Consider the following 129,146-nt stretch of genomic DNA (forward strand, 5'->3'; position numbering starts at 1 on the left):
TTATTATTCGGGGAGATTTATTCAGAACCATCAAACCGGAGCAGCGAGGTAGAAAGGAGGCTTAGACAGAGAGGGAGCTTTAACCTTCTTGCTCTGCTCCTTCGCGTGCACTGTAGTAATGCCAGGAGCCGCAATATGATGTCAATCAGAGCAGCCACACTGGACCGCAGGGAAAGGATCCAATCCAGCTCTCCCATTGGTAAGGAGGCTGTGTGGACTTCAATTGAAATAAAAACTAAAAACAATCATTTGTAAGTGTATGAGAAAATACGAGTGAGTGTGTTACTATCAGTGTGTGTGTGTGTGTGTGTGTGTCTGTCAGTGAATGAGTATGGGCATAATTTTATCAATAATTTACATTTTTATTCCTGTGAGTGGTTTATCATGTAGGGCCCCGGTGCAGTGCATTTCGCAGGAGCCTATGATGCTATTAAGATGGCCCTATGCTGCAGTGGGACTTATCTAAACACAGTCTCCGGAGAGAACTGGTTAATGTAGCAGAAACAATAACTATGTACTGTAATATAGAAAAGCCATTTCAAAAGTTTATTTAGTTATCTTTCTACCGCTTACTCCTGTGGCTTTTGTTATTTTAATTTAGCAGAGCTGTCTATCTCTATAAAGTTTCAGCACACTCCACACTACTACATGTGGTCTATTCTTGACCATATCTGGTGTTACCTGCAGTGCATGCTTTTTAGTCTGTACTCCCTGACCATATACACAGTGCTCTACAAGCAGAGAAAAACAGGTTTGGAGATTACATTGCTAAAATACATGTACACCTAGACACACAGTCACAGTTTCACACATTCAGGCGTAGGAGTTCCCTTAAAGGGACACTCCAGGCACCCAGACCACTTCTGCCCATTGGAGTGGTCTGGGTGCCAACTCCCACTACCCTTAACCCTGCAAGTGTAATTATTGCAGTTTTCATAAACTGCAATATTTACCTTGCAGGGTTATCTCCTCCTCTAGTGGCTGTCTGCTAGATAGCCACTAGAGGGCATTTCCATGTTTATAGCACACGAAAAGTGTGCTATAGCGTCGCTGGACGTCCTGACGCTATGTGAGGACCTCCAGCGTCGCTGAAATCCCCATAGGAAAGGTCTAATGTGCAAGCTTTACATTTCATGAGGTTAATCCAAGATCTCAGTCACGTCTAAATTGCTCTAAAAAGGTTTACAATATTTTTGCTGATATTCTTGTTTCATGCAAGTTCATTGAAGTGATCATGGTGTTTGGAATTTTCCTATTGTTATTGTAATATTTACCCACCTTTAGAACATCATATCACATCATCAGGTTTTTTTTTTAATATGTTACATTTGTTGAAATCAGTGGTTTGGGTAAAATCATGAGGTTTATTTACTAAACATTGTACTGTTAAATAGTGATGTACCTAACGGTTCGCTGGCGAATAGTTCCTGGCGAACATAGCGTGTTCGCGTTCGCCACGGCGGGCGAACACATGCGCGGTTCGATCCGCCCCCTATTCGTCATCATTGAGTAAACTTTGACCCTGTACCTCACAGTCAGCAGACACATTCCAGCCAATCAGCAGCACACCCTCCCTAGCAGACCCTGCCACCTCCTGGACAGCATCCATTTTAGATTCATTGGAAGCTGCATACATTTTTTTTTTTAATTTTTTTATTTTATTTTATTTTTTTTATTTTTTTTTCTTTATTTTTTAAATTCTTTATTTTTGTAGTGCATGGAGGTATAACAAATGAGCATGTGGTACCCCAACGGCATTCCTCATGCTTTTCAAGTAACAATTGTAACAATAGGGTATATGTTAATACTCTAGTCTGCGCGGAGCCCTCCATGGGTGAAGATGGATATTTTTTTTTTTTTGCGCTCGGGTTTATTTTATTTTATTTTTACGTTCGACGGGTATGATGGCTTTTTATTTGCCCTTTTTTGGGGCTGAAAAATGAAGATTTTAGAAAAAAGAAGATGTTGAATAGTAAGTTGAATTTTACTTTACAGGGTAGTAATTTTATTCCCCCTCACTATTTTTTATGGTGAGGGGGGTAGGTAGTGGCTTTTTTATTTGGGTGTGTGACTAGGGGCTTGGGGACCCCTAGTCACCTTTGATGGGGGAGGAGGGGATTTTCATTTAGGGCCCCCACCCGCCGCTCAGGGGTGGGGGCCGGGGGGGACAGTAGGTCCTCCCCTTATTGTTTTTTAGGGCCACCCACCCACCGCGCAGGGGTGGGGGCCGGGGAGGAGGACAGTAGGTCCCCCCCTTATTGTAACTTAAGGCCCCCACCCGCCGTGGAGGGCTGGGGGCTGGGGGGGAGGACAGTAGATCCCCCCCCCATTCTTTTATAGGGCTCCCACCCGCAGCTCAGGGGTGGGGGCCAGGGGGAGGACAGTAGGTCCCCCCCTCTTATTGTAACTTAGGACCCCCACCCGCCGCTCAGGGGTGGGGGCGGGGGGGAGGACAGTAGGTCCCCTCCATTATTCTTTTATAGGGCCCCCACCCGCAGCTCAGGAGCCATGTTACTCTGTATATAGAGGGAGCCATGTTTACACTGTATATAGAGGGAGCCATGTTACTCTGTATATAGAGAGGAGCCATGTTTACACTGTATATAGAGGGGAGCCATGTTACTCTGTATATAGAGGGAGCCATGTTATTCTGTATATAGAGAGAGCCATGTTTACACGGTATATACTATTCCTATGTAACTGTGTGCAGTATGTGATTCGTATAATATTTTTCACATTGCTAGTGTGTTTCTATGTGTTAAACGTATGTTGTTCGGTAGTTTCCATCCGTACACTATACGAAGGGAAACTACCGAACTGGCGGACCACCCCAGAGAGAAGTGTGGCAGCTATTAAGGTTCACACTTTCTCTGACCGCAGGTTAACAGGCTTGTTATGAATGTATCTGGGTGGTCGCCATTCGTATGCGTACACGTGGCGGTCAGAACCCCGTTCGGTAGTTTTAAAGTACCGAACGAGGGGATTCGTATAAAGGGAAAGTTAACCATGGATGGCAGTATTTTCTATGTAATTCACCTCCCGAACAAAGACCGACCGCAGGGCCAAAATGTATGGAACCCTTTTCGGATACCACCTCGTGTGCGGTCGGACAAATTACACCCTCCACCTAACTCCCAAACCACTGGTCCGATCTGGGTGAATTTTGGATATGTTAGTCACCCAGATCAGGGCTACCAGGGGGTACCATTTAAATAACTGTACCAGGCTGTTTTGGGGTACATCCAGAATAGGGGTAAAAGTATACTAGTTATAAGTGGAATATGTGTCACACTGAGGGGAGGAGAGGTATGGGAGGTAACTACTGTACTATTGGCCATTGTGTTAATTACTGTAAATCCCTCCCTTGCAAGGGAGAACCCATTATAAGAAAGTGTGTGATTAAAGGATTTCAGTTCTGCTCCTGAAACTGTATGTCGTCCAGTTATTGGGATTGCTGTTGGGATATTGCTGTATTACTTTGCCTGCTGGAAACCTTGCTTGTGGATTTACCATTGCCTTGTTCCTGAGCCTCACTGGAATCTTAAGTGGAGAATAGCTGTGGGATATTAGCTCTCCGCTACACTCTGTATATAGAGGGAGCCATGTTACTCTGTATATAGAGGGAGCCATGTTACTCTGTTTATAGAGGGAGCCATGTTACACTGTATATAGAGGGGAGCCATGTTACACTGTATATAGAGGGGAGCCATGTTACACTGTATATAGAGGGGAGCCATGTTACACTGTATATAGAGGGGAGCCATGTTACACTGTATATAGAGGGGAGCCATGTTACACTGTATATAGAGGGAAGCCATGTTACACTGTATATAGAGGGAAGCCATGTTACTCTGTATATAGAGGGAGCCATGTTACTCTGTATATAGAGGGAACAATGTTACTCTGTATATAGAGGCAGTGGCGTTCTAAGGGGGGGCGGCGGGGGCGGTCCGCCCCGGGTACCACTCACTAGGGGGGAGCCCGGGATGAACTTTCGCAGGGGCAGCAAAATGCCGCTCTGTGTCTTGTGTAAAGGGACCGGCCGCTAATAAGACTATCTACCCGAGTTTCCCATCCAGCAGCAGCAGGGTCCTCTGTTCTCGCGATCCGCGAGAGCGTTGCCGTGGGTTGCCATAGCAAAGCTCTCGCGGATCGCGAGAACAGAGGACCCTGCTGCTGCTGGATGGGAAACTCGGGTAGATAGTCTTATTAATGAGCATGGAGAATACTGGGCCCCTCTAAACTGCCCAGTGATGCTGTGCCACCGGACCACCAGTCGAGGAGGATGGGAGGGACAGGTAAGTGGCAGCACTTATTCCACACAACATACACACTGCATCTGCACGCACTCTGCACACACTCTGCACGCACTCTACACACTCTACACACTGCATCTGCACACACTCTACACACTCTACACACTCTACACACTCTACACACTGCATCTGCACGCACTCTACACACTCTACACACTGCATCTGCACGCACTCTGCACGCACACACACTGCATCTGCACGCACTCTGCACGCACACACACTGCATCTGCACGCACTCTGCATGCACACACACTGCATCTGCACGCACTCTGCACGCACACACACTGCATCTGCACGCACTCTGCACGCACACACACTGCATCTGCACGCACTCTGCACGCACACACACTGCATCTGCACGCACACACACTGCATCTGCACGCACTCTACACGCACACACACACTCTACACGCACACACACACACTCTACACGCACACACACACTCTACACACACACACACTGCATCTGCACGCACTCTACACGCACACACACTCTACACACACACACACACACACACACACTCTACACACACACACACTCTACACACACACACACACTCTACACACACACACACTCTACACACACACACACACACTCTACACACACACACTCTACACACACACACTCTACACACACACACTCTACACACACACACTCTACACACACACTCTACACACACACTCTACACACACACTCTACACACACACACTCTACACACACACACACTCTACACACACACACACTCTACACACACACTCTACATACACACACACACACACTCTACACACACACACACACTACACACACACACACTCTACACACACACACACTCTACACACACACACTCTACACACACACTCTACACACACACTCTACACACACACACACACACTCTACACACACACACACTCTACACACACACACACTCTACACACACACACACTCTACACACACACACTCTACACACACACACTCTACACACACACACTCTACACACACACACACTCTACACACACACACTCTACACACACACACACTCTACACACACACTCTACACACACACACTCTACACACACACTCACACTCTACACACACACACACTCTACACACACACACACACACTCTACACACACACACACTCTACACACACACACACACTCTACACACACACACACTCTACACACACACACTCTACACACACACACACTCTACACACACACACTCTACACACACACACTCTACACACACACACTCTACACACACACACACTCTACACACACACACACACACACACTCTACACACACACACTCTACACACACACTCTACACACACACACACTCTACACACACACACACACTCTACACACACACACACTCTACACACACACACACTCTACACACACACACACACTCTACACACACACACACACACTCTACACACACACACTCTACACACACACACTCTACACACACACACTCTACACACACACACACTCTACACACACACACACTCTACACACACACTCTACACACACACACACTCTACACACACACACACTCTACACACACACACTCTACACACACACTCTACACACACACACACTCTACACACACACACACTCTACACACACACACACACACACACACACTCTACACACACACACACACTCTACACACACACACACACTCCACACACACACACACACTCTACACACACACACTCTACACACACACTCTACACACACACACTCTACACACACACACACTCTACACACACACACTCTACACACACACACACACTCTACACACACACACTCTACACACACACACACTCTACACACACACACACTCTACACACACACACACTCTACACACACACACACACACACACACACTCTACACACACACACTCTACACACACACACACTCTACACACACACACACTCTACACACACACACACACTCTACACACACACACACTCTACACACACACACACTCTACACACACACACACACACTCTACACACACACACACACTCTACACACACACACACTCTACACACACACACACACACTCTACACACACACACACACTACACACACACACTCTACACACACACACACACTCTACACACACACTCTACACACACACACACTCTACACACACACACACTCTACACACACACACACTCTACACACACACACACTCTACACACACACACACACACACACTCTACACACACACACACTCTACACACACACTCTACACACACACACACTCTACACACACACTCTACACACACACACTCTACACACACACACACTCTACACACACACACACTCTACACACACACACACACTCTACACACACACACACACACTCTACACACACACACACACACTCTACACACACACACACACTCTACACACACACACACACACTCTACACACACACACACTCTACACACACACTCTACACACACACACTCTACACACACACACACTCTACACACACACACACACACTCTACACACACACACTCTACACACACACTCTACACACACACACACTCTACACACACACACACTCTACACACACACACACTCTACACACACACACACACTCTACACACACACTCTACACACACACACACACTCTACACACACACACTCTACACACACACACTCTACACACACACATACTCTACACACACACACACTCTACACACACACACACTCTACACACACACACACACACTACACACACACACACTCTACACACACACACTCTACACACACACACTCTACACACACACACTCTACACACACACACACTCTACACACACACACACACTCTACACACACACACACTCTACACACACACACACTCTACACACACACACTCTACACACACACACACTCTACACACACACACACTCTACACACACACACTCTACACACACACACACACACACTCTACACACACACTCTACACACACACACTCTACACACACACACACACACTCTACACACACACACACTCTACACACACACACTCTACACACACACACACTCTACACACACACACACTCTACACACACACACACACACTCTACACACACACACACTCTACACACACACACACTCTACACACACACACTCTACACACACACACACTCTACACACACACACTCTACACACACACACTCTACACACACACACACACTCTACACACACACACACACACACACTCTACACACACACACACTCTCTACACACACACACACACTACACACACACTCTACACACACACACACACACACTCTACACACACACACACTCTACACACACTCTACACACACACTCCACACACACACACACTCCACACACACACACTCTACACACACACACTCTACACACACACACACTCTACACACACACACACACTCTACACACACACTCTACACACACACACACACACACTCTACACACACACACTCTACACACACACACTCTACACACACACATACTCTACACACACACACACTCTACATACACACACACACACTCTACACACACACACACACACACTACACACACACACACTCTACACACACACACTCTACACACACACACTCTACACACACACACTCTACACACACACACACTCTACACACACACACACTCTACACACACACTCTACACACACACTCTACACACACACACACTCTACACACACACACACTCTACACACACACACTCTACACACACACACACACTCTACACACACACACTCTACACACACACACACTCTACACACACACACACTCTACACACACACACTCTACACACACACACACACTCTACACACACACACACTCTACACACACACACACTCTACACACACACACTCTACACACACACACACTCTACACACACACACACTCTACACACACACACACACTCTACACACACACACTCTACACACACACACACTCTACACACACACACTCTACACACTCTACACACACACTCTACACACACACACACTCTACACACACACACACTCTACACACACACACACTCTACACACACACACACTCTACACACACACACACACACTCTACACACACACTACACACACACTCTACACACACACACACACTCTACACACACACACACTCTACACACACACATACTCTACACACACACACACTCTACACACACACTCCACACACACACACACTCCACACACACACACACTCTACACACACACACTCTACACACACACACACACACACTCTACACACACACATACTCTACACACACACACACTCTACATACACACACACACACTCTACACACACACACACACTACACACACTCTCTACACACACACACACACTCTACACACACACACTCTACACACACACACACACTACACACACACACACACTCTACACACACACACACTCTACACACACACACACTCTACACACACACACACACACTCTACACACACACACACACTCTACACACACACACACACACTCTACACACACACACACACACTCTACACACACACACACACACTCTACACACACACACACTCTACACACACACTCTACACACACACACACACTCTACACACACACTCTACACACACACACACACACTCACACACACACTCTACACACACACACACTCTACACACACACACACACACACTCTACACACACACACACTCTACACACACACACACTCTACACACACACACACTCTACACACACACACACACACACACTCTACACACACTCTACACACACACTCTACACACACACACACACTCTACACACACACTCTACACACACACTCTACACACACACACACTCTACACACACACTCTACACAAACACACACTCTACACACACACACACTCTACACACACACACACACTCTACACACACACACACTCTACACACACACACACACTCTACACACACACACACTCTACACACACACACACTCTACACACATACACACTCTACACACACACACACTCTACACACACACTCTACACACACACACACACACACACACTCTACACACACACTCTACACACACACACACACACACTCTACACACACACTCTACACACACACACACACACACACTCTACACACACACTCTACACACACACACACACACACACTCACACACACACACTCTACACACACACTCTACACACACACACTCTACACACACACACACTCTACACACACACACTCTACACACACACACACACTCTACACACACACTCTACACACACACACACACACTCTACACACACACACTCTACACACACACACTCTACACACACACATACTCTACACACACACACACTCTACATACACACACACACACACACTCTACACACACACACACTCTACACACACACACTCTACACACACACACACACTCTACACACACACACACACTCTACACACACACACACTCTACACACACACACACTCTACACACACACACACTCTACACACACACACACACACTCTACACACACACACACACACTCTACACACACACACACTCTACACACACACACACTCTACACACACACACACACACTCTACACACACACTCTACACACACACACTCTACACACACACACACACTCTACACACACACACTCTACACACACACTCTACACACACACACACTCTACACACACACACACTCTACACACACACACACTCTACACACACACACACACTCTACACACACACACACTCTACACACACACACACACTCTACACACACACACTCTACACACACACACACTCTACACACACACACACACACTCTACACACACACACTCTACACACACACACTCTACACACACACACACTCTACACACACACACTCTACACACACACACTCTACACACACACTCTACACACACACACACACTCTACACACACACACACACACTCTACACACACACACACTCTACACACACACACACTCCACACACACACACACACACACACTCTACACACACACACACACTCTACACACACACACTCCACACACACACACACACTCTACACACACACACACACACTCTACACACACACACACTCTACACACACACACACACACACACACTCTACACACACACACACTCTACACACACACACACACCACACACACACACACTCTACACACACACACACTCTACACACACACACACACACTCTACACACACACACACACACACACTCTACACACACACACACACACACACACACACACTCTACACACACACACACACACTCTACACACACACACACACACTCTACACACACACACACACTCTACACACACACACTCTACACACACACTCTACACACACACACACACTCTACACACACACACACTCTACACACACACACACTCTACACACACTCTACACACACACACACACACTCTACACACACACACACTCTACACACACACTCTACACACACACACACACTCTACACACACACACACTCTACACACACACACTCTACACACACACACACTCTACACACACACACACACACACTACACACACTACACACACACACACACACACACTCTACACACACACACACACACTCTACACACACACACATACACACACACACACACACTCTACACACACACATTACACACACACACACTCTACACACACACACACACACTCTACACACACACTCTACACACACACACACTCTACACACACACACACACACACTCTACACACACACACACACACACTCTACACACACACACACACTCTACACACACACACACACTCCACACACACACACACTCCACACACACACACACACACACACTCCACACACACACACACTCCACACACACACACTCCACACACACTCTACACACACTGCATACACTCTACAGACACTGCATACACTCTACAGACACTGCATACACTCTACAGACACTGCATACACTATACACACTGCATACACTATACACACTGCACTAACTATACACACACTGCATACACACTGCATACACTGCACACACACTGCATACACTCTACACACACTGTACACACTCTACAGACACTATACACACTCTACAGACACTGCACACACTGCATACACTGCACACACTGCATACACTGCTCACACACTGCACACACTATATACACACTATAGACACTGCGTACACACTATACACACACTGCATAAACTGCACACACACTGCATACACACACACTGCATATACTCTACACACACTGCATACACTCTACACACACTATACACACTCTACAGACACTATACACACTCTACAGACACTGCATACACTATACACACTGCACTAACTATACACACACTGCATACACCCTATACACACACTGCATACACACTACACACACTGCATACACTGCATACACACTGCATACACTCTACACACACTGTACATACTCTACACACACTGTACACACTCTACAGACACTATACACACACTCTACAGACACTGCATACATTGCACACTCTACACACACTATACATACTCTACAGACACTGCATAAACTATACACACTGCACACACTGCACTAACTATACACACCCTATACACACACTGCACTCACACTATATGCACACTATACACACTGCTTACACACTATACACACACTGCATACACTGCGCACACTATACACACACTGCGCACACTATACACACTGCATACACACACTGTACACACAATATACACACACTATACACACTATGCACAAACTATAAACACACACTGCACACACTATACACACTGCACACACTACATGCACTGCATACACACTATACACACACACTATACACACACTGCGCACACACTGCATACACATACATTTAAAAAAAATTGCAGTTGTTTTTTACATTTCAAAGTTTGAGAGGGGGGTGCCAAATAAAGGATCTGCCCCGGGTGCCAAATGCTCCAGGTACGCCCCTGTATAGAGGGGAGCCATGTGACTCTGTATATAGAGAGGAGCCATGTTTACACTGTATATAGAGGGAGCCATGTTACTCTGTATATAGAGAGGAGCCATGTTTACACTGTATATAGAGGGAGCCATGTTACTCTGTATATAGAGGGAGCCATGTTACTCTGTATATAGAGGGAGCCATGTTACTCTGTATATAGAGGGAGCCATGTTACTCTGTATACACACACACACTCTACACACACACACACTCTACACACACACACTCTACACACTCTACACACACACACACTCTACACACACACTCTACACACACACACACACTCTACACACACACTACACACACACTCTACACACACACACACACTCTACACACACACATACTCTACACACACACACACTCTACACACACACTCTACACACACACACACGCTCTACACACACACACACTACACACACACTCTACACACACACACACACACTCTACACACACACACACTCTACACACACACACACACTCTACACACACACACACACTCTACACGCACACACACTCTACACACACACACACACTCTACACACACACACACACACTCTACACACACACACACACTCTACACACACACACATACTCTACACACACACTCCACACACACACACACTCCACACACACACACACTACACACACACACACTCTACACACACACACACACTCTACACACACACACTCTACACACACACACACACTCTACACACACTCCACACACACACACACACACACACACTCCACACACACACACACTCTACACACACACTCTACACACACACACACACACACACTCTACACACACACACACTCTACACACACACTCCACACACACACACACACACTCCACACACACACACACTCTACACACACACACTCTACACACACACACACTCTACACACACACTCCACACACACACACACTCTACACACACACACACTCTACACACACACACACTCTACACACACACACACTCTACACACACACACTCTACACACACACCACACACTCTACACACACACACACTCTACACACACACCACACACACACCACACACACACACACACTCTACACACACACACACACACACACACACTCTACACACACACACACACTCTACACACACACACACACACACACACACTCTACACACACACACACACACTCTACACACACACTCTACACACACACACACACACTCTACACACACACACACTCTACACACACTCTACACACACACACTACACACACACACACACACACACACTCTACACACACACACACACACACTCTACACACACACACACACACACACACACACTCTACACACACTCTACACACACACACACTCTACACACACACACACTCTACACACACACTCTACACACACACACACACACACTCTACACACACACACACACTCTACACACACACTCTACACACACACACACACACACACACACTCTACACACACACACACTCTACACACACACTCTACACACACACACACACACACTCTACACACACACACACTCTACACACACACTCCACACACACACACACACTCCACACACACACACACTCTACACACACACACTCTACACACACACACACTCTACACACACACTCCACACACACACACACACTCTACACACACACACACTCAACACACACACACACACACACTCTACACACACACACTCTACACACACACACACTCTACACACACACACACACTACACACACACACACACTCTACACACACACACACACACACACACACTCTACACACACACACACACACACACACTCTACACACACACACACACACACTCTACACACACACACACACACTCTACACACACACACACACACACACACTCTACACACACACACACACACTCTACACACACACTCTACACACACACACTCTACACACACACACACACTCCACACACACACACTCCACACACACACACACACACACACACTCCACACACACACACACACTCCACACACACACACACACACACACTCCACACACACACACTCCACACACACTCTACACACACTGCATACACTCTACAGACACTGCATACACTCTACAGACACTGCATACACTCTACAGACACTGCATACACTATACACACTGCACTAACTATACACACACTGCATACACACTGCATACACTGCACACACACTGCATACACTCTACACACACTGTACACACTCTACAGACACTATACACACTCTACAGACACTGCACACACTGCATACACTGCACACACTGCATACACTGCTCACACACTGCACACACTATATACACACTATAGACACTGCGTACACACTATACACACACTGCATAAACTGCACACACACTGCATACACACACACTGCATATACTCTACACACACTGCATACACTCTACACACACTATACACACTCTACAGACACTATACACACTCTACAGACACTGCATACACTATACACACTGCACTAACTATACACACACTGCATACACCCTATACACACACTGCATACACACTACACACACTGCATACACTGCATACACACTGCATACACTCTACACACACTGTACATACTCTACACACACTGTACACACTCTACAGACACTATACACACACTCTACAGACACTGCATACATTGCACACTCTACACACACTATACATACTCTACAGACACTGCATAAACTATACACACTGCACACACTGCACTAACTATACACACCCTATACACACACTGCACTCACACTATATGCACACTATACACACTGCTTACACACTATACACACACTGCATACACTGCGCACACTATACACACACTGCGCACACTATACACACTGCATACACACACTGTACACACAATATACACACACTATACACACTATGCACAAACTATAAACACACACTGCACACACTATACACACTGCACACACTACATGCACTGCATACACACTATACACACACACTATACACACACTGCGCACACACTGCATACACATACATTTAAAAAAAATTGCAGTTGTTTTTTACATTTCAAAGTTGGAGAGGGGGGTGCCAAATAAAGGATCCGCCCCGGGTGCCAAATGCTCCAGGTACGCCCCTGTATAGAGGGGAGCCATGTGACTCTGTATATAGAGAGGAGCCATGTTTACACTGTATATAGAGGGAGCCATGTTACTCTGTATATAGAGAGGAGCCATGTTTACACTGTATATAGAGGGAGCCATGTTACTCTGTATATAGAGGGAGCCATGTTACTCTGTATATAGAGGAGCCATGTTTACACTGTATATAGAGGGAGCCATGTTACTCTGTATATAGAGGGAGCCATGTTACTCTGTATATAGAGGGAGCCATGTTACTCTGTATATAGAGGGAGCCATGTTACACTGTATATAGAGGGAGCCATGTTACACTGTATATAGAGGGAGCCATGTTACACTGTATATAGAGGGAGCCATGTTACACTGTATATAGAGGGAGCCATGTTACACTGTATATAGAGGGAGCCATGTTACACTGTATATAGAGGGAGCCATGTTACTCTGTATATAGAGGGGAGCCATGTTTACACTGTATATAGAGGGGAGCCATGTTATTCTGTATATAGAGGGGAGCCATGTTATTCTGTATATAGAGGGGAGCCATGTTATTCTGTATATAGAGGGGAGCCATGTTATTCTGTATATAGAGGGAGCCATGTTACACTGTATATAGAGGGAGCCATGTTACACTGTATATAGAGGGAGCCATGTTACACTGTATATAGAGGGAGCCATGTTATTCTGTATATAGAGGGGAGCCATGTTATTCTGTATATAGAGGGAGCCATGTTACACTGTATATAGAGGGAGCCATGTTACACTGTATATAGAGGGAGCCATGTTTACTCTGTATATAGAGGGAGCCATGTTACTATCTGAGGTGGTTATCTATGATTGGCCCTGGCATGTTTGTTAGTCTGGCCTGCATGGTTGTCTGGCATGAATAAAAGTAGCATGTTTCAACTATATTAGTAGTTAGACTAGTTTGCACTAAAACATGTGCAAATGGGGAGTTTGCGGTTGTGCAAATGGACTGTTTGCGTTTTTTTGCCGTGCGTTAAACGGGGAGTTTGGTCTGTCACTGTGAAGCAGGCATAACCCTTGCACTACCTGATCGATACAACATCATACCTGATGTTTTAAAGCACGTTATTCCAAACAATTTAGGAATGTTAGGTGATTTATGCCCTTTATGGATTAAAACCAGACTCTGCATCAACTATCAATTTTCCATGGGAGTTTTGCAATGGATCCTCCTCCGGCATGCCACAGTCCAGGTGTTAGTCCCCTTGAAACAACTTTTCCATCACTACTGTGGCCAGAAAGAGTCCCTGTGGGTTTTAAAAATCACCTGCCCATTGAAGTCTATGGCGGTTCGCCCCCGGTTCGCGAACATTTGCGGAAGTTCGCCGTTCGCGAACCGAAAATGTTATGTTCGTGACATCACTACCGTTAAACTGAAAAATTAATTCAGGGTAAAATAGCCAAGTTGGAAGCAGTTTTTGATTCAGCTCATTTTTCAAATATTGTTTGTTTTGAGCTACTTTTTTAACCCCTTAAGGACTGAGCCAAATATACACGTTGTGAACAAAACAAAACGTAAACAAAACCTGGCATTTGCGCTACATGTCTGTCCAACCGTAATTCACCTCTCTCATATTAAATGCACCCCCCTTATTATATATAATTTTATTCAGGGGAAACAGGGCTTTCATTTAATATCAAATATTTAGCTATGAAACATAATTTAATATGAAAAAAATGGGAGAAAATAAGAATTTTTTTAGTTCTACATGTCATTTTAACTGTCAATGTCATAATACTGTTTGCTTTTACTGCAATAAAATACACATTTGTATTCAGCAAAGTCTCACGTGTAAAACAGTACCCCGTATGTACAGGTTTTATGGTGTTTTGGGAAGTTACAGGGTCAAATATAGCACGTTACATTTGAAATTGAAATTCGCCAGATTGGTTACGTTGCCTTAGAGACTGTATAGTAGCCCAGGAATTTAATTTACACCCATAATGGCATACCATTTGCAATAGTAGATGACCCAAGGTATTGCAAATGGGATATGTCCAGTCTTTTTTAGTAGCCATTTGGTCACAAACACTGCCCAAAGTTAGCGTTAGTATTTGTATGTGTGTGAAAAATGCAAAAAACACCAATTTTGGCCAGTGTTTGTGACTAAGTGGCTACTAAAAAAGACTGGATATACCCCATTTGCAATACCTTGGGTTGTCTACTATTGCAAATGGTATGCCATCATAGGGGTAATTTACATTCTTGGGCTACCATAGGGTCACTAAGGCAACGTAAGCAATCTGGCGAATTTTAATGTGAAAAAAATGAAACCCAAGCCTTATATTTGACGCTGTAACTTTTGAAAACACCATAAAACCTGTACATGAGGGGTACTGTTGTACTCAGGAGACTTCGCTGAACACAAATATTTTTGTTTCAAAACAGTAAAAAGTATTGCAGCAATAATATCGTCCGTGTAAGTGCTGTTTGTGCGTGAAAAATGCAAAAAAAAGTCACTTTTCGGGCAATATCATCGTTGTTATACATTTTACTGTTTTGAAACACTAATATTTGTGTTCAGCGAAGTCTCCCGAGTAAAACAGTAACCCCCATGTACAGGTTTTATGGTGTCTTGGAAAGTTATAGGGTTAAATATAGTGCTAGCAAATTAAATTCCCTATACTTTCGGCATGGGTTGTCAGGCAGGTCCCACTAATTGTAATTAATTAGGATACCTAATTATGTAAAAATATTACATAAATATATGTGTAGAATTAATATATTTATATATATAATTTTTTTTAGATTTTTATTTATATATAGGTATATATATATATATAATATATATATATATATATATATATATATAGTGATATATACGCATATATGTATGTATATAGATATATATATATTTCGTTCTACGTGTATTTTGATATAAATATATATTAATATCATAATACAGTTAGAACGAAATAACACACATCTATATATTTTAATTATTTGTTTATTTAATTTTTTTACGTATTTACATATTTATTTTTTTATATTATGTGTATATATATATATATATATATATATATATATATAATTATACATATATTAATAGTAAAATATACATATATTAATAGTAAAATACACCTAGACAGTGTATGTGTGTATATATGTGTATATAATCTAAGTGTATATATATTTTTTTTTAATTTGAATTCAGCCAGCAGGGGGACTACCTGTCATTACAGGCAGCCCCCCTGCTCGCAATGCCTGAGCCAGCTATACCGGCCATGTGATTGTGAGGTCCTCGCAAGGACCTCACTCTCACATGGCCCGGGGGGGCTGAAGAGGGCGGACATGCCGCGGGGGGCTCCCTGGAGTCCCCCCAACCACGATCGCCGGCGTGGGATCGCCAGCGACCGGGTAAGTAGAAAAAAAACCAGAGGGCGTACAATTACGCCTGGCAGCGTTTAGAGCCGCTTAAAAAAGGACGTAATTGTACGCCCTCCGGTCTTAAGGGGTTAAGTTTGATTTTCAGTTCAACACATTGAGCTCTTTATAAATTAATCCCTGTGTCAGTTTAAACTCATGAGCAAGTTCTCTTCTTGGGTCTTGATATCTGCACTGATAGCTTATTAAAATACACATAATATACAATACTTTATATCGTAAGTACTGTAGCTGTAAAGTCACAACATTCTTCCTTCTAACATGAAATAAAGTGAATTAAAGGACATTGTAAACACTGTAACTGCTCCATTGCATTGAAGTGGCTACAATGTCTGGAGTTCCCTGGCACCGACCTTCCATTCACCGTCAAACCAACTTTAACTTATTAATGCTCGATCTTAGCCCCCTCTGTGATGCTTTGGATAATGTGGAAGTGATGGCTGAGAGTGCTAGCTGACAGCAGTGTTAAAGTGCTCAAAAATGAATTAACATTGAATAAAGGGATAGTAGCACGTTATCCAAGCTACTATAAATTAAATAAGATGAAATGGTTGTAGTGTTCACTAAACACGGAATAATTAATTGAAATCCACATTTTATTTATAGGCCAAGAAAATGTGTTAAAATAAAATCTCCAACTATTTACGATGGTTTTATCCTAAATGTTAAAAGTTTGTTTTAAATTCACTTTAATTCATGTTAGTGGATTAAATAATTAATTTCACATAATTAACATCTTACACTCACTATGCTGGGAGGATATAAAGAGATATATTTATATGAGAGAGAAGTGATCAGTGAGGCTGAAATAACACAGCCAGCATCCTCCTTGTATTTGCATATTTCACTATTCCAGCTGTCAGTGTATATAAGTTTCCTTGTACAGGAGAAATCTTATAGTCTGTATGTGACAATTCACAGCCACAAAGATGGTCCCTCTCAGTTACCTGCTGTGTGTGATTATGCTTTATATTCAGGGTAACAATGGATTCTCATTACACGTTTTATTTTAATCAATGTGTGCTTTGTTTTAATATATAATTAGATGATTGATAGTATTAAATATTTATTTTCAACCCCTCAATTAAATTGTTAATAATTACTATTCCTTTTCCATCCCTCAGGATCCTATGGACAGATTGTGATGACTCAGACTCCAAAGTCAGTTACTGTGTCACCAGGAGAAACTGTCACCATGACATGTACATCTAGTACTGATATACGCAGCTACCTGAACTGGTACCAACAGAAACCAGGACAACCTCCAAATCTTCTTATCTATTATGCAAGCAGCAGACAGCCTGGGATCCCAGACCGGTTCAGTGGCAGTGGGTCTGGAACCAGTTACACTTTAACAATCAGTGCAGTGTTAGCAGAAGATGCAGCAGATTATTACTGTCTGCAGGGTTACAGCTCCCCTCTCACAGTGATACAGAGCCGTACAAAAACCTTCCTCTTTTTACTAATGCTGTGCAGAAAGGAAGCTGCTTATAACATCTCTAGTAAAATGTGCATTTTAATCCCCAGGAGGCAATAATAATTTAGAGGTAATTACATATTTTACATTTACACACATCATTGTCATCATGCAGATTTATTTGAATCAATCTGTATTCAATTTTTAATATGTTTAATGTATACTTAGAAAATTAAACAAAACTAATGTGTATTTTGTTTTCATTATATGTTTAAATATGATTAGGAAATCATTAGTATAAACCAGTGGTACCCAAAAGGTAGATCCCCATATGTTGTAGAACTACAACTCCCATGATGCTTTGCATGGATTTAGAATGTAGCCCATGGAACAGCACAGCTAAGGAAATGGGCCTTGACATAGCCAGGAGGTAGCCATAGCAACCAGTTTAAATTAAGTGACAGTTGGTGAGTTGGGGGCGGGGTTTTATGAGGATATATATAGCGGCCATTTTATGAAGTGGCCATTTTAACTAAACCTAAACGTACCTGTTAGTTGTGTCTCCCACCCTCCCATTTGTTGATAGTTGGGTGATTTTCCCATTTCATTCACAGTGGCGGGGAATGGCCAGGTTAAATTGGAGGGTAGATGGAGCAGGCAGTGGGCATGCTGAGGTTTAGTGTGGATTAGGCAGTGTTACACCTGGTTTGTAGGTTAGTGCCCTTGCCAGAGATACGACCGTGCGCATGACTATTTTGAAAAGTGCTAGTGCAGTAATAATTACAAATTAATTTGGCAGTATATGATGAGTCTTCACACTAAATAAATAGCGATACTGGGATAATCCTATAGATAGAGATAGAGGATTATCCCAGTACACCCTATTTATTTAGTGTGAAGACTCTCGTCATATACTGCCATGTACACTGAATTAATCTGTAATTATTTTTGTTAATCTTTAGGTTCCTTTTAGTGTTTCCTTTCTATTTGTTTTCACTATAAAGTACTAGCACTTTTCAAAATAGTACATTTAATATACCAATATAGAGTTTCTCTAAGTGGATCCTCTTTATTGGGGACTACTTGTTAATTATCTCTGGATCCAAAGTGACCCTTCTTTTGTTTTTCTTTATATATTGAATCAGGCTATATGACTTAACATTTTAAGTATTTTCTACAAGATGTTTCACACACATATATATACATATATATATATATATATAATTTGTGTGAAGGGCTCATGATGGTATAGAGTAATAGAACATTGATAGGCGTAGGATGGTATGAAGATAGCAAGTCGGTTGTGGTGTGCCGGAACCGACGATGAGGTAGGCCTGTAAATAAAGAGGGCAAAAATAGAAATTTCTATATTTATTACATACCAAGATACATACTTTAACAAGACATGTTCTGAAAAGCATTTCTTACTTCTTGTACAGGGTTAGGACTGTATCGTGTGTAAGCGGATGATTTCCAGCGCCCCAGTGTCTTGATAACATGAACCGGTATGTTTGCAGTGGAGGCCGCTCCTATGCGGAAGGAGTGGCCTGAATAGTTAGTTGGCTTGAGTCCCAGCTGTGTAAGTAATGACCTGACGTGGGTTATGAAGGTGGTAGTAGTGAGTACTGAACCTTGTAGAACAAAAAGTGGTTGTGATGGCGGTGCCTTGTTATGCTGTGTATAAGAGTCCAGTACTTGGACGGGGCACCATCTGTTGTGAGTCGGATAGTACTTAACCTCTACTGGTGGTGCATGTTGATTGTTTTTGGAATGAGGTAGTGTCAGGATATAATAGTCCATGTGTTTGATTAAGTGTGAATGAAGCAGGATGTGAGTGGACTGTGTTGTATTGATGGTGGTAAATTCTCTAGGTCTCAAAAACCCATAAAAGGCTACATAAATTGCTGTTTTGATGACTAGATTAGTACTGGTGGGAAAGGGTTTTAAATCTAGCAGGTGTGATAAGTCTTTGAAGATATGACAATCTATAGGTAGCCTCTGTGCTGTATGCAGGGGTTCGGATCTTTGTATACCCCTAAGGATGTTCCTAATTTGGTATGATGACATAAAAGTTGAGTTGTTGGGTTGTAACGTTAGCATGTGATGTTGGATGCCTGTTGGATATCGTTTGATTGTATTGTAAGAAAGTTTGATGTGGCAAAAAGAGGCAAAACCTAAAATTGATGTCATGATGAACGGTTGTGATATGTTGTGTTCTGAAAGGAATCTTTTAAATAAAATGAAATCTCTGTCGTAAGTTTTCCGGGTATTTGTAGATAGTGCTAGTTGGGACAATGTTCTGCTATGTTGCATGATAGCGTCTAGTCCATTACTAGATGATGGAACAGTGGAGTGGCCGTGGCTGTGATCGCGGCTGACGGGAGAAGTTGATGAAAGGCCTGGAATTTAAAACGAGACAAATTATCAGTTGCCTTGTTACATACACCTGGAATATGAACACAATACAAGAAGAAATTATGACATGCTGCCAACCAAGTGAGTTTCCTCAGAAATCTCATGATAGTAAGGGATTTGGAGCGACCTTTGTTGATAATGTGACAGGTTGCTTGGTTGTCTGAGTAACACCTTACTGATGAACCTGTCCATAAATGTCCCCATGCCATGGAAGCCGCTACGATGGGATATATCTCAAAAAGAGCTGAGGTAGAGGAAAAACCCTCCAGGTCCTGAACCTCTGAAGGCCAGCTGCCCCAAAGCCATTCGTTCCCGAATATTGCTGCAAAACCAGTGGTAGACGCCGCGTCTGACCAAATAGTAGGAGAGGTATCAGACAATTGAGGGAGGAACATGCTTTTACCATTCCAGGTGGTTAAAAAGTTTCTCTACATGAGTAGGTCTGCCGTAGCTTGGGTATCTAGGGATAATCTGTGTGCGTCATGTAGAAAAAGTGGGAACATGCTGAGGAGTCGTGAGATGAAAGCACGGCCTTGAGGTATAATACGCATGGCAAAATTGAGTGACCCCAGTAAAGATTGTAGTTCTTTGCGGTTACAAGTGCGTAATTGTATGTAGAGATTGATGTTTGTAAGGATGTTTTCTACTTCGGTGCGTGGCAGGCTAGCTTGCATGTTGGCTGAGTCTAGCATGATGCCCAGGAATGTGATGATGGTATCTGGGCCTTCGGTCTTGGTAGGGGAGACTGGGACCCCCAACTGGTTGAATAGGCTGACGGTTTCTTTGAGGCTACAGGGAGGAAATCGTCCAGATAATGTATGACTGTAGGGCATCTGGATATATTGAGTAATAACCAGCATAGGGTTTCAGCGAATTTGTCAAATATGGCTGGACTACTTTTAGAACCAAAAGTTAGGCATGAGAAGAAGGTAGTAGTTCCCTGCCCATTTGATGGCATGAAGGTGCCACAGTGTAGGGTGGATCGGTAGTAGTTTAAAGGCATTTGTTATGTCAGTTTTGCTGAGCCATGCACCAACTCCTGCCTGTATGATAGCCGTAATGGCGTGATCTATAGTGGAATATTGCAGGGAGAATTCCTCCGATGGTATGAGGGAATTAAGGCTAGGAGTGGTTGAGGTGTGTGGTGCCGATAAATCGATAATAAGTCTCTGCTTGTTGGAAGATTTCCCTGTGACAATCCCGATGGGGTTTGTCCGCCATGTGGTGAAGGGAGGAGATTGAAAAGGTCCCAATAAGAAACCCTCTGTGACTTCTTTAGCTATGTGTGTCAACAGCTGTAGGGTTGTGTTGGGCAGATTGTAAATTTGTACATTCCAGAAGGCATATGTATGATACCCGTGTAGAATCCTTCTGATAGACCAGAGATTATGAAATCTACCAAATGTGTAGATGGATGATGTGACAGAAATGTCGAAAGTAGGGATATGTTTATAGACGTATTGTTTAGGATCCATTTTATTGGGACACATGATTTTAGCATGTGCCCTGAAACATTTTGAACATATATGCAATAAACGACATCCGCTGTAATTACATGTTCCAACATTAAAATTATTACATATCTGGGATTTGCCCAGAAACTTGATAGGCCTTCCCAGTTTGTCTTTGGATATTTTCTCCATAGGACCAGCGGAGCTAGGTCCTTGCAAGTGGGTATGCTCGTTAGCCGTGGTGGGACAAAAATTTGCCGAATGAGACATGGAGGAGCCTGCAGAAAATCACCGTGTCTATCTTGCTCCAGTTGGACCTTGTCCCGTACTGGGAGAAGGCGCCTGACACTTTAGCAGAAAAAGATCTATGGTAATCGTAGAATGCCGATCCACCATATTTATTGCCCAGGTCCACCAGCTTGTGCATATACATATCAAATTCCTCACGCCTGTGTGGCTATACGGCACAAATGACATCTCGGTAAATGCCAAAGTCCAACACAAATTTCGGGATAGTGAGTTTCCTATTTGGACGAGCATCCCTAGACCTGACCACCACAGAAATATCATCATACGCATACGTTTTATGTTTCACCACATCCTGGGAGGCAATTAGTAGTGAAGCTAAGTTGACATCTTTACCTTCCAGGATGTCTTTCTTAAGGTGCTCAGGTATCATATGGGCAGGGTTAACCTCCTGCTCATCAGAGGTGGTGGCTGGAGAAACTAGTGGCGGAGGGGTCGCAGTGGCCGACCCAGCCATGGTAAGGGCTGTGGTGACCGATTCAAAGCCTGGAGTTGACCTTGCCCATGGATGATATGAGGGATGTTAGCATGCCGTGTATATCTGCCAGGTTAGACTGGCTAGTCCCTTCCCCTGCATCAGTGTTATCAGTTGAGGTGTGCAGTAACTTGTACAGTTCCGCTTTCCTGGCAGTAGCGGGGAAAGAAATTTGTCGCCTCCTGAGTTCGCTGGTTATGCGAGGGATTGTCCATGACCTGAAAGATGCAGGACTAGCCATGTCTTCTTCCAGTGATGGGGTATTTGCTCTAGCCAGAGTGCTAGGGATGGAGAAATCCTCTACCCCTTCTTGAGACATACTAGATGAGAAAATATATCGTTCGTGTGTGGAACCCCAGGGGATGTACTGGCAGGCTAACTATGCCTGTTAAGGTGAAAAATTCATCTTGTTCTTTGGTGACAGGTGAGGCCCTGCTAGTTGCCAAGTGACTATGAGAGGCTCGATCTATGCGTTGGTGAGAGGGGATATTGAGGCCAACCGACGTAGTGGCAGGAATTCGTAGGCCTCTCGGTGACAATAAAAGACAACAGGGGAAGGGAGTGGCAAACATAAGTGAAGGATATGTGTATAAGACATGACGAAACCGAACGCCGGTCAGTTCGAATGAGTACGTATGATTGTATGAGTAGACGAATTGAAACGAAGTGGGTACTTGGTGAATGAGTACCATTCGTATAGAACCTAACGAAAGGATTTAACCGAATATGTATGTGAGCTGGCCGTAAAGCAAGGCCCGTTTAAAAGTGTGACGCCGTGGGAATGATCCAGGCGTCGAACTTACGATTTGGAAGTCACTAGGACGTAGTCTGCAACGAAGACCGGATTTGTGAGGAGCTGGACGGGCGGAAAACCTGCAAGGAATCCTGGACACAGCTATACCAGACGAAATTGCGGGTTTTTTGAAAATCAAGATGGCGTCGTACGTGAACCGGAAGTGGATTCTCATGCAACGCTGACCTCGAAGGTATGGAGCCAGGTAAGGGGTGTCCCTTAAGTAGGAAAGGTGTGTGTCATACGCCCCTCCCACAAACACAGGCCAAAAGGCCTTACTACATACTACATAATATATATATATATATATATATACATATACATATATATACATACATCTCTCTCTCAACTAAACTGTTTATTATACAGGAGATAAAGTTGGCTTAATAGCAAAAATAGAAGAAAAATAAAAACAATGAATATACAAATGGATAAGTTACTCCAGCAAACAATATATCTATTATATACATTACAGAGGCAATAAACTGTTACTAAAAAGCAATATTATAAAACTAGTTATGGTTAAAAAAACAAAAACAAAAAACACTATCCATTTAAATGAATAAAACAGTGAACAATTTAATTAATTAGCAAATTAATTATCTATGTCTGGTACTTTGTGCCCTGAATTCCTCTCCTGGAGGAAGGTAGAGAGGTTTTGCAAATTGTGGTGCTTGAGAGACTGAATCAGCTCGGGTTATTAAAGGAACACTATAGTGTCAGGAATACAAACATGTGTACCTAACACGATAGTTGCCTCTCTTTAAAAATATAGTTTACGTCCCTTTTTTAACGAAATAAAGAACAGAGATGCATCTCTATGGGGAACGTTCAGTGTCCATGCAGGGAGTGAAAATGCTGAATGTCAGTACTGCACACCCAGAAAACATCTCTAGTGGTCGTGTAAGCACTGCGTTTGAGTGACTGCCATTACATTTGTTCCTAAGCAGTACTGCCTGCAGGGACATTTTGTAGACACCAGAACTACTACATTAATCTGAAGTTGTTCTGGTGACTATGTGTCCCTATAAGGTATGGTGTTTGGTATTAAAACACATTAGACAGAGGGCACTGCAAACCACATAGTTGGTCTGCATTCTCTACTTTACATTGGTCTATAGAAAACCTAATACATCAGAGCAAAAAGACTCCTACAAACCAAATTAGAAGAATTAACACAGGGCGGGGCCAAGCAAGCATGGCCAACGGACGTGTTTGAGGAGAGCTCCTCAAACAACCACAGCAAATCCCACAAAAAAAGACAACCCAGCAACCGTCAACTTGAAGCTAAAGAGCTCAACTCGGAACCGCACACCGAGGGGGGGGGGGGGGGAACGCTCACGAGTGACTGGGGAGCCCCGTCCACTGTCCGCGACCAAAACTAACCACTCCGGCCTACCTGACTGGCGGACCTCATGGAAGGGAGACACGGCCAGTCTTCCAGCCACCCACAGTCAGAACGCCATAATCAACCAGATTCCTCCCCCCCCCCCGACCGGTAGGGGGTTATCCCGGTCACACCTGGGGGTGCAGCAACTAAAAAGCACACAGGACACACCGAATCCCCAGAATACTCCTGCACAACAAGCAGAAACCAAAATGGCGCCAGCGGAGGAGAACGCATGGAGGCCTGCTTGGGAGGCACACTTCAATGCAGCCTTCGATAAAATCTGCACAGCGTTCTGGTGCCGGATTGAATCCCGTGCAACACAGATGCAGCCACTGCTGACCCCAGTGAATAGGCACCAGCAACCAACCCGAATCGCCCAGCAGCCCCCAAGTCCGGAGACATACCGGGCGCAGGGCACTGGTGTCCCAGCACGATGCACCACCCACGTGGACACCGCTGCGGATATGACCGCTTGCCCTTCATCTGAGCTGGGCGCTAAACAGGAGGAGCACCTCTACAGCCTGCCATACCCCCAAGGAGGAGATCGGTACCCGAGGGAACCCTGGGCCCACGATCCTGTTGATGGGATCAATGGCAAACGGGCACGAGCGCCTACTAAGGCCTCAGGCCGAAGACAGGCGGTCCCTGGAAGCAGTGACACCACAGCATCGGAAAGCCCAAGCCGACCTTACCGCTGGAGAAGGCACTGCGGCAGTCTGGAATGGACCTCCGGCACGGAAGAAACCCACGAGGCTACCAGCCTGACACTCTGCAGACAAGCTCCCAGCAGCCAAACAGCATTCACACCTTGCGGAGTGGGCTGAGTACACTGACAAACACTAAAGGACATACCAGCTGGTACCTGGTGACCTTACTGGCGCTTGGCTAGGACTTGGGCCGGTAATCTTCATAATGCATATTGATAGCACCATAAGAATGTCCCTGCACCCGGAGCAATGCCATCCCTTACCTCCGTTACCTAGCTTACCACGACCCCATGAGGTTTCTTGACAAGCAAGTAATATCATATAACACTGTTTAAAATACCGGTTAGCCTTATAGGGTTACTTGTGACACGCTCAGCACATAATGCACTATGACTGCCTCCCCTCATACTTGCTTTAGGATAAGAGCAGTCAGAGTAATCTCCCCCTATAGCACTCTAAGTTTAGCCTGTGTACATATGTTTGACTATTGAGAAACCATGACAGCCTCTCGTTACTCTAATCTGAGCAGTTAACCTGTTATGCAGCAAGCTTAAAATGCCATGCTTATAAGCACTAAAACATAACCTGAGATGTTTAATATATAGCATGCCTAATCAGTTACATGGTACACATGAACATTACCATTTGAGCATTCCTCAATTGCTTGTGCTGTTCTTAATTGATATAAAATGAGGCTGCCTCTCACAGGAGATGTTGCATTGTGTTCTATGATCTAAATCTGTATGGAAAATGTACATCCCCTCTTCTTTATTCTGTACAACAGGTTAATCCCTAAATCCTGGACTGATAGAGGATACTGGGTTGGGAACCCCTAATATAAAGAAATAACACATTTATACCAAGCTCAATAAACTATAATTCTCCTAAACATTGAAGTAAACACTACCCCTCCCTCCCACCAAAAAAAAATCTCAAAGATGCTCTATCCTTGTTATAAAACTCCTTTTAGAAATCTAATACATAAAAAACACAATGACCCTCCTACAGTGGGATTATACGATTAATACAGCTGAGCTAATGGGAGAAGCTCCTATCTAGGTGTTAAATCTATTAATTTAGTTTGTAGGAGGCTTTTTGCTCAGAGGTATTGGGTTTTCTGTAATTAGGGTGGTTTATGAAACCATTAAATGTGTGCTTACTAATGCTAAAAGCCAAAATAACAAAATTGGGTAACTATAGGTAATAGCATACACTAAGCAATATGACATAATAGGCATAGCAGAAACATAGTGGGATGAGACATGACTGGGGAGGTAAATGGTTACAAATTGTTTAGGACGGATAGAAAAAAAAAATAGGAAACGTGGACATGTATAGTTGCATGTCAACCATGACTATGAGAATATATTAGGCAAGTTGTTTGAAATTAGGATAATTCAGAAAATGAGGAAGTCTTGTGGGTAGAAAATGGGAAAATGAAAAGAAATCCATTATTGGTTGAACTATATTTTAAGTTTAATTCAAATTTTAGCCACAAGATGCCGCCAAAGGATTATTTATTAATAAAAAGAAAAAAATGTAGCTCCTTTTAAAAATCAATAGGGGCTGACAGGCAGCCAATGACGGTGAAGTAGACAACTGCACATAGAGTTTAATCAGATTTTTGGAATGTTTGCCTGAAAATATGAATAGGCTTTTTTAAAAACCTCTTCCCAGCAACAGCAGAAGAGAATAACAACGGGAAATGCAGGACTATTATTGAAAAGGATAGAACAGATTTTCTTGAAAACAGACACATATTAAATGTGTTGCTTTACACAAAAAAAAAGGATAAAAGACCCAACAGAAAAGGCTAGGGTGCTGCCCCTGTGGACGAGCTTGCACTGGTTATTACTCTCATGTTTCATATTGATGTCTGTAAAACATTACACTATTGTTATTAGGGGAATTAAGAAGGAAATGAGGAAAGTTTCTTCATCAATTTATTCTGAAAGACAAAAAACAAACATATGTTACTATATATATGACTTAGGTGCTTTGTTTTAGAAGTGCAGAAATGCAACTGCCTACAGTTCCTGACTGGTTAAAGGCAGGGCCGGATTAAGAGCCCAGTGGGCCTGGTGCTGACAATTATGATGGGCCTAATTACGGAATCTTATCGACTAAAAACACTAAAACAGTCCTACCTCCCAAGCGTCATGCATCTGATGGAGTTGGTCCTGGAGGAAAACTTATAGGATGCAGCTATAAGACAACACATACTCTATGCTAATCTCTCTAATTTATGCTTTCATCTTTCAAGTAAATCCATACTCCCTAATAGCAGTGTCCAGTGAAGCAGGAAGTCAATGGGCCACTGACGCGAATCACGTGACCAGACCTGCCAAAAGGGGAGAAAAATGCCCAAAAAGAGGGCATGTCTGTCCAAAGAATTTGAAGGACAGCCTGGCATGAATGCATGTCAGGCTGCCTGCCAATCATGAAGGCTGTCCAACTATGGGCATACTATGCAGGCAGCACCCTGAGCTTGACATAAATGCGTCTAATGATGCTCTCACTCCATGCTTTCTAAGGACTGTCCCACTAGCAGGCAGAAGTTCCTGGTGTATATTCTGGGACAGAGAAAAGGTGTATGTAGAAGAAAGGGGACATGCCACAGTGTTAGAGAGACCAACGTCTGCATTACCTAAACAAATTTTATTGTCAGCCAGTCCACACAAGTTTTGTTCCCATACATCCCTCTTAAAGGGACACTATAGTCACCAGAACTACTACAGCTTATTGTATTTGTTCTGGTAAGTAGAATCATTCCATTCAGGCCCTTTGCAGTAAACACTATCTTTTCAGAGAAAATAACTCCCCTGGCCACTCCTTAGATGGATGCTAGAGGTGCTTCATGGGGCAGTATTGCCTAGTGTGCAGCACTGCCATTCAGTGTCTCCACCCTCTGCATGCAGACACTGAACTTTCCTCATAGAGATGCATTGATTCAATGTATCTTTATGTGGAGATGCTGATTGGCCGGAGCTATGTTGGACTTGTGCTGGCTCTGCCCCTGATCTGTCTAGTTGACAGTCTCAGCCAATCCTATAGGGAAGTATTGTAATCTGCTCAGACCACCACTTCTGATGATGTCAGCAGTCCAGTCAGTTCAGAGGCAGAGCCAGCAGCTGCAGACTTGAATACAAGTTATATTTTACTATACTTAGGGAGGCAAGAAGGGGCCAGGGTGGTGGTTTTAACATAATAGGGTCAGAAATACATGATTGTGTTCTTGACCCTATAGTGCTCCTTTAAGCAAGAGTATGTGAAGAGTAGTTAGGGTTTCCACCTTTCTTGGAAAAAAAATAAAAAAATACCAGCCTTAATCATTTGTATAATCACAAGGAGTGACAGAAAGTTCTGTAAAATCACCAACAAACTACACAGTTTGATTCTTCTGTATAGATGGATTGCTCCCAGTGTCTCAGTCCCTATGTATCACAGTGTCAGTGTCCCCATTTCGCCCAGTCCCCCAATGTCTCAGTGTCCCCATTTCTCCCAGTGTCTCAGTGTGTCCCCATGTCACTAAGATACTGGGGACACAGAGACCCAGGGACACAGACATTTAGGAAAACTGGGAGAAATGGGGACACTTAAACATTTGGGGACACCAAGACACATGGGAACACAGACACTATAAGACTAGGGGACACTGGCTAGGAGACAGACGTGGACATAGACATGGAGACACTGGGACATATAGGGACACTAGGAGACACTAAAACACTAGGGACACAGACATGGGAACACAGACACTGGGAGACAAGGGGACACTGGCTGTGAGACAGACACTTAGGGACACTGGGAGACATGGAGCAGTTGTGGGCATAGGCATGGGGACACTGGGCACACTGAGAGACATAGGACACAGACACTGGGAGACTTGGGGACACTGAGATACTAGTGACACTGGATGGGGGACATGGGTACACTGGGAGAAACAGCATCCCCATGTGCCTCAGTGTCCCCAGGTCTCCCAGTGTCTGTGTCCCCGTGTGTTCTAGTATCTGTGTCCCCAAATGTCCCCTAGTGTCTCAGTGTCCACGCTGCCTTTCCCCCCATCCCTCACTTACCTGAGCTGTAGAGCTGCTGTCTGGACTCTGTGCTGTGTTGCTGCTCCCCCACGGATCAGTGAGTAGTAGAGAGAGGCAGGGATATGCATAGACATATAATACCTAGACGCCGCATTGACCGCTACTTCCTATTGGCGCTGATTAGCTGCGAGGGCCGCCGTCTTGGATCGGTCACAGTGTGATCTGCAGCATAGACATATAGAAAAAAAAAAAAAAAAAAAAATTATATATATATATATATATATTAGATACTATAAGAAATAGTAACAGTTATCCAGGAGCTTACTTAGTAGAATAAATAGTTCAGAAAGTGGAAAAAAAAAGTCAAGGATTAGGATTATAAATTATAAGGCATCCTTAATTATACTTCACATAAATGTCTTAGAATTTAAACATTAGATATCTGATGCAGCTATTAGATAATTGTAGAACAAAGGTATCTTAAACCCTAGTTAAAGGGAAAAAAAAAGAGGAACTAGGGTATGCCCAGATTTATACTTTCATAAGAATAAAGCATACAGTAACCAGATGGTTAGAAAGTGCTTACAAAGTATCCACTACCATCGATTAGAATATATAATATTTGTGTTCTGGGCATTCTCATATGATATAGAATAAGATGGTTGTAGCGATGTAGCTTTAGGAATAATCGGTTGAGGTGTGCCGAAACCGACGTATGCTGTAGGCCGGTAAAAAGTGGGCAAAAAGAGAAATATTAATGCAAAACATTATACAGGATCATAGTGCATTTGTTAACCATCAGGTAGACATTTTAATGAAAGCTTCCCAATTCCTGAATCGGCTGTGGTATGTAAGTCGCATAAGCCTATGATTCCGAGCGGCCCCGTGTCTTTAACGTGTGCGGGGATATCTTGGCTATATATTGCATGAACTTACCTGTGGTAAGGACAGTATTGTACAGTGACAGTAATGGCTCAGTGGTACGTATGGTGGCGTGCCCAAGAACGTAACCAGTACCTTAAACCGGGCACCCAGCATTGCTTGTAAGATAGTAGGTTATATGCACTGGTTCGCACATCTGACTCGTCTTAATTTTAGGAAGGGACCGGACATAGTGGTATTGTGTGTTTTAGAACAATAAGAGGTCAACAGGCACTCTTGTTTATGATGTTTGCAGCTGATAGTGAGTTATACCTTGAGAAAGCAGTTAAAGGCTAGATAGGTAACAGTTTTGATGACTGCATTGGTGCATGGTCGAGTGGTTCTGATATGGTTTGAACATTGTATGTTTATGGCCAGTATTTAGTTGTAGCGGGAACGTCCGCTTGGCTATGTCTCTAAGTAAGGTATGGATGGGGTAGGAGGATAGGAACCTTTGTTGTTTGGGAAGGAGAAATACGTATAGTGTTGAATGTCCGTGAGATAAAGTTTAACCGTGTTGTGCAAGAGTTTTTAATTTAAGGTGGCAAAAAGAAGTGAATGCCATAAATGGTGAAACCTCAAACCAGCTAAGTCATGGTCTGACATGAAACGTATTGTATAAGTGGAAACCCTGTAGCAAGCGTGTTGAGTGCTGGTGGGCAAGGCCAGTTGAGTCAGAGCCCGGCTATGTTGGTGAGGTTCATGTAAACCATGACCTTGACCATAAATGACCCCCTGCCATGGTAGCTGTCACGTCAGCTGCCACAGTAGTTTACCATTACGTGTGGTTAGGTCTGCCGTGGCTTGGTTGTCTAGGGACAGCCCCTGATCATCATGCGGGAGTGTGGAAAAAGGAAAGTGGTCTGAGATGAAAGCGCAGCCTGCGGTATGATGCGCATGGCAAATTTTAAGGAACCTGGCAGGGATTGTAGTTCCATGCGGTTGCGAGTACCAAGCAGGATTTGGTAATTGGTGTTGTTGCGACTGTTCCTATTTCTCACGTGGTAACTTGTTGGCAAGGATGCCAAGTCGTATGCCCAGGAATGTAACGATAGTGTCTGGGTCTACTGTGACCTTATGGAATACTGGGACCCCCAAGTGTTCAGACATACTAATGGCTTCCTTGAAGCTTCTAGAGGGAAAGGCGTTCCTTTTGACCAACAAGAAATCATCTCGGGAGTGTACGACTGTGGGGCATCTGGATATGTTTAACCACAACCAGCAAATAGTTCTACAAATATATTTAAGATTGTGGCTGCTCTTGACCCGAAAGTTAAGCAGGAGAAGAAATATATGAATGCTGCCCATAAATGCCCTGTAAGTGCCAGTGTAGGGTGGATGATGGCAGTCTGAAATGCGTTGTGATGTCAGTTTTACTTAACCAGGCTTCCCCCGCTGCTTGAGTGATAGCTGTAATGGTATGAACAATGGTGGCATACTGTAATGAAGACTCCTCGGAAGGGTATGAGGGAGTTGAGACTTGGGGTAGCCGAGGCATGAGATGCAGATAAGTCTATGATCAGTTACAGTGTGAGGGAAGATTCCCTGTGACAATCCCAATGGTGTAGATCGGAGAGGCCCAGGTAGAAATCTTTCTGCCATTCTTGGGCCATGAGTGTATTGCTAGCTGTTGGATGCTGCTGTGATGACTGCAAGTTAGGGCATTCTAGATTTCCCCAAAAGTATATGGCAATACCTGTCCGGAAGGCCTTTAAAAATCGGAGATTAGGAAATCAACTAAATGTCTGGAAGGGTGATGAGTTAGAAAGTACTGGAAATGCATAATGTTTACAGACGTGAAGTAATGTTCAGGGTACATTTATTGGGACACGTGGTTTTCATGTGCCCTGAGTCCTGACGTATTAGGAACATACCTGCCACAGTCTGCATGCACTGAAACTACTTGTACCAACATGGAAATTGTTGCAAATCTGGGATTTGCCAAAGAGAATGAGATGACCCAATTTGTCTCTGGTAGTTCTGAGGTGATAGAGCTTGGAGCCTGAAACGTGATCGCCCGCTGTGTTGGGACAAAATTGTCATGTGGGACTAGCAACATCCTCTCCAAGTGAAAGATGAAGATAACCATTATTATATGAACCCACAGTGTGCTAGTACTGGCTTGCTAGCTAAAGCCGCATGGCGAAACAATTAATCCTTTGTTTTGTGACAGGTGAGGCCCTGCTAGTTGCCAAGTGGCTTGAGAGGCTCTATCTATGCAATGGCGTGAGGGAATTTTGTGGTCACCAACGTAATTGCAGGATGTTGGCCTCTCGGTGACTAACCAGAAAAAGGGGAGTGACAGGTGAGGCCCTCTCTATACACCATGCGAGGCGGCTAGCTCACGAGTGGCCCGATGGGTGTTTGCCTCCGAACTTTGAGGCGGGGTGTTGGCCTCGCGGGACCACTATACAACAGGCGTAGATGCCAAGAAAGGAGAATACCTATTGGAAACCTATAGTCCCTAATTGCCAGTACGCCAAGGATGTATCCAGGGGAAAACAGAAAATGTATGTAATACCACATGAGCAGGTGTATATACCTGGTAGTATGATTAGATACCCTTACTGGTCGTGAGGGTTATTAATACCTGTGTCCCGGATGGGTAAAACAATGTATGAAAATTGAATATAGACATTTAAAAGCGTATACCCATATGTGTGTTATGCATGTTTAATAGAGCAAAGTGCTCCGTCCCAATGTTTATTGTATGCTTGTTAATGCCCCTGTTTGAAGGAAATTAACTTGTCGGGAGTGTTATATCATCCGTGATATGGAATACAACTGTACCCGGAAACATGAGTTTAGTGAACCATGACTGGCTGCTGAATAACCTAATGTGTGAAAGTACGTAATTGGAAGGACTTATATTTTAAGCGTGCAACCATGCAAATATTCCGTAGGAGTCAGTATAAAAGCGAAAATGCTATAGTTAGTTTGTTTGCTTATGAAGTGAAATAAAGTCTGAGAAGCCTGTAGTATACAGATTGACCAGTAGGGGTCAGCATGTAGGCGAAAATGCAGTGGTTCGTTGGTTTGTACATGAAATGCAATAATGTCTGAGAAGCCTGTAGTACACCAAATGACCGGTAGGGGTCAGTGTGTAGGTGAAAATGCCGTAGTTTATTGGTTTGTACATGAAATGCAATAATGTCTGAGAAGCCTGTAGTATACCGAATGACCGATAGGGGTCAGTATGTGGGTGAAAATGCAGTGGTTCGTTGGTTTGTACATGAAATGCGATAATGTCCAAGAAGCCTGTAGTACACCCAAAGACCGGTAGGGGACAGTGTGTAGGCGAAAAATTGTATTTCGTTTGTAGTTTTAACCACACAGATGATTTTAACCCAACAGATTTTAAACAACAGATTTTACATGAACAGCTAGGTGAGTATTAGGTAAAGAAATAACCGTGCAAAACGAAAGGAAACCGTAAAGTGAGAACCCGTGCTGTGCTGAATGCCGTGGGAACTAATCCTGGCGCAACAGGTGGGTCAACTTACGGTTTGAGAGTCCCTGAGGCACCAAATGTGATGCTGACTGGAAAGAAAGCCCCTGGATTAACGGAAAGCCCTGCAGCAGGATTCCTGGACACAGCTGGGAGTATGAGACCTCATGGAGCAAAGGTGAAATCAAAATGGCATCTTGTATGACCTTGAAGTGCTATTCGTCTGACCCACAAAGGTAAGTAGGGAAAGGGGGGGAGTCCCTTTTGTAGGTCTATAGCCCCTCCCACAACTTCAGGCCATGCCTTCCAATATGTAGAAATCAAGCAAATCCAGTACATCAAACTGGTTGCTATAAGCAATATATATATATTTATTTTTTGATTTTTATATTTTTGGGACCTGGCACCTGGTTTTACTTACTAAGTAGGAGTGCAAGAGGTTCTGTCTTGTTTGTATATATTGTATCCACCCAAGGACCCTTCTCTATGCACCCACTAATTGAATGAAAATATATCCTCTGGAAAGAAAGGATTAAAGCAAACATTGGGACATTCTCAGTACATTTTGTATTATTTTTTAAATAGTTACCATTTTTTTGTGATATTTTTTAATGCATACCAATAAAGCATATGATTTTTAATTTTAAAAGTGGATAACTTTTTACTCACTCCATATGGAAGAGGGAAGGATATAAATTATTTTTTTGATTAAGTGCTGGTTGACAAGCTTCTTGTTTCTTAAAGTGGTACCCCCTGAGGGAAGAATTAAGAACTGGTTTTGGTTTTGTTTTGCTCAAGTGCTGTTTTGAAGGTTTTTTTATCTTAAAGTGGTAATCCCTGACTATGGATAATTTTCTCCAAGACTCAGGAGCTTATGCAACTCAGCAAACACTCTTCAATTCTCTAATGAACAGGCTGATGAAATCTTATGGGACTCAACAAGTTTAACTTTACCCACCACAACCACTACACGTGATGTATACTTTAAACTTTTGAAACTTAAAAAGAAAGAAATAGATTTGGACCTACACGGACTCTTTTTATCTGATTATCATAGGGCCAAACAAATACCAAGGGGCTTTCGAGTCCATAATATACCAACTATTGGTAGAATGAAATCCAAAGTATGCAAGGATTGGACCCTAGTACTCAATAAGTGCTCATTAGATCTGATGTTGATTACCATACAGGGCGTGAAAGAAGACCTCATGGAAATCCGTAAGAAAATTAAACTATTTGAGAGTGAGGAGGCAATCTTATTGAACTCCCAGGAAGGTATCAATATGCTACTTAAACTTAATGAGGAGTTGTTAAAATATAAAAATCAGTTGATAAAGTTTAAAAGGCAGAAAATGGAACGTATACAACAAGACTACTCTGAGCACACTGTCTATAGATGGTTGTCGGGAGAACAACGCACTCGTCCAAGAAGATTTAGAAAACGTATCATCAAACCTAACGTTATGACAATAGATGTCACCTCAGGTGAATCAGGGTCAGAAAATGAAGGACGCCATCTAACTCAGCCAAGGGATTTTTTAGAAATGGAGGCACGTTCGGAAAATATACTTCCACAGAGAGTTTCCACAAGCAACAAAAACAAAAACGAAAAAGATTTGCCACTAGAAGGGGACAAAAAGGACGGGCCCACTGGACTCAGAGGGAAACCACCAGTGCGGAAATAATCCCCGTCTTTAACTTATCGGATAGACCACTTGATCATCAGGAACTGGACATTCTCAATAAGGGACTATCTTTTATACCTACCAAGGCTCCAAACCATTTCCAGTGGAACGTGGAACTATATAAATTTGGCCGTACACTTAGGTTGAAAGATTTCTTCAATAAAAATCAAAAACCAGGGGATCAGAATTTGAAACCTAATCAACAATTTTTTCGAAAACCTAGCCAATTCGATCCTCCAACAAACCAACCCACGATCAGAACATTTTTATCCACCGTGAAGAATGAGACCTTGGATGCATTGAAGAAACACAAACCACTGTATTGGAATTTTACAAAGGAACAACATACACTGGTACGTCGATTGGCGTCAGATCCAACAATTATAATTCGACCCGCAGATAAGGGCGGGGGTATAGTGGTACTCAACTACTCCCAGTATGCGAGTGAGATTCATAAACAACTGGCAGTAGAAACAACCTACCAACTGTTGGATAGAGATCCGACTAGTGATATTGCACAGAAAATTAAGGAAACACTCCAATTTAGATTGAGGGCAGGCTTTATCGGAATGGATCTGTTTGAATATCTGCAGAAAACCCACCCTCGTACTCCTGTGCTATATACACTTCCAAAGATCCATAAAAATCCATCCAACCCACCAGGTAGACCAATTGTGTCGGCAGTGGATGGCATCTTGGAGCCAAGTATCTTGATCATCTTTTTAAACAACCTGTCACTGCGATTCCAACTTGTATTCAGGCCCGTCGCTAGCCGACAGGCAAAACAAGCAACTGCCCGGGGCCCCAAGCAGAGCCGTCAGGGGCATGCGGTCCTGGGGGGCCCGGACTGCTCAGGTCGTCCGGGCCCCACATTCAGTGGGAACATACCGGGTCGCAGGGGGCCCTGCGACCCCGGTATGTTCCCACTGGGCCAGCCTCTTCTCCTGGGGGGCCCAGCAGCCGGTCACCTCAGGGCCCCCCAGAGGCTGGCCCTGCTGACACCCGGCGGGCGCGCGAGGGAGCACTCTCCCTGGCTGAGTGCTTCCTCTTCAGCTCCCTCGCGCACCGTACTGATGCCGGAGCCGGGAGATGACGTCATCTTCCGGCTCCGGCATCAGTACGCAGCGCGCGAGGGAGCTGAAGAGGAAGCACTCAGCCAGGGAGAGTGCTCCCTCGCGCGCCCGCCGGGTGTCAGGAAATTTGAGTAAGGGGGTGGGGGATTTGAATGAGTGGGGGGAGAGGGAAGGGAGGAAATTTGAGGGAGGGAGGGGGGAGGGAGGAAATATGAATGAGTGGGGGGGAGAGGGAAGGGAGGAAATTTGAGGGAGGGAGGGGGGAGGGAGGAAATATGAATGAGTGGGGGGGAGAGGGAAGGGAGGAAATTTGAGGGAGGGAGGGGGGAGGGAGGAAATATGAATGAGTGGGTGTCAGGGTACTCACCTGTGAGACAGACGGCCAGACGTGGTCGCTCCTGGAATTCCCAACAGGGGACTTGAACCGGGGAACTTATCTATCCTAGTCCTGCTCTCTGCCTCTGAGCCACAGCAGCTTTACCAGATAGTACTGATTCCGGTCTTGTTCATCCTGGCATGGCTACTACACCGGGGGCTGCACCTTGACTTGTCTGTGTCTCACCTGACTCTGATCGATCATCAGCAGGGTATTTAAACCAAGCCTCGCCCTGTGCTCAGTGTCAAGTCTTTGATCTAGTGTTGCTGTGTTGTACCAGTGTTCCAGTTGATCTGCTTCGTTTCTTTGACCCCGGCTTGTGACTACGTTTATTCTGACCTCTGGCATCCCTTGACTTCGGCTACTCCTCATTGTTCCTGACCTCTGGCATCCTTTGACCTCGGCTATCCCTTGACTATCCTGCTGGTTCTGTCCTTGCCTGTCCTGCGTATTTGGTACTGCATCCTGCACAGCCCCCGTGCACAGACCCACAGGCCAGGTGAATTCTTACCTGACCACCTCGGCCTGTGGCTATCTGCAAGGGTGAGCAACATATCTGCGCTACAGACTCCCAACTCAGGTAAGACCCTGACAAAAGACTTGACCAATATGGAGTCCGCAGAAATGTGCTCACCCTCACTCCAGCAAGTGTCCAGCCTGGCCCAGACTGTTTCGGAGTTGCAGCAGGAAATTGTTTCTCTTAAAGGCGCAGTACATCCAGCTCCGGAACCCTTTGTCATCATGCCCGACAGATTTGATGGTAACTACACGTCCTTTCAGTCATTCAGGATGGATTGCGAGGTATTGTTTTCTTTAAAGCCTCGAACTTACGCCACGGATTTCATCAGGGTCAGAGCGGCTATCAACCTGTTGTCTGGACGCATTAAAGTTTGGTCTTACCAAATGTTGCAGAGGAAGAGTCCTGTCCTTGTCAGCTGGGAATCCTTTATTATTGCTTTGGACTCACAGTGCAGGACCACTAAGCCCAAGCCAGCTCCACCTACTAAAAAATCGCGAAGTCTACGTTTCCAAGGAACCGAGTACTATCACCACACCCCAGTGATGCCCTCTTATGATCCAGTTCCCAGGAAAACTCCAGAGGTATCCTGTGTTCCACTTGATCCTGAGGAACCTATGCAAATTGGACGTGTCCACTGCAAAGTCACACATAGGGAGAGGGACCGAAGGAGAAGCCATGGTCTGTGTTTTTACTGTGGAGAAGGAGGACACTTCATCACGCTTTGTCCTGTTCGCCCTCCTAGACCTCCAGCTCTCCGACTGGGTAATAATATTCTTCGTCCAGTGTACACCGCTTATCAGCCTAAAGAGCTACAAGGGAGCCGTTATTCCTGTCCAGGCTTGTCTTCCATGGAAAATGCTATACCCCCTGCTCCAGAGTCGTCTGCATCTACTACCAAAGTTACTTCCTGTAGTACCACCACTACTTCCTGCCCACTTGAAAAGGATTTACCTATGGATTGTGTCATTGCTTCTAATGGCACTACGGTCTGTAAAAAAGACCTAGAAGTGTTCGAAAAAGCACTGCTAGCTACGAGCACTGTTCCTCCCGAAGTTGTGGAAGTTTTTGTCACCCCTACCCGGAACCTAGACCGATCGTCAGCCGTACCAGAAGCTGGTACTGGGAAATCCCGAGCTAATAAGGGATTCCATACTGAGGACTTTCACTATGGGGACTCGATGGATTCTGAGAGTGACTCTGGAGAGGCGGATTATTTCAATGAGGAACCTACTTACGCCCAGAGGTCGTTTTTAAAGGGGGAGGTACTGTCAGGGTACTCACCTGTGAGACAGACGGCCAGACGTGGTCGCTCCTGGAATTCCCAACAGGGGACTTGAACCGGGGAACTTATCTATCCTAGTCCTGCTCTCTGCCTCTGAGCCACAGCAGCTTTACCAGATAGTACTGATTCCGGTCTTGTTCATCCTGGCATGGCTACTACACCGGGGGCTGCACCTTGACTTGTCTGTGTCTCACCTGACTCTGATCGATCATCAGCAGGGTATTTAAACCAAGCCTCGCCCTGTGCTCAGTGTCAAGTCTTTGATCTAGTGTTGCTGTGTTGTACCAGTGTTCCAGTTGATCTGCTTCGTTTCTTTGACCCCGGCTTGTGACTACGTTTATTCTGACCTCTGGCATCCCTTGACTTCGGCTACTCCTCATTGTTCCTGACCTCTGGCATCCTTTGACCTCGGCTATCCCTCGACTATCCTGCTGGTTCTGTCCTTGCCTGTCCTGCGTATTTGGTACTGCATCCTGCACAGACCCACAGGCCAGGTGAATTCTTACCTGACCACCTCGGCCTGTGGCTATCTGCAAGGGTGAGCAACATATCTGCGCTACAGACTCCCAACTCAGGTAAGACCCTGACAGTGGGGGGGAGAGGGAAGGGAGGAAATTTGAGGGAGTGGGGGGGAGGGAGGAAATATGAATGACTGGGGGGAGAGGGAAGGGAGGAAATCTGAGGGAGTGGGGGGGAGGGAGGAAATATGAATGAGTGGGGGGGAGAGGGAAGGGAGGAAATTTGAGGGAGTGGGGGGGAGAGGGAGGAAATTTGAATGAGTGGGGGGGAGAGGGAGGGAAGGGAGGAAATATGAATGAGTGGGGGGGAGAGGGAAGGGAGGAAATTTGAGGGAGGGAGGGGGGAGGGAGGAAATATGAATGAGTGGGGGGGAGAGGGAAGGGAGGAAATTTGAGGGAGTGGGGGGGGAGAGGGAGGAAATTTGAGGGAGTGGGGGGGAGAGGGAGGGAGGAAATTTTGGGGGGGAGAGGAAGGGAGGAAATTCGAAGGGGGGAGAGGAAGGAAATTTGAGGGAGGGGAGGGAGAGGTAGGAATTTGAGGGGGGAGGGGAAGGGAGGACATTTGAGGGAGGGGAAGGGAGGACATTTGAGGGAGAGGAAGGAAATTTGAGGGAGGGGGAGAGGAAGGAAATTTGAGGGGGGAGGGAGGAAGGAAACTTGAGGGGGGGAGGGATGAAGGAAATTGGAGGGGGGGAGAGGAAGGAAATTGGAGGGGGGGAGAAGGAAGGAAATTGGAGGGGGGAGAAGGAAGGAAATTGGAGGGGGGAGAAGGAAGGAAATGAGAGGGAGGGGGAGAAGAAGGAAATTGGAGGGGGGGGAGAAGAAGGAAATTGGAGAGGGGGGGAGAAGAAGGAAATTGACGGGGGTAGGGGGAGAGATTGACATCCATCACACACACACAATGCACCCCTTGCACACAGAAAAACACACAATGCATTACACACAGACACACATACACAAGCAATGCATCCCTTACACACAGCAACACACAATGCACCCCTTCCACACACTCAGTGCATCCCTTACAGCAGTGTTTCCCAACCCAGTCCTCAAGGCACACCTACCAGTCCAGGATTTAGGGGTGACCCAGTTGTGTCTAAGGTGTTTTTTCTTTTTTTTCTAAAAACCCCTTAGACAAAACTGGGTAATCCTTAAATCCTGGACTGGTAGGTGTGCCTTGAGGAATGGGTTGGGAAACACTGCCTTACAGACACACACACTGCATCCCATACATACACAAACTCACCTTGCAGCCCTTACACATACAAACACAGATTCACACAATGCATTCCTTACACACATCAGGACATCCCCCCCCCCCCCACACACACACACACCCCTGTGAACAAACTCATTGGTGGAACATGAAGGTGGACCCTGGGACCCAGACCTTGAGCTGTGTAAATGGCCCTCAAAAAATGGAGCTGCTTCCCGTTCTCCCAGAACATTGATTTTTGTGACCACAGTTGCAAACCGCCTCCAGAGAGCCTGTTCTACACCAGACCAGTGGAGCCAGATGGCAGCTGAAGCCCATCATCATCCTCATCTGGTTGTAAGTAGGCAATCTAGTATATTATTCGTGGCACTAATCTCTAATTTACCTCACATTAAAGGGACACTATAGTCCCCAAAACCACTGCAGCTTAATGTAGTGGTTCTGGTGTCTATAGCCTGTCCCTGCAGGCCTTTTATTGTAAACACGGCGGCACTGCAGCACTGTGTTAGTTAACATGGCAGATCATATGGGTGGGGCACTGTGATGTCACATGGGGGCGGCAAACTTTACTTTTGCCTAGGGCGGCAAAAATCCTTCACCGGCCCTGCAGACACTGCATCCCTGTGGGCGGACTCGGGGTGGGGGGGCAGGGGGTTCAGGCGCCAGGGGGCCCAGACCTTGAGCGTGCATGTGGGGGCCTCCATGTCCGTTTTGCTTGGGGCCCCCAAATTCCTTCAAACGGCCCTGCTTGTATTAAGTACACAAAATCTGAGACAAATAGAAGAATTTGATGGGTTATTTATTACTATGGATGTCAACAGTTTATATACTGTTATCCGCACGAAGAGGGTATTGAGGCCATGAGGCAACTATTGTCCAATTCTGCACATTACTGTGGACCTCCCATAGAGTACACAATGGAATTGTTGTCATTGGCATTACGAAATAATTATTTCAGGTTTGAGACCCAATGGTTTTTACAAGTCTCAGGCACATCTATGGGGGCAGCGATGGCCCCCATGTATGCCAACACGTTCATGTTTGATTTTGAGCAGAACTACATTTTGACACAATACCAGAACCAAATAGTATGGTATTATCGATTTATCGATGACATCTTAATACTCTGGAATGGAACACGTGAAGAAGCAGACACACTGATTGAATATGTTAATAACTTACCGACACCGATTAAAGTGACCTCACACATTGATTCGAAAAATGTCCAATTTCTTGACATAGAACTTTCTATCATTAACCACAAACTTGAGTACAAATTATACACCAAACCCACGGACCGGAACACCATTTTGCATGCCGAAAACTTTCACCCGCCACATTTTAAAAAATCATTACCACTCTCTCAATTCTTAAGAGTATATAGGAACAACTCTCAAGAAGAGCAAAGGGAAGAACAATTAAAAATGATGTATGCAAAGTTCGCCAAGAGGGGATACAGACGTCCTGTATTGGAAAAGGCTCTATGTCAAGCTAAACAACAATACTCTAACAAGGGAAGAATTCCTCCAAAGGAAACAGTAACTAGAGTGGTATTTCCCATGAAACTACACTCCGCAAGTAAGGAAATAACGGAGTCCATTAGCCGGAATTGGAATATGATACAACAAGATCCGACGCTTCCAAAAGAATTGACATCTAAACCTATGTTCTGCTATAAGAGAAATCGGAATTTAAGGGATTTATTAGTGAAAACAGATCCCATCCATTGTTATAGTCCCTCACAAAGAGGGAAGACAAACAATGGATGTATTAGATGCCTAGGGTGTGTAACCTGTGGGCATATAATTCCATCCAAAACACTTTCTCACTATATCACTATATCACTATGTGTTCACTACTGTATCACTATATCCTTCGAATCTATTGGAGTCTAAGGAAATAATATTTTTTCCATAGGGACCTCACTAGAGTAGATGATCCCTGGCGATGATCCCTTGGAGAAACTTTTCTTTAGTTTTAAAGTTTAAAATTTAAAATTTAAAATTTAAATTAATTTGAAAATGATTTAGCTATGAATTTAGCCTATGCATTGCTAATACTGTAAAATATGGCAACCTAACACTCACCAACGGCTGTATGTATAAACATTAGGGTAGACAGGGGTTGCTTTAAGTAAAATATTTTTTATATCACATCTAGAATTTCTAGATTGCACTTTATGAGGGGTTGTATTAAACATCATATAACCCCTCCTTAACTATTAACATAAGAATAATAATTTATCACATCTATTAATTATATGGAAATACACTATGTAATCCACAGTAGGTTTATATATATATTTTGTGATTATTTTATATTAGGTAATATAGCATATAGTGATATTTAGAATTTAACCCAGAACACTATATGATATTATAACAGATTCACTTATGATTATACTTCAGTGGCACAGTTTATCAATTGTGGAATGCACGCCGTCCTCACCGGCGATCAGAATCTGAGTGACAGGATCACAAACAGCATCTGCATCCATCCAAGCCTGAAGAAAAGGTTGTCTTGCATTTTTACCCGTAATTGACTGGTACTAATATTGTGGATCTAATTTTTAATTCATTTTTGATTTTAATAATCTATAATAAATTATCACTTTTATACTCTCAGTTGTCTCTAGCGATATATATATATATATATATATATATATATATATATATATATATATATGCAGAGAAATAAGAGATGCACTCACAGGGCTTGATACGAAAAAATAAATCACTACTTTATTTTCCAAACAAGGTTTACATCATCCGATCGACGTTTCGACCCCTTAGGGTCTTCCTCAGGATCAATGTATCCCCACAAACATACTAAATATATACAGAAAGGAAATAATGTACTCACCAATCGTGATTCAAATCCCTCACCTCCGTCGTGTGTACCCGGAAGTGCACTCGCGATCATGTGACCTAGCGTGATTGGCCGTGATGCGTGCGTGCTGACGTGTTAAGCGGTTGCTAAGTAACCAGTAAAACAGTTAATTGGATAGCGAGAACATCTTTCCCCGGGCATACAAGAGAAAATATGAATGTGTGTACGCAATCTGTGTTGTGCACCCCATCTGGGATGTTACACTAAGCTGTGTTAAGCTGTGTATAATGCTGTGTTAGAGATCAAAGCGTGTGATACGCAACCAAGTGAAACAGTGTATATAATACTGTGAAAACAAATCAAACACCAGTGAATGTGTATATGCATCGTGTAGATCATCTAGCAACATTATGTGCACAGTCCCATGTATAAAAGTTACCTGATAAATTATACGTTATAAAAACACATACAATATTTCTAAAAATACAATGAAAGGCAGACCTTGTTCTATTATTCTATATGCAAAGATGATTATACGTAGAGTACTTATATATGGAGAAATAATACAGTAAACGGTTTTAAGGGCTTTGAAAGTGATACAATCCTACAAATATAATGTATATAGTGGTTTATTTTTGCTTTCTGGATTTAGGTATAACCCTGAAATCGACAGAGGCCCAGACCCCGAGTTGTATGGGGTCTTTTGTACGGTACTCTAGTTAATACCCGGATTTGGGATGTTCTAATTAGTGAGCACCCACTGGAGATTGAGATCTTATACCCTATACTTATACAATAGATTTGGTCTCACTTCTGATCCATTTTTTCGTATTTGATTCTTTTGGTTCGACGGAGGGATGTCCCTCATTATAGTGTCCGTCTTCTACCAGGTGGTTTCAGGTTACCATATATTTTCTATCTAGGTTTGTCCACTCACTAGTGAAATCTGGATTTGTTTTTTATGGTCCCCGATCGGTTAACGGATGGGACAGCGTATTCATTCAATATGATAACCTAGCCTATAAATATAGTAACATAGAGCGTATGGTGTTTACACGGCTGATACAGATTTACAGAGCCACCCAGGTGTTAATGACTGTGGGAGGTTGTTAGACTACCTCTACTGGTATTGATTTTGATTTTGATTTTGAGTTTATTATATTTGTAGGATTGTATCACTTTCAAAGCCCTTAAAACCGTTTACTGTATTATTTCTCCATATATAAGTACTCTACGTATAATCATCTTTGCATATAGAATAATAGAACAAGGTCTGCCTTTCATTGTATTTTTAGAAATATTGTATGTGTTTTTATAACGTATAATTTATCAGGTAACTTTTATACATGGGACTGTGCACATAATGTTGCTAGATGATCTACACGATGCATATACACATTCACTGGTGTTTGATTTGTTTTCACAGTATTATATACACTGTTTCACTTGGTTGCGTATCACACGCTTTGATCTCTAACACAGCATTATACACAGCTTAACACAGCTTAGTGTAACATCCCAGATGGGGTGCACAACACAGATTGCGTACACACATTCATATTTTCTCTTGTATGCCCGGGGAAAGATGTTCTCGCTATCCAATTAACTGTTTTACTGGTTACTTAGCAACCGCTTAACACGTCAGCACGCACGCATCACGGCCAATCACGCTAGGTCACATGATCGCGAGTGCACTTCCGGGTACACACGACGGAGGTGAGGGATTTGAATCACGATTGGTGAGTACATTATTTCCTTTCTGTATATATTTAGTATGTTTGTGGGGATACATTGATCCTGAGGAAGACCCTAAGGGGTCGAAACGTCGATCGGATGATGTAAACCTTGTTTGGAAAATAAAGTAGTGATTTATTTTTTCGTATCAAGCCCTGTGAGTGCATCTCTTATTTCTCTGCATATATACTTCACAACGTGGGATAGCACCCAGGCATTCTAATCTACAGATTTGGAAAGGGTGAGTGCCAAGATAAGACTTTAATTTGTATATATATATATATATATATATATATATATATATATATATATATATATATATATATATAAATCAAAAAAAGAATTACCGGCACTCTTGGAATAAATTCATCCAGTTTATTTGTAGGTAGAACCAGTCAACGTTTCAGCTCCCGGTCGGACCTTTCATCAGGACACACAGGGCATAAAACATTGCAAAAGACAAACATATATAAGACATCTCTTCCAATAAGCACTCACCAAATCAGCTGTAGCTCATCACTCCTCCTGCACGGCGTGTACCCGGCATCACAGCGCATGTGCCTCAGCAATCCAGACTTCCGCATCATGTGATGGAGGGGGGGGCCATGTCTTAACCTCGGAAGCGTCACAGTTTCCAAGCAACCGCCGATACGATCGGCTATGGTTGCTAATGTGTAACCAGCCACCGGTGGGAGAAAATCTCCTTTCATAAACGAGGCCACCCACTCCATAATGTAGCGATCGGTTGCTATGGCAACCGGTAACAACCGTGCAAGTAGGGGTGGATGAGAATAAGCAGAGCAACAACATACAGTATGCTACAGACTCCGGGGATCTAATAAATAAATAACAAATAAATAAGTGAAAACATTAAAATTAAAGTGATTGATGAATAAGTGAACACATACAAATTAAACTAGCAATCATATAGTGAAGTTATCACACACTTTATCAAGTGTGCCACTCCAATGTGGTCATAAGTGAATCTGCTGTAATGCAGTATAGTGTTATGTGTTTTTTTCTTCTAATTATCAATATATATTATAGTATCTAAAAAAATAATCCATAGCACATAGAAATCAAAAAATATATACAAATCTAATAAAGATTGCATGGTGTATATCCATATAATTGATAAGTGTAATGAATTCTTACCCTTGTGATAATGTGTTAATAGTTACGGAAGGGCTGTTTGATTTTTAATAGAACCCCTCATATGATGCAGTCTAAATATTCAAGATTAGTGTTGTCGCGAACCCGAAATTTTCGGTTCGCGAACGCGAACTTCCGCAAATGTTCGCGAACCGGCGAACCGCGCAAACCGCGCGAACCGCCATTGACTTCAATGGGCAGGCGAATTTTAAAAACAACAGGGACTCTTTCTGGCCACAATAGTGCTGGAAAAGTTGTTTCAAGGGGACTAACACCTGGACTGTGGCATGCCGGAGGGGGATCCATGGCAAAACTCCCATGGAAAATTGCACAGTTGATGCAGAGTCTGCTTTTAATCCATAAAGGGCAGAAATCACCTAACATTGACACCTGTCCTCAAAGCCCAGCCCTGATACACACTGACACAGAGCAGAATAGAGACTGTTCCCCCTACATAGGGTCACTTGGCAGATATGGATTGACACCTGTCCTCAAAACCCCTGATATACACTGACACAGAGCAGAATAGGGACTGTTCCCCCTACATAGGGTCACTTGGCAGATATGGATTGACACCTGTCCTCAAAACCCCTGATACACACTGACACAGAGCAGAATAGAGACTGTTCCATGTCCACAGAGACCATGATACACACTGACACAGAGCAGAATAGAGACTGTTCCCCGTCCACAGAGACCATGATACACACTGACACAGAGCAGAATAGAGACTGTTCACCGTCCTCAGAGACCATGATACACACTGACACAGAGCAGAATAGAGACTGTTACCCCTACATAGGGTCACTTGGCAGATATGGATTGACACCTGTCCTCAAAACCCCTGATACACACTGACACAGAGCAGAATAGGGACTGTTCCCCCTACATAGGGTCACTTGGCAGATATGGATTGACACCTGTCCTCAAAACCCCTGATACACACTGACACAGAGCAGAATAGAGACTGTTCCCCCTACATAGGGTCACTTGGCAGATATGGATTGACACCTGTCCTCAAAACCCCTGATACACACTGACACAGAGCAGAATAGAGACTGTTACCCCTACATAGGGTCACTTGGCAGATATGGATTGACACCTGTCCTCAAAACCCCTGATACACACTGACACAGAGCAGAATAGGGACTGTTCCCCCTACATAGGGTCACTTGGCAGATATGGATTGACACCTGTCCTCAAAACCCCTGATACACACTGACACAGAGCAGAATAGAGACTGTTCCCCGTCCACAGAGACCATGATACACACTGACACAGAGCAGAATAGAGACTGTTCCCCGTCCACAGAGACCATGATACACACTGACACAGAGCAGAATAGGGACTGTTACCCCTACATAGGGTCACTTGGCAGGTATGGATTGATACCTGTCCTCAAAGCCCATGATACACACTGGGGGGAGCTACTGTCCTCCCCAACCCCTGCGCGGTGGGTGGGGGCCATAAATCACAATGGGGTGACCTACTGCCCTCCCCCCCTCGGCCCCCACCCCTGCGCGGTGGGTGGGGGCCATAAATCACAATGGGGGGGCCTACTTTCCTCCCCCCCGGCCCCCATCCCTGCGTGGTGGGGGGCATAAATCACAATGGGACGGACTTACTGATAGGAGTGGAGTATTGTTCATATCAGTTTAATACCTTCCGCATCTCCTATCAGTGGACGTGTAAATGGCAGAGATTTTTAATTGTTGAATCACCTCCCCTTTTTAGGCCAAGGTGGGAAGATGCTTAGACCACTGGTATATTGGTGCCATCTTGGAGGATTTTAATTTTTGGTTTGGTTTTTGAAGCCACAGTGCTGCACCAGTGGGCCTAAAAATTAGGCATGTACACATGCCTGAAAAATTTGGTATTGTTGCAGCCGCTGCTGTAGCAGCGGCCAGAAAAATTGATGTTTGTTTCACAGGCAGAAAGTGCCCTAAAACATGGTGGCTTGAACCCTAGTTGGTGGCGGATAAGTCACGCAAGTCAAACGTCATTCAGAGCTAAAATACAGCAGCGTGTGGACCATTTTTAGCCCAAGGCAGCTCATCTCATCAGGCCTTTTTTAAGCGAATGTATCGCCCAGTGTCAGTCCCTTCGGGATCCATCCCTCATTCATCTTAATAAAGGTGAGGTAATCTAGACTTTTTTGACCTAGGCGACTTCTTTTCTCAGTGACAATACCTCCTGCTGCACTGAAGGTCTTTTCTGACAGGACACTTGAAGCGGGGCAGGCCAGAAGTTCTATCGCAAATTGGGATAGCTCAGGCCACAGGTCAAGCCTGCACACCCAGTAGTCAAGGGGTTCATCGCTCCTCAGAGTGTCGATATCTGCAGTTAAGGCGAGGTAGTCTGCTACCTGTCGGTCGAGTCGCTCTCTGAGGGTGGATCCCGAAGGGCTGTGGCGATGCATAGGACTTAAAAAGGTCCGCATGTCCTCCATCAACAACACGTCTTTAAAGCGTCCTGTCCTTGCCGGCGTGGTCGTGGGAGGAGGAGGAGGAGGATGACTTCCACCTCTCCCCCTGTTAGATTCCCGTTGTGCTGTGACATCACCCTTATACGCTGTGTAAAGCATACTTTTTAATTTATTTTGCAAATGCTGCATCCTTTCCGACTTGTTGTAATTCGGTAACATTTCCGCCACTTTCTGCTTATACCGGGGATCTAGTAGCGTGGACACCCAGTACAGGTCGTTCTCCTTCAGCCTTTTTATACGAGGGTCCCTCAACAGGGAGGACAGCATGAAAGACCCCATTTGCACAAGGTTGGATGCCGAGCTACTCATTTCCCGTTCCTCCTCCTCACTGATGTCATTGACGGTATGTTCTTCCCCCCAGCCATGTACAACACCACGGGTACCAGATAGGTGACAACGAGCACCCTGGGATGCCTGTTGTGTTTGGTCTTGCTCCTCCTCCTCCTCCTCAAAGCTACAATCCTCCTCTGACTCCTCTTCCTCACAATCCTCTTCCAGCGTTGCCGCAGGTCCAGCAAGCGATGCTGATAAGGCTGTTTCTGGTGGTGATGGTGACCACAACTCTTCCTCTTCACGCTCATCTACAGCCTGATCCAGCACTCTTCGCAGGGCACGCTCCATGAAGAAAACAAATGGTATGATGTCGCTGATGGTGCCTTCGTTGCGACTGACTAGGTTTGTCACCTCCTCAAAAGGATGCATGAGCCTACAGGCATTGTGCATGAGCGTCCAGTAACGTGGCAAAAAAATTCCCAGCTCCCCAGAGGCTGTCCTAGCACCCCGGTCATACAAATATTCATTAACAGCTTTTTCTTGTTGGAGCAGGCGGTCGAACATTAGGAGTGTTGAATTCCAACGTGTAGGGCTGTCGCAAATCAAGCGCCTCACTGGCATGTTGTTTCGCCGCTGGATATCGGCAAAGTGAGCCATGGCCATGTAGGAACGCCTGAAATGGCCACACACCTTCCTGGCCTGCTTCAGGACGTCCTGTAAGCCTGTGTACTTATGCACAAAGCGTTGTACGATCAGATTACACACATGTGCCATGCACGGCACATGTGTCAACTTGCCCAACTTCAATGCCGCTATAAAAAATTTTGCCAGACATGCCATGACTTCCTTTTGCACAATCGAGTACAAGTTGGGGATTGCCTTTTGTGAAAAATTCCGGCCGGGTACCTTCCACTGCGGTGTCCCAATAGCTACAAATTTTTTGAACGCCTCAGACTCAACCAGATTGTATGGTAAAAGCTGGCGGGCTAATAGTTCGGACAAGCCAGCTGTCAGACGCTGGGCAAGGGGGTGATTTGGTGACATTGGCTTCTTACGCTCAAACATGTCCTTGACAGACACATGACTGTGGGCAGATGAGCGGGAACTGCTCAAGGCGGGAGACGGAGTGGCGGATGGTTGAGAGGGGGCAAGAAGGACAGCAGTGGTTGACGTGGCTGAAGATGCTGGACCAGGAGGAGGATGGTGGCTTAGAGTAGGCGTGCTGCTTGTACTCATGTGTTGATCCCATAGGCGTTTGTGATGTGAGATCATGTGCCTACGCAAAGCAGTTGTACCTAGGTGGGTGTTGGACCTCCCACGACTCAGTTTCCTTTGGCACAGGTTGCAAATGGCATCGCTGTTGTCAGAGGCAGACACACAAAAAAAATGCCACACTGCTGAGCTCTGCAATGACGGCATTCTGGTGGTGGACACAGCATGCGTTGATTGGCATGCTGTCGGGCTGACCCCGGGTGCCGATGCATGCTGTCTGACTGTGCCACTAGCTCCTTGCGACGACCCCCCCCTGCTTCCAACTCGTCTCCTCCTCCTCTCTGTCTCCCCATCTGAACTTTCGCCCTGTTCTTCTTCTTGCCGAGCGGGCACCCACGTGACATCCATGGACGCATCGTCATCATCAACCGCTTCGCTTGTATCTGACAACTCAGAAAAGGAAGCAGCAGCGGGTACAACATCATCATCATCACACCGTACCTCCATGTGTTTAATGCTGCCTGCCTGAGACATATCCCTGTTATCTACATCCTCTAGCAATAATGGTTGCGCATCACTCATTTCTTCAAACGGGTGTGTGAATGACTCCTCTGACATACCAAGTAAAGCGGCTGTGGTGCTAGTTTTGGTGGTGGCGGCAGGCGGGTGAGTGCTATCTTGAGAGGTGCCTGAAGCTAAGCTGGAGGAGGATGGTGCGTCAAGGTTCCGAGCGGAGGCTGTACAAGATTGGGTGTCCTGTGTTAGCCAGTCAACTATGTCCTCAGAACTTTTCAAGTTCAGGGTACGTGGCTTCTGAAAACTGGGCATTATTCTAGGGCAAAAGGGAATCACAGCACCACGACCACGACGGCCCCTGCGGGGTGGCCTGCCTCTGCCTGTCATTTTTTTGGGGATTAGTGGTACTATGCGTGCAAGCTACTGTGAGACCAGATATGATTGGCAATGTGAACTGTAACAGTTCTGCAGAGCACACACTGTAGGCCTGAAACACCCGCTTGAAGACAAGTAACTGCTATTCAATCTATAACAGCGAAAAAAAAATGTTGGTTTTAAAAGCACGCTATAGAGACACCAGATATGATTGGCAATGTGCACTGGAACAGTTCTGCAGAGCACACACTGTAGGCCTGAGACACCCGCTTGAAGACAAGTAACTGCTATTCAATCTATAAGTGAAAAACAAATTTTGGTTTTAAAAGCACGCTATAGAGACAACAGATATGATTGGCAATGTGCACTGGAACAGTTCTGCAGAGCACACGCTGAAGGAAGGACTGACAGAGCCGCTTGAAGACAAGTAACTGCTATTCAATCTATAACAGTGAAAAACAAATTTTGGTTTTAAAAGCACGCTATAGAGACACCAAATATGATTGGCAACTGTCAAAGCACGCTGGAACAGGTCTACAGAGCACACGCTGAAGTAGGCCTGACACCCAGACGCTTGCAGACAACTAACTGCTCTTCTATTGCAGTGAAAAAAAATTATTTCTTTTAAATCTAAAGCTTAAGCTATTGTTAAAACAGATATGAGTGGTGGCACTGGGCAAGTAGGCACAGTATCCAATGTGAACCTCACACAGAAGCTGGCAGGCAGGCAACTGCTCTTCTATTACAGTGAAAAAAATTATTTATTTAAAATCTAAAGCTTAACCAATTGTTAAAACAGATATGAGTGGTGGCACTGACTGTGCAAATGGGCAAGGCATCCAACCTGACACAGAAGCTGGCAGGCAGGCAACTGCTCTTCTATTACAGTGAAAACAAATTATTTATTTTAAATCTAAAGCTTAACCAATTGTTAAAACAGATATGAGTGGTGGCACTGGGCAAGTGGGCACAGTATCCAATGTGAACCTCACACAGAAGCTGGCAGGCAGGCAACTGCTCTTCTATTACAGTGAAAAAAAATATTTATTTTAAATGTAAAGCTTAACCAATTGTTAAAACAGATATGAGTGGTGGCACTGGGCAAGTAGGCACAGTATCCAATGTGAACCTCACACAGAAGCTGGCAGGCAGGCAACTGCTCTTCTATTACAGTGGAAACAAAATTTTGGTTGTAAAAGCACGCTATAGAGACACCAGATATGAGTGGCAACTGTCAAAGTACGCTGGCAGGGTTGTGCAGGGCACACGCTGAAGGAAGGCCTGACAGAGCCGCTTGAAGGACACTGACTGTCTGCTATTAGCTTACACTGGAAACCTTTTTTCTTTGTAAAAGCACGCTAAAGAGACACCAGATATGATTGGCAAATGTCAAAGCACGCTGGCACAGGTCTGCAGAGCACACGCTGAAGTAGGCCTGACACCCAGACGCTTGCAGACAACTAACTGATCTTCTATTACAGTGAAAAAAAAATTATTTCTTTAAAATCTAAAGCTTAAGCTATTGTTAAAACAGATATGAGTGGTGGCACTGGGCAAGTAGGCACAGTATCCAATGTGAACCTCACACAGAAGCTGGCAGGCAGGCAACTGCTCTTCTATTACAGTGAAAACAATTATTTATTTAAAATCTAAAGCTTAACCAATTGTTAAAACAGATATGAGTGGTGGCACTGGGCAAGTGGGCACAGTATCCAATGTGAACCTCACACAGAAGCTGGCAGGCAGGCAACTGCTCTTCTATTACAGTGAAAAAAATTATTTATTTAAAATCTAAAGCTTAACCAATTGTTAAAACAGATATGAGTGGTGGCACTGACTGTGCAAATGGGCAAGGCATCCAACCTGACACAGAAGCTGGCAGGCAGGCAACTGCTCTTCTATTACAGTGAAAAAAAATGATTTCTTTAAAATCTAAAGCTTAACCAATTGTTAAAACAGATGAGTGGTGGCACTGACTGTGCAAATGGGCAAGGCATCCAACCTGACACAGAAGCTGGCAGGCAGGCAACTGCTCTTCTATTACAGTGAAAACAAATTATTTATTTTAAATGTAAAGCTTAACCAATTGTTAAAACAGATATGAGTGGTGGCACTGGGCAAGTAGGCACAGTATCCAATGTGAACCTCACACAGAAGAGCAGTTGCCTGCCTGCCAGCTTCTATTACAATGAAAACAAATTATTTATTTAAAATCTAAAGCTTAACCAATTGTTAAAACAGATATGAGTGGTGGCACTGGGCAAGTGGGCACAGTATCCAATGTGAACCTCACACAGAAGCTGGCAGGCAGGCACCTGCAATTACATTACACAGGATAAAAAAAAAGCAGCCTGATGTTATAGCCCTAAAAAGGGCTTTTTGGGGTGCTGTCCTTACAGCAGAGATCAGATGTCCTTCAGGATTGTAGTGGACACTGAATACCCTAGCCTAGCTATCAATTTCCCTATCTAATCAGCAGCAGCTAAACTTTCCCTCCTCTCACTAAGCATGCATCTTCCGAATGAATCGAAAATGGATGCTGGGAGGGAGGTTGGAGGGTGTGGAAGGGAGTGCTGCTGATTGGCTGGAATGTGTCTGCTGACCGAGAGGCACAGGGTCAAAGTTTGCCCAATGATGACGAATAGGGGGCGGATCGAACTGCGCATGTGTCCGCCCGCCGCGGCGATCGCGAACACGCTAATTTCGTCGGGAACTGTTCGCCGGCGGACAGTTCGGTACATCACTATTCAAGATATGATATGTGTCAATACCCCTGTCTGTCCTGATGTTTATGTATGTAGCTATTGATGAGTGTTAAAGTGCCATACTTTACAATATTATTAAATGCATAAACTAAATTAATATTGTTATTGTTTAACCCCTTAAGGACACATGACATGTGTGACACGTCATGATCCCCTTTTATTCCAGAAGTTTGATCCTTAAGGGGTTAAAAGAAACTTAAGAAGAGTTTCTCCAGGGGATAATCGCCAGGGGTAATCTTCCCTAGTGAGGTCCCTATGGAAAAAAAAAAATTTAAAACTTTCAATTGAATTAGAAGGATATTGCAGTGCAGCAGGAATTAAATGATTATAGAAACGAAATAAAAGAGAATTTTTAATTTAGGCCTTTCGGAGCCAAAGTGTCCAATTCCAATATCCAATAAGTCTCTCTCTGTAGGATAAGTTTTCCTCGATTTCCCCCTCTGGTAGACGGAGGAATATGGTCAAACGCCACACACCGCAGAGTAGAAAGTGGGTGTTGCTTTTCCAAGAAATGTCTGGCCACAGGTTTGTCCGATCTGCCATCACGATAGGCAAGACGGATACTTGACCTGTTGCCTCTGATTCTCTTGCACAGAGCTGTCTCTGTCTTTCCTATATAACTCAGTCCACAAGGACATGTGAGTTTATATATGACAAATTCTGTGCGACAGTGTATCCTATGAGCAATCTTATAAAGTTTCCCCGTATGTGGGTGAGAAAGTGTCTTCGATGGAATTAAAAATATTCAACATCATTAGTAATGCAATATTACTTGATCTGTATATATATATATATATTAATTTGTGTAAATACTTTCGTTATTTGTTGATTAAATTTGGATTTCAATGTCCCTCTTCCCCTCAATTATATGTGTACAAGTGTTGTCACCTGAGTTAAACATTAATGCTTAAAGGGAAACTCCAGTGCCAGGAAAACGATCCGTTTTCCTGGCACTGGAGGGTCCCTCTCCCTCCCACCCCCAATCCCCAGTTGCTGAAGGGGTGAAAACCCCTTCAGTGACTTACCAGGGGCAGCGACAGGTCCCACGTCGCTGCTTCCTCCTCCCCCGCCGCTCCTCCTTCTACTTACGTCGGCCGGTGGGCGAGACTGATCTCGCCCGCCGGCCGAGGAGACCTAATACGCATGCGCGGCAATGCCGCGCATGCGCATTAGCGCACCCCATAGGAAAGCATTGAAAATGAATTTCAATGCTTCCCTATGGGGAATAGAGCGACGCTGGAGGTCCTCACACAGCGTGAGGACGTCCAGCGACGCTCTAGCACAGAAAACCTGTGCTATGAAGCAGGAAGTCTCTCTAGTGGCTGTCTAATAGGGATGTAGGGATGAGGAGTTTCCTTTTCTCTCCCTAGGTCTACCTTTTCTGTATATATTTTTTCTCAGAGCCGTACAAAAACCTTCCTCTTTTATCTCTACTAATGCTGTGCAGAAAGGAAGCTGCTTATAACATCTCTAGTAAAATGTGCATTTTAATCCCCAGGAGGCAATAATAATAATTTAGAGGTAATTACATATTTTACATTTACACACATTATTCTCATCAGTCAGATTTATTTGAATCAATCTGTGTTCAATTTTTAATATGTTTAATGTATTCTTAGAAAATTACACAAAACTAAAGTGTATTTTGGTTTGATAAAGAAATATAAGAAACTGTATGTAAACAATCTTCACTTAAAGTGAAGAAAGCCACACAGTGGTCAGAGTTGGTGGTACCAGCTCCACCCTAGGGCTTAGACCCAATATATAACAAAGAAAGAAGTAAGAACCTAAAGGAGTCCCAAAACTAATGAGACTCCTAATCTGGTTTTATACAAAGTCTACAATGGACATTGTGAAAATATGTAACTAATCCTGGAAATAAACTTGTAGTAAATTGATAAAATGTACTACAAATAGCAATAGTATCTAATCACAAAGTGTGCCAATAGAAAATCAAATCATTAATACTTTATTGGTAAATTAAATAAACAGGCACTATACAATTAGAGTAATTACTAAATGGCAGGGGGTATACTTCTAATCTGAAGGTACTGTAAGACTATAAGACAAATCAGTGGATCAACAATTCAATTGGAAAGTCTAAAACTATTTCCAAAAATTAGTAAGACAGCAATAAATCAGTCAAACGGGGTCAGCAAAATTAGCAGGTAAGGGCTTCTGTTAATAAGCAACTCTCATCATCCTCAACTATTAATATCTCATGCAGTACCTAGCAAAAAAGACTTAGGAATAAATTAAACAAAAAATAGGGGGAGAGACACTAAGCTAGTAAACCCCTATCATTCCTAAAAACACCTTTAAGGGTGTTCTATGCTGTCCCTATGAGCTAGAGGTTAAAGTCCATCATATTGCCCCCTGCCAAAAAAGTAATAAAGAAAAAGAAAACTCCAAGTTATAAATTAAAGTGAATAAAGGTGTTAGGCACCTAGTGCTCCCATAGTGAGTGAAATAATAATAAACAGAAACCCACAGTAGCTGTAACAGGCTTCACGGGACAAGGAAAAAGTTCAGTCTTTTGAATAAAGGTACAGTCTTTGGGGTATTATACAGATAAAGTCCTTAGGTAACCAGGCACTTCAGTAGGAGATGAGGAGCACAAAGGCATGGAGGGCTTGTATAAATGATTGTGAATTCCCTCGCTCAGCTCTAGGTGAGGTGAGGGTGGCATGGAAAAAACAACGTCCTAAGAAGACCACTAAGGGCTGGCACCATGGTAGTATCCTTATTCAACAAGGTTGTAGAGTGAGACAGGAGCATGTGGGCTTAAGTACAATAGAAATGTCCAGGACAGTAGCTTTATTAACAGTCTTGTAATTTTATGAGTCATCTTTGCAGAATTCCGTATGACAGGGAACAGTTGGGTATAGCAGGGAGAAACACAGGGGCCCAGGGCACCATTTGACACCAGAACAGGGCCTGTAGATCTCAAAGCAACGCATATGCTTTTCCATGTGGAGCAGAGGGCTGAAGTATCAGCAGCAGAGAGTGGTGCTGACTTTTCAATCTGGCCATTTGGCGTAACGGTGATAGAGGCATGCAACCGGTTGGAAGACATCTGCACCTAGTAAATTGGTTAAACAGGGAGAGGAGACCACAAAGCAAGGCTTAGTTAGCAGGCCACTCCAAAGAGTGTCATCTACACCTATACAGGAGACAACAATATTAGGTAGAAATGAGGAGTCAGGTAGGATTCTCTTCCGCTATGGAAACGTAGAAACATAGAAACATAGAATGTGATGGCAGATAAGAACCATTCGGCCCATCTAGTCTGCCCAAATTTCTAAATACTTTCATTAGTCCCTGGCCTTATCTTATAGTTAGGACAGCCTTATGCCTATCCCACGCATGTTTAAACTCCTTTACTGTGTTAACCTCTACCACTTCAGCAGGAAAGCTATTCCATGCATCCACTACCCTCTCAGTAAAGTAATACTTCCGGATATTATTTTTAAACCTTTGTCCCTCTTATTTAAGACTGTCCTCTTGTTGTGGTAGTTTTTCTTCTTTTAAATATAGTCTTCTCCTTTACTGTGTTGATTCCCGGTATGTATTTAAATGTTGCTATCATATCCCCCCTGTCTCGTCTTTCCTCCAAGCTATACATGTTAAGATCCTTTAACCTTTCCTGGTAAGTTTTGTCCTGCAATCCATGAACCAGTTTAGTAGCCCTTCTCTGAACACTCTCTAAGGTATCAATATCCTTCTGAAGATACGGTCTCCAGTACTGCGTACAATACTCCAAGTGAGGTCTCACCAGTGTGCTGTACAATGGCATGAGCACTTCCCTCTTTCTACTGCTAATACCTCTCCCTATACAACCAAGCATTCTGCTAGCATTTCCTGCTGCTCTATTACATTGTCTGCCTACCTTTAAGTCATCAGAAATAATCACCCCTAAATACCTTTTCTCAGATGTTGAGGTTAGGACTCTATCAAATATTCTGTACTCTGCCCTTGGGTTTTTACGCCAAAGATGCATTATCTTACACTTATCCACATTAAATGTCAGTTGCCACAACTCTGACCATTTTTCTAGTTTACCTAAATAATTTGCTATTTGGCTTATCCCTCCTGAACATCAACCCTGTTACTTATCTTAGTATCATCCGCAAAAAGACACACCTTACCATCAAGACCTTCTGCAATATCACTAATAAAAATATTAAAGAGAATGGGTCCAAGTACAGATCCCTGAGGTACCCGACGCCCAAGCTTCGAATATACTCCATTGACTACAACCCTCTGTTGCCTGTCACTCAGCCACTGCCTTACCCATTCAACAATATTGGAATCCAAACTTAAAGTTGCAATTTATTGATAAGCCTTCTATGTGCAACTGTGTCAAGAGCTTTACTGAAATCTAGGTAAGCAATGTCTACTGCACCACCCTGATCTATTATTTTAGTTACCCAATTAAAAAAATCAATAAGATTAGTTTGGCATGATCTCCCTGAAGTAAACCCATGTTGTCTCTGATCTTGAAATCCATGTATTTTTAGATGTTCAACAATCCTATCCTTTAACATGGTTTCCATTACTTTCCCCACTACTGAAGTAAGGCTTACTGGCCTATAGTTGCCCGGCTCCTCCCTACTGCCTTTCTTGTGAATGGGCAAAACATTTGCTAACTTCCAATCTTCTAGGACTACTCCTGTTAACAATGATTGGTTAAATAAATCTGTTAATGGTTTTTCTAGTACACCACTAAGCTATTTTAATAACTTTGGGTGTATTCCATCAGGTCCCATTGACTTATTTGTCTTTACTTTTGACAGTTGAAATAGAACCTCTTCCTCTGTAAACCCACATGTAATAAATGACTAATTTGTCCTTTTTAATTTCCTTCATTTTCATCTGTAAATACTGAACAAAAATATTCATTGAGGCAGTCAGCTAGACCTTTATCCTTATCTTACTAATCCTTGTTTTAATTTCCTTTTCTCATTTATGTATCTAAAAAAATGTGTTGTCCCCTTTTTTACTGGCTGTGCTATTTTCTCTTCTGTGTGTGATTTGGAAGCTCTTATAACTTGCTAAGCCTCTTTCTGCCTAATCTTATAGATCATTGTGTCTTCCTCACTCTGTTTTTTTTTTTTTATAATTACTAGATAATAACTTTTTGTTTTTTTACTATTTTGGCCACATCTGCAGAGTACCACAGTGGCTTGTTGAATTTTTTGCTTTTACTGACAAGCCTAATGCAATATCCTGTTGCCTTCAGAAGTGCAACTTTTAAATAATCCTATCTTTCTTGGACTCCATTTAAATTGCTCCAGTCTGACAATGACTCCCTTACACATATTCTAATTTTAGAAAAGTCTGTTTTTTTAAGTCTAAAACTTTTGTTTTTGTGTGGTGTGACTCAGTCACTGTTCTTATATTAAACCACACTGACTGATGATCACTGGATCCTAAACTTTCACCTACAGTAATATCTGATACCAAATCTCCATTTGGTAACACTAAATCTTGTATGGTCTTTTTACGGGTTGGCTCCTCAATGACTTGTTTTAGAGACAATCCCAGTAGGGAGTTTAGAATATGTGTGCTCCTGGCACAAGCAGCTATTTTTGTTTTCCAATTCACATCAGGAAGATTAAAGTCACCCATGATGATAACTTCCAACTTCATTGTCATTTAAAAAATTTCCTCAACTAGTAGATTATCTAACTCTTCTATTTGTCCTGGGGGCCTATAAATCACACCTAGTCGAGTTACTGTGTGATTACCAAATTCTTAGCTCAAACGAACTCTATGTTCGCCTCACTAACTTTTTCACTAACTTTTATTAGGCTAGATTTTATGCTATCCTTCACATACAGGGCCTTTCTTGCATTCCCTGTCTTCCCTGTCTTTTCTATGTAAAGAGTAGCCTGGTATTGCTTTATATAGGAAGCACCTCTAGTGGCCATTTGACTGATTGCCACAGGAGCTGTTACTAGGCAGCAATGTAAACTGCCTCCACTCATTTGGCTTAAAGTCACCAAGACCAATTCATCTCAATTAAGTGGCCTGAGTGCAGTTGCCTTGTAGTTTTAACCCTATATACACCTTGAATTGGAACAGATTCCTGCAGTTGATGCCTCTTGGACGAGGTCACAGGAAGGGGAGAGGGCAAGGAAATTCAAAATATGCAAACTGAAAAAAAAACCTCTAAGTCAGCTATTTTTTACATTCAGATACTCTGGCCTTAAGTTTGAATTTAACTTTAAGTTTTCACTTTGGTGAATAACCTTGATTGTGTTTAGAATTTAAATTATATCAAATAAAAATGTTCACAACATGTGTCTCTGTGAAGCTCAATATTTAACCCCTTAAGGACACATGACGGAAATATTCCGTCATGATTCCCTTTTATTCCAGAAGTTTGGTCCTTAAGGGGTTTAGGGTTTAAGAAGAACATTCCATAAACGACATGTCAGAATCTTGAAACATTTAAGAAATTTACTTGAAATAACAAAGCTGAAAATATCCAATGTATAGATATTTTCAGCTGTATATTTATATTCTGTTGCCAACTCACCATAATTTACTTTTTTAGTAATGAAATGCTTCAATTATCAAGCCCAATGCTCTGTGTTACTGGTTTCCTACACTTGTTCTCCTCCACTAATTTTCAGCACATCATCGATTAGTTTGCATTTTTTCTCCTCAGGTGACTGATCTTAGAAAGACGTATTTTCTCTTAGATACAGAAATGAGTGACTGCTACATAAACAAAACCGACGCCTTCCTTCTAGGTTTTTGTACAGCAGTTGATACAAATGAGTCAGTGTGGTGGACTTTCAGTAAAGGAACCAAGTTAGAAATCAAACGTAAGTACCTATTTACCAACTAAATACTGTATATTTTTATTAATCCCTGTTTGCTAGCTTTGTTTTGAGAGAATGCTAAAATTGTGTCTAATATTGAGCTTTTCTTTTACATGTCAACATAATTTGCTTTTAATACACAAGACTATAAGATTGAGTCTAGAGGTATATAATATACAGTAAATCAAGGATCAACTGCTTGTTCCATGTGACAAAATATGTGACTTATATATGCGGCCAATTTAGCTCACTTTATTTCCCATCAGTATAATAAGATTATAAATATTGTACCTACATATATGTATCTATATACATAGATACTGAAAGCTAAAAACACTAAGTATATGTAAGAACACTGCAGTATTACAAAAGTATCCATTTCTTACCTGTTTTGTATGTTCTTTTATATCAAACTAAATTGCGTCAAAAAGTACACTGACATTTTGTGAGCAAGGAGTAATAATATTGTAATATCACAGTTTCGGATTGCATAAATTCCAGCATGTTTCTCATCAGACATTAAAACATCTCCTTGATCAATCTGTTAGGTTAGGTGATTTTCCAAAAGATTATTCAATGCGTACCCCTTCATTACATCAGTATTTTACAAAGCTAGTAATAACAAATGTAGAAGTTAAAATAATAACAAAAAAAAATGGTTAATAACAAATGTAATAACAAATGTATCTGGCACACTTTCATAGTTAGGGTTTTTGTACTACGAGTATATGGGAAGTAAGTGCTGTGGTTCACTTTTGGTGGTGGAACCAAGGTAGAAATCAAACGTAAGTACATCTAATTCAGTGTTGTATTCATCAAATTTTTGACTTTTCCTTCTATTCTTTTGCTGTTTTATTTAGTGTAACATATTTTCTTCTTTCTCTGTTTGTATGTGCTTATTATGTGAATAAACTCTAAATTGTTTCCCGGTTAACTATATCACTCCTAGATCAATCTTTATTGTCAGGTGATTTTTAAGTAGACTGTTTATCTTGTATTCTTTACTTCCATCAGTATTTTACAAATCTACTAATAATAAATGTACCCGGCACATTTAGACAGTTAGGGTTTTTGTACTACGAGTACATAGGAAGTAAGTGCTGTGGTACACTTTTGGTGCTGGAACCAAGGTAGAAATCAAACGTAAGTACATCTAATTCAATGTTCTATTCATCAAATATTTGAAATTTTCATCTGTTCTTTTTCTCTGTTTTCATTAATTTTATACCTTTCTTTCTCTGTTTTTATGTATTTTATATAAAACTCTTTTACCGCGTAAAATGCATTGGCATTTTATAAGGAAAGAATGATAATATTGTTTTCTATAGATTTAACTTTAAAGACTATAAAATAGAACATTTACAGGCTTTAGGGGTGCAGGTTTTTATATCACATGTACATAACAAGTAAGCAGTGTTGACCACTTTCAATAAAGGAACCAAGTTAGAAATTAAACGTAAGTACATCTTGAAGACTATTTTATCTGTTTAAATGTTTTCAGATGTGGTTTTCTAATTTATTTGAAATAAAAATCAAGTATGTGTGGTTTATGCACTTACCTGAAGATCATGCAACTTAGAAAAAAAATATTGCAGTAAAATAGTTAAGTTAAAGACTTTCTCGTAAATCAAAAAGCATATTTTTTTTCATTTTTTACTATTTTAGCTTAGATTTTAAAAATCCATCATCAACGTGCCAAAGTAACTGATTGAATAAGCTCTAAAATATTTCACATTTAACTATATCTCCTAGATCAATCTTTATTGTCAGGTGATTTTTGAATAGACTAATCCTTTTGCATTCTTTACTTCCATCACTATTTTACAAATCTAGTAATAGAAAAAATGTACCCAACACATTTAGATAGTTAAGGTTTTTGTACTATGAGTATATGGGAAATAAGGGCTGTGGGACACTTTTGGTGGAGGAACCAAGTTAGAAATAAAACGTAAGTACATCTAATTCAGTGTTTTATTCCTCAAATATTTGACTTTTTCTTCTATACATTTACTGTTTTAGTTAGTGTGATGTATTTTCTTATTTCTCTGTTTGTGCTTTTTTATAAAACTCCATTACAATTACATCCTAAACTATCTAATTCAATGTTGTAATCATCAATATTTTTCTTTAATTTTTGTTCTTTTTTTTTTTTTTTAGATACTGGTATTCATTTGTGTCCAAAATTCAATATGACATGGACCAAATCTTACCTTATTTTATATATTTTTTTATATATTGATTTCTTCTGTAGGATTTGTTAAATTACATTTGTTGCCTTTTTATAACTAAGGCCTCGATTCAATATTTTTGAACAAGCGTTTCAAATGATTTAATATTTTTGGATAAACTTTCAAAATGACTTTAAAAAACAATGTAATATTTTAAAAAATTGTATACTCATATTTTTTTTATATTCATATATATTGTGTTTTAATAATTTGCTAAAAATCATTTAAAAAGTTTATTTAAAAATATTCAGTCATATGAAATGCGTATTAAAAAATTATTAAATTGAGACCTATATTAGAAAATCAGTTAGGGTGCTAAACAATGCTGTAGAGTATTTGTAAGGAAGTCTAACTGCAATGTGCCATAGTGGTTTGTCTTTGGAACGTGATCTAAAATGTGGATGAAAAAGTAAGTCGAATTAAAAGCAGTTTTACCAATAAGCATTTAAGTCCAAAAAAACATGTGAAATTCACTTGTCATAGCTTTATAATTGTGATTAAAAATGTATATATATATATATATATATATATATATATATATATATATATATATATATATATATACATTTTAATTCTCATTGTATATTTTAAAAATATACATATATTTTAAATATACTTATTGTATATTTTAGAACCTTAAAATGCAACTAAGAAAACAACTGATACAGGGAGAACTAAAGAAAACAAATTAGGTTATACAATATATTACTATGTTTTTAATAATTCAGATAAAAACAATTAGATAAGCCACAAAGACATTGCAGCCCAGATTTCTCAAAGTAAATACTTAAGACAAGCTGTGAGTTTAACTTAATTGGAAAAAATATAAAATTGTTTATAAACCCAATTAAATATACTTAATTTTTCAGGCTATTAACTTTAAAACTGTGCTTTAAAACTCCCATTTGTGCCAACTACATCAAAGGATTGCCACGGTTAAGAGCCCCCCATTGTTTAAAATACTATTCACGTAGTGGTTTAGCCCAAAATTTCAGCATTGAAATAAAATATCTTAATCAGATGAATGTAATATTTTACCCAGTCATTTAAAATGTATGTTACATATCGGTTATCAGCATTTATTAAAGACTGATCTAGAAAATACACATACGTTTATTAACAAAACTCACAGTTTAGTTAATAAACATATGTGTATTTGCTATATCAGTCTATCAGTAATAAATGCTTTACTGACTTGTTCTTCACTAGAACATTGCACACCTGCTATTCAGGTCATGCTTTACAAGCTATGAAATGAGAACCACTATATTCATTCTATTTCTAGAATCCCCAGCTCTGTAACAGGTGTGTACAATTATCTTATTACTGTTATCCGTGGAGGGGATTTTCACAACTTGTTAAAACACACTAACCAGGTTTTCTAACTACACTTTGTTTTCCTGCATAGGCTGTAGGAGAGTTATGATGCTGGACCTTCTACAAGGCCAAACACAACATGTGAAATTGAGTCTAAAAATAACTGAAGTCCTATGTTTAGCCATCATAGCTGTAGAATGTACCACTTACATACAATAGGATCAAAAGGGAGGTTGGCTAATTGTAGTTTTACTGTTTATAACAGTCTTTGCTAGTTTTCAGGTTGCGTTATCTATTACATCCTATGCTAACAATATAACTTAAAGTGTTTAGCTATATCTTAAATAATAGAGTCATAATCTTAGAATTGTGTCCACAGTCTCTAGATAAAGAAAGAACAATATCCCACTGCATAGTTTCAAAAATGAAATGATGAAACAAGTCTTTTTTGCAGCCTCTTACTCCCAGGCAACCACTTAACTGTAACTCTCTAAATTTACAGCTGAAAGTATATATAATATCAAAGTATTCAATCTGAACATGTAAATTTAACTAATTATCATAGACATCTTGGGTAATGCATGATCTTTAATAATTATTATTATGATTAATATTTATAAGTCGCCAACAAATTCCACTGCGCTGTTTAATGGGTGGACTAAAAGACACGTAATTGTAATCAGACGAGTTGGACTTATTGAGTGGTTGAGGGCCCTGCTCAATGAGCTTACATGCTAAAGGGTCATTCAATAATGGTGGCTTAGCACTACAGCTGATGCAGACTACAGATTACAGAAGCAAAGCCACATGTCTGAGCATTATAGGAACCATCATTTACAACATAGAGTATAAAAATACCCATCAGTTATACTATGGTAGTTGTGCTAGTTAGCACTTTGTCCCAGAATTTTTAAGGGTTTTACTTTCATAGATGTGTCAGTTTGTCTCAGCATTATGGTTAGAGTCAGCTAATTCATTCAATGATTAAATAATTGAAGTGAAAAAAGTGCACAATATATGATAGAAATGGGAAATAAATATAAATTATGCAATTTTCTGGGTGTCCAAAAAGAACATTTTTTTTATACTTATAGGTTTATATACTAAACAGAATTTGGAGAACTGAAAAAATATCTTTCTTTGTACAAAATAAGCCATTTATGAAATTCCATTCGCATTTCTCAATAATTCTCAATTTAATAAACACATCGATTAGAGTCACACCATCCTTGAAATGTTTCATGCTTTTCATTGTTTTTATGTATATGTTGTCTGCCTCTTAGCTTATCAATGCTATCAATATATGTTTACATTCCTTTGTCATGCATAACCATATCCTAACTTTGTTTTGTCTTTTATTAATTTTATAGGAGCAGAGGATGCTAAACCATCAGTCTCTATATTCGGTCCCTCAGAGGAACAGAAGGCAACAGGAAAAGCAAGCATTGTGTGCTTGGTCAGTGACTACTACCCAAGAGATGCCAAAGTGCAATGGAAGGTAGACAATCAGGTGAAGTCTTCAGAAGTGGCTACAAGTGATGAGACAGCAGATGATAAGAGCTTGTTCAGTAGAAGCAGCATTCTGACTCTATCTTCAAGTGAATATAGTAGTCATGAAACTTTCGCTTGTGAGATAACACATAAAACATTATCAACACCACTGATCACAAGCTTCAAGAAATCAGAGTGCTAAATGTGATAGATTCAGAAAGTTCAATTCGTACGACTTATTTCTAGAAATTCTTTTTATTTTCTTTCTTTTTGCTATTTAAATATCCACGTACATCATCATCTCATGAATGACCCTGCGCACTCAGTTCATGTGCAATGCAAGACAGGTTGAGATTGTCCTGTAACAAGTTGCAGCAAACATTGTCACAGTTGTTCGCAATGTTCTATATTATTGTAAAGCTTTTGAAATTCAAGTCAAATATTTTTTTCATCTATCTATAGAGAAAATTAATAAAAAAATATTCTGCTTCATATTTACATTTGTCTTTTGTCTTTAATTAAGTGGTAAATCAGAGAGGAAAACAGACATTAGTAGTAGTGGTTTAATATAAAGATAAAAAAGGAGTTGGATTATCCCAAGTTTATACCTCAATAAATACAACACAAACTACCATCACTCTCAGATAGCTGCATGAGTTTACATATTCCAGAGTGTAAAAAAATATATGGTGTACATTGTCCCGAACCCCAGTGTTAAAATACATAATGGAAATTTTAATACCACTATATGCCAATAAAGTGTAAGCTTTTTCAGCCAACATCAAGGCAAATCTTTTAAGTAAGGTCTGTGAAGACATGTTTTTAAAATCCTGCAGATGTATACTGAATTGCATTCAGCCCAGAGGGAAATTTCTAATGACATAAAAAGTTTTTTTTAAACTTTGCTGAGTAACTAACTTTAAACAGGGAACATGTGGGAGTTAGGCCATAGTACTGTAACGAGGCTACTTGATACATGAGCAACCCAAAAAAACTGCATCTTAGTCTGGTGCTCATACTCCCATCAGCCAGCTACAATTCTTGCAAAATTTGGTATGTTCCAATATACGAAATCAAAACATTTTTTTTAGCTGTGCATTGACCCAAACTGAGATGTTTACACAAAAAACAGAACATTTTAGTACCACTATATGACCATAAATTTTAAGCGTAAGCCCCTCTGCTAAACATCAAAGATAAATCTCGTAGGTAAGCCCTAATTCCTTGGATTGTATTCAGGTTCATTATGATGTTTGCAGGTAAGCTTAATCTGTATGGCCATATGCTAATGCTAAACCTGGAATGTAAGACAGTGTGTTGCTATTTTGTTTTATTATTTTGTTCATACGTGCTTGTACATGTCACTAAAGCAAACTCAGCTCGTAGGACTACCATGCAACTTCAGGGGTACATTGAAAAATAATAAAAACAAATTAGCAATTTTAACACGCACTTATCATCAGTCATTTTCAGATTGCAACAAAAACTGGGAGAATGCTCCCCACCTGCCCAGCCTCCACTGGTTGCATGTGTAGTATTTGGTATCAAGTTCTTTCTGCCTATATAAATAATAAAATAATAATAATAACTATGAGCAAAACAGCAACAGCAATCTTCCAACCAATAGAGTATGGCTTTAGATGTTTTCACATGTAATTTGTGCATGTTAAAGGCATAAATTAGTTGAGTAGCTGCCAAACTCTAAAAATTGCTGAGCTCTCTTGCTGTGCAACTATCCGGCATGACAGTGAGGACCGCACCCCCATTGTTTCATTTTTATCCACCTTATAAATGTATGTCTGTAAATGCTACATGACTGTATTTTTGTGTGCTTCATATTATGTCTTGTTTACATCTGGCTTGTAATGCTACTTTATGTAACCTCAAATTAAATATGGGGTGCTGTTTAGGTTTGCCCAAAATGGAGCATTATCACCTAATTTTGCTGCTGTGAACAGTGAGACTTTGGGTTAACTGGTTTGGAAGAAACACAGACCCCAGACGATTTGTATTGTTTGTGTATTAAAAATCATTATGACACATGCTATTTAGCATGTAACTGACTTCCTGCCACATGGTTCATTATATCTTTTAATAGTGTGAGGGTTATTTGATGTGTTGGGCGTGAGAAAGAATCAGCAGGGTCAAAGCATCACCTAGAGTAAGTGGAATAAAGGAAACAGTTCCATGTCCCATTTGGTACCAAGTGAGTAAAAATTGTACCATGTAATACTAACCTATTCATTCAACTGGGAACTTTCTATTTTTTTTTTTGTCCTGCTTTTTTTATTTGAGAGGGAGAGAAAAGTGTCATTTTTTTTAGCATTCCTATACAGTACAAAAAAATTACAAAATTAATAAAAATGTTCAGCTAGGCCAAAATTCGTCATTGTGGCAATTCAGCTCATATGATTGTTCTCAATGCAAATGATTTGGAAAAAAACTATTTGGACAACAAAAAGGATACAAAAATACATATTATAAATATTATTTATATGTAAAATGTTTTAAAGCATTTTCCCACCATTTGAATCCCAAATCAAGAGAGAAGAAATACCCAACAGAGGGAAAAAAGAGCAGTAAAAACAATCTATATTTGTATATTATGGTTTAATTAAATAAATAATAAATATAGAGATTTTTTTTAAGGAAAGTTTTGATAGACAAAAAAAATTAAATCCCTTGTAACTTATATTTGAACAAACTTTTTCCTATGGAATTTTAATGTTGCCTGAATTTATATGGAAACAGCAGAAATATATCTCTGGGCAAAATATACAATTATTTATTAGTACAATCACAAACATTACAATGTTGCACTTCTTGAAAATCCGGTGCCCCAGCATCATTCCTCGGTGAGTGAGCCAACATTTTTTGAATTGTTTTGCCTGGGTCCCGTCAGGCACTGATTCTCCTGTCAAGCTGGCTGATATTGCATCCGGTTTCTGTAGAGCTGCAGAAGCTGGATGCAAATCATGTTAGCCATTCATTTGCTGAAAGCAGGGCCGGCGCGTCCATAAGGCGGCACAGGCGGCCGCCTTAGGGCGCACCGGCTCTGGGGGCGCAAAATTCCAGTGACCGGCAGGAGGGAAGTGCTCCCTCCTGCCTGGTCACCTCCTGGATCCCCGGAGCGGCGCTGAAGTTCATTAGGAGGCGCGAGGGAGCTCTCTGATCTCTCTGACCGGCTCCCTCGCGCGCCTTTTGCTGATGCTGCGGGAGCCGGAATATGACGTCATATTCCGGCTCCCGCGGCATCGGAAAACAGCCTGCGAGGGAGCCGGTCAGAGAGATCAGAGAGCTCCCTCGCCGCCTCCTAATCAACTTCAGCCGCACGCCTCCCAGCAGCCCCACTGGACCACCAATGAAAGACCCACGCCAGCACTCCAGGTAGGGAGGCTGGGTGGGAAATTTAAATTTAATTTAGATAATTAATTACTGTGTGTGTATGTGTGTGTGAGTGTGTATGTCAGTGTGTGTGTCTGTCAGTGTGTGTGTGTTCGAGTATGTGTGTGAGTGTGTGTGTGTCTGTCAGTGAGTGTGTGTGTGTCTGTCAGTGAGTGTGTGTGTGTCTGTCAGTGTGTGTGTGTGTGTCTGTCAGTGTGTGTGTGCATGTGAGTATGTGTGTCTGTCAGTGTGTGTGTGCATGTGAGTATGTGTGTCTGTCAGTGTGTGTGTGTTCGAGTATGTGTCTGTGAGTTTGTGTGTGAGTATGTATTTTTCTGTAAGCCTGTCTGTATGTATGTATCTGTATGACAGTATGCCTCTGTATGTATGTATGTGTCTGTATGTCTTGTACGTATGTTTCTGTATGCATGTATGTAACTGGATGTATGTTTGCCTCTGAATGTCTGTATATATGTCTCTGTATGCATGTATGTAACTGTATGCCTTTATGTCTCTGTATGTACGTATGTGTGTGTATCTGTACGCCTGTATGTCTTTGTATGCATGTTTCTGTATGTATGTATGTGTCTGTATGACGGTATGCCTCTGTATGTGTCTGTATGACGGTATGCCTCTGTATGTATGTATGTGTCTGCATGCCTGTATGTCTCTGTATGTATGTTTCTTTATGTCTGTATGTATGTGCCTGAATGTCTTTGTATGTATGTTTCTGTATGCCTGTCTGTATGTATGTGTCTGTATGACGGTATGCCTCTGTATGCATGTATGTCTTTATATGCCTGCATGTCTCTGTATGCATGTATATCTCTGCTTGTATGTCTCTGACTGTATGTGTCTGTATGTCTCTGTATGATTATTTCTGTCTTTGTATGACAGTGTACCTGTATGACTTTGACTGTGTGACTGAAAAATGATGCCTGTGGCTTGGGAGGAAAGACACACAGGTGAAGATGCATTTTTTTTTTTTAATGAGGGTTGGGGGCGCCAAAATGCATCTTCGCCTGTGTAACTAAAAATCCTAGCACCGGCCCTGGCTGAAAGAGTCATATGAGTGTGCTTATCCAATAAATGAAAGTATGTGCAAGGAATATGCACAGAATTGTCATTCAAGGCTGGCTAATAATGCTACCAGAGGTGGAACTACACCTCGGCAGCTAGCTTAAATATGTTAATATATTCTTGTTCATTGATCACGTCAAAACAATGAAAAGTAGGAAATTTTAAGATCTTCTTTGTTGGCATCTAATAGGCTGGAGCATGCTGACACAACAAAAAAAAAATTTCTGACATTACACAGAGTTATAAATAAGTAACATAGTCTTTTCCCCTCACATAATTATAATCCTATATCTATAGGCACTCAGTTCTCAGTTGTGTGAGTGTGTATATAATATCCCTATGTATATTGTTGCCACATTACCATAACATTATCCATAATACACTTCCATAATATATCGCACATTGCGGCCATGTTGCCACACGAAAATATACACGCACACATACAAACAGTGACATGTATATATACACTTGACAAGGTGACTTTGGCAATGTGATTGTGTGTGAGGGGTAAGTGTGGGGAGTAACTGTGACATGGTGACTGTGTATGAGGAGTTAGTGTGGGGGTGACTGTGAAATGGTGACTAAGTGTGAGGGGATAGTGTGAGGAGTGACTCACATGGTGACTATGTGTGAGTGGTGATGTGATATGGTTACTGTGTGTGAGTAGGTAGAGTGGGGGATGATGGAGTGTGAGTGTGGTGGAAGGGAGGTAACTGTGACAGGATGACTGAGTGTGTGGAGGAGGGGGATGATGTGATAGGATTACTAAGTGCATGTGTGAGAGAGGGGTGATGTGGCAGGGTGGCTGTGTGTTGGAGTAGGAGTTGATATATCCATGACTGTGCCTGCATTGCATATCTGTGCCTGTGTTTCTCTATGACTGTGAGCGCATGTGTGGGTGGAGCTGCTTGCAGTGTGTTGTGGGTCTGAGGGGCTGCTTGTAGTCTTGTTCCATGCATTGTGTTTACAGTGTTGTGTGTGAGGAGTGATTGTGTGAGTATGAGGGTTACTGTCTGTGGGGTGGTGCCTGTGCCTAAGGGTGCCTGAGTGTTTATGAGGGTGACTGTGGTAGGGTGGTTGTGACAGAGTGAGAGTGACAGGGTGACTGTAGCAGGGTGAGTGTGACAGTTTGACTTTGGCAATGTGATTGTGTGTGAGGGGGTAAGTGTGGGGAGTAACTATGACATGAAGACTATGTGTGAGTGGTAATGTGATATGGTTACTGTGTGTGAGTAGGTAGTGTGTGAGTGTGGTAGAAGAAAGGTGACTGTGACAGGATGACTGAGTGTGTGGAGGAGGGGGGTGATGTGATAGGACATTAAGTTCATGTGTTGGAGAGGGGTGATGTGACAGAGTGGCTGTGTGTTAGAGGAGGGGTTTATGTATCCATGCCTGTGCCTGCAATACATATCTGTGTCTGTGTTTCTCTGTGACAGTGGGCGTGGAGGGAGCTGCTTGCAGTGTGTTGTTGGTCTGAGGGACTGATTTTGGTCTTGTTTTGTGCATTGTGCTTACAGTGGGGTTATGTTGTGTGTGAGGAGTGATTGTGAGAGTATGAGGGTTACTGTCTATGAGGTGGTGCCTGTGCCTAAGGATGCCTGAGTGTTTGTGAGGATGACTGTGGTAGGGTTGTTATAGAGTGAGCGTGACAGGGTGACTGAGTGTGTGGAGGAGGGGGTGATTTGATAGGGTTACAAAGTGCATGTGTGGGAGAAAGGTGATGTAACAGGGTGGCTGTGTGTTGGAGGAACATGTTGTAACATGTTGAATGACTGTGTGTGGGGGAAGGGGTAATGTAACAGGATGACTGACTGTGAGTGTGGAACGGGGTGATGTGACAGGCTGACTGTGTGGGGGTAGATTGCATGTGGGGAGGCTGTATTTCCCCATACAGGGAGTGCAGAATTATTAGGCAAGTTGTATTTTTGAGGATTAATTTTATTATTGAACAACAACCATGTTCTCAATGAACGCAAAAAACTCATTGATATCAAAGCTGAATATTTTTGGAAGTAGTTTTTAGTTTGTTTTTAGTTTTAGCTATTTTAGGGGGATATCTGTGTGTGCAGGTGACTATTACTGTGCATAATTATTAGGCAACTTAACAAAAAACAAATATATACCCATTTCAATTATTTATTTTTACCAGTGAAACCAATATAACATCTCAACATTCACAAATATACATTTCTGACATTCAAAAACATAACAAAAACAAATCAGTGACCAATATAGCCACCTTTCTTTGCAAGGACACTCAAAAGCCTGCCATCCATGGATTCTGTCAGTGTTTTGATCTGTTCACCATCAACATTGCGTGCAGCAGCAACCACAGCCTCCCAGACACTGTTCAGAGAAGTGTACTGTTTTCCCTCCTTGTAAATCTCACATTTGATGATGGACCACAGGTTCTCAATGGGGTTCAGATCAGGTGAACAAGGAGGCCATGTCATTAGATTTTCTTCTTTTATACCCTTTCTTGCCAGCCACGCTGTGGAGTACTTGGACGTGTTTTTTTTTTTTTCAATGTCTTGTTTTTATTAAGGTTTTGTTACCATATAGTTATCAAACGGTAATGAGGGATACAGAAAAAAGAAATAGGGAGGGGTACATGAACATACATGGTCATATTATCTCATTGCAAAGTACACAGTAGACATTGATCATATTTAACAGAAAGAATATTAGCAGTTAAGTAGCATAGTTTATAACATACAGATCACACATTGTCCGCCAGAAACCATCTCCAAGTGGCTCTCTCGCTGTCATTTTATGTGCTATCAATTATTTAGAAATGATGGCTAATTTCTGACCTGTGGACTGTGTTTCGGTGTACTGCGTGCATGTTCATAGGTCGGGATGGAGGGGTAGCATAGTAGAGGGAGCAAACAGGGGGGTAACATATTAACCAAGTGTTTGTACAATATATCGCAAGTGGTGCGTGTCAATACCATGTGGTGCGCGTTTTGTGTTACTTGTCTGAGTGGTGGGGAGCGGATTAGACTCTCAGATGCTAGCCTGTGGAACCTTGGATATGAATGATGTCAATTGTCTGAGATTCGAAGTTTCGTTATTTCTGTGCGTGTCGTGTGCCAACTTTCCCAGTGTGTGGAGTAGGATTCCACTTGACCTTGTATCTTGTAGGCCATGCGCTCGTATGTGGCAATATTATCTAACCTATCCCATACCTCTAGTGGTTGTGGAGCACTCCTTTTCTTCCAGTGACATGCTATGCTGGTTTTAGCTGCAGTTAAAATATGCAGGAGTACATGTTTGGCTTTGTCTATTAACAATTCCGGGGACAGGTGTAGGAGGAAGCATTCTGGCGTAAATGGGATTTTGCGGTGGGTAATCAGTTTAATAGCCTCTCCTATTAGTCTCCAAAAGCCTTTTAGTGCGGGACATGTCCAGAATATGTGTGCCATATCTCCCCTGGGGGCATCACATCTCCAGCAGGTAGATGGTGATGTCTTATACATGATAGACAACTTGGCCGGCACCAGGTACCATCGCATAAGTATTTTACAGTAGGCTTCCCAATGTGCTAGGCTGTGGGACACTTTCCTGGTTGTCTGTATTGCTTGTAGCCATATTGGCGTCGGGATGCTAACTTCGAGCTCGCGTTCCCACAAACGCATATAGGTGTGTTTGTGGAGCGGGTCATTATCATTGAGAGCTGTATAGCACATGGATAGGGGTTTCGATTGTGGGGGTCGTCTTATGCAATGTCGGCCGAAGTTTGTTAGTTGTGTTTCTTCACAGTAGTGTGCGTGTAAATTGTGTAGGATGTGTTTTATCCTGATGTATGTGAATACTTCCCTGGGGGGGAGTTTGAACTCCTGTTGTAGCACTGGGAACGGTTTTAGACCTGCCTCTGTATATAGTTGGGCTATCGAATGAATACCATTCACACTCCATGTTGCCATAGTGATATTTTCAGATAATTCTGAGATTGTTTGTATAGGGGCAAAGTATAGAAGATTGTTCACACCCATGAGTGTGCCTGCCCATTTCTTCCAGCTCTTGAGTAGAAATTTTGTGTTTTGTAAGGGGTGATTCGTGGATGTGGTCCCGAGTTCACACGCCCGCAGCGCGGATTGCACAGTGAGTGGATGAATGCAGGCATTTTCCAGGGATGCCCATATAGGTGTGTGGGGGCGTGTGAGTAATTCTAGGCCTTGTGCCAGGGTTGCAGCTCTGTAGTACATTCTAATGTTTGGAATGCCTAGTCCCCCTTTATTCGGGGATAGCCATGTTATGCGTCTAGCTAGCCTAGGTGGTTTTTTTTTCCAGATATAGGCATTGAAGATGCTTTGGAATTTGTGTAGTAGTTTGTCGTTAATTGCTATGGGTATGGTGCGGAACAGGTATAGGATATGGGGCAATGCCATCATCTTTATGGTGTTCACCCTCCCCAGCCAAGAGATTTCCAAATCTTGCCAATTGTCAAGTAGCGTCTGTAGTGTATGGGCCACTTTGACGTGATTCTCCTTGGGAAGATGCTGGGCCGATTTGGTCAGATTTATACCTAAGTACTTTATGGAGACCTTCCTCCAGTCAAAGGGGTGGGAGCCCATGAGTGACTGCACCGTGCGTTGTGGGAGGTTTATGGGCAGGGCTTGTGTTTTTTTAAGGTTGTTCCTATAATATGAAACTCGTCCGTACTGTTGGAGAAGGGTCATTAGGTTCGGGATGGATTGTTCTGGGTTGGAGACATACACTAGCACATCGTCTGCGAATAGGGCTAATTTTTGGGTCCCTGCTGGGGTGTTCAGGCCTGTGATCTGGGGATCGTGTTTGAGGTGTTGTATAAGTGGCTCGAGACATAGAATGAATAGTAACGGGGACAACGGGCAGCCTTGGCGTGTGCCATTGCTTATGTGGAATGTGTTGGATAGGAAGCCGGAGTTGAAGATTTTGGCTGAGGGCATTTGGTAGAGTGCTTTAATTCCTCTCAGGGATTGGCTGGTGAAACCCATTTTGAGTAGGGTGGCTTCCATGTATGGCCAGTTCAGGCGGTCAAACGCTTTTTCAGCGTCAAGCGCCAGAACTGCGCCCGATTGCCTGTTCATGTTTGCCCAGTTGATCATATTAATGAAGTGCCTAGTGTTATCTCCCGCTTGCCTGCCTGGGACAAACCCCGCTTGTTCGGCAGAGACTAGGTTAGGGAGGTGATGTTTCAGTCTTGTCGCCCATAGTTTCGCATACAATTTAATGTCTGCGTTTAGTAAAGAAATTGGTCTGAGGTTTTCACATTGAGTGGGTGGCTTGCCCGGTTTGGGTAAGGTAACTATATGTGCCTCCAGCATCTCTGCCGGGAGCGTGCCTGTACGTTTAATAGTGTTGAATAGGTCTGTGAGGTGGGGTGTCAAGATCTTCGCCATTTTGTGGTAGTAATAATTAGAGAGCCCGTCGGGGCCTGGTGCCTTATGTTTGGGCAGGGACTTGATAGTGTTGAGTACTTCTTCTTCTGTGAATGGTTCATCTAATAGTGTACAGGCAGTTGGGGAAAGTTTTGGTAGTGAAATGTTACTTAGGAAGGCCTCTATAGTCTCAGGTGTGGGTTGGGGTGTTGTCGGGTCGTTTTTCAAGTTGTAAAGTGTGTCATAATAGCTTGCCAGTTCATTTACAATGTCTAAGGGGTTATATAATCTGCCTCTCGTGGGGGAGTCTATGTAAGGAATTTTGGTTTGTAGTTGTTTGTTTTTTAGTTTGTTGGCTAGTAGTTTGCCTGCTTTGTTCCCTTGTGTATAAAATTTGAGTTTGAGAGATCTCATCCATCTTTCGGTGGACAAGAGGTCTAGTTCGTGTATTTCCCTCTGTATCTCGGTGATTTGTGTTGTCAGGGCTTTTGTTGGGTTAGTCTTGTTTTGTGACTCGAGGGATGTCAGTGCTTGTTGTAGGAGGATACGTTTGTCTTTAGTTTTCTTTTTAAATTTGGACCCTTCCCTTATGAGTACGCCCCGTAAGACTGCCTTATGGGCGACCCAGATGGTTGGGACCGGGGTGTCTTCTGACGTGTTAATACTGAAGTATTCAGTCGCTTCTTTGGCAACTATATCAAGTATATGAGGAGTGTCTAGTAAGCTCTCATTAAGTCTCCACTTTCCCCTGCCTCTCGCTAAGTGTAGAGATCTGAAGGTGATTGACAGGGGGGCGTGGTCTGACCACGTCCTCTGCCCTATATGTATATCTTCGATATTATTCAGGGTTACCTTGTCTACCAGACAAAAATCTATTCTTGAATATGTTCTGTGTACCTGTGAGAAGAACGTATAATCTCTCTTGGTAGGGTACATAGAGCGCCATGTATCGTAAAGTTCATTATGGGATAGTAGTTTGCTTAGTTCAGCGCTTATCAATTTCGCTTGAGTGGTAGGTGGTTTGTGGCATTCTCGTTGTATATCAAGTTCAGGATTCAGGGTACAATTAAGGTCTCCACATATTATCGTGTGACCTTGTTTAATTTTATTGAGATGTTTCAGGGACTTGCGTATAAACGTATTCTGGGCTTCATTAGGTGCGTATAGTGACGCTATTGTCATCATCATACCATTCAGGTTACCCACCAGAATTAGCAGGCGCCCCTCTTTATCAGTGTACCTGTTCGTTTCTTGAAAGACCCAGTCTTTATGAAAAAAAATAGCAACCCCTTTTGATTTGTGGGGTGAAAGCGCGTGGAAAGCCTGAGGGTAGTGAGATGAGTAGATGCGGGGGGGTTTGCGGACACAAAGATGCGTCTCCTGAAGGCAAATAACTGCCGCCTTTGATTTCTGCATTTCTTGCACTAGGAGGCGCCTCTTGTGTGGGCTGTTCAGGCCTTTGACATTTAAAGAGTGGATTTTAAATGTTGGTAGCGTCATGGTGGTGTTTGGGTAGGCAGCGCTGTAGCGCTTGGATCCCGTAGGACCTGGCGTGCTGGCCTGGGGGAAATATTGTATGACCAAGTGTGGGCAAGCGCACAGACAGGTGCGGAGTGTGGGAAGAGTCAGCGGTTACGCAAGTTATACACAGTATAGGTGCTGAAAGTCTAATACATCGCACAATATCTAGAAACATTTTTGTACACGTTAACACATACCATACAAACACAATTAAACCTTGGGTTGGAATAGAAGGGGGAGAACATAGGATAACCTGTGACCTGCACAGGGGAGTAAATCGCCTCAGGGGAGAGTTAGTCATCTCTCGTAGGTGGGCGGTGGGGGGTGTGGGTAGACGGCTCCACCGAAGACAAGCCTGTCTTAATTGTGCCTTGAGGAGCCAAGTTAATTTAAATAGGTTCAACCTCTGAGTTAGGATGCCAGAGACCTAAATCTAAAACAAAATTAAAACTTAAAACACAACCGGAAATTGCTCAGTTTGAGAGGTGTATATCTGGCTGTTATCAAACCCAAGATATGTGCCACGTCATCTCCCCAAACAGTACCAACGACTCATGTTAAATAATATGAGGGGGTATGCATGGCGCTGAGCAAGATTTCCCTAATATGGGAGTCCACCTCACGGGCCGGCCTGTAGGCTGGTAGTTGCTGTGCGTGGATCCCTTTAGGCAAAAGTTGCCACGGAGGTGTGGGTGGACCATGTATCGGGCAGTTTTAGTTTTAGTACAGGGTGCCCGGTGGGCATGGTACTGAACCAATATAATATAAACACATCTCAAATCTCAAATCGGCTGAGTTGAGTGGCAAGGAAAAACTAAGCGTTAACTGAAAACCGGTATGCCAGCTTAATGTGGCGTAGCTGGGAACCCTGTGTATGTACATATAGGATATATGTTAAACCAAACATGTAATTAAGTTAGTGATACTTAAGTGAGTGAGCATGCATGGCCTGGGCCTTGGTTGGTTCTGCTTCAAAGTCCTTTTTGTGCTGTTGCTTTCGATGTCGTTCCCGCCATCATCCAGTCGGCTTTCAGTTTTCTTGGTTGCGTGTGCGGGGGAGAATTCTGACCCATATTATGGTGTAGGCCCCAATCTTTGAGTTTCGCCATTCCGGCCTCCGGGTCTGATATGACTTCTGTTTTACCTTTATGCCAGATTAACAGTTTAGTCGGGTAACCCCATCTGTATGGGATCTGTCGGTTGCGTAGGGTTTTCGTGATGTTAATAAATTCGCGTCTTCTCGCCATGGTAGCTGCCGATAGATCGGCATAAATACTGAGTCCTTGGTATGGGTCAGGTAGCGTTTCCATCTTCCTCGTCGCGGACAGGATAGCTTCTTTTGAGCTGTAGTAATGAAAACGTGCTATAACGTCTCTCGGCGTGTCTGCCGCTAGCCTGGCTGGTCTTGGCAGCCTGTGCGCTCTGTCCAACGTCCAGGCCTCAGCCCCGAGCTGTGGTACCAGTGCCGAGCAAAGGGTTTGTAGAAATTGTGGGAGGGCCTCAGTTGAGATTGTGTCGGCAATGCCCCTGAAACGCAGATTGTTTCTTCGGGCCCTGTCCTCCATGTCAGCCATTTTAAGCTTAAGAGTTACTTGCTCTTCCTCCAAGCGATGTAGATGGTCCACCAACTCGTTGTGGGCTACACACATATCATCCGTTCTGGTTTCCAGGCGGTCAGTGCGGTCCCCCAGTTCCTGAATATCATTCTGCAGTTCTCTGGTAATCTGCTTAAAATCGGACCTAAGAGACTCTTTTAGGTCCTGCAGCATGGCATGGAGGCTGTGGTTAGTTACCAGAGAGTCTCCGTGGGGGGTTTGGTCTGCATCTTCAGTTATAAGTGCAGCGGCTTCTGCAATGTCAGAGGCTTCCGATGTTCCGCCGTCGCCATCTTGTTTATGCCGCGGGCGATCTTTTTTGGCGTTCCGGATCGGGTCCGTCAATTTCAGCTGCCTGGACGGTGCCATGATGTGACAGGGTGTTGGGGCTTCCAGAGGGGTGAGGTTTGTGGCGTTTGTGGCTCGTTTGTGACAGCTTTCAGGCTTGGTGGTTGCGGAGCTCTCTTACAGTGCGACTACTCCATGCGGTCGCAGGACACGCCCCCACTTGGACGTGTTTGATGGAGCATTGCCCTGCATGAAAATCATGGTTTTCTTGAAGGATGCAGACTTCTTCCTGTACCACTGCTTGAAGAAGGTGTCTTCCAGAAACTGGCAGTAGGACTGGAAGTTGAGCTTGACTCCATCCTCAACCCGAAAAGGCCCCACAAGCTCATCTTTGATGATACCAGCCCAAACCAGTACTCCACCTCCACCTTGCTGGCGTCTGAGTCGGACTGGAGCTCTCTGCCCTTTACCAATCCAGCCACGGGCCCATCCATCTGGCCCATCAAGACTCACTCTCATTTCATCATTCCATAAAACCTTAGAAAAATCAGTCTTGAGATATTTATTGGCCCAGTCTTGACGTTTCAGCTTGTGTGTCTTGTTCAGTGGTGGTCGTCTTTCAGCCTTTCTTACCTTGGCCATGTCTCTGAGTATTGCACACCTTGTGCTTTTGGGCACTCCAGTGATGTTGCAGCTCTGAAATATGGCCAAACTGGTGGCAAGGGACATCTTGGCAGCTGCACGCTTGACTTTTCTCAGTTCATGGGCAGTTATTTTGCGCCTTGGTTTCTCCACACGCTTCTTGCGACCCTGTTGACTATTTTGAATGAAACGCTTGATTGTTCGATGATCACGCTTCAGAAGCTTTGCAATTTTAAGAGTGCTGCATCCCTCTGCAAGATATCTCACTATTTTTGACTTTTCTGAGCCTGTCAAGTCCTTCTTTTGACCCATTTTGCCAAAGGAAAGGAAGTTGCCTAATAATTATGCACACCTGATATAGGGTGTTGATGTCATTAGACCACACCCCTTCTCATTACAGAGATGCACATCACCTAATATGCTTAATTGGTAGTAGGCTTTCGAGCCTATACAGCTTGGAGTAAGACAACATGCATAAAGAGGATGATGTGGTCAAAATACTAATTTGCCTAATAATTCTGCACTCCCTGTATTTTTTAGGTGAATCCCTCTCCTGCTTATCTTTTTGTAGTAAGCCCTGATCATCTTTCCCTGGCAGTCCTGTGGTTTTCTTAGTGGTCCGGTGGGCTGCCGGTGGAACCTGCCCTCTGGCTAAGCAACATCCTTGGATGGTCCTCATCTGGTCTCTGACTAGGAGGGAGCACTTCCAGAGAACTGCTCCCAAGTCGTGGTTATATAATAAATAAGTATAACTTATTTTTCAGAAGTTTCATTTTCTTGCATTATTATTTGGAGTCTGTATATTTCGTCTGCCACCCTTGGTTATTGCTTGGGTATTACCCATTGTGCTGTCATGGATATGGCCAGGAAAACAGTTAATTTATTCATACTTATCATAATTTTCATTTCCTGGTCATAGGTCATGGCACACAAAGACCCGCCAAGGGATATTGCTGGAAAGAAGGCTGAGGATGGAAGGGATAGGAGGGGGTATTTATACCTTTGTTTTTAATAGATTCCTGTCTAATTAGGAATGGGGAAGAGCTACCTATTGTTGTGCTGCCATGGCCTATGACCAGGAAATTAAAATTATGGTAAGTATGAATATATTTTCTATTATCTCTGCTGAATAATTATACTTGTGCTCAACGAAAATGTATGGTTCTTCAGCCAATTTGATTTCTAAAAAATTTCAGATTGGAAGCATTTCGGTTTGGATGAAAAATGTGGTTTGGTTGGAAAAGCTCTAAAGCTCTAAAAATTGTCAGGGAAGCCCTAAAATGAAGGGAAAAAAATGTGCCTATTATGTCCATTTAACAAAACTGTTATTTAACCCCAAATGTTTCAAAGTTCGGGTTAAATAACAGTGCCTTAGACATCGTTCTTGCAAAGGCACAGAAAGGGATAAGGTATTAATTTTTTTTCAAATGTACAGTATCTCACAAAACTGAGTACACCCCTCACATTTTTGTAAATATTTTATTATATCTATATCACTCTGCTACAATGTAAAGTAGTAAGTGTAAAGGTTTTTTTGTAAAGTGACGTATTTTTCTCATCTCTCTCCCTTTAAGGAGACACTGATGTTTGTAACATAAACGTATTACAAAAGTTTAACGTGCTTCAGGGCTTCAGGGCACAATTAATGTATTTTCCCCTGTATACGGTTAATACCTATTTTCTCCTCTATAGGTACCTTCTACTGAGTCTAAGTGACTCATCTACATTAACTGCTCTCGTTGCCAAACCAGATTGGACTTTAACTTCTCTCTTGGATCTGCCCTTACAGATTACATACCTGCCACTGACCCAGACCGGACCTAACTCTTCTTCTGGATTCCCCCTGAAAGGACTGCATACTCATTGCCAATCTGGATTGGAAATGTGAAGAAGAGAGACAAATGTGTATAAATACCCAATATTTAAGTACACGCATAACGAAAAATACGTCTAAAATGTGAATTGATTTGTACTGAGCATATTGCTCAAGTGCACATTTCTTATTAAATCACTTATAAAAAATGTCCATAAAAGTCAAGGTATACATTTATACATATACATAATGTGAAATGTATAAAAACATTTTTTAAATTGTTTCTTCTTGGTGGATTGTCAGCTTGAGTTTCTTAAAGGGCCAGATATATGTTATAATTTTTCTATGAGGGATATATTCTACTGGGGAAACTATTTTTATTTATTAAACCAAGCATATTTATTTAGATAGCTAATACTGATGGATAAGACTATACTAAGTTTTACTGTGAGAAAGTTCACTTCTTAAAGAGGACCCAAAATTTCACCCAAAAGTTCCCATTTCACCCAAAAGTTCCCAAAAGTTCCCAAAATTACCCAAAAGTTCACTTCTTACTTACCCAAAATTGAGAGGTGACCCTACTAGCGATATAAAAAGCAAATTTGAAATTCTATTACAAAAATGAAAGGAGATAGATATACTAAATGAAAATGAATATAGAGATACCTTAATATTACAAAACCAAGAATCCCTGTTTTCTTATCACCTCCCAAAAATTCATAAAAACCTCACCAAGTCTCCTGGTATAGATTCAGTATCTAGTAGACTGTCGGAATACCTGGACAAGTGCTTACGACCAAAAAACTCACAGTTATTGAAAGGACACTTTGAACACAATATATTCTGGTAACTGCAGATGTCAGCTCCCTATATACCATTATCTCCCATTCAAAAGGTATAGAGGCAGTAAAATTATTTCTAAAGGAGGACAACACTTATCCTGAAGAACAAATACATTTTATAATTGATAGTATAGAGCTCATTCTTTTAAATAATTATTTTTGGTTCAATAACGATTTTTATTTGCAGAAAGTCGGTACTGCTATGGGGACCAGGTTCGCTCCTAGTTTATGCCAATTTATCTATGTCATTTTGGGAACACAAATTTATAATACACAACATGCACTGGAGAGCGAACCTGGTCTCTTATAGGCGGTATATTGATGACATCTTGTTTATTTGGAATGGTACAGTGGAAAAATGGGAAACTTTTTAAACATTTTTAAACACTAATGAATGGGAAATAATCCTCACTACATAGTATAGTAAGGGGAATGTCAATTTTTTAGATTTAACTATTTATATAGAAAATAATCATATTAAAACTAAAACTTATTTTCAAGCAGTGGATGTAAACAATTACATCTATATAAACAGTTGTCATTTTCCCCCTTGGTTAAAAATAAACATTCCAAGGGCACAATTCCTTAGGATCCGCAGAAATTGTACGGACACAGACACTTTTCAGTTACAAGCAATGAGAATTAAAAATCAGTTCACTGAAAAAGGATACAAGGAGAACCCACTCCAGAATACTATAAAAGAAATAGAAACAATGGATAGGTCTGCCCTTTTCAAATACAAATCTAATATACAAACATAAAATTACAGGAAAAGCTCTACTGAAAAATGGGTAATAAGTGTGTGGTTTATAAGGTACAGGGTGCTCTTAAAGGAAGATAATCTGTTCCCATACAAGATAAATACATGTAATAAAAAAATAAGAAATGATCGCAAGGCACACCACGGTTTTGCACATAAAAAGAGTATTTATTCATGCATAGAAAATACAACAAGGCATCATCATTATAGCAGAGGGAAAGTGTATAGTATAGTGCTAAACCAGTATATAGTACCAAAACCCCATTTAATTTCTCCTGCTCTTGGTCAGTATATATTTTTTAATGCGTTTTTGCATTTAGCACTTTACCTACATTGTGGTTTTGGTACTCTATACTGGTTTAGCACTATACTATGCACTTTCTCTCTGCTATAATGATATCATGTTGTATTTTCTATGCATGAATAAATATTCTTTTTATGTGCAAAAACCGAGGTGTGCCTTGGGATCATTTCTTATTTTTTTAAAACACAAATCTAAAACAGAGAACGAAACCAGCATTATGCCTTTTATCTGTAATTTCAATCAAGATAGCCAGAAAATAAAATGGATAATAAACAAATATTGGCCTATCTTAAGTAACGATCTTATGTTATGTACAATATTGCCAGAGAAACCCAGACTTAAATACAGGGGAGCCCCCAATTTAAGACAGAAATTAACCCACAACCATATAAAAGAAAAGAAACTAAATCCCTTCTTTCAAAAAGAAGGTATTTTTGGTTGTGGGCATTGCCTAGCATGCAGGAGCACAAAAAACGCCAAGAGACATATAACCAAGTTTTTGGACCCAAGCGGTAAAAACAAATATATAATAAAAGACATGATTACATGTTTTTTCTAAAAAAGTAATATATTTATTGAAATGCCATGCAGCCTTTTCTATGTTGGAAGAACAAAACGCCCCCTAAAAGTCAGGATAAATTAACATATAAGCAATATAAAGAAAGGATATGACAAACACAGCGTTTCTGAACATTTTAAATTAGTACATGGAAGTAATCCCCACATTTTAGACTTCTTTGCGATCCAAAAAGTCACATTGAACTGGCGAAGAGAGGATGAAATAAGAAAATTAGGCAAATTTGAAACAAAATGGATTTTTAACTTGAATACTCTTGCCTCATTCAGATTGAATGCGGATTTCGAGCTGTGGAAATACCAGTACTCTGAGGATGATAAGCATTATGGGACTTGAAGTTTCTTAAACAAAAGCGTAAATGACATTACGCCACTTTTTACGTCAGAGCAATCACAGGAGAACCCGGATTGGATAATTGATAATTAGGCGGGAATGTAAAGAATACAAAAACCGGAACCAGCAGAATGAAGTTGAAGCCGACTGAGGAAGCCAATCTACATGGCGAAATGCATCTCGGCAACAAGTGGACTACTATATTCACTAACAGTAATACTTAATTTGTTTTCATTATTTTATGTAATTGTTATCTTTTAAATATAGTTATTTAAAAAAAAAAATTTAAAGAAATTTACCATCAGTCTTCATCTGTATCCTGCACTGTGATTCCGGTAAAGGGAGTGTCACCCCAGAATCTGACACTAAGCCAACATAACGGAAAAAGGAAAGGTGATTGCGCAAGTTTACATCCAAAATTTTGTAGATAGTCTTTAGGTTCTGTGGATACAGAAAACCAACATAGGGTAATACGTTTTGACACACAATAATGTAAGTGACTTAGAAAAACTCACAATTTTTAGAGCTCTAAACTATGAAGGCAGGATACATCAATCAGATGTGCAGGTATCTGTACTTAGTCCCCTCAGGAGGTGTTTGCAATCCTCTGCAGAGTAAATCAGGAACCAGGTAACCAGATAAAATTAAAGTAAAATACTTTTATTAAAAATAAAAATATAATAAAATATTAAGTAGCACAACGCGTTTCGACCCAATGCAATGGGTCTTCCTCAGGTGCATGTATAGTTACAACTGCATCAGTGGGCATTTATATATAGCAAACAATTTAGCAAACAATTACAGGTGTGTGGCAATAATCCCTCCTTATTTCCCTTATATGGAGTGTTTCCGGCTTGTTTCTGCCTCCTCCAATATGTCCGCTGTTCTCTTTCATTGCTGTGTATTCATCTTGACCTTCTCAACATGGCCGTGTAAGGACATGAAGGGGTGCTGCCCTGCAACAGCACTGTCCCTTTAAGTGTGGGAACCAACTTAGCAGAGAAATAATGCTAGGACACGATAAATGGAGTAATAAAGAAAATGTATTAAGGAAAACCAAAAGGATATATATATATATATATATAATATATACAAAACAAAATATGACAATGCCACAAATATATAAATATATACAATAACCCAATATATACAATAGAGCAGGCAGAGTCCACGATAGTCCTAGGCAAAGGTAAAGGCTAGTCAGGGTAGTGCAGCCACCAAGTACTAAATGAACATCAAGGGGCAAAGCCCTAAGCAGGTCACACAGAAATAATGCAGCAAGGTCAGAATCACTGGAGAAGGAGTCTGGGCAGGAACACTGCATGCGAACACTGGAACAGGAGGCACAGGACACAGGACCAGGCAGAGACAAAAACACAGGACCATAAGGACATCGGAACACCGGATCAGGAAACACAGGATACTCAGGATACACAGGAAACAAGACACAAGAGCAAGGAGCAAGGAGCCAGAATCACGGGAACTAGGAAACAGCAGGTACAGGGTCAAGGATAGAGGATAATGATCTGACAAGGAGTGAGGGGAGAAACCAGAATATATAGGTGCTAAACAAGGGCCAGGTGTAGTGCCTAACGAAAGGAAATGAGAAACAGTGCCAAACAGAAAGAGTGGTGAGTGCGAGTACTGCACGAGGGCATATTGACTAAGGAGTGTCGTGACAGTACCCCCCCTTAAGGAGCGACTCCCGGCGCTCCAAAACCCAAAGATTCCCCACGGGTGACAGAAGAAAATCAGGGCCACCCAACCAGTAGAGGAAAACAAGGAGGAGGCTTAGGAGGAATGAGAGGTGGACAATCCCATGGGAGAAACCAACAAGGCAGAATAGAAACATACAAAAGCAAGGTGTAGAGTAACAGTTAGCAATAGAAGGGCAGACACAGAAACAGAAGGTAAAGGCACATAAGACAAGAAACACTCCTTACCAGTGACCGACAAATGTGCTAATCCACTAGATCTGGGACTATTGCTAGTAACAGGTTCGTCACTCAGAAGTCCTGGGTCTGACTTGGTTTCTGGCTTGTGGGATCCTCGGAACAAAGACTGCGATGCAACTTCAGTCGAAGGAGGAACAGTCTCTGCGAAATCTTGGGTAGGTACCACTGAAACCAAACGAGGAGAATCCCCTAAATTTTTTTTTTTCATGTTTAAATCTTTATTTTACTTTTTCAAATTACAAAAAAAACAACACTGTGCATCAGTGAAAAAAAAAATAATAAATAAATAAATAAATAAAAATAAATAAATAAAAGACGTAAATAAATAAAATAAATAAATAAATAATATACGGAAATAGAGAGATACCATTCACAATACAAAATATTCTATTACCATCTTTTACTTTTATACATTTTACAATCTCTTCTAACTTATTTTAGCTTCAGTAACACTTTTTTTTTTTCTTTTTTTTTTATACATCTTTACACTGAATTCTTTTTTACATTAGACAAAAATATATAGATAAAGAGAAAAAAAAAAAAGTACAATTATAGTAATTCTTTCTTTTATGAGTCTGTATTTCCAATTTTTTTTTTTTTTATTTATGGAGTTTCATATTAAACGTCTATATCAATCTGTTTTTTTTTTGTTTTTTTTTTCCTGTTCTCGTTCTCTTTCCCTCGTCTCCCTTCGTTTGTTTTGTACCGCCTAACTTTTATTAGCCGTCTGTATTAATGAGGCTATTTTGCTTATTTCTTTCCCCTTATTTTCTTTTAATTTACTCTCATTTCATTTCCACCTCACCCAAATTTTTTCATAAATGTGTTGTTTGCCTTTTAGCCTATATGCCATTTCCTCGTAGATTTTGGTAGTAGAGATCTTTTCTCTTATTATACTTATTGATGGCACCTGTTTTGTTTTCCATAAACTAGCTATAGCATTTTTTGTAGCCATCAAAATATGTATAATTAACACTTTTTCTTGTGGCAATATTCTCTCTGGCATAATGTGTAGTAGGAATATTTCTGGTTGCAGGGGTAGCAATGTGTTTTTAACTCTAAAAATTAATTGTTGAATGTGTTTCCATACATCAATAATTTTTTTACACTGCCAAAATATATGGGTCATAGATCCTTCCATTTCCCCACATCTCCAACATGTCCCCACGTTCTCTGGGTATATTTGCGCCAATTTTTGTGGTGTCATGTACCACCGTAGCCACATTTTGTATGTTGCTTCTATGTGTTGTATATTATGTGTGGCAGCCTTAGTTGATCTCATAGCCCTATACCATTGAAAGGGCTCCCACTCATTATTTAGCTCCTTCTCCCACTTTAACATAAAAGGCAGTTTATCTGGTTTTGCTAGATTTAATATTCCTCTGTAGCTTATTGATAGAGGTTTATCTTGGGGTCGTCTCCCCAAACATAGCTTTCCAAAGTCATTCACCCTAGAATTTTCCACCTCCTTCACTTGAAGTTTCATTAAAATATGTTTCACTCTGAGATATGTATAGAGTTCCCTGTTATGAAGATCGTATTTAATTTGTATATCTGGGAATTGATGTATAGCTGAGCCTGCTATTAGATGTCGCGTTTTTGTTAATCCTTTCTTTCTCCATGTTGTTATATTTAAATCTTTTGTATAATAAGTTAAGCTTTGCAGAGTTCCATAGTAAAAATAATTGCCTTTCCCCAGAAGTTTAGGGGCCCAGTAACTCCACAACCTCAGAGCTATTTGTGTTGTGGATAAGAAATTGTAGTTTCTAAGATGAGCGCGATGTGTTGTCCAAATGAGATCCAATATCTCATATTGTGGGACAATAGATTGTTCTAATATATGCCATAGGGGTATACTAGATGTATCTATTAGTGCTGCTGTTTGCGCCAGTATGGAAGCTATATAATATTTTTGAATATTCGGTACTCCCATTCCACCCTCTGTCATTTTGCAGCTCACTGTATTCAGTGATATTCTTGGGGGTTTGCGTTTCCAAATATGAGCATTTATTGTTTTCTGAAAATTTGTTATAATTGATTTGGGGATCATTATTGGTATGGATCTAAAAAGAAATAAAATCTGTGGTACTATGCACATTTTAATAGAATTAATCCGTCCTACCCATGATCTGGTGCTCTTGTCCCAGTGTTTTAGTGTATCTTGTACTTCTCTTAGTAATTTGCTATGGTTATTTTTTATCATTTCCTGTTTCGAAACTGAAAGATGAATACCAAGATATTTTATAGATTTATTTCTCCATTCGAATGGGTATTCATCTTTCAGCTTTCGAATAGTTGATTCTTGCATATTAATAGGTAAGGCTTGAGTTTTAATAATATTATTTTTATAATACGACACTGTGCCATATTCCTTCAATAAATCCATCAGCGGCATTATTGTTTTGTCTGGATTTGTTAGTATTATCAGGACATCGTCCGCAAATAAAGCCACTTTTTGAGGTCCTATGTGAGTATTTAGCCCTGTTATTTGTTCTTGTTTATTTATCTTATATACTAGAGGTTCAAGGGTCATAATAAAAATCAATGGAGAGAGGGGACAGCCCTGTCTTGTTCCATTAGAAAGGCGCAATTTACGAGACACAAAACCTGAATTGATAACTCTAGCCGTTGGGTTTGTATATAATGAGAGCATACCTTGTTTAAATTTGTTTGGGAGTTGAAATTTGTCTAGCACCTTCTCCATGTATTGCCAATGTAGGCGATCAAACGCCTTTTCCGCGTCAAGTGCCAACAATAATCCCTCAGTTTTCTGTCTTTTCATTATTTCCAGTACATCTATAAATCTACGGGTATTATCCCCCACCTGTCTACCTGGCACAAAGCCTGCTTGTTCTGCCCCTATCAATTTGGGCAGTAGTGGTTTCAGTCTTAGTGCCATTACTTTTGCAAACAATTTTATATCTACATTAAGTAGGGATATAGGTCTTAGATTTACACAGCTGGTCGGTGGCTTTCCTGGTTTTGGTAATGTTATTATAATAGCTTCCAGCATTTCCGGGTGTACCTCACCTGAATCTAAAATGCTGTTAAAAAGTATTGTTAGATTTGGGATCAGTTCCTTTGCAAATTTAAAATAATAATAATTAGAAAACCCGTCTGGGCCTGGTGCTTTATGTTTTGAAGTTGTTTTTATAGCTTCCCAGACCTCCTCCTCTGTAAAAGGTTTGTTCAAGATCTCCGCCTCTTCCCGAGTCACACAGGGTAGTTCAACATCTCTTAGAAAAGTGGAAATCATATTTAATGTGGGTTGGGTTGTATTTGAATCCTCCTTCAAATTATATAAATATTCATAATATAATGCTAACTCATTAACAATTTGATTTGGATCTATCAATTTTGCACCTTTTGGGTTTACCAAGTATGGAATTTTTGATTGTGTTAACTTCTGTTTAATTTGAGACGCCAATAGTTTGCTCGCTTTATTACCCTGTGTATAATATTTAAATTTGGATTTTCTCAAATTACGTTCCGTTACCTTCAATTCAAAATTTTCTAATTGTTTTTTAAGTTTAAAAAGTTTATTTCGTAGGCAATTATTTAGAGTTTGTTTATATTGTTTCTCTATTTCTCCTATAGATTTAAGGAGTTTTTGCTTTTCCTCTTCAAATTTACGTTTTGCCCTTGCGCCTTGTTTTATAAGTATTCCCCTCACTGTGGCCTTATGAGCTAACCATGTAACTGCTATAGATGTATCATGATTAGTGTTTTCTTTGAAAAACTGATTAATTGTATTCCTAATCTCTATTTCTCCCATTTTATTATCTAATAATGCTTCATTCAGACGCCATGGGCCCTTGGCTCTTGCCTGATATGTAGTATCAAATGTGGAACATACTGGGCCATGGTCTGACCATGTTATTGGATCTATAGTTACCTTTACTAGAGATTGGAGTGTAGATGCATCTGTCAAACACATATCTATCCTTGAGTACTTTAAATATACCGCTGAATAAAACGTATAGTCTCTAAGTTGAGGGTATTTAGCCCTCCAAGTATCATATAGACTGTGAGTTAGCATTAATTTTGCTAATCTGGCACTTAAAGCAGCCTTTCTCGTAGTTGGTGTCTCATCTCCTGAAACATCAAACTCTGGATCCAACGTGCAATTAAAGTCACCGCACATATATAATTTGCCTTGTTTATATTTCTCGATGTGCTTTATTGCTTTCTGTAAAAAGCTTATTTGATTTCTATTTGGTGTGTATATGTTTGCTATTGTTACTTTTTCCTCACCTAAGGAACCCACCAAAATAAGTAATCTGCCTTCCTTATCTTTATATTCTCTATCACATTTAAATGGCCAGTCTGCATGAAACAGCGTACTCACTCCCTTTGTTTTATTTTGGGCATATGCATGATAACTAAGCGGATATCTAGGTGAGGTAAGAACTGGGGGTCTCTGAGCACTAAAGTGTGTTTCCTGCAAACACGCAACCGCCGCCTGTGATTTATACAGTTGCTGGAACAACAATCTCCTTTTATGGGGCGTATTAAGGCCATTCACATTGAATGTTAGGATATTAAAGTAATGAACCATATTATAGCACTATTTGACCTCATTCCTAACTCCATAGTGCTCTATAATCTTTATATTTACTCTGTTTAGCCATGAGAAATCCTTTAATTTAGTTTTAATCTTATTTGCATACATAATTAAGAAATTACTGATATAGAAAAGTCTCATATGCTCATAGGTACCTGAAACAAAACAACAAAGATCTATATATTTAAAAAAAATAAGAAAAAGTTAGACAAATCGTCTTAATCTTGCAGGTCTGCCCTGCAACATAAAACATCGGTGGTTAATTAACCCCCTTAGGGTATTTCCACCAAATTGAGGGGGTGATTGAAAATGAAAATGCGGGTGCCAAGCCATATCCTGCTTATATATTTATATACCACTGCCTGGTTTTTAAAACTGTAGCATAATTACAAAAAAAAAAAATATATATATATATAATTTTACCTTTCCTTTAAATTCCCTTCCCCTCCTCTCCTCCTCCTCTTGGGATGGGATCAGAGGAATCTGAGCAGTCAGAGGAATCAGAGGAGGTAGAGGGAAGGAGGAAGAGGATGAAGAGAAAAAACACACACAAAAAAAAATAAAATAATATATACTCACACACATATATACATATACATACACATACACATACACATACACATACACATACATATACACATACATAAAAATACACATATGCCCTCCTCTTCAACACCCCTCCTCTCCCTCCCGCCCATCTTTGAAAGAGTAAATCATTAAGTATAATACAATGGAGTCTTTCTAACTCCTATCCTCCTTTTTATCATCCGACCATCTAATGCCTTCCCTTGCCACCATTTTACATTGTATACCATTTTTCATCAAGACTGTTTTGCCTCAATTAAGTTCAATCCTTTATATATTTTTCAGTTCAATCATAAATTAATATGCTGTCTCCACTTCTTTTCTTTGCATTATATGACCAGCTATTTTCCCTTACGTACTGCCGTCCATTCTGGTAGCATTTCTCTCACATGTGAACTGTCCACCTTTTCTGAAGGAGTTCCTATTAGACCCCATTTATGTAGTAATTGTAGTCCTTCTTCAGGGTCTTCTATCTTTGTCATCATTCCGTTTCTCCAAATCAGCAATTTAGTTGGGAATCCCCATCTATAATTCACGTTATTATCTCTTAAATATTTAGTAACTCTTTGAAAATCTCTTCTTCTTGCTATAGTCATAGCAGATAGGTCCGCAAACAGTGAAATATGCGCGTATGCTGACGGCATTGTTGTAGCCCTTCTTTGGGTGGATAAGATCATCTCTTTTGTACTGAAATAATGTAGCCTCATCACGATATCTCTGGGAACCTCAGTAGTTAAAATTTTTGGCTTTGGCACCCTATGTGATCTATCAAACCGCAGATCTTCTGTAGTGAGAGTGGGAACTATTGCCTTGAACAACTCGACTAAATAAGGTGGTATATCTGCCCCCTGGACTGTTTCAGGCACACCCCTAACGCGGATATTATTGCGTCTAGACCTATCCTCTATATCCACCATTTTTCCCTGGAGTTTTTGAAAGTCCTCTTCCATTTTGATAAGTTTTTCCCTCATTTTGTTGTTGTTCTCGCAGATCTCATCCATTTTTTCTTCCAGAGCAGATGTCCTTGTACCCAACTCATGAACTTCCTTGCGTATTTCTTCCGATATTTTTCTGAAATCTAGCTGTAATGATGTTCTCAGGGTGGAGAGCATGTCTGCCAATCTTTTTTCTGACAAGGAGAGATCTTCTGCATTTTCTCCTAATATTTGTGTAGAATCTGTATCAGAGCCTGCTTCAGAGTGATATGAGGGAGATCTCGCACTGCCTCCAGCACCCCGCTCTGTTCTTCCTCTGTCTTTCTTATTTGTTTTAAAGAACTCATGTTGTCTCTGTGCTTTCGGTGGCGCCATCGTGTTTTCGTGTAGGTAGTGCTGAAAACTGTATTCAATTTTATAAGTTGATACAGTGTTGAGGTGCTAAAAAAAAAAAGGAGGGAAAAATATATTTAACCTTTTTTTTTTCCCTTTTCTCTTCCTTTCCCTTCTCTCTTTCCTCTTTCCTCTCCTTTTCTTGTTCCTTTTCTTGTTCTTGATTTAATTCACTGTTCACTCCTTTCCTCTCCTCAGTCTCCTCAGAGCGTTTTTTTTTTTTTTTTTTAAATAATTTTATATTGCTCTGTCTCCTTTATATCACTTTATCATTGCTTCAGTTGCAATTTGGATTACCTTTTAAATCACTTATTTACTTTAAATCTTTCCCACAATCTTAAAACAATTTGAAGCAATTTACAATGCTTTGCAATGCCTTGCAGCGTTCAAAATCTCTTATTAACCGTTTAAAGCACTTACAGCCGAATATATAGCACTTTAGAGCTCTTAAATCCTTCCTGTTGCTTTAAAACTCTTTGAGTTTGCTTAGAGGCAATCTGAAATACTTTGTATCTCTTTAGATCAGTTTGTATCACTTATATCGCTCTGCGTCTCTTTGCCTCTCTTTGTATCACACTGTATCGTTTATTTTCACTCTGTGCCGCTTTAGTTCATTTTATATACTTTGTTTCACTCTGAATCACCTATTTCACCTTTGGGCCACTTAAGATCATTTGGTAACCCATTAAAGCATTTTAAGACCAAAATAAAGACAGAAAAATAAATAAAAATAAATCGAAATGCTTGCTTTGATTGTTGCCTCACTTTGGGTGCTTAGCCTTAGCTTTGCTTTATATGAAGAGCACTGCTATATAACAGTCTCCTGCTCCTGCTCCCCTCTCCATTACCCTCCTCAAGGTGATTCTGGGATAACTCTCCGTTACCTTGAGTAATCAGGCTGCAGGATGTCAGGCTGTGGCACGAGCTCGAGCAGCTCAAACAGAAGTCCAGGCAGCTTGTAAGACTCCGTTACACTGAACACAATCAACACCTCAGATAGCCTCCGATAGCTCAGACTGGCTGCTGCTAGCTTGTAAGCTTTCCAGGCTTGAAAAAATACCGGGCATCTCGTAGCTTTGCTGGCTTGTTTGCCGAAACGGGTGGATAGTTACATGCAGCGTCTACATGCCTGCATCAGCCACACGCGTCCTCTCCGTTCTGCCGGAAACCCCGCTCCCCTAAATTAATAGGTACAGGATCAAGAACATTCTGCGAGCCTTCCTCCACAGACCGCAGATATGCATCAAGGAACGGTTCCCCAAATATCTCCGAGCACGGGGCCAACCGAAGCAGAGACGACTCTCTCTCAAATTGACATTTTTCTGTAGCGGCTAGAGATACCTGGTTAATGAAATCATTCTCTTCTTCCCTTGTGAACTCAGCTTGAGGTAGTTCTTTATTTGTCGTAGATAGACTTTCAACTGAAGGCAAGTCTTCATTTAATACTTGCTGGAGTTTAGGTGGAGTGACAGACATCATGGTAACTGAAATGTCATAGAAGGAGCTTCCTTCATCATGGGAACAGGTACCTCCTTGTTCGGTTTCACTCCCTTCCTTTGGCGTTTGGTTAAGCGGCTGATTAGAATAATCTTCGGCGCTTGGTTCAGGTACAAGCTTGGTAGTTGGGGTTTCCTCTTGCAGCAGAGAAATTGTTCTACCAGAGCATGTAACTTGAAGAACTGTAGAGTCTTCTTCAGACTGTGGGTTTAGAACAAGCCTGGTCTCATTTAGATTCTTCTCTTGGGCTTGATCCATCACGGGTTTGTCACGTTGCACCCAGTCTGAGTCTTTGTCTTCTATTTGAAGATAACAGTCTTTTTTACTTGGCGACAACTCATTTTCCACAGTTGCGGTTGTGAGAGGGGTGCCAATCTTCAAACCCCCAGAGGTAGAAGGGTTAAAATTGGAATCATCAAGCCTCCCCACATCAAAGTCATGAGCTGCCTTTGGCACAATAGCCTCTTCTTCCACTGGTTGTTCTGAAGTTTTCACCTTTGGTTCTTCAGCCTTCTCAGCCAGTGTCTTGAAAGAAGTAGGTCGTTTACCACGTCTCATACGTGGTGACTTTTTGACAGGCGGATCACCTTCAACGAGATTGGTCCCCAATTTCAATGGTCCAGCCTTGTCGTCACTTGCATCACCCGGAGCACATTTTATAGGTGACTCTTCTAGTTCGGATGCATTGTCCTTTGTGGGACAGGCCTTCAGATCAGATCCCGTTACCTGGTTAAGGTCACTGGTGGTCTCCTCAATTGGCACGGTGAGGTAGGAATTCGTATCTCTGGTTGCAGACTCAGGGGAGTCTGTTTCTGCTTCGTGGTTGGGCAGACTTTGCTTGAGACTTTCTCTGACCAGACTTGTACCCTCTTGAACGGTGTTGAGATCGTTCATCTTGGTAGCCGGTAGCTTCACCTTGGGAATAGGCGAGTGGATCTTGCAGAAAAGAGACGGTGATATAAGGGTACTATGGGTCTCTGGTACTGAGACAACATTAGGAACCTGCGTACTGGTACTACCTTCCCATTCAGACTGCTCGTCCTCTAAAGCTGCTATGCAACGAGCACCCAGTTCATCAAAGACTTGGTCCATGAGGGGATCGCCAGTGCTGTATAACCCCTCAACATCTTTGTCTTTTGTTTGGGCAGGAAGGCATTCAGCTTTAACTTCCAGAGGGACTTCGGTTTTGCAGTCGGGAGGACCAACAAGCCATTCTCCCAAGTCAGAGTCAGGAGGATTTGTTATGCTATGTACATCAGAAAAGGGAATACCATCATTATTATCAGGCATAAAGACAGTCATTCTTTCTTGTACAAGATCAATAATAAATTGCACTTCAGGTAACAAGGCAACAAAATTATTGGTCATTACTCTTACTTGTCTCTGCAAATATGATAAAGATTTTTTATGTGATATCTCTTTAAGAGACATACGGATAAGTGTATACACCCTATTTATCACAGGAGGCTCTCTCAACCATATATCGCAATTAGGTAACTGAGAGAGCAATGAGTCACATATGTTTTTGTGAAAAGTTTGAAGTTCATAGATAAATCCACATAATACTGATTTCTGGATTTGACAGGAGACATCTATAGTAGATAAGCATAAATTAGAGGCCTTTCCAATCTGCCTCTGAATTTGTCTTAACTGATTACAAGTCTCAATGAGAGCACACTCTTGCTGTGAATCAGCGTGAATACCAACAAGGTTATCCATCGTGATCCTAGACATTATACTCTGCCGGTTCCAAGTGGTCAGATCATTCTGTAAGGACATGAAGGGGTGCTGCCCTGCAACAGCACTGTCCCTTTAAGTGTGGGAACCAACTTAGCAGAGAAATAATGCTAGGACACGATAAATGGAGTAATAAAGAAAATGTATTAAGGAAAACCAAAAGGATATATATATATATATATAATATATACAAAACAAAATATGACAATGCCACAAATATATAAATATATACAATAACCCAATATATACAATAGAGCAGGCAGAGTCCACGATAGTCCTAGGCAAAGGTAAAGGCTAGTCAGGGTAGTGCAGCCACCAAGTACTAAATGAACATCAAGGGGCAAAGCCCTAAGCAGGTCACACAGAAATAATGCAGCAAGGTCAGAATCACTGGAGAAGGAGTCTGGGCAGGAACACTGCAGGCGAACACTGGAACAGGAGGCACAGGACACAGGACCAGGCAGAGACAAGAACACAGGACCATAAGGACATCGGAACACCGGATCAGGAAACACAGGATACTCAGGATACTCAGGATACACAGGAAACAAGACACAAGAGCAAGGAGCAAGGAGCCAGAATCACGGGAACCAGGAAACAGCAGGTACAGGGTCAAGGATAGAGGATAATGATCTGACAGGGAGTGAGGGGAGAAACCAGAATATATAGGTGCTAAACAAGGGCCAGGTGTAGTGCCTAACGAAAGGAAATGAGAAACAGTGCCAAACAGAAAGAGTGGTGAGTGCGAGTACTGCACGAGGGCATATTGACTAAGGAGTGTCGTGACAGGCCGTGCGTACCGGCTAATTCCGATACGTCATTTCCGGTTTTTCATCATCGCTGGAGAACGTCACTTCCGGTTTCGTCATTTAGGCGCCATTTTCGGCAGCCAAACATGGGCGTGTTTTTTTTTCTATCTGTGACTCATCAATGGAGAAGGGGACACGTCCGAGCAGCTCAATAGTGATATTGAGTCCATGTGGGAGCCATTTTGGGAAAGGGAAAACATAAGGGCAAAAAGGGATGACACAATAAAAAATAAATAATTAATTGATTATAAAGGTACAGATTATAGAATACTATGTTAATCAATAAGAAATATATCCAATCTATTCATAAAAAGCATGATATTAAGGTTAAAGCACACAATATGATTTTAAAAAAAGGGTTAAAATACACAATATAATTACATAAAAAGGAGAGACATATTATAATATAGGACCTATTTCAAAATCAATGTTCATCCCTTTGGGGCATAGTGTTTGCAGCTCAAAAATCACACTAGATTCTTTTTTACTCAAATTAAATGCTGTATTCCCTCCTCTCCAATGGGTTTGAACTTGTTGGATCGCTGTAAATTCTAAATCTCTAGGATTAGAATTATGTTTAACTAAAAAGTGATTGGACACACTGTGATTTATAAAACCATTCTTTATGTTTCTGACATGTTCATATATTCTGGTTTTGAGGGGTCTAGACGTTTTTCCTATGTACTGTAATCCACATGTACATTGTAATAAATATATGACATTACTAGAATCACAAGTAATAAAACTAGTGATGTTGAACCTTTTTTTAGTTGTGTTAGATACAAAATTCTCTTTCTTTTTAGTGTTTACATTGGTATTTTTGCAAGCATAGCAATTGCCACAGTGATGAAATCCCTTCGCTGTTTTTGTCCAATTTGTTAGAAAATTGTTAGAAAATTGTTGCTTTCTTTTTGTTTTTCTACATAGTTGGACGTTAAAAACTGCCCCTCTAAAAATGAACTTAGGGTTATCGCCAATAAAATTATGGATATCATGGTCTTGTTTTTAAAATATTCCAGTTTTTGTTTATTATTCTTTTTAATGTCCCAATATTACTACAATAATTAAAAATCTATTTGTTCCGCTTGTGTGTTTTGATTTCTCTTTTTATAGTTTAAAAGTTGTGGCCTGTCTAGATCTTTTATATTATCTATGTCTTTCTGAAGGTTTTTTTCACAATATCCTTTCTGTAAAAACTGTTTTTTTAAAATCGATGACTGTGTGATAAAATCAGATTGGTCTGAGCAGTTTCTTTTCATCCTTAAAAATTGGCCCTTGGGGATATTTTGAAGCCATGGGTCGTAGTGACAGCTGCTGGTTTCTATGAAACTATTTACATCCACTTGTTTAAAAAAAGTACAAGTTTTAAAATGTTGATCCGAAATGTGGATATTCAAATCTAAAAAATCAATAGTCTCTGGGCTTACATTTTAGTGAGTTTTATCCCCCACTCATTGAGGTTAAGATAATTAAAAAATAAATTAAAATCTGCTTCAGACCCTTTCCAAATAATAAAAATGTCATCTATATATCGCCTGTATAGGACCAGGTTTGCTCCCCAGCTATGTCCCTGGTATATGAATACATTTTCCCAATGGGACATAAACAAATTGGCATAACTGGGGGCAAACCTGGTCCCCATGGCTGTGCCTCGAGTTTGCAAATAAAAATCGCCATCGCCAAACCTGGTCCTATACAGGCGATATATAGATGACATTTTTATTATTTGGAAACCTGGTCCTATACAGGCGATATATAGATAACATTTTTATTATTTGGAAAGGGTCTGAAGCAGATTTTAATTTATTTTTTTAATTATCTTAACCTCAATGAGTGGGGGATAAAACTCACTAAAAATGTAAGCCCAGAGACTATTGATTTTTTAGATTTGAATATCCACATTTCGGATCAACATTTTAAAACTTGTACTTTTTTTAAACAAGTGGATGTAAATAGTTTCATAGAAACCAGCAGCTGTCACTACAACCCATGGCTTCAAAATATCCCCAAGGGCCAATTTTTAAGGATGAAAAGAAACTGCTCAGACCAATCTGATTTTATCACACAGTCATCGATTTAAAAAAAAAACAGTTTTTACAGAAAGGATATTGTGAAAAAAACCTTCAGAAAGACATAGATAATATAAAAGATCTAGACAGGCCACAACTTTTAAACTATAAAAAGAGAAATCAAAACACACAAGCGGAACAAATCCCATTAATTTTTAATTATTGTAGTAATATTGGGACATTAAAAAGAATAATAAACAAAAACTGGAATATTTTAAAACAAGACCATGATATCCATAATTTTATTGGCGATAACCCTAAGTTCATTTTTAGAGGGGCAAAAAATTTTAAACAGTTTTTAACGTCCAACTATGTAGAAAAACAAAAAGAAAGCAACAATTTTCTAACAAATTGGACAAAAACAGCGAAGGGATTTCATCACTGTGGCAATTGCTATGCTTGCAAAAATACCAATGTAAACACTAAAAAGAAAGAGAATTTTGTATCTAACACAACTAAAAAAAGGTTCAACATCACTAGTTTTATTACTTGTGATTCTAGTAATGTCATATATTTATTACAATGTACATGTGGATTACAGTACATAGGAAAAACGTCTAGACCCCTCAAAACCAGAATATATGAACATGTCAGAAACATAAAGAATGGTTTTATGAATCACAGTGTGTCCAATCACTTTTTAGTTAAACATAATTCTAATCCTAGAGATTTAGAATTTACAGCGATCCAACAAGTTCAAACCCATTGGAGAGGAGGGAATACAGCATTTAATTTGAGTAAAAAAGAATCTAGTTGGATTTTTGAGCTGCAAACACTATGCCCCAAAGGGATGAACATTGATTTTGAAATAGGTCCTATATTATAATATGTCTCTCCTTTTTATGTAATTATATTGTGTATTTTAACCCTTTTTTAAAAATCATATTGTGTGCTTTAACCTTAATATCATGCTTTTTATGAATACATTGGATATATTTCTTATTGATTAACATAGTATTCTATAATCTGTACCTTTATAATCAATTAATTATTTATTTTTTATTGTGTCATCCCTTTTTGCCCTTATGTTTTCCCTTTCCCAAAATGGCTCCCACATGGACTCAATATCACTATTGAGCTGCTCGGACTTGTCCCCTCCTCCATTGATGAGTCACAGATAGAAAAAAAAAACACGCCCATGTTTGGCTGCCGAAAATGGCGCCTAAATGACGAAACCGGAAGTGACGTTCTCTAGCGATGACGAAAAACCGGAAATGACGTATCGGAATTAGCCGGTACGCACGGCCATGTTGAGAAGGTCAAGATGAATACACAGCAATTAGTGATGTACCGAACTGTCCGCTGGCGAACAGTTCCCGGCGAACTTAGCGTGTTCGCGTCACCCACCGCGGGCGAACACATGCGGTGTTCGGTCCGCCCCCTATTCGTCATCATTGAGTAAACTTTGACCCTGTACCTCACAGTCAGCAGACACATTACAGCCAATCAGCAGCACACCCTCCCTAGCAGACCCTCCCACCTACTGGACAGCATCCATTTTAGATTAATTCGGAAGCTGCAACCATTTTTTATTTTTTTTTCAATTTATTATTTTTTTTTTTAGTGCATATAAATGTTACAAGTAGATACTACCCCCAGACACTCTGTGTTACTGCAGATACTCCCTCCAGACACCCTGTGTTACTGCAGATACTCCCCCCAGACACTCTGTGTTACTGCAGATACTCCCTCCAGAGACTGACACAGAGCAGAATAGGGACTGTTCCCCCTACATAGGGTCACTTGGCAGATATTGTCAGGGTACCTGAAGCCTCTACCTCTGAGAGAGGTAGAGACTTAGAAGTTTATCCGTCCGGACGGCATGTCTCCTCGGTTCCTCGCGGTTCACCCGGTCTTGCAAACGCTGGCCGCGAGGGATCCACTGCCTTTTATAGCAGGAGGCCCAGAGGCCGACGTCATGACGCCAACTCGGAACGCCCTGTCACTCAAATCTGTGGAGACGAATCAGGACTCGCCGGAGGCGTGTCTTCTCTCCCTAACCAGCATACTTAACAGTGGCTCTCTCATTTACTCATTGCCCTGTCGTGGTTCTAGTCTGCCTAGTCACACAGTGCTTTGTTATTCTCTTGCCTTTTGGTTCTGACCCGGCTTTGGTATTTACTCTCCTGTCTTTCTGTTATCCTTGACCCGGCTTGTCTCTCGCTTACCTGTCTTCTCGTTCCCTCGACCTCGGCTTGTCTCTGACCATTCTATCGTAGTTCTACGTTAAGTCCGGCCATTCTAAGGACCGGTATACGTATCTGCTACTCTTTGTACTCTGCGTGTTGGATCCCTGACCCGATCCTGACATTACGACAGGGCCATGGATCCTGCAGGTACAAATTGTCAGCTTGGTTCTCCTGATCCTAGGTTTGACGCCATGGATCATAGGATGGATCAGATGGCTCTAGCACTACAGGCGCTGCTATCACGTCCTATTAATCCACCTGAGGAGATGCGTAATACGTCTGCTTCCTCTGTGGGTTCAGGGCTAGAGGTAGCTACTGTAGGTGCTTCTTCCCGAGTTACCCCACCTGTACGTTATGCTGGTTCTCCTGAGAGGTGTTGTGGGTTTTTGAACCAGATCAGTATCCATTTCGAGCTACAGCCCCGTTCCTACCCTACTGATAGGGCAAAAGTGGGATTTATTATTACCTTACTCATTGAGAAAGCTCTGAGATGGGCTAATCCGTTGTGGGAGAATGATAATCCATTAGTCTATAACTATAATGCCTTTGTAGCTGCTTTTAAAAGAACTTTTGATCCTCCTGGCAGGAGGGTCAATGCAGCCAGATTACTGTTGCGCCTTAGACAAGACAACCAAACACTTGTGGATTACGCACTAGAGTTCAGGTCTTTGGCGGCAGAGGTAAAGTGGAATGAACAGACCTATATAGACGTATTTTTAAATGGATTATCCGATGTAATACTTGATGAGGTAGCGACAAGAGAGCTTCCCGAGAACCTGGAAGACTTAATTTCCTTTATCTCTCGTATTGACGAACGTCTAAGGGAGAGGCAGAATACTCGAGATAGAACCGGTAAATCTTCCTTTAGACTAGCACCATCATTTCAAATTTCTGAAACCCAGACTCCACAGGTTTCAGAACCTATGCAGTTAGGCCTTACTCGTCTGTCAGAGGAGGAAAGACAGTACAGGAGAAGGGAGGGACTGTGTATGTATTGTGGAGCCAGAGGTCATGTACGTTTGAACTGTCCCAGTCGTCCGGGAAACGCTCGCACCTAAGTTTCTCTAGAGGACAGACCTTGGGTGTTTCGATTTTGTCCTCTACTCATAACTACAAAGAACATAGACTCCTATTACCGGTCTCTTTAACTTGGGAAAAGGGAACTTTAGAGACTATGGCATTGATAGACTCCGGCGCTGCTGAGAGTTTTATCGACCAAGAGTTTCTCACCAAACACACTATCCCATCCCAGTTAAGGAGGACACCCTTGGCTGTTGAGGCCATTGATGGTAGACCTTTAGTTGAGCCTGTGATTTTCCGGGAGACCACACCTCTTAACTTAACTACTGGTATTCTACACAAGGAGGAAATATCCCTACTACTCATTTCATCTCCTTCTGTTCCCATAGTCCTGGGATACTCCTGGCTTAAGAGACATAACCCCGTTATAGATTGGAGATCAGGGGAAATAGTTTCGTGGGGTCAGGATTGTCAAGAGAATTGTTTAAAGAAAGTATCACCTCTTTGTAGTGTCAACGCACTTAATAACGCTACCGACTCTACCAAAGTACAGATACCGTCCTTGTATCAAGATTTAAAGGCAGTATTTGACAAAGGAAAGGCTGATACCTTACCACCACATAGGCCTTTTGATTGCAAAATTAATTTACTTTCTGGTACTATGCCCCCCAGGGGTCATGTATACCCTTTGTCTACGAATGAAAACTTAGTTCTAGAGGAGTATATTCGTGAAAACCTAGACAAGGGGTTCATTAGAAGATCCTCCTCCCCTGCTGGGGCTGGATTTTTTTTTGTTAAAAAGAAGGATGGTTCTTTAAGACCCTGCATTGACTACCGAGGTCTTAACAAGATAACCATTAGAAATGTATATCCGATTCCCTTGATCACCGAGCTTTTTGATCGATTAAAAAGTTCTAAGATTTTCACTAAGTTAGACCTTAGAGGTGCTTATAATTTGGTGAGAATTCACGACGGAGACGAGTGGAAAACTGCATTCAATACTCGATATGGGCACTATGAGTATACTGTAATGCCTTTTGGTCTCTGCAATGCCCCGGCGGTATTTCAGGACCTTATTAATGAGGTTCTTAGGGAGTTTCAAGATGACTGTGTGATTGTATACCTTGATGATATACTTATACATTCCAGGGATATTGAAACTCACCACGGACAAGTCAGAAGGGTTTTACGCAAACTTCTTCAGCATGGCTTATACTGCAAATTAGAGAAATGCAGCTTTGACCAATCCCAAACTACCTTTCTTGGTTATGTGATTTCTGGGGAGGGGTTTGAAATGGATCCGGAGAAGCTCCAATCCATATTAGATTGGCCTTTACCTAAGGGTCTCAAGGCTATCCAGAGATTTATTGGTTTCTCCAATTACTACAGACGTTTCATTAAGGGATACTCCTCTATCATTGCTCCCATCACCAATATGACCAAACAAGGGGCTGATACTAAGAATTGGTCTACTGAAGCACTTCTGGATTTTAAGACACTCAAGGAGCTGTTTGCTTCCGCACCAATTTTAGTTCACCCTGATACTACACTACCTTTCCTACTCGAAGTTGACGCTTCTGAGACAGGTATAGGGGCCGTCCTGTCCCAAAGGTTGGGTGTAGATAAACCATTACATCCTTGTGGATACTTTTCCAAAAAATTGTCGGGTACTGAAAGCAGATATGACATTGGTGACAGGGAACTACTAGCGGTTATAATGGCCTTAAAGGAGTGGAGACATTTATTGGAGGGTACTTTGCATCCTGTTACTATTTTGACAGATCATAAAAACGTATCCTATATTGGAGAGGCTAAACGACTATCATCTAGACAGGCTCGTTGGTCCATATTCCTCACTCACTTCAACTACGTACTCACATATAGGCCAGGTTCTAAGAATTCTAAAGCCGATGCCTTGTCTCGCCAATATGAACCTGCTGCCGTGTCTGAGCCGGTTTTGTCCTCTATAGTACCCAAGTGTAACATTATCGCTAACACTACTCTCAAAGTCCATTCTCCGCTACTTGATCAGATAAGGAGCTTGCAGCATCTGGCACCTAGACTGACTCCGGCTTCCAGACATTTCGTTCCTCCTGAACTCCAATTGGAGCTCTTACAGTGTATTCACGAGAGTAAGGTGGCTGGTCATCCGGGTGTTCGCAAGACGTATTCTTTGATCTCCAAGGATTTCTGGTGGCCTTCGCTACGGAAGGATATTAAGGATTTTATCGGAGTTTGTGAGGTCTGTACTAGAACTAAACTACCGCATTCGCTTCCTTGTGGCCTTCTACAACCTCTGGAAATTCCTGACAAACCTTGGTCCTGTGTGGCAATGGACTTTATTGTGGATTTGCCTGTTTCTAAAAGGCACACTGTTATCCTCACCGTAGTCGATAGGTTTACCAAGATGGCACATTTCGTACCTTTGCCTAAACTCCCGACTTCTCCTGAATTGGCGGAGATCTTTGCTAAGGAGATTTTTCGTTTGCATGGGATTCCTTCGGAGATCACTTCTGATAGAGGCTCCCAATTTGTTTCACGTTTTTGGAGATCATTCTGTTCTCAATTAGGCATCAAATTGAATTTTTCGTCCGCCTATCATCCTCAGTCTAACGGAGCTGCCGAACGAACCAACCAGAAGATTGAGCAATACTTACGTTGTTTTGTTTCCGAACACCAGGACGATTGGGTCGGTTTGATTCCTTGGGCGGAGTTTGCGCACAACAATCTCGTTTGTGACTCTACGCATTCAAGCCCCTTCTTCATGAACTATGGCTTTCATCCATCTATTCTTCCCTCGGTTTCTCCTTCCCAAGGAGTGCCGTCGGTTGATGTCCATGTGGCCAATTTGAGGAAGTTGTGGGATCAGACTCGACAGATTCTTCTACACAATTCTATGCTGGTTAAGAAACATGCTGACAAACGTAGAAGGGCGGCTCCGAATTTTGTTCCAGGCGATAGAGTTTGGTTGAGTACTAGGAATATTCGCCTTAAAGTTCCTTCCATGAAATTCGCTCCTCGTTATATTGGTCCCTACAGGATCTTGACTCGAATTAACCCAGTGGCGTATCGTCTAGCTCTCCGAGCTACTTTACGCATCCCGAACTCCTTTCACGTGTCATTGCTGAAACCTCTAATCTGTAACAGATTCTCCTCCACAATCGCCCCTCCGCGCCCTGTTCAGGTGGAGGGTCAGGAGGAGTATGAGGTTAACTCCATTATTGATTCTCGTGTCTCCCGGGGGAGAGTACAATATTTGGTTGACTGGAAGGGTTATGGTCCTGAGGAGAGGAGTTGGGTACCACAAGAGGATGTTCATGCTCCTCGCCTTCGCAGGGCATTTCACTCCCGCTTTCCATCTCGCCCCGGCTCCTTCCGCCCGGTGGGCGTATCTGAGAGGGGGGGTACTGTCAGGGTACCTGAAGCCTCTACCTCTGAGAGAGGTAGAGACTTAGAAGTTTATCCGTCCGGACGGCATGTCTCCTCGGTTCCTCGCGGTTCACCCGGTCTTGCAAACGCTGGCCGCGAGGGATCCACTGCCTTTTATAGCAGGAGGCCCAGAGGCCGACGTCATGACGCCAACTCGGAACGCCCTGTCACTCAAATCTGTGGAGACGAATCAGGACTCGCCGGAGGCGTGTCTTCTCTCCCTAACCAGCATACTTAACAGTGGCTCTCTCATTTACTCATTGCCCTGTCGTGGTTCTAGTCTGCCTAGTCACACAGTGCTTTGTTATTCTCTTGCCTTTTGGTTCTGACCCGGCTTTGGTATTTACTCTCCTGTCTTTCTGTTATCCTTGACCCGGCTTGTCTCTCGCTTACCTGTCTTCTCGTTCCCTCGACCTCGGCTTGTCTCTGACCATTCTATCGTAGTTCTACGTTAAGTCCGGCCATTCTAAGGACCGGTATACGTATCTGCTACTCTTTGTACTCTGCGTGTTGGATCCCTGACCCGATCCTGACAGATATGGATTGACACCTATCCTAAGGATCCCTGATAAACACTGACACGGAGCCCTCCATGGGTGAAGATGGATTAATTTTTTTTTGTGCTCGGGTTTTTTATTTTATTTTTAAGTTCGACGGGTATGATGGCTTTTTATTTGGCCTTTTTTGGGGCTAAAGAAATGAAGATTTTAGAAGAAGAAGACGTTGAATAGTAAGTTGAATTTTACTTTACAGGGTAGTAATTTTATTCCCCCTTCACTATTTTTTAGGGTGAGGGGGGTAGGTAGGGGCTTTTTTATTTGGTTGTGTGACTAGGGGCTTGGGGACACACACTGCATACACACTATACACACACTGCACACACTATACACACACTACACACAATATACACACACTATACACACAATATACACACACACTGTACACACTATACACACACTGTACACACTATGCACACACACACTACACACACTGCATACACACACTACACACACTGCATACACACTGCACACACTATACACACTGCACACACTATACACACACTGCACACTCTATACACACACTATACACACACTGCATACACTATACACACTCTACACACACTGCATACACACTGCACACACTGCATACACTATACACACACTGCACTAACTATACACACACTGCACACACTATACACACACTGCATACACTATACACACACTGCATACACACTATACACACACTGCATACACACTATACACACACTGCATACACACTATACACACACTGCACACACTATACACACTATACACACACTACACACACTACACACACACACTGTACACACTATGCACACACTGCATACACTATACACACACTGCACACTCTATACACACACTATACACACACTGCATACACTATACACACTCTACACACACTGCATACACACTGCACACACTGCATACACTATACACACACTGCACTAACTATACACACACTATACACACACTGCATACACTATACACACACTGCATACACACTATACACACACTGCATACACACTATACACACACTGCATACACACTATACACACACTGCACACACTATACACACTATACACACACTACACACACTACACACACAATGTACACACTATGCACACACTGCATACACTATGCACACACTATACACACACACACTACATACACACTGCACACACTGCACACATTATACACACACTACACACACTATACACACAATATACACACACACTGTACACACTATGCACACACTGCACACACTGCATACACTATGCACACACTATACACACACACTACACACACTGCAAACACACACTATACACACTCTATACACACACTGCACACACTATACACACTATACACACACACTATACACATTCACTATACACACAATATACACACACTGTACACACTATACACACAATATACACACACTTTACACACTATACACACACTGCATAAACATACATTTAAAAAAAATTGCAGCTGTTTTTTACATTTCAAAGTTGGGGAGGGGGGTGCCAAATAAAGGATCCGCCCCGGGTGCCAAATGCTCCAGGTACGCCCCTGTATAGAGGGGAGCCATGTTACTCTGTATATAGAGAGGAGCCATGTTTACACTGTATATAGAGGGGAGCCATGTTACTCTGTATATAGGGGGAGCCATGTTACACTATATACAATGGAAACATGGCTCCCTCTATATACAGAGTAACATGGCTCCCTCTATATACAGAGGGGAGCCATGTTTACACGGTATATAGAGGGAAGCCATGTTATTCTGTATATAGAGGGAGCCATGTTTACACGGTATATAGAGGGAAGCCATGTTACTCTGTATATAGAGAGGAGCCATGTTTACACTGTATATAGAGGGGAGCCATGTTACTCTGTATATAGAGAGGAGCCATGTTACTCTGTATATAGAGAGGAGCCATGTTTACACTGTATATAGAGGGGAGCCATGTTACTCTGTATATAGAGGGGAGCCATGTTACACTGTATATAGAGGGAGCCATGTTACTCTGTATATAGAGGTAGCCATGTTTACACTGTATATAGAGGGGAGCCATGTTTACACAGTATACAGAGGGAGCCATGTTACTCTGTATATAGAGGGAGCCATGTTTACTCTGTATATAGAGGACTGTTTGCGGTGCGTTAAACGGGGAGTTTGGTCTGTCACTGTGAAGCGGGCGTAACCCTTACACTACCTGATCGATACAACATCATACCTGATGTTTTAAAGCACGTTATTCCAAACAATTTAGGAATGTTAGGTGATTTATGCCCTTTATGGATTAAAACCAGACTCTGCATCAACTATGTAATTTTCCATGGGAGTTTTGCCATGCATCCCCCTCCAGCATGCCACAGTCCAGGTGTTAGTCCCCTTGAAACAACTTTTCCATCACTATTGTGGCCAGAAAGAGTCCCTGTGTGTTTTAAAATTCGCCTGTCCATTGAAGTCTATGGCGGTTCGCACGGTTCGCCCGTTCGCGAACATTTGCGGAAGTTCGCGTTCGCCGTTCGCGAACCGAAAATTTCGGGTTCGCGACAACACTAACAGCAATGAAAGAGAACAGCGGACATATTGGAGGAGGCAGAAACAAGCCGGAAACACTCCATATAAGGGAAATAAGGAGGGATTATTGCCACACACCTGTAATTGTTTGCTAAATTGTTTGCTATATATAAATGCCCACTGTTGCAGTTGTAACTATACATGCACCTGAGGAAGACCCATTGCATTGGGTCGAAATGCGTTGTGCTACTTAATATTTTATTATCTTTTTATTTTTAATAAAAGTATTTTACTTTAATTTTATCTGGTTACCTGGTTCCTGATTTACTCTGCAGAGGATTGCAAACACCTCCTGAGGGGACCAAGTACAGATACCTGCACATCTGATTGATGTATCCTGCCTTCATAGTTTAGAGCAAACTCAGAAATGCTCTAAAAATTGTGAGTTTTTCTAAGTCTCTCACTTACATTATTGAGTGTCAAAACGTATTACCCTATGTTGGTTTTCTGTATCCACAGAACCTAAAGACTATCTACAAAATTTTGGATGTAAACTTGCGCAATCACCTTTCTTTTTTCCGTTTTGTATATGTAAGTGCTACAAAGTGACTGTGCACTTAGGTGTTTTTGCTGCATGTCGCAATATTTCTGTTAATTAGCGCCATCCTTTTCCTTTCTCTTTTTTGTGTATTTCTACTAAGCCAACATACTTAGAGCCAGTTATTAAAAGGCTCTAGATAAGGTGAGCACTTATCTAACTGTATATATACAATTGCCTTAATCAATTACCAAATGTACTACACCTAGAGGTTGTTTCTTCCCTTCACATCTCTTGCATATATCGTGGAGAGGAACAAATCTGCAGAAAAGAGGTTGTGTTGTCTACCTAAAAGACACAAGAATTTGGAAGTTTAGAGCCTTAACACTGGAAAAGGCTCTAAAGAATGTGCGTTTATTTCCACTCACAACCCATAAAAAAAAAATTCTGCTAGAATATACAATACTGCACTATTATTTGTAACTTTCTTTTGTCTTTTATGTATACTCCCTAAACAAAGTTTACAAAGAGGGGTAAGTGTTTTATGCACTCTTCTGAGGACAAATCTACCTTACATACTTACATAGCGCTGCACTCAAACTGGTCTTTTGGAGGGTGGAAACACCAACTAGACTTCAAGTTTATGGTTTTTTGGTGATTACTATTTTGTGGTGGGGTGTTAGGAGTACCCACAGAGTGTACACAGCAGCTAAACAAAACTTAACTACGTATAAAATTACAAAAGTGCCACTTTTTCCACACCTTTCTGTATTTATATAACTTTATTTTTGTTTGACAAATATTTGTTTGACAAATATTTTTTAAAAATATTACAGATTAATTGTGCCATTTTGTCAAGCTATTTTAAATGGAGACTACTGCGTTAACTCAGGCCTTTCAGGCCTTACAAACCAGAGTCGATCCAGGAATTTAATTTAAAAGTGAATGATTTGCTAGTCCAAATTGATGGTCTGAAAATGCATTCCATTGCACACCCTCCAGAACCAACTGTTTACCCTCCTATAAAGTTTAAAGGAGATAGATCTTCCTATAGGGGGTTTATTCATGAATGTAAGCTTATGTTTTCTCTTCAACCCAGAACCTACTTTAATGATGATGTGAACATTAAAACTATTATTTCACTCTTACAAGGTGACCCCGCAAAATGGGCGTATCAGTTAATTGAATCCACTGATCCTTGTCTTTCAAGTCTGGATAATTTTCTCCTCAAAATTAATAAATTATATGAGGATGAAAATAAAAGAGATATGGCAGAAACTCAATTGCATTCCCTAAAACAAGGAAAAAGCAATACAGAGAATTACGTTTCTCGTTTCAGAAGACTTTCAGTTGACACTTCATGGAATGAAGCTGCTCTTAAATACCAAAATATAATAGGTTTATCTGAACCCCTTAGAGATAAACTAGCCAGAACTGTAGTCACCTCCTCCCTCATGAGTTAATTGGTCTAATGATTCAATTAGATCGTAGATTCAGAGAAAGACGCAAGGAAAAATTACAAACTCCTCTTTATAATAAACTTCCCTACACATCCAATAGACCTCCCAACCCTCCAGTCACAACAAAATATGATGCTATGGAGATCCGTTCTTCTAGGGGACCATTGACAACCGAAGAGAAACTAAGAAGAAAGCGTAAAAAACTCTGTATGTACTGTGCGTCTTCCTTACATAAACTTTCTGTTTGTCCTCTCTCTGAACGGACCACGACTGGTAAGTTTACCACGACTGTTTCATCAAATTTTTCTAAATCAAAAAAACATTTTTTACTTGACTTTAAATTTTTGTTAATGGAAAAAAAACTACTTTAAGGCTGTAATTGACTCGGGAGCAATCGGTTGTTTCATTAACAAGAAATTAGTTGATGATTTATACATTCCTTACACAAAAAAAAGCACTTACTTCTCAAATGCTCCTATTTGATGGTTCTCTATCTACCTCTGGGTTTATTCTCTATCAAACCACCCCATTATTTAAATTATTAATACCATACATTCTGAAGAAATCTCTTTTGATGTAATTTCTTCTTCAATTTGTGACATTTTTTTTGGTCCTTCCTTGGCTTATAAAACATAACCCTTTTATCAACTGGTCCAATAATTTAATAGATTTCAACTTTGATTTTCGCAATTCCGAATGTAAAAAGCAAAGTCAGAGATGTTCTACAACCTTGAACATCCCAGATCATCACATAGAATTTCATGATGTTTTTAGTGAAAAAGAAGCATCTAAATTACCTCCTCTAAGGCCATATGATTGCCCTATTGATTTATTGGAAGGACCAAACATTTCTTACAGCTATATATATATCCTTTTTCAGAACCCGAACTTAAAACACTTCATGATTACCTTGATACAAACTTAGCAAAATGATTCATACGTCATTCTACACCCCCTGCTAGAGCAGACATTTAGTTTGTCACAAGTAAAGACGGAACCATCAGACCCATCATCGACTACCGTCAACTAAATAAAATAACCTCTGGATATGACGCTGAGCATGTGCACTCAACTTCTTTGGTCGACCATGGTGAGGCCTGTTTTGAGTGGAACCTGTCCTGTGAAACTGCTGTATGGTCTTGCCCACCATGCTGCAGCTCAGTTTTAGGGTCTTGTCAATCTTCTTATAGCCTAGGCTATCTTTATGTTGAGCAATAATTCTTTTTTTTCAGATCTTCAGAGCGTTCTTTGCCATGAGGTGCCATGTTGAACTTCCAGTGACCAGTATGAGAGAGTATGTGAGAGCGATAACACCAAATTTAACACACCTGCTCCCCGTTCACACCTGAGACATTGTAACACTAATGAGTCACATGACACCGGGGAGGGAAAATGGCTAATTGAGCCCAATTTGGACATTTCCACTTAGCGGTGTACTCGATTTTGTTGCCAACGGTTTAGACATTAATGGCTGTGTGTTGAGTTATTTTGAGGGGACAGCAAATTTACACTGTTATACATGCTGTACACTTACTACTTTACATTTTTTGCAAAATGTCACTTCTTCAGTGTTGTCACATGAAAAGATATAATAAATTATTTACATAAATTTGAGTGGTGTACTCACTTTTGTGAGATACTGTAAATATTTGATAAATAAAATAAAATTATATATATATATATACTATTATTCCTCTCACACTGTAAAATATTCTATATTTTGGAAATGTTTCTTACATACATTGCACAATGGGTGTGGTTGATCTTGAGTGACACGAACAGATGACAATAAGTGTTGTAAGCTCTTCTCTATTTCTGAGTATCCATGGAACATGAGATGACCTAATAGGGTTATTAGAATTGCCATCAAGCATATTGTATCAATAGCATTCACTTTGTAATGCTTGCACGGCCATTTTGGTGGTATATATGTAGAATGTATTATCTGTGTAAGAAAGTCTAGGAGAATGTGACACAGACACTGAGACACGGAACATCAATGGCAGAGTGTCTTCACACTCTGAATGTCCAGCATGTACCATCAACTATTGACTTATTTAACATCAATGACATTGTAAGTAATAGCCAGGGAAGTCTGCTTATATTTTTAAGTAGCACAGAAGAACTATAATATGCATGATACAAGGCGAGCTACCCAATAATAAAAAAGAAGAATTTAAATATATATGAATAAATATCAAGCAGAATAATAATTATTCTAAGCGTTCGTATGTTTATTACACACCTATGAGTTTGTGATTTGTGACAAATGCCCGAACATTAATCCTGTGACTTGCAAAATAACGATAATTTGAGTCCTTAAGAAGTGTCCTTAACAAAACACAAAGGCCAGAGTAGCGAAATTGAAATCATGAAATTGAAAATTTGATATCCACTTTATATTCACCTTGAATTCACACTTTAGTAAATAGCCTAAACAGAATAAAAGAGAGTTTGCTGCTATATAAATGCATTCAAATATTGCCGATTACATTAAGCAATTCAAGCAGAAAAAGGACTGCATACAAAATATTCTATAGTTGACACCATGGAAACACTGACATAAAACCATTGTTATCTCTAATAGCATAGACCACTGCTTTCAATTCTTCATATAGTCATTATATATATGATATTGAGATGTGTATGAAGGACATAATTCATCTTGATTTTTCTTGGATTGTTCACTGAAAATACATGGGCATCAATAAAACCACATCTGTCTGGCAAGATGTGCTAAAGGGCAATATGGTTGACATATATATGTATGTACTACTAACATTAGCACAATGGAGCTATGCTTGTTAGCTATCAAAATGTTTGCTGCACCGGCAGAATTGTACCAGCCAAGCATTCAAGAGGGACAATGCAAATACCAACTGGGACCAGACAAAGCCAGATTCAGAAAATCAAAAGCAGTCAAGCAGCAGGTGGAAAGTATTTTAATATGGCTTGGCATTTAAAGCGTTTAACAGAATTGTGAAAGTCAATGCGAAAATTATATTGGTACTTATAGGAAGAGTATATGACTTGCTACGGTTTTCCACTCAAGCAGTCTGCACAAACTCTATTATTAAGTCCTTACCTGCCTGGAAGAAACCAGTCAGATTAGTTTATGGATTGTACATGATTTTGCATAACTGAACCACCAATAAAGATGGCTGTCACAGGCTTTTTGATCACCCACAACAACAAAAAAATAGAAATGTCGAACTTAAAGGACAACTATCACCTCAAACTACATATTAACATAATGATCCTTTCATCATGCTTTGAAAGGAAATAGACTCTTAAAAATGAAATATAAGTAAAAGAGAGAGAGAGAGAGAGAGAGAGAGAAAAGCTCACTCTCACATTTAATATAGCACAGGGTCATTATGCCATATACATGCACCTTGGGTTAGATAGTGTTTGAAAGTCGTCATTTAGTCTCTATGGTGCTTCTTGCTTTTCTCACTGTACAGAAGCAGTGAAGACCATAGAGACTGTCAGTTTTTAGACACTGTCTGACCCAAGGCGCATGCATATTGCGTAATGATTCTGTCATATACTAAAGGGAAGTTTAAAAAAACATTTTTTTACATATACTTCATTTACAAAAAATCGTTTTTCTTTCAAAACTTGATGTAAGGATTATTCAATTAAAACATACGTTGTCCTTTAACTTCCTGAGAATCAGTTTTTAGTATAGAAAAAAGAAAGAAGAATCTGCATTACTGAAACGCGTAATCAATATTACAGTCCTGTGCTGCTGGTGAATCATAAGCAATTCATTGGAAACATTTGGAATTATGTTTATCCCCAAATATATTGTGATCTCCACTATGTGGGCTACAACAACAGTTAAATATTACATTCAATTTATGGAATGTTGTCCCGTTACTAAATTCACACCTAGTACAACAACAGAAGTAGAAGTAATATCCAGTATATTGTTAAAACCTGTCGATTCCACCTTAAAAACATTGCCCTTCTGACCCTTTCGCATGCAAAATGCTGCCAAGGAGCTTGTTCATGCTCTGGTAATCTTTTGCATGGACTACGTCTAGTTGGTCTCTCCAAAAGACGATCTGCCCAACTACAATCGGTAATGAATGCTGCCACCAGGCTGATCTTTCTCACCCATCGCTCCTACCATACTTTGCCTCTCTGTCGATCCCTACACTGGCTTCCTATATCCTATAGGTGTCAATTCAAAATACTAACCCTTACCTATAAAGCTCTATCCATCTCTAGCCCCTGTTAAATTTTTTCCCTGATTCCTAGATATGCCGGTGACCTTCTCCTGTCCGCTGCTCGCACCCTTACTGCTAACTCGTGCTTGCAGGACTTCTCGCGGCCAGCTCCCTTCCTATTGAACAGACTCTCCCCTAGTCTTCAATTATTTAAGAAGTCCCTCAAAACACATCTGTTCAGAAATGCTTATGGACTCCCAGAGTAACTCTATACCTATCCAAATCTGTCTCTCTCTCTCCTAAAGAGCCATACTCCACTCTCGCCTCCAGCTCTGCTACTTTTCCACCTTGTTTGGTGGCTGTCACGCTTGCTGCCCTGTTGTGTATTTTTACCCCTCCTCCTCTAGACTGTAAGCTTGCTTGAGCAGGGCCCTCATTATTATTATTATTATTGCCATTTATATAGCGCCAACAGATTCCGTAGCGCTTTACAATATTTTGAGAGGGGGGATGTAACAATAAATAGGACAATTACAAGAAAACTTACAGGAACAATAGGTTGAAGAGGACCCTGCTCAAACAAGCTTACAGACTATAGGAGGTGGGGTATTAGAAACATTAGGACAGGACCTATTGCTCCTGTGTCATTGTGTAATTGTCTGATTTATTGTAAATCCCCCCCCCCCCCCTTTCATAATATTGTAATATTGGCACTTCAGTGCTTTGTTTGAACTTTTGTGGTTCTCATTCAGTCTTTAGATCACTCAGCTGATAGAACATCATGGGAAATGTACCCAACAATTATGTGCAGAGCCACATGCCATGTTGCCTACAACATGCATTTGCATCGTGAAATTGGGACTATTCTATTACTAACCTGTTTTTCCATCAATTTGTAATTTTAGGTTAATAGTTCTTACACTGCACAGGCATGTTTTGAAGAAGAAAAATATATATATAATAGCCAGATAAGAAGAAGAGCAAAGGACATAGAGCCTATGTACAATTTTAACAGAAAGTCAAAATAATAAAGATAAAGTGGTTTGTCTAAAGTGTGTCTGTCTATCTATCTATCTATCTATCTATCTATCTATCTATCTATCTATCTATCTATCTGCCTGTCTATCTATATACACACCATGTCATTTCATCTTGGGGTGGTTGGCATTGACTGAACAGAATTTGATATTGGCCCCTTAGCCAGATTTAGATTACATTAAGTGATACCTAGTGTGCAAAGTCTATCACAGCAAGTTGTACACAACACCCAAAAATCACTTGGTAACTTACAAAAGGCAACTGCACACAGGTCTTCTATTAATATAGTGTATACTAGAAAACAAAAAATACATTTATAGTGTAGACTATCCACATTAAACAACCAGAAAACAGTTGCTTAATGTGAATAGAGCCACTCATGTTTGAAGAGTTGTGGTCAGGCACTATAAGGTGCACATAAAGGTTCACTCGTGGGCTTTTGTAATAAAACCCATGAAAACAAACAGGCAACTTGAACTCATGGACTTCACAAAGCAGCCTACACTTGGTAGAAAATCCATTGATTGAAATATGACATTTAAAAGGTGTAACATGTCAGAGCTGAATGCAAACATAGGCCTCAAATTAATAAGCTTTATTAATGATCAATACTCTTAGAAATACTTCCCATATTATTTCTCTGCAAATAGAAACATAGAAACATCGAATGTGACGGCAGATAAGAACCATTCGGCTCATCTAGACTGCCCAATTTTCTAAATACTTCCATTAGTCCCTGGCCTTATCTTATAGCTAGGATAGCCTTATGCCTATCCCACCATGCTTAAACTCCTTTACTGTGTTAACCTCTATCTCCATAGGCTTTATTGGTGACTTTTGTATTGAATTAATTTTCTTTCCGTATTGAATCATTTGGAAATCTAGTTGAATTGAGGCCATAGTCCATAATATAATGTATGTTTTGTGTCTCGATTAGATGCAAGCTTAATTGTTGTTGGCATCTATTGGTCATTTTCTCATCCATGAATATCAACGAGTCTCATCCTGAGGAAGCATTACTATATCCATGTGATCCAACCATGTCTCTATCTACCAGATATGCTGCCTTAAAACTCTAATACAAACAGTTAATGGAACTTTGTGAAAGAAACCACCTTTGTGCAGCATTATATTGGACACATGTCACCCTGCAGAGTATACTTTTACTGAATGACCTTAGTGCTGGACTAGTCACCGTATTGGGGATATAGAAAGACCACTGAGGTCCAGCAAGTTGGCATTCAGCTACTGTATTATAAATATACATGCTACAGCTCATTATGCTGAGCTTTTTAATCGTCTGTTCATATAAGGAGGTTAGGAGAGCAATATTTCAAGATAAATAAAATATAATAACTATAACGTTATTGCTCTTGAGATATTCAGTGCCATCCTCATCACGTGTATGGGGATCAAGTTACCACCTGGCTCTCAGGTGCCACAAAGGTTTTAGATCACCCATCATTTTCCCATCAAGTTCTGAATATAAACAGGAGTAATGCAATCTAATTGCACCATGACTCTCTTTCTGGTATGATAGACAACGACATCCAATATCTGCCCCTGTTTTAGTGTATTGAAGTGTGATAAGCGGGAGTTGGGAAGATGTAGCTATGCCAACTGGAGCATAGTATTCCAGCTTGCTAATTATAGCAGTAAGAATCCTGTATTTTACTCCATCTTTATATACCAAGGACAATGTAATTGTGGATCTTAGATGACTAAGAATAGAATTAAAACAAAACAATCAGTAATAGCAATACAAAATGCATTTACTCTTTTAATGTGCACATTAAATATTATATATTTAAAAAAAAAACAATAAATTAAACAATAATCATCAATCAATAAACAATGACTTATGGAAACAGCAGTAGTGAATATCTTTACCCTCGTGCTAATCACAGTTTCAGATTCGGTTATAAAAAAGATATACAAAGTAGGTACCATTTTTGATCAGCAACAGCAGTAGAAAAGATTTCTCTGTTTCAAAAGGAACCGAAAGTAGGCTGGTAGTAGCTGCAGGTGGGAGCAGTGAAGCTTGAAGGTGTTCAGGACTGACACGTCACGTCTTGTAGTCGTTGGAAAAAAATGTAGTTTGTGTACATTGTGTATTGAGCCCATTAAGGTGAATTATCAGATATTATTTCAATAAGTAGTATTTGACTTTACAGCATATGGAACATGAAACAATGGACACCTTGATAACAAACTGGAATTGAAAGATAATGAGAATAATCTTCTCAGCATGTAGTCTGCATTGGTTATGAGTTAGTGGAATCAGTAGACTATCTATACTAGTAATGAGTATATTGCCTGAACATTTTATTAGAGACATTGGAGAATAATAACCATAATAAGAAGAACAGTAGTCATCTGTTTTCAGATCATACCTGTAGTGATGGAACGGTCATGTTTGGCCCATGTGTTGTCTCTTACTTATCAAGCTCATTCCACAGTTCAGAGTTGTGTTACAATACTGTGTGAGCAATATTACAAAGCAAAGATTGAATCCAAGGCAAAGGAAAGGTTTTTTGTTTTTTTTACAGTAAGAGTAATAAGGATATGGAATTCTCTGCCTGAAGAGGTGGTTTTATCAGAGTCCATACAGATGTTTAAACTGCAATAGGATAAATACTTCCAAAAACACAACAAAGAGGGATATAATTTCTAATTAGTGGGGTAATAGCTGCTTGATCCAAGGAGATACCAGACTGCCATTTTGGGGTTAAGAAGGAATTCTTTCTTAGTTTGTTGCAAAATTGGAAGTGATTTAGACTGGGTATTTTGCCTTATTTTGGATCAACAGCAAAAACATATGTGAGGAAGGCTGAACTTGATGGACGCAAGTCTCTTTTCAGCTATGTATGTAACTATGTAACTATGTAATATTAATCAGGGAATAACCGTATCAACTCAGTGGCAAAGTGATGACTTGTGCTCAGTTATGATGATAACCAATGGAATGTTGCTCTGCCTGTAGCACTTTGCTTCTAGATTGTTACAGATTTTCTTAATCAATATAACCTTTCTAGTAGCACATATGTTCTCAAATCTTTCAAAAAAGTCCACTAATTGTTCACAATTTTTAAGACATTTTTTAAGTGTGGTTTTCCCACACTTTAAACATTAGAGGTCTAGTCAAGAGATAATGAATGTTCATCTTGGATTTTTTTTTTTTTTTAATGTACAATAAAAATTCATGGATAGAATGAGTTGAATTCAAAGCCGGCATGGGTGTCTCCCCTTTCTATAATCACCTGTACATTATGTGAAACACACATTTCAATAAACAGCAATCATAAATAGCTACTGATATGGATAATCCATTTTACCAAATACCTTTTAATTCCTTTAGCTTAACATTGCCTTGTTGATTACCCTTTGGAAAAAATATTTAACCCTCCTGTACATGACCATACCGGGTTTTTTTCACATGACCATGAGGTTAAGCTTCATTAAAGTCTAATGTTCTAAGCCAGAAGTGATCAAAGGCAGAAGTCCCAGTTATTGTAGAAGTAACTCTCCATTGGTGGTTTTCCAGTCTTAAGACTTGAAGACCATTAGGAGTTTTTATGGTTACTGAATATTACTGTAAGAAAGGTGGTTGTATACTCTAGATTTTGCAAAGACGAGGATTCATGGTTTCCAAAACTAGCCACTTATATTACACATCCGATGGCATTTGCTCTTAACTTTTTCTAACAACCAAATATGTAAGTAATGTTAGTTGGAGACCAGTGCTTTGATTTATAAACTTTAAATATAATAGTGACTATCACCCTATCACATGCCTATATTGTGCTTTCTTACCACATTTTCTTTTGAGGAAACATATTAATTTATGTGTCCAGAACAATAACGAATGTATGTATATACATGTGGATGATTGGAGATAGTATCTAAAACATAAGAAGGGAATGACCTGAAAAAGGCGAGTGGAGCTTGTTTAACCATATAGAAGAATACCCCTGTATACATATAAAGGGTAGGTTACAGAAAACAGGTAGAAGAAAAGAAAAAAAGAAAACAAGAAAAATCAAACACTATAGTGAAATCATTAATTGAGAAAACACACTAGATTCACATCGACATAAAGTCCTCTCGGGGACAGAGTGCACAACTTGTAGATCCAGTAAGTCTTTCGGCACTGGGTCAAGCTTTGCCGACGCTCCTCCCCTGCCGACGTCAGCTGGCGGGGGAGACCTAATGCGCATGCGCGGCAATGGCCGCGTGCACGCATTAGACCTTCCCATAGGAAAGCATTATTCAATGGGGATTCCGGTGACGCTGGAGAACACGGAAGTCCTTTAAATGGCTGTCTGATAGACAGCCACTAGAGGAGGACTTAACCCTGCAAGGTAATTATTGCAGTTTATGTAAGTAATAATTACACTTGCAGGGTTAAGGGTAGTGGGAGTTGGCACCCAGACCACTTCAATGGGCAGAAGTGGTCTGGGTGACTGGAGTGTCCCTTTAAGTTGGTTTAAAAGGTGGATTAAAGGAAAAATGCATACACATAAAAAATATGTCAGCTATGTACAATAGTTTCCAGATATGTTCACTAGGGTCCAAATACATACACGTAGGCTCATTTTAAAGAAATAGATTTTATGTGAATCTGTCTCCAAGACCAAAACAGTCTGAACATAAACACAACGTAATCACAACTAGCATTATCACGGTCAACTTGATCCAACCTGGACAGCGGACAGAGTCCTGGGGTTATGTTCGTAAACCTGAATTTGATAATGTGGAAATGTTAACTTCATGCTAACAATGTGGCCAAGGGTAAGGGGAAGTCATCACATGCCAGGACCATCCCTAGTTTGACATTAAACCACAGGGCAGTGCCAGAACCACCAGCCAACTGCAGTGTCAATGCTGATTACATAGTTACGTAGCTGAAAAGAGACTTGTCCATTAAGTTCAGCCTTCCTCACATATGTTTTTGCTGTTGATCCAAAAGAAGGCAAAAAAAAAACAGTCTGAAGCTCTTCCAATTTTGCAACAAATTAGGAAAAAATTCCTTCTTGATCCCAAAATGGCATTCCGATATCTCCTTGGATCAAAAAGCTATTATACCACTAATTAGACATTATATACCTGTATATTGTGTTTTTGCAAGTATTTAGCAAGTATTAAAACTATTCCTTTATTATACAATATAATCTAAAACATCTATGACCACAATACTATGTGTGTATCATGTTCTAATCAGTAATTATATGTAAATGGTGTCTTAAATCAAATATTTTTAAGATAAAAAAAAGCAAGATTGCAATTCACAAAAAGAGTTTAAAGAATAAAAGTCAAGTATCTCTCCAGCTATTGTTGACAATACCCGCAGTCTTCAGTTGGGATTTTAACCATCAAATGTTGGCAGATGGACACAGTAATCGTTAATTATTATTTTTAACAGACAGACAGGTACCTTTTCTTAAATTAAAGTAAAATGTTTCATAAGTAAAATATTTAAAACATTTATAAAAAATGAACTATTATAGTCATACTAAAATTTTAAATATAATAAAGTTGAAACATACCAAATTATTAATGTACACATCATATACAAATTCAACAAAAGCTGTTTCAGTCATTCAGTTAGCACATCCTTTGGGTGTAGATCTTGGATTTATTTTTAGCCTATACCATTCTATAATTGCCACGTGTATGAAAGCGTTTATGTTTTACAGTTATTTTCTATCAGTTTGGGTTTTCCCTAAGTATTGTAAGTATAACTACTTTATTTGTAGAAATTACAATTTTATCAGATTTACAAATTTATTAATTATTGTACTTTTCATTATATACATTTTTACAACATGTCTAAGATATTTTATTTTAATTTACACTGTATTTTTCGTTGAATATAAGTGGTAAATAGGTATGCTTTAAAAAATATATATATATTTTTTCTGATTTTAAGAATAAAATGAAACTTCTGCACTGGAAGGTGAATGTATACTTTTTGTATAGGAAATGGATTGGACGGGCTCACTGTGTGAAATAAAGACAGCATCATTTTAGTAAAAGAAATATAATCACATTAAAGTTATATATAACGATATATGGTTTAAAGAAAAAAACGTAAATTGTGGTCAAGTGACAAACCAACTATATCATCAGAGACATAATAATAGAGTTGGGGAAAATACTAAAAATCTAATTTTTGGAGAGTGATTTTCATTTTTTTTGTTAAGTTTGGTTTTTAGATCACCACAATTCACTGTTTTGTGAAGAATTCCTCATCTAAAAATAATTACTTTATTTATTAAATAAGAATACCATTAAATTGGTAAAAACATATAAGTGATTTGGAACCCCCACAGTTAAAAAAACAAACAAAAACAAAACACTATAGACATCGTTTTTAATATGCTCATTATTGTAAAATATTACATGGTAAAAAAATCTGATTCTAAGAAAAATACATATTTTTATTAATCACATATTGATTTAGTTTAAATCCAAGAGTTTCCCCAAGCACACGTCCAGTCCCTTTGAGAGAGTAACACTCAAAAAAACTAAATATCCAAGACAATTCTGAGTTCTTTAAAAGTGTATTAGATTATTATTATTCCAGTTATCTACTTCGTGTCTATAAAACTGGATGTTTGTTTATGGACAATTAAGGTTTACGTCTCCAACCTCATATCTTTCTTACTATATGCCAAAAAGTTTTTAAAAATACATATTGATCTGAATCAAAAAATAGAAGTCACGCTCTCTAACAAAATACGATGATGATGGTTACCGAAAAAAACTACAGTATGAGGTCAATTCAAATTGCTGTGGAAGACCGACATTTTAGTTTATCTTTCAGCAGGGATTAGGGATGCATGGGAACCTTTTGGGGAGTAAATTTGTTGACAATTAACTACAGGACATAAGAACTGATTTTCACACCCAGAAACTTCTGTTTCTTAAAGAGATAAATATGTGTTCATGTCAGGATGTTTTCACAATCAAAAGGCAGAAAATAATCAGAAATACATATTTATAAAAAAAAAAATTCTGCAGGACAAATTTTAGATAGGCAAAAAATTTTTTTTTTGAATTCTTGTTATTTTTAGATTTGCTTTTAGTAAGGATATGTTAAGAGCCTTATTCAAGAGTCAAGTCAAAAAGTTGTTTCAGTTGAAATTTATTTTGACAATTTATGTAAACTTTCTTTGGGATGGAGAAGATTAGATCCCTACAGTTAGGACATTCTACTTTAGTACATATTTTTTTGTTAACTAACGGAGAATTTTTACACATGGCAGAAACGTTCCTATGGTATTCAAAGTTGCAAGAGATTATAACTAACCTGACCCTCTGTATAATAGAATTAAGAACAAATTTAGATGGAAGAACACACAAAGGTTTATTCATATACAGTTGTTACTTAATACAATATAAAAAGTAAATATTGTATATTATGAAAAAATAAATTTTTATATAGAAATTGCATCAATGCGGTTTGATGTTTACAGGGCTGTCGTAATGTATTTTTTTTTTTTTATTTCTTACAGCACCCTCTAGAGGCAGGAGTGAATAATAAAGCTAGATATGCAAGATCAACTAGGCTAGAATTAGGCATTACCCAATAACTGTCATTATTCTAATAGAGCAGTGAGTCTGACATCTGCATATAAACAAGGTTATAGTTCATATAAATTAGTCTTTAAAAATGCTAAAACGCATATTAAATGAAAGGGTGCATTCCTCTGGCAATGAAAAGACAATGTGGCCTAAAAATTCAAGGTTATATGTCAGAATCCCCCATGGAAAGAACAAAGATCTTCATTGATTTTAGGAACCTGGCTACTTTGTGATGAATTCCTATTTTATTTAGGATTATATGCATCATTATTCCATACAGGTCACATATAAAGTTGAGAGAGGATTATGGGATTTGTACTTTGGCCACCAGTGGGTTGTTTTAGCGCAGACTCATTAAGAACCAAATCTGGTTCCAGTGATGCAATTAACACATTTGTTTTTACCCTAAGTACCAATAATTTATTTTATTTCCTATTCAGATTCAAGATGTGACATATAAGAAATGTTAAATAGATTTAAGATTTACACTCATCAAATACCAGTTAAAAAAGCGTCCATTCTCTCTCAGCTGTCACTGATCAGGCCATATAAATGTGTAAATGTGCAGGTGCAACAGCCACGACAGGTTCGTTAAGGCCCAATAATTCAAAGGAATCAGGGTGGAGTGCCCACAAAAGGAAGAGGCACCAAAGAACAGTTTTACATAGTTTAACCCATTCATGCATAAAAACATTTTTTATGAGTTTGTCAGATTCCTCACTTTAAAACCAAGAATTAAAAAAAAAAAAAAAAATGAAGACATTCTATTCATCTTATCTGTGACAAGTATGGCAAGTGGCTGAAGGAGGCCGGAGTTAAATGGAGTTACAAAGCTTCAATCTGGCCTTAACAGCAGCAGCTGTATAATTTGGGGGGGATTCATGCAGGTAGATTAGTACTGCTCTTATAACATGTAAATATATAACATTTACAATACCGTATTTTTATTATCCTCATTATATACTGCAAAAGAGATTGATAGTGACTAAAAAGTGCCTATTATGTAAACTTCTCAATAACTTCTTTATTAAAAGTGATGGCCTATTGCTAGTAGTTTTAATTAAAATTTGCCATATAAAAGTCAAATTTAAGACAAAGTGACCATTTCATTGCCAAGTTCAGGCTCAGCATTTGGGTTTTCCTAGGTTTTCAAATATTACCCACAAGCAAGATATAATTTTTATTTTTTTTGGTTTTCTTTTTTGTGCTACAAATGCCACCACATGTGTGTCAGCTTCTCTTTAATACAAAACTTCTTAATCAGGTAATCGTGGTCAGCTTCTGTAATGTGCATCAGCATCAGTGATTCCTTATGAGCGAGTCTGGAAGTATAAAATGCATCTCTATTGGGGACTTCTGTACCAGTAGAGTATGGGCTTACTTATTACAATTACTTAAAACAACAGTGTAGGCACTGTAAATTCTTCATCTCATCGAAGTGGTTATGGTGCCTAGAGTCCCTGGATGCCATTCTTCTATTCAGTATCAAACCGTTAATGTTATAATACTGAACCTTAGTCCCCAGTAGCCCATCCCCTCTGTACTGCTTGGGTTAATGAGGAAGCATTAGTTTGAGAAGTAATGGTTGGTAAAGTGTCAGCTGACCGCTTCTAACCTATCAAATTACGCATTCCTAGTATGAATTTGTCAACAAGGAAGGGCCTAGTCGCTCCTTTAGCCAAACCACCAGTAGGGTCCTTGCTGTGGGTGCCCAGGGAGCCTCATTCATTGTTAGACTGCTTGAGATTAAAATTGTTATATAGTGCCTACAGGGTCCCTTTAAAAGATCAATGAACAAGTCAGCGTAACTTTGTCTATGGGTTAATGAAGAATGTGCTCAGTTTGTTGAATAACACATCTAGACTGTCATTGCAAGGACAGTCAGTGGCATGAAATCCAAACTCTTCTTACGCACAAGCACTTGTTAGTTTATTATCAGACATTTTATAATATACCTCAATAGGAGTCAGGTGGTTTTAAGCATTATTCATGGAAGATCCACCTATTTCATGTTGTTCCTTGTATTTGGAAATGCTCGGCCATTTCAGTAATTATGGTGATCAATACATTAAGACAGACCATTCTATAAAACATGATCAATATCCACAACCTATGATGCTGTGTGGCATTTGGCTACAGAGGGTGGAGATGAGGGTGGAATTAGGTTGCTTTTTGGGAGCATTACTGATTGTATTGTCTTTTATTGTATATCGTCTCTGAGGAAGTCCCATAGCGGACGAAACGCTTAAGACCAAAATGTTCTTTTATTGTCTTTTTATACACAAATAAAACTGCTTTTCTACTCATCTACCTGTCGGAGTTCTGCATGGTTCCAGATATTAGGGGGATATCTGATCCTAAGAGTGAGATACTAGCCCCCCAAAAACATGGGGGAGGTACAATTTGAGCGCATACAACTCCAACATCCTGTGAGTGCAATCTTTAGCAGGGAATATTATATTTCCATCAACTGTATTATGCTATGTTCTATTTTTATTTTATGTTTTAGATTTATCGTGTATTGTATCTTTTGGCTTTTATAATCGTAACACTATTTGAGAGATGTTCGTGGGAAGCGGTCTTCTGTTTATTTGATAAGTATATGATCTTATTTCTGTTTTTTGTTGTATGACACTTGTTCGTTTATTATCTGAGACTACATTTTATAATACACCTCAATAGGAATCAGGTGTTTTTAAGCATTATTCATGGACAAAATACCAATGAGGAATATCCACCTATTTCATGTTGTATTCAGAAAAATGCTTGGCCAGTTCAGTAATTACGGTGATCAATACATTAAGACAGACCATTCTATAAAACATGATAAATATCCACAACCTACGATGATGTGTGGCATTTGGCTACAGATTCAAGCTTTGGGTTTGATTTGATAGAATCAACCATAAAATGTAATTGAATTAAACGCATTTACTTGACTCAAAGGCTCCTCAGTATGATTCCAATATGCCTGTGTTATGACCAATTCTAATTGTGCCTCACACTAGACGGATGACCATAACTAATCCATGTATATCTTTAGGAGATCATTTAAAGTCTTTATTATAAGTTGAGACAACTTTAGATCCATAAACACCTGTCGGCCTATTCTTTTTTACAATTAAAAATAAAAGATTGAGCAATAAAGTTTATATTAAAACAGCTGTAAAAGTTAGAGAAGCAGAACCAGATAGTTCATTTGCATTCTAGAACCGAAACAAACAGGTGTGTGTTTCAGCAAGCAAGAACTGTATAGAGGAGAAAAAAAAAAAAAAAAAGCCTCTCTACAGAAAACACAACATGCAAGGACGGAAAGTTCCTGCTTAGTGAAATAGTATTAAAATGTATCAAAAGATTAAACCGATGATAACTACACTTTGGCACATTTTGTTTGTAATATAAATATATATATATATA

General features: G+C 40.9%; 1 gene segment (V, D, J or C); it reads left to right on the forward strand.

Moving 5' to 3' along the window:
• The first annotated feature begins 19,834 nt into the window (after positions 1–19,834).
• Positions 19,835–68,679, forward strand: LOC134614151 (Ig kappa chain V region Mem5-like). The segment is given in 4 exon segments: positions 19,835–19,919; positions 20,066–20,367; positions 64,240–64,288; positions 68,061–68,679. Coding segments are annotated over 4 exon segments (723 nt in total).
• The last annotated feature ends 60,467 nt before the right edge of the window (positions 68,680–129,146 follow it).

This window comes from Pelobates fuscus, chromosome 6 (genome assembly GCF_036172605.1).
Source record: "Pelobates fuscus isolate aPelFus1 chromosome 6, aPelFus1.pri, whole genome shotgun sequence".
Classification (NCBI taxonomy): Eukaryota; Metazoa; Chordata; class Amphibia; order Anura; family Pelobatidae; genus Pelobates; species Pelobates fuscus.